Source organism: Embiotoca jacksoni, unplaced genomic scaffold (assembly GCF_022577435.1).
Source record: "Embiotoca jacksoni isolate LCO1_2020_lvr unplaced genomic scaffold, fEmbJac1.0.p SCAF_99, whole genome shotgun sequence".
Classification (NCBI taxonomy): domain Eukaryota; kingdom Metazoa; phylum Chordata; class Actinopteri; family Embiotocidae; genus Embiotoca; species Embiotoca jacksoni.
In genome coordinates, this window is record NW_027185457.1 from 1 (window position 1) to 132,500 (window position 132,500).

Genomic DNA, 132,500 nt, shown 5'->3' on the forward strand with positions numbered 1-132,500 from the left:
TTTTTATTCATATTATGGACGACATGCTTTAGTATGACTTTTTTTCACATATTTTGGACGACATACTATAGAATGACTTTTTATTCATATTATGGACGACATACTATAGAATGACTTTTTATTCATATTATGGACGACATGCTTTAGTATGACTTTTTTTTCACATATTTTGGACGACATACTATAGAATGACTTTTTATTCATATTTTGGACGACATGCTTTAGTATGACTTTTTTTCACATATTTTGGACGACATACTATAGAATGACTTTTTATTCATGTTATGGACGTCATGCTATAGTATGACTTTTTTTCACATATTTTGGGACGACATACTATAGAATGACTTTTTATTCATATTATGGACGACATGCTTTAGTATGACTTTTTTTTTACATATTTTGGACGACATGCTATAGTATGACTTTTTTTCACATATTTTGGTACGTCATACTATAGAATGACTTTTTATTCATATTATGGACGACATGCTTTAGTATGACTTTTTTTACATATTTTGGACGACATGCTATAGTATGACTTTATTTCACATATTTTGGACGACATACTATAGAATGACTTTTTATTCATATTATGGACGACATGCTTTAGTATGACTTTTTTTTTCACATATTTTGGACGACATACTATAGAATGACTTTTTATTCATATTATGGACGATATGCTATAGTATGACTTTTTTTCACATATTTTGGACGACATACTATAGAATGACTTTTTATTCATATTATGGACGACATACTATAGTATGACTTTTTTTCACATATTTTGGACGACATACTATAGAATGACTTTTTATTCATGTTATGGACGACATGCTATAGTATGACTTTTTTTCACATATTTTGGACGACATGCTATAGTATGACTTTTTTTCACATATTTGTGGACGACATACTATAGAATGACTTTTTATTCATATTATGGACGACATGCTTTAGTATGACTTTTTTTCACATATTTTTGGACGACATACTATAGAATGACTTTTTATTCATGTTATGGACGACATGCTATAGTATGACTTTTTTTCACATATTTTGGACGACATGCTATAGTATGACTTTTTTTCACATATTTTTGGACGACATACTATAGAATGACTTTTTATTCATGTTATGGACGACATGCTATAGTATGACTTTTTTTTCACATATTTTGGACGACATACTATAGAATGACTTTTTATTCATATTATGGACGACATGCTTTAGTATGACTTTTTTTACATATTTTGGACGACATGCTATAGTATGACTTTATTTCACATATTTTGGACGACATACTATAGAATGACTTTTTATTCATATTATGGACGACATGCTTTAGTATGACTTTTTTTTCACATATTTTGGACGACATACTATAGAATGACTTTTTATTCATATTATGGACGATATGCTATAGTATGACTTTTTTTTCACATATTTTGGACGACATACTATAGAATGACTTTTTATTCATATTATGGACGACATACTATAGTATGACTTTTTTTCACATATTTTGGACGACATACTATAGAATGACTTTTTATTCATATTATGGACGACATGCTTTAGTATGACTTTTTTTCACATATTTTGGACGACATACTATAGAATGACTTTTTATTCATATTATGGACGACATGCTTTAGTATGACTTTATTTCACATATTTTGGACGACATGCTATAGAATGACTTTTTATTCATGTTATGGACGACATGCTATAGTATGACTTTTTTTCACATATTTTGGACGACATACTATAGAATGACTTTTATTCATGTTATGGACGACATGCTATAGTATGACTTTTTTTCACATATTTTGGACGACATGCTATAGTATGACTTTTTTTCACATATTTTGGACGACATACTATAGAATGACTTTTTATTCATGTTATGGACGACATGCTATAGTATGACTTTTTTTCACATATTTTGGACGACATACTATAGAATGACTTTTTATTCATATTATGGACGACATGCTTTAGTATGACTTTTTTTACATATTTTGGACGACATGCTATAGTATGACTTTAATTTCACATATTTTTGGACGACATACTATAGAATGACTTTTTATTCATATTATGGACGACATGCTTTAGTATGACTTTTTTTACATATTTTGGACGACATGCTATAGTATGACTTTATTTCACATATTTTGGACGACATACTATAGAATGACTTTTTATTCATATTATGGACGACATACTATAGTATGACTTTTTTTTCACATATTTTGGACGACATACTATAGAATGACTTTTTATTCATATTATGGACGACATGCTTTAGTATGACCTTTTTTTCACATATTTTGGGACGACATACTATAGAATGACTTTTTATTCATATTATGGACGACATGCTATAGTATGACTTTTTTTCACATATTTTGGACGACATACTATAGAATGACTTTTTATTCATATTATGGACGACATGCTTTAGTATGACTTTTTTTCACATATTTTGGACGACATACTATAGAATGACTTTTTTTACATATTATGGACGACATGCTATAGTATGACTTTATTTCACATATTTTTGGACGACATACTATAGAATGACTTTTTATTCATATTATGGACGACATGCTTTAGTATGACTTTTTTTTCACATATTTTGGACGACATACTATAGAATGACTTTTTATTCATATTTTGGACGACATGCTTTAGTATGACTTTTTTTCACATATTTTGGACGACATACTATAGAATGACTTTTTATTCATGTTATGGACGACATGCTATAGTATGACTTTTTTTCACATATTTTTGGACGACATACTATAGTATGACTTTTTATTCATGTTATGGACTACATGCTATAGTATGACTTTTTTTCACATATTTTGGACGACATGCTATAGTATGACTTTTTTTCACATATTTTGGACGACATACTATAGAATGACTTTTTATTCATGTTATGGACGACATGCTATAGTATGACTTTTTTTCACATATTTTGGACGACATACTATAGTATGACTTTTTATTCATGTTATGGACGACATGCTATAGTAATGACTTTTTTTCACATATTTTGGACGACATACTATAGAATGACTTTTTATTCATGTTTATGGACGACATGCTATAGTATGACTTTTTTCACATATTTTGGACGACATACTATAGAATGACTTTTTATTCATGTTATGGACGACATGCTATAGTATGACTTTTTTTCACATATTTTGGACGACAATGCTATAGTATGACTTTTTTTCACATATTTTGGACGACATACTATAGAATGACTTTTTATTCATGTTATGGACGACATGCTATAGTATGACTTTTTTTCACATATTTTGGACGACATACTATAGAATGACTTTTTATTCATATTATGGACGACATGCTTTAGTATGACTTTTTTTACATATTTTGGACGACATGCTATAGTATGACTTTATTTCACATATTTTGGACGACATACTATAGAATGACTTTTTATTCATATTATGGACGACATGCTTTAGTATGACTTTTTTTTCACATATTTTGGACGACATACTATAGAATGACTTTTTATTCATATTATGGACGATATGCTATAGTATGACTTTTTTTCACATATTTTGGACGACATACTATAGAATGACTTTTTATTCATATTATGGACGACATACTATAGTATGACTTTTTTTCACATATTTTGGACGACATACTATAGAATGACTTTTTATTCATATTATGGACGACATGCTTTAGTATGACTTTTTTTACATATTTTGGACGACATGCTATAGTATGACTTTATTTCACATATTTTGGACGACATACTATAGAATGACTTTTTATTCATATTATGGACGACATGCTTTAAGTATGACTTTTTTTCACATATTTTGGACGACATACTATAGAATGACTTTTTATTCATATTATGGACGACATGCTATAGTATGACTTTTTTTCACATATTTTGGACGACATACTATAGAATGACTTTTTATTCATATTATGGACGACATGCTATAGTATGACTTTTTTTCACATATTTTGGACGACATACTATAGAATGACTTTTTATTCATATTATGGACGACATGCTATAGTATGACTTTTTTTCACATATTTTGGACGACATACTATAGAATGACTTTTTATTCATATTATGGACGACATGCTATAGTATGACTTTTTTTTCACATATTTTGGACGACATACTATAGAATGACTTTTTATTCATATTATGGACGACATGCTTTAGTATGACTTTTTTTACATATTTTGGACGACATGCTATAGTATGACTTTATTTCACATATTTTGGACGACATACTATAGAATGACTTTTTATTCATATTATGGACGACATGCTTTAGTATGACTTTTTTTCACATATTTTGGACGACATACTATAGAATGACTTTTTATTCATATTATGGACGACATACTATAGAATGACTTTTTATTCATATTATGGACGACATGCTTTAGTATGACTTTTTTTTCACATATTTTGGACGACATACTATAGAATGACTTTTTATTCATATTTTGGACGACATGCTTTAGTATGACTTTTTTTCACATATTTTGGACGACATACTATAGAATGACTTTTTATTCATGTTATGGACGTCATGCTATAGTATGACTTTTTTTCACATATTTTGGACGACATACTATAGAATGACTTTTTATTCATATTATGGACGACATGCTTTAGTATGACTTTTTTTACATATTTTGGGACGACATGCTATAGTATGACTTTTTTTCACATATTTTGGACGACATACTATAGAATGACTTTTTATTCATATTATGGACGACATGCTTTAGTATGACTTTTTTTACATATTTTGGACGACATGCTATAGTATGACTTTATTTCACATATTTTGGACGACATACTATAGAATGACTTTTTATTCATATTATGGACGACATGCTTTAGTATGACTTTTTTTTCACATATTTTGGACGACATACTATAGAATGACTTTTTATTCATATTATGGACGATATGCTATAGTATGACTTTTTTTCACATATTTTGGACGACATACTATAGAATGACTTTTTATTCATATTATGGACGACATACTATAGTATGACTTTTTTTCACATATTTTGGACGACATACTATAGAATGACTTTTTATTCATATTATGGACGACATGCTTTAGTATGACTTTTTTTACATATTTTGGACGACATGCTATAGTATGACTTTATTTCACATATTTTGGACGACATACTATAGAATGACTTTTTATTCATATTATGGACGACATGCTTTAGTATGACTTTTTTTCACATATTTTGGACGACATACTATAGAATGACTTTTTATTCATATTATGGACGACATGCTATAGTATGACTTTTTTTCACATATTTTGGACGACATACTATAGAATGACTTTTTATTCATATTATGGACGACATGCTATAGTATGACTTTTTTTTCACATATTTTGGACGACATACTATAGAATGACTTTTTATTCATATTATGGACGACATGCTATAGTATGACTTTTTTTCACATATTTTGGACGACATACTATAGAATGACTTTTTATTCATATTATGGACGACATGCTATAGTATGACTTTTTTTCACATATTTTGGACGACATACTATAGAATGACTTTTTATTCATATTATGGACGACATGCTTTAGTATGACTTTTTTTACATATTTTGGACGACATGCTATAGTATGACTTTATTTCACATATTTTGGACGACATACTATAGAATGACTTTTTATTCATATTATGGACGACATGCTTTAGTATGGCTTTTTTTTCACATATTTTGGACGACATACTATAGAATGACTTTTTATTCATATTATGGACGACATGCTTTAGTATGGCTTTTTTTTCACATATTTTGGACGACATACTATAGAATGACTTTTTATTCATATTATGGACGATATGCTATAGTATGACTTTTTTTCACATATTTTGGACGACATACTATAGAATGACTTTTTATTCATATTATGGACGACATGCTTTAGTATGACTTTTTTTCACATATTTTGGACGACATACTATAGAATGACTTTTTATTCATATTATGGACGACATGCTATAGTATGACTTTTTTTTCACATATTTTGGACGACATACTATAGAATGACTTTTTATTCATATTATGGACGACATGCTATAGTATGACTTTTTTTCACATATTTTGGACGACATACTATAGAATGACTTTTTATTCATATTATGGACGACATGCTATAGTATGACTTTTTTTCACATATTTTGGACGACATACTATAGAATGACTTTTTATTCATATTATGGACGACATGCTTTAGTATGACTTTTTTTACATATTTTGGACGACATGCTATAGTATGACTTTATTTCACATATTTTGGACGACATACTATAGAATGACTTTTTATTCATATTATGGACGACATGCTTTAGTATGGCTTTTTTTTCACATATTTTGGACGACATACTATAGAATGACTTTTTATTCATATTATGGACGATATGCTATAGTATGACTTTTTTTCACATATTTTGGACGACATACTATAGAATGACTTTTTATTCATATTATGGACGACATGCTTTAGTATGACTTTTTTTCACATATTTTGGACGACATACTATAGAATGACTTTTTATTCATATTATGGACGACATGCTATAGTATGACTTTTTTTCACATATTTTGGACGACATACTATAGAATGACTTTTTATTCATATTATGGACGACATGCTATAGTATGACTTTTTTTCACATATTTTGGACGACATACTATAGAATGACTTTTTATTCATATTATGGACGACATGCTATAGTATGACTTTTTTTCACATATTTTGGACGACATACTATAGAATGACTTTTTATTCATATTATGGACGACATGCTATAGTATGACTTTTTTTCACATATTTTGGACGACATACTATAGAATGACTTTTTATTCATATTATGGACGACATGCTTTAGTATGACTTTTTTTACATATTTTGGACGACATGCTATAGTATGACTTTATTTCACATATTTTGGACGACATACTATAGAATGACTTTTTATTCATATTATGGACGACATGCTTTAGTATGACTTTTTTTCACATATTTTGGACGACATACTATAGAATGACTTTTTATTCATATTATGGACGACATACTATAGAATGACTTTTTATTCATATTATGGACGACATGCTTTAGTATGACTTTTTTTTCACATATTTTGGACGACATACTATAGAATGACTTTTTATTCATATTTTGGACGACATGCTTTAGTATGACTTTTTTTCACATATTTTGGACGACATACTATAGAATGACTTTTTATTCATGTTATGGACGTCATGCTATAGTATGACTTTTTTTCACATATTTTGGACGACATACTATAGAATGACTTTTTATTCATATTATGGACGACATGCTTTAGTATGACTTTTTTTACATATTTTGGACGACATGCTATAGTATGACTTTTTTTCACATATTTTGGACGACATACTATAGAATGACTTTTTATTCATATTATGGACGACATGCTTTAGTATGACTTTTTTTACATATTTTGGACGACATGCTATAGTATGACTTTATTTCACATATTTTGGACGACATACTATAGAATGACTTTTTATTCATATTATGGACGACATGCTTTAGTATGACTTTTTTTTCACATATTTTGGACGACATACTATAGAATGACTTTTTATTCATATTATGGACGATATGCTATAGTATGACTTTTTTTCACATATTTTGGACGACATACTATAGAATGACTTTTTATTCATATTATGGACGACATACTATAGTATGACTTTTTTTCACATATTTTGGACGACATACTATAGAATGACTTTTTATTCATATTATGGACGACATGCTTTAGTATGACTTTTTTTACATATTTTGGACGACATGCTATAGTATGACTTTATTTCACATATTTTGGACGACATACTATAGAATGACTTTTTATTCATATTATGGACGACATGCTTTAGTATGACTTTTTTTCACATATTTTGGACGACATACTATAGAATGACTTTTTATTCATATTATGGACGACATGCTATAGTATGACTTTTTTTCACATATTTTGGACGACATACTATAGAATGACTTTTTATTCATATTATGGACGACATGCTATAGTATGACTTTTTTTTCACATATTTTGGACGACATACTATAGAATGACTTTTTATTCATATTATGGACGACATGCTATAGTATGACTTTTTTTCACATATTTTGGACGACATACTATAGAATGACTTTTTATTCATATTATGGACGACATGCTATAGTATGACTTTTTTTCACATATTTTGGACGACATACTATAGAATGACTTTTTATTCATATTATGGACGACATGCTTTAGTATGACTTTTTTTACATATTTTGGACGACATGCTATAGTATGACTTTATTTCACATATTTTGGACGACATACTATAGAATGACTTTTTATTCATATTATGGACGACATGCTTTAGTATGGCTTTTTTTTCACATATTTTGGACGACATACTATAGAATGACTTTTTATTCATATTATGGACGATATGCTATAGTATGACTTTTTTTCACATATTTTGGACGACATACTATAGAATGACTTTTTATTCATATTATGGACGACATGCTTTAGTATGACTTTTTTTACATATTTTGGACGACATGCTATAGTATGACTTTATTTCACATATTTTGGACGACATACTATAGAATGACTTTTTATTCATATTATGGACGACATGCTTTAGTATGACTTTTTTTCACATATTTTGGACGACATACTATAGAATGACTTTTTATTCATATTATGGACGACATGCTTTAGTATGACTTTTTTTCACATATTTTGGACGACATACTATAGAATGACTTTTTATTCATATTATGGACGACATGCTTTAGTATGACTTTTTTTCACATATTTTGGACGACATACTATAGTATGAGTTTTTATTCATATTTTGGACGTGCTATAGTATAACTTTTTTTCCCATGTTTTGGACGAGATACTATAGTGGATAGCAATTTAAAGGCAAATTACATTTTTTATTGACAAAAAGTGTTTTGTCCGTCATTTGACCATGAATAAAACAAAAATCCTGAATAGGTGGCGTTAAACATTGAGTGGATTCCTGTTAAAGTCCCTCCTGACTATGACCCTACTTTACATCAAGAGTTTATACCTTACAGTTACTGAGAAAACCAAAGGCAAAGTTCACTTTGTTCGCATTTTGACATTGAAATTTCCTAATTTAAAATATTCATTAAACATAATCCGTAATAGCTGGCGAAAAACTTTGACTGGATTCCCGTTCAGGAGAATCTCGACTATGACCCTGAGTAATATCAAAAGTTTAACTTTTTGTATATATTTTGAACGACATACTAAAGTAGGACTATTTTTCGACATGATCCTTCCTGCAGGTGAGTTTTTTTGTCCTTGTTGGTTCATCCAACCAAAAAAAAAAATTACGCAAAACCACATTTATTCCATCAACAACAAAAATAACAACAAAATCATCATGCTGTTTAAATTGAATGAAATAATTTAATAAGTGGACAGACCGTTCTGTTGCGCTGAACTGAAGCAGACATCCATACCTCATTATCTACACAGGTGAAGTGTAAAGCTGATGCTTGAGTTGGACATTAGTACGTGAACCAGAAAACAGCATGCAGTTTTACTCATTAATATGTCCCTACACATTCTGGTAAGAAAAGAGATTTATACAGATTGCATTGCATTTGCACACGTGAACAACAATTTTACATATTTGATCTTAGAGGCGCAGGATGTCAGAGGGGAGAGACAGACTGGTGATAAGGCATGAAGAGAAATAATCATCTTTGATTTTACTGCAGTGACCGTAACTAAAATCAACACCTTCCTCAAGACGATCTGTCGTCACAAAAAAACTAACAGAGCTCCTTTGTCAAGTTATTAAGTCACATATGTCGAAGTTTAAGCATCTTTGCAGTTTTTCACGGCAGATAACCGATTAAAAAAAAATAACATTAAAATAAAAGAAAGCAGTATTTTTTTTTAATCCGTTTTTAACAGTGAAGGGGGTCTGTGTCTGCGAGGGTTTTTTTACAACCTGCAGGAGGAATTTAAAAGTCTGTTTACAAGCGACTGATGTTTACCTGAAAGAAAACGTGGCGAACACGACATGGTCACGTGACAGTTTGCGACTTATTGACGAGCATTACGTTCAGAAAGATGAACGTCAGGCCGAGTCCTGTGACTCTGAGCCGACAGGTCTTGTTCACGTTCGTGTTCTCTGATTGATAAAGGTGGACTTTTCTGCGTCCCAGTTCAGGGTCCGGATCACTCCGAAGAAGCACAGCAAGGCGAGCTGACGTTAAGGCAAAAAAGTTTAAGTGGCCAGATCTATTTTTTTTTTAAAAAAGGAGCCGGTTACGTATAGAAAAGCTACAACAACGTACATCCGGACGAGGACGAGTCGGGGCGCTCACTTCTTGAATCTCCCCAGGTGTTCTCGGGCGATAATGATTCTTTGGATTTGAGCCGTGCCCTCGTAGATCTGCAACGGAGATAAAGACAAATTAGAGAAAAAAATAAAGTTTGAGCACCGAAAAGCTGTTAGCCAGTCACTCCAGGATGTTTTTTTGAGTTTTTTTGTGATTGTTGGGATCAAAAATGTTTGATTTTTTTTTTTCCACGTTCTCGTTTTTTTTTTTTTTTTTTCATTTAAAATTTTGGGAATTCTGGGAGTCTTTTTTAACAACTACATACAAACCACTTCCTTATGATAATGAGCAATGCTGTACATCACACAAATATTGTACTTGTATTAAACAGAGAATTACACGGCTCAAAGTTGGAAAAAAAAAAAATTCACAAAAGTGTCATAGCTTAACAAAAAAGACATTTTGTCACTATAATATAAAGTACAAATTCTACAACGGCTGTAAAAAAAAATAAAAAAATAATAAATAATGTTCATTCAACACGTAGGCATGTTGGCATGACAACAATGGGCCGTTTAACACATTTCCCATCACTGCCAGTTGTTCCAGTTCTTGCGGTTGGTTAGCATGCAGTTTGTTTTTCTACCAACGAGCAGAGCTTTGTTCATTGTTAAATGACTTATTGTTTGTTAATAAAGTGGGTTTTATTTGGGAAGGCGACTTTATGCCAGAGTTCCTATTGAGGACATTTTCTGGTGGAAAAAAAAAAAAAACCAAAAAAACCGCGTTAATTATTGCGATGGCGAGATGTGATTTTTCTGCACCCACCTGGTAGATCTTCGCGTCTCTCATCAGCTTCTCCACCGGGTATTCGCTGTTGAAACCGTTGCCCCCGAATACCTGAACGGCGTCAGCGGCCACCTGATTGGCGATGTCTCCGGCGAAGGCCTTGGCGATGGAGGCGTAGTAGGTGTTCCTGCGGCCCTGATCCACCTCCCAGGCCGACCGCTGGTACGCCATCCTGGCCAGCTCCACCTTCATCGCCATCTCAGCCAGGATGAAGGACACGGCCTGGTGCTGTGAAACGGAGCACGCGTGAGCTTTTTTTTTTTTTTTTTGTATCTACAAATGACGTATACCAGCTTCTAAAAGTCTGAAACCGTATGCGACGGATTAAAAAAAAAACAACAAGGCGCAAACAAACCTCGGCGATGACTCTGCCGAAGGTCTTCCTCTCCAGAGCGTAGCTGGTGGCTTCATCGAAGGCCCGCTGGGCCAGGCCCGTTGCTCCTGCTGCCACCTGCAGGCCATCGAGGGCATTAGTAAACGAGTTTGATTAAACACGAGCGTGACGTTGGAAAATGTGTTCGGTGTCACGTCCGACGTGATTAGTACGCGTAAAAGGGACGTTTGGTCTTTACAGAGTTTCACTGATAAACACTGGAAGAACATCGGTTATAATTTCGACTGATGTCGGAAACGTCATCTCGCGCTTCGTTTTTTTTTTTTTTAACCGCGAAAGTTAAGAAAAACGTACGCAAGAGCTGCTTTTTACACAATTGGGCCAAATAAAAGGACAAATCCGTATTTTCGGACATCCGTTTATGAGTAAAAGGAAACATATTTCAAATAAGTTTCTAAAGAGGCCGTGAGAGATCAGTGCACCAACCTAAACAAATTCCAAGTTCTTTTTGTCAATTTTCAGATATTACACTGTCCTCCAAAAGTACATTAACAGTAGATTGAAATTTCTCTACACTGTTATACTGTCTATATAAAGAAAAAAATGTATCATTTACGAGCTGTTTGCGCGTAAATAGGGTGAAATAAAAAGCTAAATCCAGCCTTTACTCTTGCCGTGTTTTGAACCCGACGTTACTTTGGGAGGGCGGCGTGCATGCGGCCGTTCAGCTCGGTCGCGCACTTACCGGTGGTCTGGTGTTGTCGAAGGCGCCCATGGCGATCTTGAATCCGGCTCCCTCTCCGATCAGGACGTTCTCCTTCGGTATCCTCACGTCCTCGAAGGTGATGCCTCTGGTGTCGGAGCACCTCTGGCCCATGTTCATCTCCTGGCAGCACAAAAACCACACGAGGAAATGTTACCTCCCGGCCACAGACGTAGACCGCGGGAGCGTCCTGGTTGTGAATCCATCGAACGATAACTCGTTCAGCTCTAATGTCTTCCCGCGTCATACGGGGGAGAAGCAGTCAGCAGGTTCCCGTCTAGAAATCATTGATTTGTGGCTTTAAAAACGTTTTAAATTGCACACATCCATCGTGCACATTAAAATCGTTTTGACCATAAAAAAAAAATTTGAAAAAAAATTAAAAATCTCGTTTTTATGTGAATTTGAGCAGAACTGAGGCGGCGCGGCTTCTCTGCTGTTGACGGACTTTGAGCACCGGCGCTAGACGTACCGCTCACGTTAAATCAGGACGATCTCTTCTCACGTCGCTTCTACATCGCATGCTTTCAAAATCCCTCCATCATCAATTTGAATTGTTCGCCAAACTCTCTCTGTCGCTCCCTCAGTAAATACAGTCACTCGCTTCCAACACGATTTCTCCTTTTTGAAGTTCTGGTAGATAGAAAGAAAAAAATTTTTTTTTTAAAAACTCGGCCTCATCTTACCTTTCTTCCTATTTGAATTCCCGGAGTGTCGGCGTCCACAATGAAGCCGGTGAAAGCTTTGCTCGCTGAACATTTGGGATCCGAGTTGGTGCGGGCGAGGAGGAAGTACCTGGGACCACGGGGAGACATATAACAACGTTGAATACACCGAGAGGTTGTTTTAGTCGGGAGTCTAATACAACAGCGCTGCCAGAAATCCTATTTCCGTGGAGGTTTAAATGTTTAGTTTGTTGTTTAAAAAAAAAAAAAAAAAAAAAAAGGATCCGTCTTTCGCGATCGAATTTCAACCTCCGGACTTGAACGTCCAGACGAGTCAAAACGGGTGAACTTTTTTTTAACATTCATGAAAGCGGAATAACGGCGTCGAGTACACACCAGTTAGCTTTCCCCCCGTTGGTGATCCACATCTTCTGTCCGTTCACGACGTACTCGTCGCCCACCTTCACAGCTCGCGTGGCGAGGCCGGCCACGTCGGAGCCCGCTCCGGGCTCGGTGACGCAGTACGCCTGCGGGAACAAATGCGCCGTTTCGGCAGCGTGTTCAGTCGTTTGCTCGGACAAGCGTGTATTAAAATGGGGCAGACGCTTTCCTTTGTCTCTCGGGGTAAAATGTCATTTTCTCATCCGAAAAGTTTGGCAAAGGAAAGCTTCAAATCCTCAGTTTAAGAAGCGGGGATCGACGAACGCTGAGAAACGGCCGACTCAAAACGGTTAACGCCGTTACCACCAATGCTGTTAAACCCGATGCGCACGCGAAAGACCGCAACGAAATCAGGCACTGAAGCGGCCGCAGAATAAAACAATTACACAGACAGGGATCATCAAGCATCGTTTATGCCTCTTTGAATAATGAAACTCCGAGATATAAGGGGAGGGGTGGAAACATAAACCTCTCGGAAATACACCTCAAATATGTAAATGTGACGTCGCTGGAGGGCAGCGGATTACCAAAAAAAAGTAAGTAAATAAAACACAATAGTCTTCCCAAATGAAATACTTACACACATAAGAGGCTCCTCGGTCATCCTTCCCAGGTATTTCCTCTTCTGCGTGTCACTTCCGGCGAGGATAACAGGCATTTGCTGTGCGACAGAAAAAGATAGAAGTTAATTCTGACTGAAGTACAAGCTCTGTTAATCGTCACTGTTATGACCGACCATCAGCACTTTCTATCCAGGAGAGACTGGCGGGAGAAGCTGCAGCAGCAGCAGCAGCAGCAGGTTTCTTTTTTTTTCCTCCCCTTATCTATATCAAGGGTCTAAAGAAAGACGGTGCTGTATACTTTACAGATTATAAAAGGCCCCCTAAAGGGAAATTGGTGATATTTTGCTACATAAACCAAACCGACCTGACTGCTGTCTGCCGTGAGGAGGTGGAGCTGCAGCGTCCTCCTCCTTTTTAAACACACACACAAAAAAAAAAAAAAGGAAATCTCGAGGTTCTTTAACACTTGGATCTGGTTCCAGGTCGGATATAGGCTTTGGAAGACACGTCTGGTGGTGAATACCTCCGAGTGCTGTTTCTATTTTGGATATGGGGGGGGGGCGGGGGGAACGACTGTGAGTCGGTGAAATACCTTGAAAAACAAAAAAACATACCCCCAGAGAGTTTGCTTCCATGGCCGTCTGCATCCCCGTGCAGCCGTAAGCCAACTCTTCTGTGATGAGGCAGCTGTCAAAGATCGACAAACCCATCCCACCTGGGAGGGACCGACACGTCAGGGTCTCACACAGAAATCGGACAGCAGGGCGGGGTCATTTCAAAATGGTAAACGAGCATGGAAGCGGCATACCATATTCCTGTGGGATGTGACCGTTCACCAGACCGAGCTCCCACGCTTTCTTGATGATGGGGAAAGGATACTGTAAAAAAAAAAAAAAAAAAAAAAAATAAGGAAAATATATTTAAGAAATATTCAAACCTTAGATGAAGAAGTCATTTTATTGACTCCCCCCCCCCCGAGGGAAAAGTCACACGTTACAGCAGCCCAGAGAAAAGCTTAGAGGCAAGGGTGTATGTAAATTATGCTAATATTTTGTGAAAAACAGAAGTCCAAGACTACAATGAAGTACTGGCAGCGATGTGACGGTATATAGATGCATTTAGGAAGAGATGAAGGCAGCTAAGCAACCGAATCCGCATTTTTGTTTTTTTTTTTTTTTTGTTGCAAAAACAAAAAGTTCAAATCCTCTGGTTTTGCTTTTAGGAGGAATTAGTCAAACAGAATACGTTTTAAAAATTACCATCTGCCAATTTTCACTTCAGGCTAGTGTGTTTTCAAACCTGTCAAGACCCTTTGTCTAACCTGGGGGGAGTTAGAAAGTACACACAGCCATTTATTTACTGTCAAATTTCACTGACATCCACAGGAGGTGGAGTCACCGTCTCCCCACCGAGCTCTGTGTTGCCATATGGTGAAGTCTGTTAGACGGAGACAGTCTGAGGCGAGCAGGCGCTTTTCCTATCTCCAAATGTAGAAAATAAATCGGGGACAATATGAACTGGACCTGGGAGGGGAAGAACAGAAAGCTGCTGTCGATCGTGAAGTCTTCACCAGCATCAGACTTCACTGTTTCGAGCCCAAATTGGCTTGACGAACAGGATACAACACAACAGAAAAATGGTAAGTGCAAAGGAATTATGTATTCTAAATTCCCGTGTCTGTGTTTGACGGGACAATCAAATGTTATGCTTTCTGTAATTAAGTTATGGAATTCTGTGCAGAAGATGAGACGAAATCAAACCCAGGAAACCGTTTAAAAGAGTAAAGTAAAGTAAAATGATGTCCGTGTGGGTATTTCTAAGTTCTGTCTGGGTCCAAGTCATTTAGACATGTCATCCATTTTCTAAATTTTCTGAAGCTCCTGGACTTTTCTGGAAAATAGACTGTAGATTCTCAGAAGGACTCCGGGGCGCCCGTTACATCACGTTACACTCGCTGGATATGAAGTGACACTAATGATTGTGTTAGCTGTTAAAAAAATCCTTCTGCCACAGACAGCACTTAAAAAAAAAAAAAATAATAATAATAAACATGATACGAACAAAAACGACCAACTGTAATTATAAAATTATTGTAAATCGGTACAGTTAGGTCTGAATGTATTGTGAAACTCATTTTTCCATTTGGCTCTAGTATTTGTTGTCATTACAGGACCAATTTCCACCTTCGTGAAGGAGAGGCATCGAGAGGGAGAGGCAATAAAAGGCATGGTAGTACATTTCTAAAATGAATCATTCATTTCTAAAATGAATCATCAATTATAATTTGGAAGTTTCTCTGCGTCATACTGAGGTTCCTCATGATAATATAAATCCAACGCAAACCCAAACTACCATGTGACAATAGAAACAAGAAACACAGGGACTGTATAACATCGTTACAGGTGAGAACAAATTCAATGGAATCAAAATATAAAATGGTTCCGCAAAAGAAAGTAAATAATTGACAGAATTTGGCTTCAAAAGAACTAATAAAGCAGTTTTTGGTTTTAGGCCAATTGTCGGGACTTTTAGAAAGCTGTTAAAATGACAAACAATCAATGAATCAGAGTTTATGTGAACAAGAGTCTGACCAGAGTTAAAATTCTGAAATTTGTGAAAGCCGTCACAGTGCTTTCCCTTTGGAAGTTTTTGGAAGACTTAGGTTCACCTATTTGTTGGAGGTTTTGGAGACTTCATCAGATAAATCCTTCTACTCAAAAAAACAATATTTGCAAAATGTCATGATACACATTTATTATGCTTTTATCAACGATTTTCTTTTCAATACATCCCACTACTTTTGTGAACCCAAGACTTTTGGTAAACCAACTCAAGAAAAACAACACATCCACGAGTATTTATCCGTGAGATTTGAATTTTTTTTAAAAAAAGGACTTCAATTTTTCCATCATTAAGGAAACATTTTCTCATTAAACAATGCTCCAGGTAAAATGGGTGTTTCACGACAGTTATGGCTGAGATTGTCCTGACATTTTTTTTTTATAGTAAACACTATAAAGTATTATTTTGTATGCGTGTGCCTTTAAAAGGGTCAATTTCAATAAACATAGCGGTTGGTCATTAAAAGTCGGTCTCCTGAGCTTCGACCAGCATCATTCTTCACGATTACCATCACAGCCAAAAATCAACCCACTTAAATCATACGTTTATTCATTAAAGTCAAGTCAAGCCGTATTTAACCCGACCCAATGATCTTTGTTATTACTCACTTCACCACTCCTGTCATAAGCGGCAGCAGCAGGCAAAATCTCCTCGCGGCCGAACCTCCTCGCCAGCTGCTGGAACTCCTTCTGCTGATCTGTCAGCTCTGCGGGACCGAAGCAGCAAGAAGATGTGACACGTACAGATTTACCGGTCACTGAAATCAATAACAACACCCCGATAAAAAATAAAAAAATTAAAAAAAACACATCTCCCCTTTTTACAGCATCTTCTACATCCTACTCACCAAAGGAGAAGCCGAGGGATGCCGTGGGGGCGCTGGAGGACGCCGCCGCTGCAGCCGCGCCGGAGCTCTGCAGACGGATGCCGGACTGCACGCTGGCTCTGAACAGCTGCGAGTAGACGGGGAGAATCAGAAACGTACAGGAAAGTCACCCTCACACCTTTCACAGTTAAAAGTTCATGAATCTAGATTGGATCCAGACCTGATTTACCCATCTAGATTAAAAAAAAACAAAAAAAACCTGTATTTAGACTTGTTAAATCTTGATTGCATTACCAAAGAGAAGTTATCGATTGTTCAAAACACCTTTGACCCACATGTGAAAACGCAAGGAGGGTCACGTCACTGCTTTTCTCCCCTACAACCACATCAGATCAGATTGGACTAATCAGATCCGGATTAGATTAACAAGGAGAGTGTCAAGACTGTTTCTGATTTGTGAAATCTTTATTCTATTTGTTGAAGTATTAAAAGCTTCTTTTTTTTTTTTTTTTCAATGCCCAGGTCTAGATCAAAAAAAATAAATTAAAAAAAAAAACCTTTATTTAGACTCGTCATATTTGGGTGACGTCGAACCAGAGAAGTTTAAGACAGTTAATGACTTGAGTTTGAGATTTTTTTTTTGAACCCTATTCCCATTTGTGAAAACAGCCTTTATCCTCAGAAAACAGAGAAAACAGAGAAAAGGTTGTATTTTTTTTTTTCCACTGGACCTTCACAGGGACCTTTGTTTTTGTTTTGTTTTTCACAGCTGTTCAGGCGAGCTAGCTGGGTTACATATTTTTCAGAGAAACAGGTGCTTGGCAAAAAAAAAAAAAAAACCAAGCTACTGTTTATAGAGAATAGGTACAGACTTGTTGTGAACTCTATCGTGTGATATCAGAGGAGAAGATTAGAGACGCACCGTGAAGAAACTTTTTCTAAATGCGTTACAGCCGTTGTAGCTTTTCGGTTAGCTGCCATTAGCTCTCTTTAGTTTGACGGGAAAACGATGAAAAATGTAGGTCGGGAGGACGACGAGTCTTTTAATCAGTCAAAACTTCAATTAAATATGTTGGTAAATGATGGCTAATGTCGAGATACTCACCTTATTGAGCAGCATTGTTACAAAACCGACTGCGTGTAAACAGAAGAGACGGGTGACGCCACCTCTGCCCTACAGCTAAACGCACGGCCTCGCAAGCCAATCACAGCACCGGGATTGGTCACGTGTCACTTCTTGGCATGAGGACACTGACTTTTGTCCCAGTTAGGACAACGAGCTTCACCTTCAGGACACAGCAGGTCCTTTTCACCGATGTTGACACTGTGAGCACAATGGAAACTGACGATAGTTGTTTTTTTTTTTTTATCACAGCCTAATGCAGCATAACACCATAATGTAATTATGTGTGTTTTTAGTATTGTTATTGAGTCAATGCAGTGGAATTATTTCAAGCAATTGGTAACTACGTGTATAATGCAATGATTACTTTGGGATGAAAGGAAAGCAGATTGATTGATTGATTGATTCGCTCAAAATGTGGACAGCTAAGAGCAGGGTGGACTTCTGAATGGGCCTGTCGTGATCACAGAATGTGATAACAACAACAAAAAAACATTCAAAATGATCACAGAGAAATTCGTGATAACCTCAAAATACTCGAAGTAATGTGTAAAGACACACGTGACCTCAAAGAGACACATAATTACGGCAAAGACACAAAATATATGCAAACAAACGACCCACAACGCAGTCTGACTAATCAGTTCGCAATTATCGTTAAAACAGAACTGTGGTGCAAAGTACACGAGGACACAAAACGTTCAAACTGAACTGCAGAGCTGCAAGTCTGCCAGATGATGGCGCTGACGGTCTGACTTCCACTTAAATCCAGTGGAGGAAAAGAGAAAATGACATCAGATATGAATCCATCATTAACATGTACAATCCTGGGAAGCAAATCTGAAGTTTGGGGGAAAATGGTGTGAGCAACCCGATTATTGAGTGACTACAGAGTAATAATGTAAAAACAGCCACATCAGGGACCTGCGACTGTGTGCATGAGCCCTTTTCCACAAAACAGTCAAACACGGGGTTGTGGGAGCCTCGCATTTATTAAAAGAGCTGAAATAAATACGAGGCGTCATGCTGGAGGAGAATCTTCCAAAATCTGACAACCAAAAAGTTGTCAAACAAAACAGGAAAAATACCCCCCAAAAAAGTGTCAGGCTAGAGGACCTTTTACAACCTTGCAACCAACAAGTTGTTATTGCTGCTAAATATTTGACCTTCAAAGCAACTATTTGTTTATATATAATCTTTATCAATGCAATTTGTCCCATAAAGGATTGTTAAGGTGATGAAAATTATGGTCAGCCAATTAAAAAAAGAAAGAAAAAGAAAAGAAGTTTGTTCTTTTTGTTTTGAGGATTGAGTGATGTGGTGAATATTATGCATTATTCTGTAGTATTTAGGCAGTCTGTCCATTTTCTGCTTCTTCAATTCTACAAGTCAGATTATTACAACTGTGACTTCAAGAAAATCTTTAAAAGATGTATATATCAAAATTTAAAAAAAGAATGTCAATGTTTGAAGTAGCACGTTACATTAATTACACTGCTTTTACAAAGTAAAAGAGCTTAATAAATTCTTCCACAGTTTTTAGCCCCTGACCTTTTTATTTTTTTTATTAAGAGCCATATATATCAAACCCAGCTTCTGTAACCACATTTCCATCATCTTCATCCCCTTCGCTTTCCTCTTTCACCCCCCCTGTCTCCCAATCAAGTTCTCACCTTGGTAACCTCCGCCCGCCCAGCCACCTGCCCCCCTTGACCCCATCCCATCTCACTTTCTCCAGTCTATTGCTCCAGACCTTCTTCCTTTTCTCACCCATCTTATTGACACTTCTCTGTCGACTGGCTGCTTCCCGAACTCTCTGAAGGAGGCGAGAGTGAACCCTCTCCTGAAGAAACCCACCCTCAACCCGGCTGAAGTAAACAACTACAGACCCGTCTCTCTTCTTCCCTTTCTTTCCAAAACTCTCGAACGAGCTATCTTCAATCAACTCTCCTCCTACAGTGGTGTGAAAAAGTGTTTGCCCCCTTCCTGATTTCTTATTTTTTTTTGCATGTCTGTCACACTTAAATGTTTCAGATCATCAAACTAATTTAAATATTAGTCAAAGATAACACAAGTAAACACAAAATGCAGTTTTTAAATGAAGGTTTTTATTATTAAGGGAGAAATAAAATCCAAACCCACATGGCCCTGTTTAAAAAGTGTTTGCCCCCTCCTGTTAAAACATAACTTAACTGTGGTTTATCACACCTGAGTTCAATTTCTCTAGCCACACCCAGGCCTGATTACTGCCACACCTGTTCTCAATCCAGAAATCACTTAAATAGGACCTTCCTGACAAAGTGAAGTCGACCAAAAGATCCTCAAAAGATAGACATCATGCCGAGATCCAAAGAAATTCAGGAACAAATGAGAAAGAAAGTAATTGAGATCTATCAGTCTGGAAAAGGTTATAAAGCCATTTCTAAAGCTTTGGGACTCCAGCGAACCACAGTGAGAGCCATTATCCACAAATGGAGAAAACATGGAACAGTGGTGAACCTTCCCAGGAGTGGCCGGCCGACCAAAATTACCCCAAGAGCGCAGCGACGACTCATCCGAGAGGTCACAAAAGACCCCACAACAACATCCAGAGAACTGCAGGCCTCACTTGCCTCAGTTAAGATCAGTATTCATGACTCCACCATAAGAAAGAGACTGGGCAAAAATGACCTGCATGGCAGAGTTTCAAGACGAAAACCACCGCTGAGCAAAAACAACATGAAGGCTCGTCTCATTTTTGCCAGAAAACATCTTGATGATCCCCAAGACTTTTGGGAAAATACTCTGTGGACTGACGAGACAAAAGTTGAACTTTCTGGAAGGTGTGTGTACCATTACATCTGGCGTAAAAGTAACACCGCATTTCAGAACAAGAACATCATACCAACAGTAAAATATGGTGGTGGTGGTGTGATGGTCTGGGGCTGTTTTGCTGCTTCAGGACCTGGAAGACTTGCTGTGATAAATGGAACTATGAATTCTACCGTCTACCAAAAACATCCTGAAGGAGAATGTCCGGCCGTCTGTTGGTGACCTCAAGCTGAAGCCAACTTGGGTTCTGCAGCAGGACAATGATCCAAAACACACCAGCAAGTCCACCTCTGAATGGATGAAGAAAAACAAAATGAAGACTTTGGAGTGGCCTAGTCAAAGTCCTGACCTTGTCCTCTCACTACTGGTGTCCCTCAAGGCTCCGTCCTGGGTCCCCTCCTCTTCTCTCTGTACACCAACTCTCTCGGCTCTGTCATTCACTCCCATGGCTTTTCCTACCACAGCTATGCTGATGACACCCAACTGATCCTCTTTTCCCCGATCTGAAACACAGGTAGCGGCACGGATGTCCTCACACCACCTGAAAATCAACCTCGACAAGACCGAACTGCTCTTCCTTCCAGGGAAAGACTCTCCCACCCTCGACCTGACTATTACCTTGGACAACTCTGTTATCCCCGACCCTGACTGCTAGGAACCTCGGTGTGACACTCGACAGTCAACTCTCTTACTGCCAACATCGCTGCAACGACGCGTTCCTGTAGATACATGCTGACCAACATCGGGAGAATACGTCCTCTTCTCACTCAGAAGGCGGCGCAGGTTCTGGTCCAGGTTCTGGTCATCTCACGTCTGGACTACTGTAACTCCCTCCTGGCAGGTCTACCTGCTTCCCAACGACATCAGGACAGCGGAAACTCTGTACATCTTCCGCCGCAAACTCAAAACACACCTCTTCCGACTTTACCTTGAATAGCTGAACTTTAGTAGCGCTTAAAATGGCGCTTACTGATAGAACTTTGTAGTTTGGCTTTCTTGAAGAAATATTGTAAGTCGCTTTGGATAAAAGCATTAGCTAAATGAAATGTAATATATTGTGTTTATACCAGCAAGTTTGAACTTCAGAAAACACTGATTTGTTTCCTTACTTGCCTTCAAGCAGTAATCACAGCATTACATATTAAAATAGAAAAGCATCAACAGTAGACCAATGTGGGACGTTTGGATTTTATTGACGTATCAAACACCTGTACATCTATTTGCCTTTCTTGGCCTTAATCTTCCTCAGGTAGAACTCGAGCTCCTTGCCCTCCAGGATGTAGCCGTCTGCCCTGCCGCACTGGCCCGGTCTGGAGGCGATGCAGGCTGCAGGAGGGAAGAAGGAAAAACATGGTCAGTCGAAGAGGTTCTCTAGAGTTAATGCTGCTATGAAGTCCAGTTACACAAATAATTAAACTGATTTAACCCTCAGTTAATGTGACATTTCTCAATGAGACCCTTTCTTATTTTGTAGTTAATTCAATTTGCACAACTCTCTGCAGGATCAAGAGAGCTGATCTCGTCTCTTGCAGAAAACAATATAAAAAAAAAAAAAATTGGCAATTTAGAAAAAAAAGCATTTCACAGAATATGGGGAATATTTGCACTTAAAACATGGATTTTAAACAGAATTGTATCAAGATATTTTACAAGAATTATTAAAACAATATTTATAAACTGTTTTTGGGTCTTTATTTACATGCAAAAGATTCCAAAATCTGCAAATACTTGTGCAAAAAAAAATAGCGGCTGGCCTCTCATCCCCTGAATACTGTGAGACTTCCAATCAGTGGTCGAGTCTTTTAATTGAAATGCACCACTGATGATGATGAAGAAGAAAAAAAAAATCACGTTCACTACAGCAGAAAAGCTCAAACTGGACTCACCGAGCAGTTTCCCCTGCTGGAACTGTTCCTCCAGGAGGGTGCTGATCTTGCACGTCTTTTTACGGTCGTCAAACTTCTTCTGGGTCTTCTTTGACCTCTTCTTGTTCAGGACCTCCTCCTCCTCAGGAGTCTGCAGCAGAAGAGGACACAAAACTCGTTTTAGATGGGATATTAAACACTCACGTGATCTTAATATATATATTAACCGCCTGCAGCGGATGTCTTTCTCAGAGTCACTGATATCAGCACTTTCATTCAGTAGCAGAACTGGACAAAGTTATCGTCATGGAAAGACACGCACCAGATCAGACTTTATAAAGACGGGGGGGGAGCCGCATGGCGACAAATTAGCTTCATAAACAAAAGGACATCAGCATTAAAACCCTGAACTAGAACATGTATTTCTAAACAAATCAATACATCTTGAAATGATGTGCCAAACTCCTCAAAGCCAGCCAAGTATGAACAAGGTGTACGTGTGGGGAGGCGTCACGTGGCAGCTCTGGTACTTCAAGAGGAAACACCGCCTATGAGAGGACGGGACTCAACGTTCCATCAGAAACTTATTTAAACCTTTGATGCCATGACGAGACATTAAAACCCGTCTCCCACGTACCAGCTTGGCTCCCTTCTTGCGTCCCAGAGGAGTGGCGTAGTGACCCTCGTACCACTGCCTGTAGGGAAGGCTGTCGACGAGGACGATGCAGTTCTTCACCAGGGTCTTGGTTCTGACCAGCTCGTTGTTGGAGGCGTTGTAGACCACATCGATGATCCTGGTCTTGCGCGTGCAGCCTGAGTACGAGTGAATAAGCGTCGTCAAGCACGCGCAAACTTCCCATTCAGACGTCAAATATCGACATTTTTATACAGCCGGTCGATATTTCATCAGGAGTCTCTGTTATCAGCACTTGCATTCAGTAGCAGAACTGGACAAAGTTATCATCACGGAAAGGAAAGGAAAGACGTGCGCAACATCCGAGAGGTGCGATTGGAGAAACTTACACTCGGAGCCCCACGAGAAGTTCCCAACGTCCAACCTCAGCGCGCGGTACTTCTTGTTCCCACCGCGGACCCTCACTGTGTGGATGCGGCGAGGTCCGATCTGAAGGAAACGGGAATGTTTTTCAGTGCCGGTGCAAATGCGTGATGCCAATTGAGGACGGTACCGCAACTGTGCATCGGTGCGTGTCAGTGTAACTATGACAAGTCCTAACATCGGTCGGCCCCAAAGCTTTGAACCACAACGGTCCAAAAAAAGACCCACCTAAGGTTTAGTTTTCATCACCCACGCTGCCATCACGTTAAAGTTCACTTTAAGCAGATTTATTCGATTCGTCTTATTCACCTTTGTGTTTGCCGGAGGGCGGCCCAGCTCATACTTCCTCTTCTTGTGGTAAGGCTTGCGTTTGCCGCCGGTCTTGCGGCGTTTGTGCCAGTTGTCCCTTGAGATACCTGCAAGAAGGAAAAAGGGGGGGGGGGGGGAACAAAACACACAAAAAAAAGATCAGGACCAATTGGGGTCGTTTCAGGAGGATGCCCCGCCGCAAAAAAAAACACAAAACGAGTCGCCATCGCTTGAGCAGTCAGTTCTCCAAGGTAAAAGGTTGTCCGCAATGATGATTAGGACTTTAAAAAGAGATTCATCACGTCACTCAAGCAAGAGCGAGCTCATTTCACCACCGGCACACACGTGTGTGTCTGCAGCTAATTTACATTTTAAATGAAGATCAATCTTACTAAAGTCATGTTCAACGACTATTTGTAAACACAAATAAATACCCAGAACTCAGCTGCAGACCTCAGCACGTTTTTTGTTTTTTTTTCCTTCAATAGTAGTTTTGGGGCCTAAAGCCACCGTGGGCTTCAGAAACCAGCATGCACCCACGGTGACCAAAACACAGTTAGAAAACCTTCTCTACAGAACCTCCGTATATCCGAGACGCTGCACGGACTACGGCAGATCCTGCTAAAATACCTCAAGCCGCCATTTGAGCAGTTTCTAACCGCACTTCAAGCATCCGCGGCTAACTACACGGCCGATGAGAGCAGCCATCTTTGAAGCGTTACGGACAAGCCCCACTGGATATTTCCTCATTTAAAACAAAATCGACTGGCTACACGCAACAAAGTTAAAGGCACATCTGTTTCAATAACATTTAGCTTCAATTTGGCAAACCATTATTCGAATATTCCTTCGTTAAAACGTCAGATGGAGAACGATTCTGCCTCCGACCCGCGCACAAAAACACGTACCCATTCTCAGGCGCCGGCTAGAAAGAGGACTCGCAAAGGCTCATGGGTAGGTTTGAGGAAAGGTGTTCTCGCGTGAATTAACGCCAAAGTGAACGAGATTTCCTTTTTCGCCGACGCGAACATTTACCGCCTTTCATCTTTAATTAAACATTAATAATATGATTTTAGTTTCGATTTACTAATTAAAATTAAAAGTTACACCTTTTTATAAATATAGAAAATTATTTTTCTTTATATTCTAGAGCTGAAAAAAAAAATCGAAATGTAACTTTTTGCTATATAAATAGATTTAAATGCATCTCTTTTTGGCTGTATTTAATTTATTTTCTAAAAAACTGAATACTACATTTCTGGATAATAACTTCTATTTATTTCTTTAGTTATAGTTTGGTTATAACATTAAATTATACTTCATATAGGCCTGGTTTTATATATAATTTACAACTATAATTTTATTTCTTAAACAAACATGTGTATATAATAAATAATATTGCATAAATATGATTCTGCTGTTTTAAATGCACTTCCGCTTGTATCTGTATTAAAATTAATTACAAGGGAAAGCTAAACATCTCACACTGTCCCACTAACGTAAACACAAACATTCATTTAAGTCATTCATAAAAACTCCATCAGTCATTTCCATGTTTCCATATAGTTATTTATTATATACAGCTATTGGTTATTTGGCAGTTGTGAAGACATGGTGATAAACTCAGCGGGTTTTTTTTCATTCAACAGTGATTTGCATGGTGTGCAGCGTTCAGTGAAGCAGCAGCAGCGAAGTCACTCTTCCCAGGGACTCATGTCGGTGTCGATGGCCACGCAGTTGTACGCAGCGTAACGCAGCTTTTCTTCACAAACCTTTGCACTGCAGGACAGAAAGAGGAGGAGGAGAGGAAGGGATATGAGGCAAATAAATGTGTCTCCACTGTCAATGATAAGCACTTTTATAAACAGTTATCCACTTTCAGAGTGTTACATCAGATAGATGCAAGGAACATTTTTAACTTTAAGATGTTTAACTGGCTGAAGCTCTAAAAAAAAGTCTTTATTAAAAGTACAAAGTGAAATGCGACGTCAATAAACGTGTCTGTACCTCGGATAGTTGGGTAGATAAAGAGTGCTGGAACATGTGGAGGACTGTGGAAGTGCATCAGTCGTTTCAGAGCTGAATCAGAAAAAAAAAACAAGTTGAAACACTGCGTTTGCTACGTTCATTATTTCCCCATCAACAGTAAACAGTAGTTTATAATAATAACTGTTTACAAGGATGCACTTGAACTCACCCTTGTTTGTCAGGAAAGACGTAGATGGGTGCAGGAAGACGACTTCTACCAGTTACAAACCTCAGAAACCTGCTGCGATCCTCTGAAAAGCCAATTCAATATTGTCTTCAGTCACGGAGATCACAAACCTTTAACCTCTTTAATAACTTCATTTAATCATAAGACAAACACTGAACTTCAAACCGTGTTGGAAAATATGGAAAACGGACGTTGAAACTGACCGTTGGTGAAGTTTGTCAGCGCCTCCCATAAGTACTGCACTCGAACGTCACTTTGTTCCAGGTCTTCGTAGCGTGCTGGAGGACAGATCAATACGTCATAATGAGGGATCATTTTCATTTATTACAACCTGTATCTCATTACTTTTACCTACAAAACAAACCATTCGGAACCTGCAACAACAACAACAACAACAACAACAACAACACAACGTTGAGGAACGTATTTGTCAGTATAGATATTAATCAGGATATAAAGACAACATGTACAAAAATGAGGCTGGATAAAATACACACAATATGTTTTGGTAAAACAAGAAAACCCCAATAATCAATAAAAACTAACTAAAATAAAACTAAACTAGAATTTTACTTTAATTTATATAATTTTTCAGGTATTTTAAATAAATTGTGCGTTTCATTCTTTTGACAGAAAATGTGAGCTTATTGTCGGAAGAGATTCAGATAAATTCCCAGCTGGAAACTCACTGAGTCGTTTCAGAGCTTCCACGGTGATCTCCGGGTCTCCGCACACTTTCTTCTCCACCTCCTGCCAGGTGAGCAGGTCCAGCACCGCCTGGGGAACCACCTTCAGCAGCCCCGCCTGCATGGCTGCAATCTGGAGCACACAGACAGACACACACACTTCAGTGATTCAGCTCCACAGTCACACACAGTCACACACAGTCACCGGAGGAGCTGATCCTGAAGATAAGCAGAGGAATCCTGACCGCACTAGAAGCTACATGGACGTGGAAGGTGAAGCCCCACCTGCTGTTTGCTCTCCTCCATCCGAGCCTTCTGCACCAGCCGGACGAACTGGCTGCGGTCCTCGTAGCCAACTGCCACGTTGCTGCCGCCCGGGATGAGCTCCGCCATCTGGCCGTCGGTCAGCAGGGTGGTGTAGACCAGCTCCTCCCCGAACCTGAACTCAAAGGTCTCCTGGTCCATGTTCTCCATGGCCTCCAGCAGGTTCACCTGAACACACATTCACACCAGGAGCCAGAGACCCGGGAGAGAAGAATCAGCAGTCGATCCAGACCGTTTATTCTGTCGTTACAGTTCAAAACTACTTCACAGATTACAACAAACAATATCAGAAAATGTACTTAAACTATAAACCACTAATAATGGTGGATCTTCTACATGAATGAAACTCGGTCTGCAGAGTCTTCTCTTCCTTCAGAAGGTTGAGGTTCACATTTCATGACCTGAATGTCCTCACCAGCACGGAGTCGACTGCAGGGAAGTCTTTATTCCAGCTGATGGATTCTCCAGTCAGCTGCTTCCACACCAGCCCGGGCAGAGCCAGGACCTGCAGGAGAGGACAGAGGACCAGTCTGAAAACCAAAGACCTGCACCAGCTAATCAACATCTGAATGTCATCTCGTGGTTTTACACTAAACTAATGATATTTGGAGAAATTTCCCAATTTTGGGAATTGGGAATACTTGAAAAATAGCAAAACTAATCAGAACTTCGCAGTGTTGACATTTTACAGTTTTCCTACCTTAAACTTGATCAATTCTAATACTCTGTCAATTACAGTTACAGAAATTATTACCATGCATGCAACTTCAGAAAGAAACAATGAAGCGAATTCAAACCACGAGGCAGATTTAAGTTAAGAGGGATATTAGAATTGCATTAAAAAAAAGAGAGAGTCAGGGAAGACTGCACTCACCAAGAAGTCTTTTCCTCTGAGAGCAGCTCCCATCAGCTGACCGATCCACTCGTACTTGTGGAACTCTTTACAGGACGGGTTGGGGACGTAGTAATCTCTGGCCTCTAAGGCGCCCTGACAGACGAAGATGAGACAGTTTGAGGGAAAGACAGCCAGTGAAAACACTGAAATCCAGGCAGTGACGGGGAGCGAGTACCTGGTTGGACGTGCGGTTGAAGAAGGGCAGCGGCACGGGACACTCGGCCGAGCTGGGGCAGAGCTCCTCCGACATGTCTGCCAGGCTGTCCCGAAATCCACCTCCTTGATCGATGATTCCCTCGGCGATGAATTTACACTCCCACCACTGGTCGTAGCGAGCGGGCCATCTGAGGACACGACACATTGGAGATGCAAGTTACAGTCATTTAGGCGAGAAATATCACATACGAGGCTGAGAAAATACACACCTATAATCTAAAGTCTTCTCAAATTTGTCGGATGGTTTCAGACCCTCGAACACCTGCAAGAGGAGAAACCAAAAAAAATCATGAGGCTCCGTCTCCCCCGTCAGACAGACGAAGACGTGTTCGTCTCTTCTCGCTGGAGCTCGTCGGTGATCTTCAGGCTCCTCTCTCGTCTCTACCTGATTGAACACAGCGTTCTTGCAGCTGAGGTCCAGAGACGGGTTGTCTCTGTGCTCCATGGCCAGACGTCTGTTGATGTAGAGTCGAGGCATGAAGTTGGGTTTACTGGTCTCTGAGTCCTTCAGGCACTGAGTGATGAGAGCCGAGCGGCGCTTGGACAGCAGTAAGAACTGCTTTATGCTCTAGAGGGCGCCAAAGGACACGCAAGGCAATAAATGTGCATGTTGCTATTTGTCCTGTTTTAATCAGACGCTTTAGGATGACTCACTTTGATGTGGTTGAAGGTGCCCAGGCTATAGTCCCAGGCCGGCACCAGATGAGGGAGCACACTGTCCAGGAGACAGATGAACCTGCAGAGACAGAAACAGTTGATGCTGAAAAGGCAACATGGACCATCAGAGCACTCTACTGTCGTCACTGCAAACATATGACAGTCAGGGACAAATATGAAGCTCCATGAAATGTTCTGTGATGGTGAGAACCCGTCAGTCATCTCTGACCTACCTCTGGATGACCAGCGCTCTGCGGTACAGGATGTCAGGTGGGGTGCCCTGCAGACGGGGGTAGCGCACCAGGTTAGAGGACTGGAAAACATCAGCGTTCAGACCCAGGTCCCTCTCACAGGACGACTTGATCTTCAGGCCTCGGATCCGGACGTCTATCCCCTCATCTGTAAAAAACAAAAAAACAAAGGAGGGATCAAACGTTGTTTCAGGTTCAGTAGAGAGGAAAAAAAAGATGGTTCATTTAATACAAAAACAGTAAAAAGCCGGACCTCTACACTCCTCGATCCGAATCTCGATGACCGGCAGGTGGGAGGTCATATCCTCCAGCACACACACTTCTCCAATCAGATTACTGGAAACAAATAAAAACAAACGAGTTATGAAATACGTGACACGAAGGATTTTCTGGTATGAGCCTGGTCTCTTCTGCTTTTAATACAGGAAAACACAAAAGAGCTAAAATGATAATCGGCAGATTCTTTCATAAACACAAGATACTGTCTCGTGTAAAAATAAAAGCTCCTCTCTGAATTTTATTCAGTTTAATCAATTAATTCAACGCCCTCCTCCATGTATCCCGGCATGTATCTGTGAAACTGTGCACGTTTCTTTGCGACATGTTCTGCATTTGACAAAACTCACTCGTCTATGGTGACGTCACTCAGCTTCTTCAGGTTGTCTCCTTCTCCTCCGAACATCGTGACTCTCTTGGGCATGTAGTTGTCGTCCGTTGAGTCCACCGTCAGTATCAGCTTACTATCAGACAAAACCACAACAAACTTAACATGTCCACAGTTTATTTATGAGATAACAGCTAAACAAACATTCGTAGGTGTCCCTAACTCACTGAAAATTCACAATAACCGGACAATAAAATGGACTGCAGCACCTTCGGTTTGCCCACATTAAGATTGACTGACATGCTCAGTACATTAAGTCACATTAAGAATTATTATAGACTCTGAAAAAAATAAAAAAAATAAAACAATAAAATACGAATAACCCAAGTTGATATGAAGAAATTACAAACAAAAACTTGAAATACTGTAACGTCACAGTTTGCATTAAAATCTCTTTTTCTTTTTTTAAACTTCACGTTGTTGCTCATCAGCTCCTTACTTGACCACAGTGCCTCTCTTCATGTGCAGCCGGATCCAGTGCTGACCCTGCATGCCATCGCTCTCCCAGTAAGTCTCAGTGTCGCCGTCCGTCAGGCAGCTCGCCCCCCCGCTGGGATCCTCCTGTCAGCGAATATCAAAGTAGTTTGATCGGCGAGATCCATTTACAAACAGGTACACACGTTTACGGTGTAATTACATGCATGTTTAAGGAACAAAAGATTCAATGTAATACTAGAGTTTATTATTTCTGTTATATCTGTAAGAAAGACACGATCATTTTACTCACTTTTATCACAAACTTACATCTTCAATCTTATTCTTTAAAATACTTTCACCCGTTTAACATCAGAGTTGAAACACACACATTTAATCTGAGAGTCACTTTAAGCTGCATTTTGTTGAAAGAGTTGAATGTCGCTCACCGAACACGAAGACACGTCGATGCTGGTCACACACTGCTTCACGCTCCCCAGGTTCTCGTCCTCTTTCCCTATGTGTTCGTAGAAGTAGTGCACCAGGTCCTCGTCACATTCATACGTCCAGGTGGGGGGAACATACCTTCAATATAAAACAATATAAAGTTTTAATAAAAAAATAAAAATAAAAAAAAGACTCCAGAAAAGTCTCGACTCTCCCGGTGTGACTTCACACAAATCGGACTCACCTCAGCTTCTGGACGGCAGCGGCGTCGCACTCTGCGATTTTGGGTTTGGAGCCGATGTACAGCGCGTTCTCCACGTCCACCACCTGCTCCCACCTGCTGCGCGGCTTGTGGTTGTAGCCGAAGAGCTGCTGCTGCCTGCTGACGGTCTCCGGTGACTCCACGGGCACCAGCCTGTCGCCTCCCTCCGTGTGCTTGCACACCAGGATCCAGCCCTCCTCCAGCTCCTGGCCCGGGCGGTGCTCCTCCAGCTGCTCCTGGGAACGGACACGGATCACCCGGTCAACACGCGTTCGGCCTCGCCGCGTTTAACATCATCAGCAAAGCAAAGTGACGTATGGATGTAGTTCTGTAGTCACTAATTCATCTAATGTCCACATGTTTGGATGAAACCACTGCAGACAGGAGAAGACGACGTGGATCAGTTCTGGGTTCAAACTCAGGACCTTCTTGCTGTGAGCTGAAATGTTCCACAAGTCCAGAAGCAGTTTCTACAATTTAAAAGTTCATTCAAAGTTTTCCAAGTTTGGAGCTAAAAAAAAAACAACCTAAAAACTCTCCAACATGTGAACCCTGGTTGTTGTCATTTAAAACATGATGTAATAAGAAGGATGTAAATGATGAACATCAGTACATATAACACCCTCTACTGGTACAAAGGGTAAAGGATGGAAACAAAGTGCAGTTATAAAGTGGATCAGACTGATGTCAGCTGTTTCAGCAGCATTAGAGAGGATCTGCAGGATGATGTGAATGAACTCAGGAGACCGACAGTCGCTCACCTTATTGATTTTGACCCAGAGGCCCTGGCTGTTACAGTATTCTTCCCCCGTTGTCCGGATACACGTCCCTTTCTTTGGTTCCAGGTTGTACTTGCATAATTTCTTGCTGTGAGCGATCTGATGTGGACTTTCAAAGACGGAGAGGAGGGTTTTCCCCACTGCGGAGCCTCCTGCAGAGGCCGAGGAGGAGGCGGCGGAGGACGTGGACGACGAGTCCTTGCAGATTTTGTAGCACACCTCTTTGGGGACGTAACACAGACACTCGGGCACCGGCTCGCTCCTCCTGAAGCTCTCGATGCACCGGTTCAGGAAGCGGATCCTGCCGAGCAGCAGGTGAGGGTTGTCGCCCAGAGACATGGCGATGGTGATGATGATGGTGATGATGATGATGATGATGATGAAGGTAGCAGTCAGCAGCTCAGTAGCAGCAGCGGGGGGACATCAGCTGACATCACACCGCCGTCACGCCTTTTGTGTTCTCCTGCCTGGCTGCGCAGCGACGCTCCTGTCAAACCAAAACAAAGCCGAACTTTCTTGAGCAACAGAGGCTTCAGTGAACAGCTGACCCAAATCCCGTTTGTTTTTCCCCCCGATTTCTAAGCGCTCTTACACCGAGCGTGTTCGCGGTCCGAAAGGGTTAGAAACCCTCTAATCGGCGACCAAAAGCTCCCGGACACGGAGGCAGAAAGAGTCGGCTCTTCTTCTTCTCGAGAGAGAGATGAAAAGTGTGAGCTAACGTTAGCATGCCAGCTAGGTGTTCGGTAAAATGAGTCGCACGCTTTTACGATCGCTGTTTATCAACAAAACGCTCGGCTGGCTACGTTGATATTCGTCATAAGAGAGACAAGGCGGGTATATATTTAGATTAACTGTTTGACGTACCAGCTGACAAAATGTTCAGGTTTGTGCAACTCGTTTGTTAGTGTTCCTGATTTCTGTTGATTTCTGGCAACGCGGAAGTGCAGCCGACAGTTTTGATCCCTCCGTATTTCCGTCGTTCTCACGTTCCAAAGTAAAAGCGTGTCGCTTTCATTCATTTATATTTTTTTTAAACTTTTAAGTTTGAACGTTTTTTTTTTTTTTTTTTTACTTCAAATATCATGTGTATTGGTGCTTTATTTTTACCAAGCCGGAAAAAAATAAAAAAAATAAAATCTATGTCATTTGAGAATTAAAAATAAACTCGGTTTGTTTTATGCTTTTTTTTTTTTTTTGTCTTCAGGCAAACCACGTGGATTCGTCAGCCTCCGGCCCAGCTACTGCAGTCCAGTATAAGCCCCATAGACTGAACATAATGCAGCAAGCCTTTTATTAAACAAAAAAAACTTGGCAAATGCCCCAAACATACAAGCGGCCTCCAAAATCCTCGGTTTATCTCACAATATTTTGGTCCACATAATTGAATTAATCATGAATTTGCCAGTAATCTGCACCAATGAAGCAGAATATCAACCGTAATGGGCCCTTCCTTTCGTTATTTATTCATATTTTTCAATTTACATTGAGCTCGTGTTTTAAAGAGTCATGTTTCATGAATGGCTTCACTCAAGAAATGATGAAAATCTTCATGATCAATACATCTGACGACAACAACAACAACAAAAAAGTCTGACAATTTTCTCTGATAATAGATTCTTCAGCATATATCAAGTTTTTAGGATTTATTAACTACCAAAGTAATTCACTGATAGTTCTCAGTGCACCCAAATAATAACAGCAAAAAGGTTGGTGGCTAATTCAGTGTATTTAAACTTCCATAACAAATGAGGGCTGTGTGTGTGTGTGTGTGTGTGTGTGTGTGTGTGTGTGTGTGTGTGTGTGTGTTGTTTCTTGTAACAATCTGCTTGCGTTTACCCAAGTGATGACTTTTAATTTGACATTTGCCAAAAAAGTTTTATTTCACCAATTTATTTAACGTTATATAGGCTAATAAAAGTTGTGAGAACACCACAAGAAGTACTCATACTTTTCACTAGTTATGCTTCACTGCAACTTTAATCAAAGCATTTTCTTGTTCTTTGTGCTCGGTGGCATCGGGGCCACCTTCATCAGCCTCATCTTCCTCGTTTGGGTGTGACGAGATGACGAGAGAAGGGAGGCTTCTGCTGCGCAAGATGCCTTCGAGCCCGTTGCCCAGAGAGCCACGAAGGGATAAACACTGTTTGTTTACAGGAGCGTCGGCGGGCTGGTGAATCTCCAGATCCTCAGCACTCATCCTGTAAAAGACGGGAGACATTTCACGCTCATTTCACATTTTTACAATAATGCAATCCAGTTCATATCAGCCTGAGCAGGAGCAAATTAAAATGCAGCCCGCAGCTCTGTTCTGTATAGTCAGCTATGTTATACTCTTTGAATCAATGAACCACTAGAGTGGAGTAAAAACAATATATACTCAAATCTGTTCTTGAGTAAATGTATTTAGTTTATTTTTTTCCCCCTTGTCAGTTTACCTCATGTCGAAGGTGGAGCCTTTGAAAGTTGGCCTGAGAGTCTCTGCAGCTGTGGACACAGTGTAAGGGACGGTGAAATGTGTCTGGGTCCAGTGTTTGTCTTTCACAATCGGAGCCAAGTTCTGGTACATGTCGTCCACCGCCAGCATCGACACCTGCAGGAGGCAGGAGCAGAATTCAGATCTCATTTCAGGTGTTTAGAATTGGTCGAATCAGAGCGAAGCCTCGAAGGTGAAACCTCAATGTTTCGATCGATCAGCTGGTTGGTTTCAAAGTCGTCATCATCCTCCCCAAAAGGATTGATGATCAGCTCTCCGACCTGCAGAGCACAAACAGTAAAATCACTCTGGAAACAAGGTTCTCAAATCCTACCAGTACGCACTTTTCAAAGTAAAAGCATTCATTCTGCAGTAAAATGTCCCCCTTTAAGATTTTTAATATATACTGATGCATCATTTAGCATCATTTTACTGATGTAGCTGCTGCAGGTGGAGCTGTTTTTAACTACTTTACATCCAGTTAGATAGTTTAGTCAAGTGGTCCTCATCCTAAGGTTCACGGCCCTCCAATGGGTCACCTGATACCTCTGAGGTGTCACAAGGAGCTCTGATACACAAATTTTGGTTAATTTCATTACATTTATTACAGATATTTTAATGAAACCATATAAGAAGGGGGAGATCACTCTTTGGAGGGCTGAGCTGCATGTAGACAGTTTTATTTTGTAATTTGTCACATGTCAAAATGGTTAGAAATCACAGATTTAATCTTTAACAATTGTATTTTATGATCTTAAATCACACAAAATCTTAACATTAAAATGTTAATCTTAAAATAACCTGTAGCTGAAACTGTCAAACAAATTCAAAAAAAAAAAAAAAAAAATCTAAAAATCCACTATTTCCCTCTTGAATGTGGTGAAGAAGAAGTATAATGCAGTTTCAAATGTAAATACTTATCGTTACCTTGAGCCAGCCGGCGTAGAAGAAGAACTGCAGCAGGGTGAAGACAGGGACGTATATGTCCAGTTTGTGGTCCTTGTATCCCTTCTCAGGATTCAGGAATTGTCGGCCAATCACACAGAAGGCAAAAAATGAGTACACTGCTATGGTAACCACCTGCGCAGACGAGCAAGACAGTCAGCAAAGCAGTTTCACTATGAAGTTAGAGGATTTATTTGATCTAAACGGGATAAAGTGTGAGTGTGTTTCAAATAAAAGACACCAGATAAAGTAAAAAAAACAAAAAACAAAAAAAAACATCTTCATATAGTATCTGATTAAATATCAACATTTCCTTCTGAACTGAAGAAAAGTACAAGTACTCGAGTAAACGTACTGCATCACATTTGGCCAGCTGATCGTACCTGCGTGTAGACCAGAGGGATGCTGATCCAGTCGTAGTGGAACAGCAGGCTGCACTTGGCTCTGTATTGATTAAGCTCCTGCAGACGCAGATAGAACAGTTCGTTCAGTTGTAAATGCAGTTTGTACGGATGTCAGGCTCTAAGCTGTAGAAAAGGTTTAAATCTACAAAACAACGAAACGTCTCACGTCCATCAGCAGCCGCAGAGCTACGTCGTCCCTCACGCGGCCCTCCTCTCTCGCCCTGGACGCCAGGTTTGAAAACCACGTCAGAGGCATCCAGTATTTGTTGAAATCAGAGTGCAGCGACTCAAACTTTTTCAGCTCGTGTGTGGTCATAAATCCTGCAGACATATTAGTCACACTGATATCTCGCGTTTTAGACGTCTGTTATCTGAACTGTTTTATGAAATGTTCAAATAGGAACATGTGAAAATAAATCAATCTCTGCAAAGAGAGCTGTAACCTTTAGCTGTTTAACAACACCGCTGTCTGTTTTTCTTGTTTGTTTAAATATTTAAAAAAAACTTTGCACTATTGTTTAGTTAGTTTTAATTTAATTATTCTATTTTATTTTATTCTATTTTATTGTATATACTGTGCATTTTTATATTTAATATTTTTTACTGTTATTTTATTTCTTTCCTGTATCTATAAATGCTGCTGTAGCGGAAAAAAAAAAAAATTCCCCTTGGGGATTAATAAAGTAACTACCTACCTACCAGCCTTAACTGATTGACAAAAAAGAAAAAGAATTTCCAACTATTCTGATTATCAGTAATCATTTAAATCATGTTTCAATTAGAAAAAAAAACTGTTTGCATCTGCTTTTCCTTTTATAACACTACACAAAACTGAATAACTTTTGGTTTTGGGCAAAACAAAACGTTTCCACAATCAATCTGGACTTTGAAAATGTAGATTTTCTTTCGTATATCTAGTGTCAAGTTTGAAAAAATTAAAGGGGTTACTGACATTGCTTTTACATGAATGGAACAGATGTAAGATCAGAGGGACTTTGACCACCAAACTCTTATCAGTTCATCATTGAACCTTTTTTTTTGTCCGTATTGTTGTTCTACTGTATTGCTTTTCTGTAAACAACAAGTATGTCCATCCTGAGAGTTACAGAGTGAGTTATTACTTCCCAAATACAAGAATCATATAGCACAAATCCCTCTGAGGCACATCTGCGTTTTGTTACATTGGACCGTATATGAGTGCCTTCACTTCCTCTCCAGGGTTTGGTCTTACCAGCCTCCACGATGTGCTCCAAAGTCGGGAATCGCTTGTGAACCCTGGTGCTGACGGAGCGCAGAATAAGGACCGAAGACAAGTTGGCGTATCTCATGAGGGTTCGTCGCAGCAGTCGCCCCCTCTCGTCCGCCCCGTGGACGTTCCCGGACACCGCCATCATCAGGTTGTCGGGCAGCGGGAAGCTGGTGTACTGACCCCACCAGCGGTTGAAGGCCAGGTTCACGTAGAAACCTGCAACAGAAAATGAAAAGGTTATAGAAATGTATCTTCAGATTTGAAATGTGGAAGACGGAGATTTTTTTAAAATTCAGTCTCACCGAGTACAAACAGAACAGGGATGAAGTTGGTGTTGGTGAACTGGTCGCAGTACAGAGCGACGTGCTCAAACAGATCCTGCTGCCTTGGTGTGAGGAGACACCTGTGAAGCAGATGAAAGTTTTCCACTGTTGAACCCAACAGCACGGAAACAAAGAGAGATGAAATCAAAGGATGTAATTTACCTGTAAAGCACACTGAAAAACAGGTAAACTCCACAGAACGCCAGGAACTCTTTATACAGCAGCCTGTAGATGCTTCCCTTCCACCTGAACAGGAGCCTGGAGAAGCCTCCAAACTTCACATCGGCCACCTCCAGACTGTACGAAACTGTCATGTTCAGGCTGAAAACACCTGCAAAATATCAAACAGAACCTTTCAAATGTCTCATCCGATAACGATGATAAAAAAAAAAAAAACACTGTGAAGATGTGCTGGACCTCAGAGGTCTTGGTCTTGCGTTGACTCGCTGCCGTCCTGGGAAGAAAAGTTCTTCCTCTGGGCCTCAATTTAAACCCGTCTGTGGTGCTGTCATAAATTAACATCTTGAATTTATTACCTGGGAACCTGCAGCAACACACAAACACACAAACACACCTACACATACAGAGCGCACGGAAACAACCTCTTCTCTACTGTTTTTACCTCATTGATTAGTTATCATCACATTAAAATCACCAAATCTTCGTTTTCATCTACAACATACAAACAGTGTTAAGGGGTACTGAGACAATTCTTTGAAGTTGACCGGAGTTCGATTACAGCTGATGTGACTCTGTTGACGTTGAAAACGTTTAATAATCATCTTTTCACGACTCATTTATTCTACAAGATGTTCGGAAAATAATTGTTCCAAATAACAAAACCCACTAAAATAGTAGAAACAAATTATGTCTCCTATTTCAGAGCCATTTATACTTAAAACTGGAGGTGTACATCCATGTGAGGGAAATCTCTCCTTCTGTTTCTAAGTGATGGCGCTAAATAATGTAAATAATGACAAGAAAAGTGGAGAATATTTTGATGTCACAATGAATGTGACCTTTGACCTTTTGGATACAAACCGTCATCATTTTATCCTTTTAGACTTCTATGTGAAATTGGTCATAACAGCAGACGTGCTTTGTGAGGTCCTTTGACCTTTGAACACCAAACAACCATGAGTTCAAGTGAATGTTTGTGCCAAATTAAATTTAAAAAATGTTATAAAATATAGTATCAAAATAACTGTTAAATAATTTTCTTCGAGTCTACAAATTTTTGATTACACTCAGGAATGCATTAGTTTAAAAATGGCCTTTTTTTATTGTGTGTGTGCTGCTAGAGGTTATAAAACAATAACAGATGATTTACCAGACAGGACCTCACGTCCAAGACAAACTTTTATTTTAAGTAGATCATTACTTTGGAAAATACGAATCCGGAATTTATTTATTTTTATTTACCACAACAGCTTGTACGCATGTTAAATGTTTTGTGTATTTGATGAGGGTATCTTCTTTGAAAGCTCTGGGTTTTTTTTATGCTGTAAGTGTTTTCACTGATTGAATAAAGTTTTATTTACATTTAGAAGGCAGAAAAAAAAAAAGTTTGATATTCAAATTAACACATTTTCTATTTAACTGTCTTTTACAGATGCTACACAAATCTTCAAAGTACTTTGGACCTGTTATCTGCGTGGATCTGATGCCCCGCCATAGAAAAATCTAATAAAACACACAGATTGCACGGAGGCTTTTTGCTGTTATTTACTGGTGACAGTTATAACAGCCGTCGAAACTTTAGACCTGTCAGATGGATCCATCCTTTCCGTCTCGCACCCTTTTTGTCATTGGCTGCTGTACTCAGCTCACTTGTTTGTTTTTCACATCGTTACAGCAGTCCACTGTAAATCAGACTCTGTTTTGTTTTTTTCCTTCCTCCTCCAGCCGTGTTTTATCCGCTGACTGTTTGTTCTCCCCTGACTGGATATTTATGAGGTCATGTATCCTCCATCAGAGCCCGGACTGGCAATCACTGTGGACTTCCCTGTTCTCTGTCTGAATCTGCAGCGGACTGATGAGCCTCACATTTATTACTGAATTTATTACCTGCAGATTTATGATTTTGTGCACAATTAAATCCCGCAAGAGCTATTTGTGTTGTGTAATTTCAATTCCTGTCACCAGATGGCACTGTTGTGATGTGCAGCGTGCCTCCGCGCCTCCGCCCTGAGGTCTCACTATCTGTATTTCTCATAAACAAAGACACCCAGTGGCTCCTTTATTGACTAAAAACAATCACTGTTGTGATTCACCATGTTATATCCTCAATTACAGTGTTTCCTCTTAATGAAAGTACAGATTAGTCGTTTTAGTTTTCAAAATTTTCTCAAAGTGAAGTTATAATTCTGTTGCTTCTGAGGCGCAGAACAATTTTCCATGATACCAATCCTCATGTCTGTGTTAGTATTATTCCCATGTTTAGGTTTCTATCCTGTATATCAGATCTACCACACAACAATGGTTGGTCGGTGATTTTGATCTCGAAGAAACACACTCCCAGATTAGCATCCGTGGATTCTCCAACAACAGTTTCAGCCAAAGTCATTTCCCGGCCTCATTGATGGGATCCGCCGGTCGGGGGCTAAGACCTCTGAGAACGGCTCAGGGAGAGCAGCTCCGTGCTGATCGTTTCAGTAACCCAATGCTGTAATTACAACTTCCCACGGTGAGTGAAATTAGAGCTCAAAAGAAAAGTGGGATTTCAGGTAGCTGGGGCCGGCCCGGGTCATTGTCGGGGCAGAAAGAGATGAGCTTGAATGAAAAGATCTGGAGCACGTCTTCAAAGATGGAGCGGACCAATGGCACAGATTGGTTTTTGTTTCTGTGTTTCTGGTGTTGTTAATCATCATTAAAAAGCAGAAAAATCTTTTTTTTTTAAAACGGTTTATTTTTCAATGTTAAAATGTTTGACATACAAAAACAGTGAAGGTAGTGCATCTTCCAGAATAAACATAATGATAGAAATCAGTGCTTTTTACATACGATACCAGTATTCCCGTTTTATTTCAGAGAGGTAATCGATGCTTCTGACGCGTTATTTGCTGGTGCTGAAGGAGTTTTAGTATTTAAGGTAAGACTCCCATTAAACACGTCACGAGGCCCAATTTCAAACTGCTTAGGCCCAGTAATATAAAACATTATAGCTACAGGCCTGTACAATATTAGATTGTTATGGCCATATTGTAAGAACTATTCTCAGTATAGTAAAATCTGGTTTCCTTTTTACATTTTTCCAAAACAAAAGGCTCAAAAGCTTCAACCGTTAGCACGGTCGGCTAACTAGCTCATAGTTGAGTGTTAAGTTTTCAGGCCAAAGAACACAATTAACGATTTAATTTATTTCGCAGGAGCCCGAGCAAAACTTGTTATCAGGATGTTTTTCTGCTGCTATTTACATCATGCAGTCTTTTTTTAAATTTTTTTTTAAACATTCTTGTTTTAAAACAACAGCAGAAAATATTAAAAAGTCTTCTGTTGATTGTTTTTAACCAATTTATGAAGCACTTCAGCTTAATTTGCTCGCTAACTCCAGTCTACCAGAAAGATGTCATTTAGGCAAAATCTGAAATCGCGTACTAGAAATAAGAAGCCTGATTATGTGAATATCAGTCAGGAATCAAGCGTGGGAAACAGTTATTATAGGACAAGTTCCTAAAACCAGAAGCTCTGCGCGGCCCGGTTTACATTTGATGGATGTTATTTTTCTGTGCAGAAATTGTAAAAAAAAAAAAAAAAAAAAAATATTACAAAATGCAACATTCAGTCTTTTGTCTTTCTGTCTTTTGACCAAAGAGCTTTTGGCATTTTGAAAGTAGTAAACTAGAAAATAGAAATAGAGCTTCGTTGGAAGATATGTGAAAACCCGCCTGGAAAATACACCTCAGTTTTTTTTTTTCTTCAATTCCAGGAAGTTCCCCACCCTTCTTCTCCGCACCGTCCGTCTCTCTCGCCGAAACCAATTAGCTCTCAAGGTCAGCAAGCGCGAGACCGAGACGTCTGCCTGTTTTCCACATTTCAGATAACCATCGAATGTCTGCATCCTGCACCTTCACGAAAATTCACCGTCGTCTTTTGTTGCAGGTCTTCTCTCCAGTTTACTGAACCGGCAGCTAAACAGATGTTTATCCCAAACCAGCGTTTGGACCAGACCGTCCTGAACATTTTCCAACCTACGTGCACATTTCAGGGTGTGACACACAGCGAGAGCAAAAAAAACCCCAAAACAAACCTGTCCTTTTATCCTTCGTTAACAATGAATGGCATATAAATATAGACTTCTCATCCGAGGTTTACATTCCACACTTCATTCTGGATTAACGGCGAGCGTTGCGACGGGATTAGTCACCGTCTGCCGACTCCATTTCTGGTTGTGCAGCTTAAGGTGAAGGAATTTCGTCAGGAAAGTATAACAAGTCGAACTGGAACGCGTAGGACAGTTGCGGCCGGGTGAGGTAAAGGAAAGGACGTGCAAACACCTTCTCTACTGAGAATAAGAAAGCAAAGGAATTACAAAAAAAAAATATGTCCTGTTCTTTGCGGCTTTGACAGCAACACCTACGCTCGAATGAGACTCCGCATTAAATAGAAAAAGTGTTAAATTTTTTTTTTTTTTTTTTTCCAGAGAAAAAGCTGGCCTCCCTTTCAAAGCGTCACTGCGTTCCTCAGGTCCCACAGGAAAAGCTCCGGATTAAACCACTTCCTCTTACATTGTGATCCTGCGGAGGCTGGACCACACCGTCCTTCCAATAGATAACTTGCTTTGAGCGCGTTTCAAATAATACGATATTTTGGGAAATACACTTTCTTGCGCACATTGTTCATTAACGGAGCTTTAAACGTGGAGTTTGAGCCGAGAGGAGATCGGTTTAGTTCAGCACAAAAGACGGGAAGAAGGGGGGGGGAAACAGCTCGCCGGGCTCTCTCCGAGGTTAAAAATAAGTCCGTCAGCTCGGTAAAAGGTCCCAATCAAACCGGCACACGGCAACGTTTCGTAAACTTAAACGCGCAACTTTTGGCCGTTGGCGTCTAAAAATCCAGCAGACCGGCGTTGAGTTTTCAGGAAACGGAGGGTTTTTGATCGATTTGAAGCTTTTTTCCGAACAACTGTTGCAAATTGGAAGTGCCGCCAGTATGAATAGTTTGAATGCAAAATATTCGCGGGTGAACGTTTTCACATCATTTTTTTTTCGGTCATATCGATGCGTAAAGCTTCCTCGAGGGTGAAGATTTATCTCGAACCATCTTGCCCGCTTTTTTTCCCGTCTCGCGATGGAACGGCGAGTTTCGATGCGATGTCTTGCGGAGTTTCGATGTACGACGTAAATGAGACAAAAGCCAAATATACAATTCAACACTAGAAACTAAAGTGACAAAAGTAGTGACGCTAAAAGCTAACTGGCTACTTCGAGTCCTTATGCTAAGCTAGGCTAACAGCATCCTGGCTCCTGGAAATTTTGCTTCCAAAGTATCTTTATAACACTAAATATTTATGTCTAAATAAGCAAACAGACACATGTTAAAGTAAAAAAAAAAAACAACAACCTTTGTTGTTATTTTTTGGGGATTTAAAAAAAAAAAATGATAATCAATGGCTGAATCAATCCAGACTTTGAAGTTCTGGTTTGAACAAATCAGTGAGGAGAACATAAACAAAAACCAAACGCACAAAAATGTGTGGCGATACCTGTTCACTCACTGCGATGGTTTTATGGGATTTTAAAAGCTGCAGATCATCTCGGTGAACGCTCGCTAAGAAAACAAAAGCATTTAATTCCCAAAATGTTGACCTATTCCTTTAAGATGATGTCACGAGAGGTCGACGTTCTCATACTCGGCGTGGTCCGAGTCCTCCAGTTCGATACCCGGCACCAGGCTGTAGTACTCGGTGGACTGAGTCAGGTAAGCTTTCTCCCTGTCAGCCGAGTCCTTCATCACCTCCGTCACACTGACCGCGTCCAGCTCCGTCTTACCGGCCCCGTCGGGCTCCTGGGAGCTCTGCTTGCCCTCCGTGGAGCCGGAGCAGCGCGAGGAGACCCGGGGAAGAGAGTCCACCGAGCCCAGCTTGATCTCCACCTCCTCGTAGATGTCCCTGGTGCTGCCCAGCAGGGTGGAGGCCGGGCGCAGCAGCAGCTGGTTCTTTATGATCCCCTCTTTGCCGCAGTCTCCGGCTTTGCCCTGCTCGGCGGCTGAAGGCCGCTGCTTGCTGCGGCGCTTCTGGCCGTTGCTGCCGGAGCCGGACGCCCTCTTCTTCTTCGAGCTGCTGAACACGGGCGCCTCTTTCTTCTTCCTCTTCCTCCCGCAGCACCAGCAGAGCAGCAAGGCGGAGAGGATGAGGAGGGGGAGCACGATGAAGAGTGCTGTGAGGCCGGCGGGGCGACACGCGTCGTTGGGCCTCAGCGACCACGCGGTCCTGCCGGCCAGGTGGCGGGGAGACGAGCAGGTCAAGTTCCCCACCAGGTCCTGGAGTCTGGCGGTCCCGTTCGCCCGCCTGCCGGCCTCCAGGCCTCCCAGTAGCACACAGGAGCAGTCCCACCGGTTGCCATCCAGCTCCAGCCGCTGGAGACCGGGCTTCTGCAGCACAGAACCAGGGAGGAGGCGTAGCTGGTTCCCCTGCAGATACAACTTCTGGAGGCTGTCAGAGTCCTGGAGGAAGCCCTCAGGAAGCTCCTGAAGCCGGTTCCCCCTCAGGTCCACCTCCAGCAGGCCGGGCTGGTTGGCCAGAAACTCCCGCGGCAACGTCGTTAGTTTATTCTGACCCAAGTAAACCTTCTGCAGCGCCGAGGCCTCTTTGCCGTCGACATGAACAGAGCTGATATTACAGTTGGAGAGGTCCAGCGTCTCGACGTTTGTCTCATTGGTAAACACAGACCAGCGCACACGGCCGAAAGCGGAGCCGGAGTAGTTCAGGCAGCAGACGTCAGCAGGAACCTCGGAGGGAAACTGGGACAAAACGGTGGCCGCAGGACAAACGCACCCGACAACAAGTCCCGTCTTCACCAGCAACGGGAACATCAGCACGAGACTCCACCGCAAAACCATGTCTGAAACAGAGAAGACGGAAAACGTGACTTCATCACTCCACGTTACCACCGTGGTGTCCTCGGCCTCCTCTTCCTCCACCCTACCTGCCTACTGGTCTCTCTCTCTCGGTGCCGCCGGGGGATCCGCTGTATGTAGGCTAACACAGATGTAAATGGGCTCGTAAACCTAGCAGCTTCTCTGAGGACTCCCGGTTGCTGTGAGGATCGAAGGAGTTGGCATGGCGACACGGCTCACTGGGGATCAGGAGTCCAGCGTTCGGCTGCGGGAGAGGAAACAGATGCTTCGATGACTCTCGGTGGAGGTGATGCTGTTAATTGGCAGATGGGAGTTACACAAACACGGATGGAAGGTAAAGCCGGAGACGAAGGTTAACAAGACAGACTGACACCTCAAATCTGGAACTGATGTTACAGGACCTGGCTTTTACTCACTTTTTTTTTTTTTTTTTTATATCAATATGAATCAAGAAACCAGTACTTTGGAACAAGAGCCAGCATTTGTAGGTTTATAATTGCAGCCAGATTCAGAAATAACTGAGGTTTCATTTTCCCTCCTCATAAAACTTTTGTTTTTCGCTTGTTTCATCACATTGGAAAGTAAATAAAATGGTACTTATTTGAGTTTAAGCTTGAATTTACTTCATGTAAATGTTAACCAAAGCCTAACTTCACCAAACAAAATGCAATGCAACATATGACTACCAAATATATTGACAGATCTTTAAATACGGTTATCAGAATTGAATGTAAACGTGCCACAGGTAGCCACACAGCTCATTACGGTTTGCAGGGCAGGTTCATTATATAAATGAGCAGGAACAAAACAAACATCTAAGCACATAAAGTAGAAAACACTGTCAATGAGGATGGTCCCCAAAATAATGTGTTTCACTTCGGGTGTAATTACACCTCTTCACGACTATTTTGAACTCAGGTTTCACTGCTGCCGTGCGTTTCTGCTTCACGAGAGCGTGACATGACAACATTTAGGAAACCCTGCTCGGAGACACACAAATAAACTAATTGCCGGTCACTTCCTAAAACTCCTGCGTGCTGCGACGCCACCCCGAACATTACAAAAAAAAAAAAAAGCACATGTGGTCGACAATAAACGAAGCCTGTCTTTTCCAAATGACTTACATGTGAAAGCGGGCGGGATGAGAGGGAGCGGGAGGGAGAGTGCGTTTGTTTTCGCCCTCCACAATGGGACTGAAAAGCTGCTCCGCAGCTCGGAGGCAGGAATGTGCTAACTCCCCAACAACGGGCCGGTTCTGTACCAAGCGGAGGGGTTTTAGGCAGGACCACCGTTGTCAGCTGGAGCCTTAATGTGACCGTGCAGGCCTCCGGTGACCACAAACAAACCTCGCTTCACCTCCTGAGGTGATGAACTGAGAACATTCAAATTCAAATCACAAAATCTCACCACAACTAATGATCAAAAAGGGAACTGATCCATCCAAAACAATATAAATGGGTAAAAGAAAATGTTACGGTAAAGTGTCAAAAATCCACTCGTTCCAAAAAAAAAAAACACGAAATGAATTGTTTCAACAGAACTGTGACCAAAATACTGTACAAACTTAGTGTGTCATGTTAAAGTTGGAAAACCAAGTTGTCAGTGGTCTCTGTAACTAAGAGTTACAGATAAACCTGGATAAACCTGGATAAACCTCATTTGACATTTCTGGACTGGAATCTGTTGTTAATTATCTGTCCACTAGCGAGTGATTTATTGGACCGACTGTAGCTCACCTACTTGATGTATTGGTTGATTTGGCAATCATGGTATCCAGCAGACACAGAGCGAGAATCGCTCGAGTTTTCTGGACTCCTGGTGAATGTACAGTCACCTTTGACCTCTCGTTTTGGTCTCCACAAACTGCAGCTAAATGCTCCACCGCGCCCAGCAGCTGGTTTGCCGTTTGGTGCCGTGCAGGCGGTCGGTTCTTGAAACGACACTAACGAGAGCGGTGAGCGTGAACCAAAACAGGAAATGTGCAGGCCAGAAACAAAAACAAAAAGCTGAAAGTCACTAAAATTATGGGGAACTGCAGAGTCGGAAGATAACTCTTTGTGAATTGAGCCCTTGTGGCTTTTCATATCCTCTAACTCTGTAATTATTTGCATGTTGCACAGCACTCTGAAAAGCTTTTGTTCTGAGTGATGGCTATCAGCAGGCTCAAAGGGCCGTCACTGAACACAGAAAAGGAAAAGTAGCGGGTTACCGTGGTTACACGAAGGTCATAATTTGCCTGATTTGAGTGTCTTCGCTCCAAACGTAGGAGCTAAGTTTGGACGGCTCTTGTGGTGTGTTGCTGAGTCGACGCATTCAGCGGTGCAGATAACTTTAATGCCTGACGGGTCAAACTCAAGGCCGATAAGAGGTGTGTAAAGGTTACAGGCGAGGAGATCTGCCCTGCTCGAGCTTCGTGTCAATCGAGCATTCAGCCTCAACAACGACAGACGAGTCGATCTTTGGATTTCTGACGCGCTTGGTTTGACCTTTGGAGAGTGGAGCCTCTTCATCCTAACGGAGGACTTTAAAGCTGGAGAAAGTGGATGATCTCACTCGCCAACAATGAGAGTTGCTACATCCTCTCTGGCAGCGGAGCTTCCTCTGAAATAACGAACTCCATTCTTTCATGCAGTTTCATCAGAAGGATAAAATCAGGGCCGCAGCTGAGGACACACGAGGCCTGCCGCTGGTACTTCATCTGGGAATCTGGGGGACTTGATGCCCAGAAGGTTTATTCCTTTAGACTTAATACCATTAAAAATATACACATTTTAAAGTACAGCTAAGTGTGGAAAGGGTTTACTGAGTCAATATAATGTAGAAAAATCCAGTTAATTAGATAATTTGATGTTAAGTACATTTTCCCGGTAGATGAAGTGAGGTTTCTGTGAGGATGCTTCACCCCACGACCTCTAAATCCTCCGGGGGTTTTTTTCGAGAACAATAACATTAACAGCCTCACTCCTCAACTCTCACTGCAAAATGTGCAAAATGCAAACCTTTATGATCAAAAACAAAGTGTAAACCAATGACACAAACACAGGAAAACTTCTTAAAACATGACTGCACATGTTAAAATAAAAAAAAAACCTAAAAAAACAACAACCAGTCCAGGTGTAAATAAAGCGTCATCGTGTGTTTGTCTTACCCGCGGTCTCCATGTCTGCTGCAGCCCTGTTGCTCTCTGAAGCTCTGAAACTCTGATGGAGGACTCAAACATGACGCACGGCGACGTCTCTCTCCTCTCCGCATCCCATCAAGTGTCCCGGCTTGCAGCTCTCCTCCTCCGGATCCGAGGGTGTGTCTCCGTCCGAGCGGAATGTGGAAATACAGCCTGCTGTTCGTGCGTGCATGTGTGCGCGCATGTGTGCGTGCGTGCGCGCGTCTCTGTGTGAGGGCGTAAATAAAGTTGATCCATACACACTGCTCAGTTTAAAGGACGTTTTTGTTGCGGTTTATCTGATTGAGGACGCCAGATTTGACCAGGTCGCTGCGCTCGGTGGAAAGTTTACCTGAGCTGCTTGCAGCTGTTTGATGTCACAGCGCCGCCTGGTGGCAGAAGTGACTTTTCGCAGACTCGGCCGTTAGACACGGGTCTAATGTCACTTTAAGAAGATTCAAATAGTTTGAAATTTGTGGGAAAAGTGCACATTAATTCGACAGGTCAAAAAAAATATGACGTGAAATTAATCAATCAAACTTGATCAATGTAGCACCTCTGATAGAAGTCCTACAAGTCAAAGAGTAAAGTAAAATAGTTCCCAAAAGTAAAACAAGGAGTCCGGTAAAATGTAAATAAAAGAAGTTAAAGTTAAGAACAGAATAGGAGGAAAACAAATTTAATAAAACCTACTTTAGAATGATTCACCGAATAAACACCAATTAAATCAATCTATCTATCTATCTATCTATCTATCTATCTATCTATCTATCTATCTATCTATCTATCTATCAGCTTTCTCCTCGACAGTTGTTATTTTAATGTTTCACCAATTGATGGCAGCATTACTGAGCTCATGACAATCAGTTTAATCATTAGTTGATTGTTTCAGGCACATTTCACTGGTTGATTTCAACCTCTGAAATCTGAACCTTTAATACTTTAATCCGTCATACGACAGTGAAATAAATAATGCAGGAATACCACCGCTCCACCTGGCTTACCAGGTAATCGAGAGAGAAAATGAAGGATTAGTTGCTAAATAAAAAAAACATATAGAAACTGATTTTTTTATTAAGATATAAAAGACAGATGCATTTTTATACACTGTTCAATGACATTAACAAGAAATCTCTGAACTGCTACAAAATCAGTGTAAACATTTTCTGGTTGGTCATTTAAAGACGTAAAGTCTCAGCGATGAGATAGAAGAGAGAGTGCAGAGAAGTTATTGTAAACGATGCACACCTTCCTCTCACTCAACATAACACTGATGGATACTGTACACGTAAAAGCAACAAGACACAACATTACAAAAACAAAAGATTATTCATGATCGTTGAGAGTAACTATATTTTAGTGCAGGTTTTTTTTTTTGTTGTTGTTGCTTTGTTTGTCAGTTTCATTCACACTGACCCCACTCTGGACCACCATTTGTATTTACAGTATATTTGTCTACAGTCGTTCAGACACGAGGGGGCAGCGCTGCTTTAGTTTACTGCTGCGGTTTCCTCTCCGGCAGCAAGCAGCTGGCTTCGCTCCATGGCACTTTAGTTAGAAGAAGATTAGGCAGCAGATAAACACACTCTGTGGTTTTAAAGGAAGATTTCACAACACACTTAGTTTAGTCTGTCTTGCTGAGGGTTCGATGAGAAGGTGGAGCATGTGCCATCTTTGAGTCCAATATCCAGCTCTCCTTCATACATCCATGAGTTGAGCAGATGTTTCTCGACAGAATTATTTTTTCATGAAAAGTCATTTTTCAGGATTCGTAATGTTCAGAACAATGTATTGATTTTTTTTTTTTGATTTTTTTTTTTACAGCTGCTTCTTTCATAATGGATTTTGCGTCTGAAAAACGACGTACGCTAAAGCAGTTCGGCCGCTTTTAAGCGCCAATCAACCGTGATGTCACCCAACGGTTTGTGAGCAGTTTTTGAAGCCTCAAGTCCGGCGTTATGGCCGTCGCCAACTTGTTTTTGTTGGGAGCCAGAAGTGACCATATGTGGACCAGCTGGGGACGAGTGTCAGGTGGATGTGAATGAGAACCAGACACTATGCCCCGCCCACCTATAGTGGAAACCTAACTGCACTCCAGGACATTTACTGACTTTATATATCATGAGAAGTTGATCCTTTTTTAATCAGAATCTTATGGAACAAGAGATTTTTTTTGTTTTTGAGCCAGGCCCTTGTGGCCCTCTGTGGTATTGCACTTTAAAGCACTTCTGCATTGGCTTCAATTTTCAGACTATATCCATTTTGATATACAGACTACAGACACTCTGTGATGTTATAACGTTATAAAATATTTGGTAGTGTAACACCCCCTCTTGGAAATGCGTGTATAACGCCCTCATTTTAGTTACGAGGTGGCTGCAACAGGCGCTCAGCTCCACAATGTTCTTTCTTTGGTTTGGGTTCAATATGCAAGAACTGCAAAACACTTACATTTGGCTGTAACAAAGTGCAAGCTGGTTTTTAGTTGTTTTTATGAAACAAAAACCTCCTGTTTTATAAAATTTTTGGCTTGTCTAACACACACACACACACACACACACACACACACACACACACACACACACACACACACACACTAGAAAATACAATCTAACATACACTTAGTGATTTTTAGAGTTTTCGGACGGCAGGTACATTTTGCTACCTTCATACAGGACCAGGTTTGAGAGTAGCGTCAGTTTTCTCAGGTAACTTTTAGCCAAACTGGAAGTAACTAAATCTTCCAAACTGTCATCAACTTCATCAAACTGTCATCAAAAACTGTTCCTTTGAGTGTTTCGCCCGCTAAATGTATTTAACGTGATGGTTCACAACCTTTTTGGCTTGTAACATCTTAAAATCAAGCCTCTTGCCAACACTTATCTCATTGCACATATTGAGTAAAAAATATCCAATATTTCACCCCCCCCCAAAAAAAAAGTCCAGAAAAAATGAGAATATTTTGTGAATGAAAACTGTGTTGTTCACTGCATTATGCAGTAGATTATTGTTTTAATATTTCCTGGCTGTTGTGGAGGCAGAAATATCCTCATTGGATGAGTTGAACGTTGGTGGCAGTGAGAAAAACGAAAGCGCATAGCTCATTCTATCCAGATCACTAATGCTGTGGTCATCTCTGAATAACAAAGTCATTGCTATTTACATATGTCATTCCTTATTTGGACATTAAGTGTATATTTGCCGGTTTTCTTGCAGTTTCTCAGCCTAAAATTCCCATTGACACACATTCATTTCACACCTGCCAAGAAGAAGAACAACGTTGGTAAAATCGTCTTTGGAGTATACGTACGGCCTGTCGTTGATGTCACTGATTGTCGGCCGTCACGCGTCGTTCACGCTGCGTTTTTGAGCTTTTTGGAAAAACAAAGTGATTCCGTTTCTGTTTGCCATCACGAGTCCAGGTAGATGGAGTAGATCTGGTTGAGGCAGCGGTCGACGCCTCCCGCCTGGAAGAGGAAGCTGTCGTCTGGGCAGGGAGGCATGGAGTAACCTCCCCCCGCCTGACCCTGCAGGTCCTGCAGCAAATCAAACCCTGAGGAAAAAAAAACCCCGGAATAATTCGGTTTTTAACAGCAGCCGCGTTCTTTTAATGCAAAGAAGAGTTTATTTTCATCCTTTGTCGCCAGTCAGCTAACTTATCTTGTGTGTTTCAAACAATTGCTAAAGGATTGCTATCCTCCGAATTCTTACAATGTCTATAACCAATAATTTACACTGAAAACCTGTTGAATGAAAATATGAAAACCGTCAGACTTTCAGCTCGTTGCTCCGGTTTTACTAAAATGTACCGTTTTGATTCAGGATGTGTAAATCAGCATCTTGGTTTACATTTCGCCCTTTTATATTAACAATGACTCGCATGACTACCTCGATGTCGCTACAGAGAATGTTTTGGTAACTTTCAGCTCATTGTTTTGTTTTTACCGCCCACGACTTTTCCGTTTTGGATCAGTGTTTTTAACCTCAGAGCAGACTTAGTGGGTGGAGGAGACCAAAACAGGGATATAAAAAAAAAAAAGAAAAGAAAAAAGTGTTTTTATGGTGTCTCACCTGTAGAGTGGCAGGTGGAGGGGTTGGTGAAGTAACTGGCAGATTCGAAGCCTCCATCGCTGCCTGGTTGAACCACCTTCCCTTCTCCATACAGACAGCCTTGAAGAACCACAGAGGAAATGTTGATGGAAATCCAGAGCATTAAAAGCAGGTCGCACTGACGACAGTTCAGTGAAGTCTGTCGGTACCTTGCTGCTGCGAGAACACCTGCTGCTGTTGGCTGTAGGCTTTCTGGTATCCCTGCAGCCTGATGTCGACCCTGTCTGAGGAGGCGCTCGCTGGGCTGCAGTCAGCCGACACGAACAAGGAGGCTGGTCTGTTCCTGGTAAATGACAAAATTACGTTTTCAGTCCCAAAAATAAACAACAATACAATTTATTTAAGTAAAAGTACTCCATTACACGTTAAAGCTCTAAATTCAAAATGTTACTGAACATTATGAATGTAATTATCAGGAAAATACAATTACAACATAAAAAAATAGGAGTAGTCTTACTTAAAACTATTGTTATATATTACAACATTAGATTATTAATATTCGTGCATTAATGCAAAAGCAGGATTTTACTGCTGTCAAGATGGAGCTAACGTTCAATTATTTTATTCGGACTGCAAGTATGTATTAACGCTTTGTGCAACCAGAGGCGAAATCCAGTAATTTAATTTCGTTAACAATGAAAATTTGGATAATGAATTAATAAGAAGGGTTTAATCAGACTGAGCGACAGCTTTGACTGGGTCTCACTAAACTTCCAACACAAATCTGGGATCAAATGAACCCAGGACCAAAAGTATTTTTTTTAAGTGCAGATAACCAACAGTTGTTGAAAGAGAACAAACATGTAAAACCAGCACAGTTCATATAAGGAAGCGTTTCCTCCTCGGGGGGGGGGGAGGAGTGGGAGGGGGTAACGTAGGCGGGTTTTGCGCGGAGCCGTATCCATCGCTTCTCTGCAAGAATGTGCTGACTGTGCACAAACAATCTGACTCAACGTGGAAACGAGTGAGTCAGTGGAGCCAAGTCGACAAGGAGAAAGAAAGGCAGCCGAATGTCTCTCCGAGGAGATATGCAGCTGAAACCCCCCCAGCATTGTATTTGAATCCTCCCTTCCCCCCTCCCCTCTCCTCCCCTTCCTCCCTTCAAAGAGCTCAATCTCAGCATTTCATGTGGCCTGAGAGATCTCCTGGATGATGTGCTGCAGCGTATTGGTCCCCGGGGAGCCGGACGGCCTTGGTTTCTGCTGGAGGGGTTTTTCAGCGGGCTTCATAAACAAGCCAGGCCTTGTCAGAGATACCGACGGGCCGCTGGCCCGTGCAGCCGTCTATATTTGCATGTGACCGGCTATAAAAAGAGGAAATGTTTGGAGATTTCTTTACATATCTATCATATATCATCCCCAGGTCTCTTTATTACCCATTTCCCATGTCAAATGCTATTACACTGAATTTAACAGTCTCTGCTTTCAGTGGAGAAACACAATAAAAGCCAAAATTAATCAGAAGGACTTTTTTGAAACTGATATAACTTACAGATGGCTGCAGCTTCCCGAGGTAATAAGGGCCAGGCTTTGTATAGGATTATGTAAACAAAGTGGGCTTTGATATAGTGTGACGGCTGAAGTGAACGCGCGGCGATGACTGCGAGCCCCAAGAATTCGACACGTCTCTGGATTCCCCTCGGTGGCCCCTGAACCGTCAGCGCTGACCTTAGCTCTAAACAACGCCGGCTGCTCCACGGCTTACATTCTTGTATCGCTGCAACAACATAGCTGAGATGTCTGAGCCGTGCCGTGCCGATCTGTCGCTTCGTGGACGGTGAGCCCAAACCGCTCAGATCCGTCGAGCTTAACGAAGTCTCCGCCGCCCGAGGGAGCTGCTGTCAGCACGACCTCAGGAAACCGTTTCTCTGATCACATTTTACCGGCCACTCGCTTCTTTTCTTTCCAACTAACTGCAGCCGGCTGCTTGTACATATATATATATATATATATACACACACACACAGTACATACATATATATATATACACATATATATATATATATATATATATATATATATATATAGTTTTTTAAGCCCAAGTAGGCACCACTGTTTTCGTTGGTTACACGCAGTACATATATATATATATATATATAATATAATAATATAACAGTGGTGCCTACTTGGGCTTAAAAAACTTGATCTGTTTTCAGCTTGAGCTTAAAAAAACCAAAAACAACCACTGAATTACTTCTGTGATAGATTTATTTGATCACACAGGGTTGTGTTTAATGTGTGAAGTACAGATGGAGATTTAATGCGATCTAAGTGCTACCAGTGATGTGCTTGGAGAAACTCGAGTAGGCTCATTTCATGTTGGATTTACAGTAAATACAGAAATGTGAGGACATGTCAAACATTTCACTTAAAACCAGCTTTTTGGGTCCGATGTCACTCGGAGATTCTGCAAAGTAAACTTCGTTACATCTCTTTCCTTCAAATTGTATAATAGTGTTTTTGTGCGAGAGCCATCCTGGTTAGCGCGCCTGTATCTGAGGGACACGCCGTTCCAAAAAAGCCGATCCAGCTCCTCACCGACCGCAAAATATACAAACACTGCACATCACAAATACCCGCTGATGGACGAGCCTCGGCGGGCCTCTGAATCCCTCAAGTATTAAAAGAAGTCGAAACGGCTCGTCCCAGCCAGAGTAAACACTCGGCCGCCTATGAGGTCAGAGCATGATGCCGGCTGCGCCGTGGAGCAAAGAGAATTTACTTTCACGTGTTTAACGTCTCGCTAAGTCATTTGGGGGAAAAACAAGTGCTTGTCTGGTATTGGCTTTGGCAGGTCGCGGTATACTGCGGGCACCACTGGGATTCAGTGACATCCTCCGCCGCTATAAAGAGACGTCAATGGACAGACTGTGGATAGCTTCATGGAAGCTCTGGCGGCACACTTTGCGGCCCGAGAGATGCGGCGATGAGGCGAGCACAGTTACATGTCTTGAAAATGCACACGGACAACCCGACAACTGATTCGCCAAAATTTGACTTTGTTTGGTGGATTTTAAATTGACTTAAACATGTGAAGAAATCAAGGTGAAACGTTCCCATACAGCTGTTAGAAGCAGGGTGTTTTTACTGGATATTAATTCTTTCATGGATGTTCACAGTAATCTAATTTGCTAAAAACACACCAACCTTAAGTGGCACATTATCAACTGTGTAATGCAGTTATATTAATAACACTAGAACAACTTTTTGGAGGTGTTGTGATTGAGATCAAATTCATCTAAACACATGGAAATACTGGCGAGGATGGAGGTAAAATATTTGCTTCGTTGGCGTTTTCTTATTTTAATCCAAAACATGAATTTCTCAGACCAAATCCAGGTTGTCTCTACTATTGAAAAAAAATTGCTTTTACACCAATGCAGATTTCCATTCATGTTTATATCTTAATAATGTTAATACATTAAATAGATCTGAAAAAACACAGCATTTGCCTCCTTTTTAACCCCTTAACTATCACCTCCTTTTTGGTTTCTTACGCTCTGGTTTAGATTGTTTGAATCGTGAGCCTTTGTGCTTTTAAACGACGTACAACTCGACAAATCTGTTTCAGAATTAGCCGAAGCTTTTCTAAATTCTGCGGCACAATGTTCACTGCTGAGCGTTATAGAAATGGGAGTTGCCTTCCTTTCGTTGGTGATGTATATATACACACACAACCAAGCGGCAACAACCACAACTTCAAAATTGATAATAAAGTACAATACCACTAATGGCCACAAGGGCTCCAAAAAAACAACACCGGTTGTACTCTTAGCTTGGTATCGAGGGACGGACGTGAGGGGGGGGACCTCAATACTCCACCGTCCGACCACTAATTCACAGACTGGGGTTGCATATGACATCAGCAGCATCAAGATCGCAGCGCTCATTTACGAGGTATTTTGGCTTCGCTCGTCACGCCGTCATGTCGTCCATCTTGCAATGTGAATACATATTCCATGAAATAAGACTTTTTGCCTTTTTCTTCCAAGGTCAATAATGAATCTTCCAGCAGAAGCTCAAACTGTAGGTTTAGATTTGTGCTCAGAGAAGAAAAAAAACAACTCCTCTTAACACCTCAGCCAAGACTTAAAGCCCATTTGAAAACAACTCATGGAAACACGTGAAGCAATGTGCATCATATGGGAAGATTTTCTATCATTTATAAAACCACCAAAATTTTATTTTGGCCCTTATCAATGTATTTTTTTTTTTTTTTTTTAATGAAACAGGCTGCCTTTGTTGTTACTGTTGTGCCAATAAAAGTTACTTTACGGGCAAACCTTCAATGACCCATGATTTGAAGCCGTACTGTCCAGAAACTGCAGCCCTGCAGGCTTTCAGCTGTATCTTTTTAGTCTCACGTCTACTTTTATACAGGGCTAGACAAAATTTGTCTCAGTTTACAGTACACATAAGTTCTGTGGCCTCCGACTACCCAATCAGTGCGACCGCAAAGCCATAACTCCATCTCTGGTGATAATGTCTCTGGTTTATTCAAGAATGCATACGCTCAACATCGCTCGCCCTGTTTCTGGGCATGTGCTCTCCAGACACGAGAGAAAGCAAAGTGACTGTGAAATCTTCAGACTCGCATCAAAACAGGGTCTTGATGGTGTTCTCGTATTTGAGGTTCGTTTGAGCCTGTCGGGTGACAAACCGCAGGGAGGAAGTGATTACAACCTCTTAAAAATGCTTTGAAACACGTCAGATTTGTCGAATAAATACGTTTAAGAGATATAAAGGCAAAAGTTTTGGGGTGAATCCTGGGAAGAGCTGATACCGAGAGGAGCAGAAAACTGTGGTCAGTTAGTTTTTACTATATTTATCTTTAGGAAAAAATAGCTCTGAATCAAAACTGCCAAAATGAAATTCAGCTCCATTGTATTGGGTTGGCAGCAGAAATCCCAGCAGCAGATAGTTGAGACCGTTGCCAGACACCACTAAGGGGTAAGTGGGAAAATATGTTTATTCTTTATTGTTTTTGTGATTTGGACGAACTGTCCAGCTAAGTTTGTCTCTGGGTACATACTTTAATGTCGTTAAAGTACTCGGCCTCTCAAGGATTAAAAGCAAACCTCATGTTAAAATACATGACGGTGAAGAATACTTTTTGACATTTATTGTTTCGCATTTTATGAAAAGAAAATACTCTTAATGGTGCAACAGTGCAAAACTCAGGGAGAAAAATTTGAGACGCAAAAGGCAAAAACTTCCCTGCAGTTGCTGCCCATAAGCAAGGCACTTAACAACCATTAGCAAGTTGTAAAAACTAGTCAGTTTCCAGCTGCGGTTGTTTCCGGTTGTTTTCCTAAATGCCTTTCCGGATGCAACACATTTACCTTCAACATCTCCTGCTCGATCACTCACCCCTCTCTCAGGCTCCTCGGGCTCGTCAGCGAAGATATCGGATTGTTGGCATCAAAGTTTCCCTCCAGGCCCGCAGGGTAGCCGGAGCAGCCGTCTGCCGATGGAGGCAGAAACTCTGGATTCCCCCTGTTGTGGGCAGTGCTGCTGTTCGAGTAGACACCTGAAAGACAGCCACAGCTGGCGTCGGTGGTTTTACTTCATTGAAGTATCCGCAAACACATGTCGGCCTGCAGGTAGCCCAGGGAAAAGGGAACACTGACACTTTTTGTGCAACAGCAGCTGGCTTAGATTGGCAAAAGGTACAACATACCATATCATATTTCTTCGTTGACTCTTTCTGCTCAATTTTTTTTTCCAAACACTGTAGTTTTTACCAAAATAAGACTAAATACAGAGCTAGAGATTTTTGCTAGCACAGTTAGCTTAGCTGTCTAAGTTTGCAATCGACATCCGCCAGCTATTTATCCAACAATTACTTCTTCAAGAAATCAATCTACTCAATTTTACTTCATGTAATTTTAACCCAAATAAAACTGTACGCACTTAATAAAAAAAAAAAAAAATCTCCAAACTTTGAGGTGACGTCTGCAAACTTCAAGTTCCAACTGTCCGAAACCTCGATTACATATTCAAAATGTACAGCTATTCGTATAATCTTAAAAGCCCGCAGCTTTGAAAGTAATTATTGAAAATGATTATGATATCATTTTCTGCCGAGCTAATCGTTTTAGCTGTAAAGCAAACGTAGAAGCTTTCAGTCGAGCCGCTAACAAGAAACAGAAGAAGCGTATTCTGTATGAAACGCGAGTATTTTAGACGCAGTGAGGAAACAAACAGACAGAGGAGAAGTAGGTAGTGCTGTGAGAATGGGTTGAGGAGTAATTTAATGCTGATAAATCTTCACTCTAAAACTGTAAGTCGAATCATATTTGGCGACGCAACCTTTGAAGTCTGCCGAGGCTGAGCGTCAAAACTAAAAAGACAGTTTTCATGCTGTTCATTTTGAAGCTGTAACACAAATACCTGCACGGCAGCAACAGGGCTTTCATCACTTTTAGTTTAAGCATAGCTGACGATGACTGGATATGTCACTGAAAATCCAGCCTGTATACTGTAATGTACATATGCTTAACATGCAGAAAGGAGGTTTCAGGTTACAACATAAAAAAATGTAAAAAAAAAATTCCCCTCGGGGATTCATAAAGTAACTACCTAACCTAACCCTAACCTAACATTTGGTGGTTTCTGATAAGGAGAAAGTCCTCTTGGGATATTTTCAAAATTAAACACTGACATGCTTGTTTCGCCTTGAAGAAACATAGCCCGTAGTGTGCTGTTTGAGGCTTTTCCCTGAATGTCTTCTGGGTATAACTGCAAGTAGTCTGAAGTAATAGACATGGACAGCTCTCCTGGACGCTCTCCGCTCTCCTTTGCCAACTGAGCCTCAGTGTACCTGACAGCTTCTTGATCCTGGTTCAGCCATTGAAAGGGAAAGAAAAAGAGCCTGGCTGGAAAACGGGTTTGGAGAAGCTGAAAGACGGGCGGGGTGAGGGCCAACTTGCCCACAGTCAGTGCCCGGTAATTGGACAAGGTAAACACTGGCATGATGAGCTATCATCGCAGGAATGAGAGAGGAGGGAGAGGAAAAGGAGCAAATGAGGCCATGGGAGGAAATCAAAGGGACAGCTTAGCAGGCCAGGTGTTGGGTCAATTACCCTTTTTCTTTGTTTTTGCTCATTTTCAGAGGTGTCGGAGGCTAAACGCAGACTTTTTTTTTTTTTTTTTTTTTTCAACCGCACGTACCTGTGAAGTCATCTAGAGCCGGTAGAGGCGAGCTGTTTCCTTGGTGGGAAGAGGCCGAGCTGTGGAGATGTTGCCTCGCCAGACAGTCACTCAAAATATCTGATTCCAGCATCGTGTGGACTTGAACCTGCCAATAAGACAAAGTACAGATGCTAATATAGACATAGATGATATACGGTGTTGTGTGTTCGTGTCGGTGAGCGTGTGTGGATCGCTGCCTGCATGTAGGGATGAGAGTGATTATGTTAAAAACTGCAGTTTAGTTGTCTTCCAACTGTGTTTTGCTGTTGAGCAATGCAACTCCCATGGAAATACATTTTAAAAGGACTGACTTCTCTTTTGATTGCATGTAGTAGATCAATTGGAAAGACAATAAATGTTCTGCAGGCGGTTTTCTACTGTTCATTTTTCAAAGACATGACGCTTCCACCAGATGCCTGGTTCTCATTTTGTCCGGCGATCCCGCTTCTCGAGGTATCAAATCCAGAGATCTTGTTTGGCAATCTTACTCCAAAATGTTCAGAGTTAAGGCAATTTTACTTTATTATGCAGCGTTAACAAAGCATCCCCCAGGACTTTTTTAAATCGATTTATCAACAGTTTCAGGACTCAGAAGAAGCTCGCGAAGGACACCCAAGAACCACAAAAGAGGTATGAATAACCAGCGACAAATGTTGACCCGAACCAGTGTTTATGAACACACGAACTTCAATAGCTGTGACACATCAGCTCAAAGAAATGTATAACCATAAGGAGTTTATGAAGTGCATGTTTAATATTTCAAAGTCTTATTTAGCCCCACAGGGTTTACTGCAGTGCAGGGCGTATCTGCCATGTCACAACTTACAAGCACACGTGGTTCTGTTTAAACCAAACAAGGCATGGGAGTACACACAAAGCCCCAGTGTCACTCACGGTCCATAGAAAACAAACAAGGCCCAGATAAAGCCGAACAATAGGCTCCCTATTCTGACTTCCACGGAGTGCGCGTAATATTTTGTTTTGTCGTATTTCATCCTACTGAATCATAAACACGCTCACTCTTTCCTCCTGATGCTGCTCTCCATCTCCAAGAAACAAGACGTATAACCACCGACCTCTGAGGAGCCCCGTCTCTCTGTGAAGAACTATTGCACTGCTAAAAACCTTTTTTGGAAGCGCAATATTTCAAACCTCAAGGTTAAAGGAAAAGTGTACAGACGCCTCATTTACCCGACAAACTGCCTGTTGACCTCCACCAGGTAAAAAAAAAAATAAAAATCAATCAAGATGCGACTTTGTGGCAGTGTTAATCAGCTCTCCTCATCGCTCGGTAACCGTGGTGATTATCCGGTCAGCAACACCAGACGAAACCATAGCAGCAGAATGCCGAAAGCACGTTGGGGAAACATCTTGAAGATACGATGCTACTTCACTGCTGCCAGACGAGCTCATGTTGAGCACGTTTAGCTCAAACATGGTCGAGGTTAGATCGCATTCCCTCCACTAACAAACTGCTCCAAAGCCCGTTTGGGACCGGACCACCTCCTCTTAAACGATTATCGAGTCCATACCTGGCCAAAGGAAGCAGAGTCCATTAATCCTGGTTGAAGTCCGTCTACGTACCTTTGTCCCTTGTCCTATAAAAGCAATTGAAATTGGCCCCAGACTGGAGCGCATTGCCAACTCTCCATTACAGTCGCAAATGATCGAAAATGACTTTTTTTTTTAAAATGCATTTACTGTTAATCTGTTTCTAAGCACATCTTTTAAACCCTCTTTATTACTACTGATCCACTACATCCAATCTAGTTTTAGAGACACGGCGATATTGTATTAAAGGTGCGTGTTGTTCCTCCTCAGAAGTTCCTCGTATTCTACCCTCCGCTAAATTTCCAACACGCGAGAGGGCAGTTGGTGTCGTTACCTTGACCTCCCTCTCCTGAAGGCCTTTGGCGGAGTGAGCCTTGACGTGCTTTCGTAGCGAGCTGGGGTCGGTGTAGCGCTTGGTGCAGCCCGGGATCTGGCAGGCGTACGGCTTCTGTGAACGAACCACGACAAGGACAGGTGACACAGGTTTGACGGACAGGTGAGAGGAATCGGGCTTCTTCATACCTTCTCTCACTCCGTGACAAAAAAAAAAGTTGACGGTTATTTAAACAGTAAAAGTCTGTTTGTGATGTTTTGGAGATAAACATTTTTTCCATGTAATTTCTCTTCTATCTGACTCATACTTTGGTAATTCAGTCATTTTTCCTTCAACCCTGATATTTACTGTTAGTTCTGAAGAGAAAACAGGATGAAAACACCAAAATAAACCCATAACTTTGTGGTTATGGTTTATAAAATGATACAAACTAAACACTCTCTTGTATCCACCAAAAAAACCAAATATATATATATATCTCGTGTAATCCTGATTTGGTGACAGGTTAGGATTTTGTAAACCGGACGACAAAACGTTCACCACGAGGTTGATTTTACAGCCACACTGCACACGACGTCGAACATAAAATATGTTCACAAACTAGGATACGAATTCCGCTGAGTCACCTCCACGTGGTACACGTAAACATGAAGGGGTTATAAATGGGGTTATTTATGGTGACAAGGGCACTAACAGAGAGGGGAAGGAACATGTGGTTGTGTCAACATTTTACATAATGTGCTCCTCAGCCGAGGATTGAGTGTGTTTACCTTTCATCTGCGAGCTTAAAGAGAGACAGAGAGAGGAAGAGTTCAGCCATAAATCCATGTGAGCGCACAAGGTAAACTGTAAACGAGCTAACTGCAATCTGCATGTAAATAAAAGAGCCTTTATTTCCGTGTTAGTATTTCACACCGATTAAAAACAAGTCACGGGCAAAAAAATATCTGAAGTATAATGAGGTAAAATGAGGTTGGAGTCAAAGGAGCCCTTCCAAAATGAATAAAAAATATTTTCATAAACATTAAGAAATATGCTTTCAAATGTTTTTCACTGTCCAAACCGCTGATTTCTTGCATGCAGATGTTTTTGCACCATTTGACGTAAAAGCAGGGGGTTAAAAACCTGCCTGTATTTCACAATTTGATCAAATCTGCGCGATTAGATGAGCAAATGAGCTGATTTCCACAACTCTTATTCCTCACAGATGTTTTCTGGCCTTTTCATTGCCGAATATTTAACAGGTGGAGTCAATTATAATTTCACAAAAAACACATGTACAGTATTTATATGAATCTTGTCGGTTTGCGAACCAGGATCTGAACACTGCGGGGCGAAAATAACGACCTGCATGCACGTAAAACCCAACGCGGCGGGTTTAAGTTCACGTTCTGCAGAACATTTCAAGATTGCATATCGATATTTATTAAATGAAAGCTGCCATTCAGAGACTTGGTAGGTATAAATGTAATAATAATAATAATAATAAATATAAACTAATAAAAAAATTAATATGAACAGCATAAATCATGTATCAGGTCAAAAACAAGCTGCTACCAGAGTAGTACTGAAAATGTATCCTATCCTAGAAATGAAAAAAAAAAAAAAAGTATTTGAGAGGAAAATGCATGCAAGAAAAAACATGCAAAACAAAGAACAATATTTGTATTTCTTGAAACGGGGTAAAAAGTTTTTTTTTTTTTTAAATAATCTATTGAACAAATGCACAAGAACATGTGTTACTATAATAAGGATCAAGAAACTGTTGCTTTTTATTGTCTGCTTGTTTAATTTTTCAATTCAATGTTTTGTATAATTGTTTTTAACATAAAAAAAAAAAAGCATTTCAAATTTCAGATGTGTAATCGCAACATTCCTAAATATGGCATTGTATGCGTGCACATTCACATTTCTGCGGGCCTCAGACCTTCAAGATGTTCCCGATGTTTTATGTTTTGTTGAAATGTTTGAACTAACAAAATCACAAATCAGCCGGCACTGCAGAGCTCAACCGCGCAACGCGTTGTGTTTATTGTTTTGTTTGGTAACTCGTCAACAACCCAAATGCCGATATTAAATGGTTGGTGCTTATATACCGTAGCGGCCTTTTAAACCTTCGCGGTCTGAAAAAGCGTTTCCCAATTTTCCTCCCATTCACACGTTCACACACACGTTCATACACACACACACACACACACATACACACACGCACACACACACGCACACACACCGACGGGACAGAAGGACCCGCGGATCCAACCGCCAACCTCGCAGTCAGCGCTCAGCCCGCTCAACCTCCTGAACCGCAGTCGCCCACTTAACGATATAGGAAATCATTACTGTCACCAAATGCAGCGAAGGTAAAGAATCTAGCAGAAACTGATGGAAGGTGGCTGTTAATACTTTTCCGACAGGCCGCAAACGAGCCAAAAGTTCATCGACAAGAACTCATTTTAGGGAAAGAGATCTCCCGACGTGTGATATTAGGAATACGATACAAGCTGTTTAATCAAACTTGAAAACTTTTCTTGGCCGGCCGTTGCTACACTCAGCAATTATTTACATTCAGACGGTTCTCCTCCGAGCCTCCGTGATGGCGCCAGATGTGTCTTGATTCTTGATTTGTGACGCAACTGCGAAGCCGCCATTAGCCAGCGTGAAACCACACGAGGGGGAAAATAACCTTCTACCCCTGTTGTAATAACAGCGGAGTGCAACGTGCAGCACCAGCTCATCCGTGTAATAGGAGATCTGATTTGCTGGATTATGGCTAAATCCTCGTCGCTTGTCAGCAGGAGTAAAAATAACTGTGGTTTTTGTAGAATAAATCCGTGGCAGGTATGCAAGTTTCACAATCCGCAAGAACTCAGACTGTATATCAGGCAGCTATGCAGAGGTGGTGGGGGGAGAGACTTTAAATGAAAGTGATTTTATGTGCATTAAGAGGGCCGTACACGCCTCTTATTACAGAGTGAGTATTATTTATGATAAAGAAATATTTTAAGCTATAAAGCAAAGTGTTGTGTATTTATATTTTCGGACTCTGTGGCCTTTTTTTTTATTATTATCATTCAGATATGCTGTATTTCATTTCTGGATATATATTAATATATCCTTCTGTACTTGTATGCAGCTGTTTCTTTTGTACTTCAGTATTTCCCCTGGGCAGACAGGCTGGCGGGGTGGGGGGTGGAGGGGATGGCCGGGGGGTGGGGGGGGGTGGGGTTACTGGACATAACCGCGGTTCTACGAGTACGTTCGTACTTTCTTTTGTGTCTTTGTCTCGGGTTGCGACGGTCGGGGAAATGCTGGACTTAGTTTACGTTTACATTTGTTTTCGTCCACGTTTCAAACCAAAGTCCTGACAGGAGCTCGAACCTCGGGTGTGTGTGTGTGTGTGTGTGTGTGTGTGTGTGTGTGTTCATCGGCATCTACAGTTATTAGGACGCAGAGACGACAATGTGCATCTTCAGAAAAGCCTGCGTGTGTCTAATAATATAAAATGATAAAAAAAAAGGAAAAAAAAGAAGCTGTTCACTCGTTTCCCTGAATTAAAAACAGAGGTTGGTACACATGTGACCCCGTGATGAGGTGCAACGTTCACTGACCGTGTCCAGGTGTGTGCGCTGGTGCTTGGCTCGGTCACTGGAGTTGCTGAAGGCCTTGAGGCAGCCGGAGTGCTGGCAGATGTAGGGCTTCTCTCCTGTGTGGCTCCTCAGGTGGATCTTCAGGTTCTCCAGACGGGAGAAGGCCTTGGAGCAGCCCTCAAACTAAAGAAGAGAGTGAAGACAAACTGTTCCTTAGTTTTATGTTTCCCCCAATAAAGTGACTTTAAGATGGTAAAATTCTTTTTATGGTTTCATTTGGAAATATTTCCACATGAAACAAGATGTTGGTTCAGGACTGCATAATTTATTGTGGTGTAAATGTAATTTTTAACAGATCAAACAAAGTAAAATGGTTTTAGACATTTCTGGAAAGTTTATCCATTTAAAAGCTTTAATCAATGGACCACCTGACCTACAACTGCCGCCAATTTGAGAGCATCAATTATGACTTGTTTGACAAGGTTTGGCTCCAAAAGTCACTAAATCACATTTTCTGCCTTATTACAACTTCATTGTTACGAGGCTTTGGCCTGGTGGTACAGCTGAGGAAACTTATTGTATTTCCAAATTCTCCCAAGTGTCTCATGTCCATAGAGCCAAAGATTGTTCATTTTGGCCTCACAGTTGAGGAGCTGTTACTGACTGAATTTGGGTTGTATGGGGTTAAAGGATGAGTCCACTTTTTGTTTTCAAAGTCGATTTGTGGTCATTTTATGGGTTATACTAGAAATCTAGTGGTTTGTACAAGGTATTTATATTCATTCAGAACAGTATTCATTATTGCACAATGGTCAGGGCCATGAATAGTTGCATTACAATTGAAGAAAGTGATGGTTAAATACAGAGTACCGTGTCATCTTCGTGACAGGACGTTAACCCGGGAGAGCGGCGTTTCAAGTCCATGCAAAAGTCAATGTGATTTCTTTTTTCTTTTTTTTTAAGAAATCCAAAACGTGAACCGTAACAAAGTTGTTGTTTTTTTTTTTTAACCAAACCAGAACCAAACGGTGACTGTGTCACATTTAACTCAAACCATAGTCTGTTTCATAAACGTTACCACATCGTTTTTGGTGCCTGAAACTTAAAGCACCTGGAGGAGCTCGTCAACTCAGCATTTATACGAGACGCAAACGGCTTTGATAAAATGTCAGGATTTGACGGACTGGGAATGAGAACGCGTCGTTACAACTGAGTGATGCTGAAGACGGAAATAGTGAGGACACACACACACACACACACACACACACACACACACACACACACACACCAGACTGTGGTAGGTTCTAGTTAAAAGTGTTTCTTTTGGCCTCAGGCCAGACAAGAAGCAAATATCCTCGTCAGCAGACTTAGCACACAGCGGGCCATAAAACCACCACTTTATACGCTTACGGGAACTCTGTCACCTTCTATCTCACAGACTGTTGTCATCATATCGGACATTCGCCTCAAAGCTTAAATGAAGAAATTTACAGGGGGGGGGGGGGAAGACAGTTTAGACAATCAGAGGAGATTTTTCCACAAATAAAACGGTCTGAATTCACTTTATAAATGTTAAATTCAACAGAATAAAGTTTTCAATCAAAGCTAAATCAACACATTTTAATGAATTTTGAACATGAATCTAAGTGTCTTCCATTCACAGAATGAATGCTAGAGACACAAAATGAAGCCAAATCATCGTGTTTGTTAAAGTATTAAAATGGAATTTAATAGAAAACTCTCCCCCCAGATAAATTAAATAATTAAAAAAATGATGTCAGCTATATTTCTTTTTGAAAACTATTAATAATGACTTTCTGGTCTAATTTTGAAAGCTTAAAGAGAGCTTGATTCTTTTAAAACTCTTTTTATTTTTTTTTTTACCTACTATTCATTCCAGGGTTTTATTAGGTCTCACTAATGAGTCTGTAAATGTCAGTTACCTCATTTAGTTTAATAAGTCTGTACATAAAAAACATACTACATCATGGTGATTAATTAATCCAAGGCTTGACACCACCTCTATACAGAAATACAGACCAGTGACTGAAACATTCAAACACTCATCAGAGCCACACACAAAGACAGATGAATGTAGACCAAGTCTACGACTTTCAGAAAAAAAGACGTAATTTACCACATGGCTTCTGAAGACAAAATACTGAAACGAAAAAGCTTTATTTAAGCCATGCAAGAGTTTATTTATATTTCCTCAGGCAAACTTTACATTGACAGTATACATTTTAAACACGAGATAAATGGTTTATCCTGCAACTTTAGATTTATTTTGTTATTTGCTTAGTTTGTCTTTATAATTACATCACCCGACTTCCTTTTTTGCTGATGGACCAAAGTCATTATTTGTGTAACCATTAGAGGCTTTACTCCCTTTAAACATTTGTCATTTTGTAGTACTTGTTGATGTCGCTCAAAATAAACCAGAGTGACCACGTCCAGCCAGCGTAGTGGTGATGTGTTTTTAATAGTTTTCCGACAAAGTGGAGCTGCACTGTATGGCACAATAAAAAGAAAATATATCAGGTGCTTCTTACTAGAATGACTTTGTTTTGGTATTTTTATGCTGTGTAGAGAATCACCAGACATATCCTTTAAATGTACCTACCTATGTCCTTCCAGCGTCATTCATTTTGCTCGACGACTCGACCACGGTGGATTTGAAAAACGCTTTGGGAACTCGTGTTTACAGCCTGAAGACACCTGTTGAATCTGGGACTCGACATTACGAGCTGGTAAATAAGGCCGAATTCATTAACAAACACTGACTACATTCATGCGAGATATTCATTTTCCATTGCAGCACCAGAAATGACTTAATTTACATGTTTTGGCTTGAGCGCTTTATGAAAATGAAATGACGTTATTCACGTAGCTGGAGTGTGACTAATGACTGATTTTTTTTTTGCGTTAATGTTGATTTAATCATATTAATCTGTTTGCGGGCGACTCTCCACGGTAATACATTTATAAGCTGGCAGCAGATTAGGTGACCAGAATGAACTAATTCACCCAAGTAGGAAGCGTGTCCCCGAGTGAAAACTTCTGAATGAATTATTAATCACACTCTCAGGTTGATGACAGCGGTGAATAATGGAGAGAGTTACTCACTCTCGGGGACGAAGACTCGGCACCAAACAGGAGGTCATCGCGAGACGGACGCGGTCGCGGCGGCGAATGTCTCCGAAAATGAGCCACGACAGAAGTGATGAAGGGCGATGCTGCAGCGGGGCTCGAAGGCCACCGTCTCGATGGTTAATGCAGAAACATCCCTGTTCTCAGGCCTCAGGAGGTCTGGTTTAGTCCTTATCTTGGACGTGGATCTTAATTTTTTTCAGTTTACAGTACAGTCTATCATCCTTTGTAGATGAAGTTGATTTATGTGCAACTGTGAGTGTAACCGCGAAGGAACTGAAGACGTTCACGGTGACGGTGAAAGCGGAGACTTTCGGGTTAATCGCTCTCAGCTGTGTAAACATGGAAGTTATTGAGTCAAAAAGCAGTTTTAATGGCACTGCATTGGCTTTATGAAATCATAACATGAACAGAGAGCCTCCAAGTGTTGTGTAGAAGAACGATCGGTTAACTGACTGAACCCCGCTTGTTTATTATTGAAAAAAATCAAACTATTTTCTGCACCATTTAATATCAATCACTGTATTTGCGGTCACAAATGTTTAGAAAGCAGCAAATTATGACATTTTATAAGCTGAAATCAAACTTGTTTGGGATTCTTGTGAGAAAAATGAGTAATTAAAATGGTTGTCGATCAATTTTCTATATGTCAACTAATCAACTCAGGTTTTGCAGTTCTACATTAAATCAGACAGACGTTTCTCGAGCCATCATGGAAAACACACATCACTGACTGACTTTTCTTAAAAAAAATAAAACAACTCGAGTGTGTTTTTCTGATATCCAGCTGCTCTTCTGTTCTATAACCGAAGCTGCTGAAGAAATGTTTGCTTCCCCGGGAATTCTGGGACTTGTGGCGTTCAACGACGCTTGCTGTTACCCCGGTCACACACTCGATCAGAGCCTTGAAAAGGCAGAAACGTGTTTTCTCTGTGGGGACATAGCTTCTACAGGATTGAAAGATGCAACTGCTAATTAATTAAGTAAACGTAAATATCGTACACATTTTAGACAAATTAATTTGTCAAAATAAAGACGGAGTGATCGGCAGGTCTCTGGATGCTCCGGAGGGCTACAGACACATCCTCCATTCATTCATTCAGACCAGCCTCGTTTCTTCCTCTGGCGTGCATGAGTAAGGGAAACCTGTCGTGACGAGAGGAAACTGTTTGATCATCTCTCTGTCTGACAGACTGTTGATCAGTCTGAGACAAGTCGAGACTGTAAGCTGGTTAATACCTTTCAAACCTACTTAAATCTAAATGGTTCACTTGAAGCGACGCAAAGTTGGAAACGATGAGATGTGTTTAGTCTGAGTGACTCCTGCATGTTTGGGATAAATTCCTCTCGGTTAAGGGAATGAAAAACTCCTTTTTTATGACTGGTGAATCTTCTAAGAATTTGAAAAAATAAATAAATAACACGGATAAACTTTCCACAATGATTCAAGTCATGAATTAGATTTTTTTTTTTGTGTGTGTGCATAATTCAACTGATAAAATCATAACTGACTTGCAGTTTGACTTGAGACTTTCTTGGACTTTAGCGCTTTTCACTTATGCGCTCTCGCCAAAATGTTCGAATTGAAATTATTTAAAGTAAATCCACTGACAACGCACAGAACCTGATTGCAGCCAATCGGGTTGCACAAGCGGGAAAGAATAGTTTCATCTGACAGTGAACACCAGAACTTTAACACATCCAGACTCTAAAACGCTCAAATGAACAAACTCTATTTTTTTAAGGTTTTGAAGTTTAAAATACATATTTCCCTGCTAGCAAGTTATATCAGCTGTAAATAGGACTTTACCAGGGAACTCTGCTGCCAATCTTAAAAAGGGCCTCACTCACGGGGAACAGGAAACTACAGCTTAGCTATGATAAAGTTAATTTGACTGTAATCTGTAAACAAACTGCAGGTTTGACAGCAAACGAACTGACTCACCATGCATTTGTTGGGTTTTTCTCCCGAATGGACCCTCATGTGGATGAGCAGCTTGTAGCGCGCGTTGAAGGGTTTGTGGCGTCGCACGCAGCCGGCCCAGAAACACGCAAATTCCTCCCCTTTGCGTTGATCGATGTGCACCTTCTCGATGTGCCTCACCAGCTCCTCCTGGCTGCCGTAGGCGGCGCTGCAGTCGATCCAGTGGCACGGCTGCTCCTGCTGGTCCAGCGCGGGATCCTGTCCCGCCGGTCCGTTAAACCTGGGGGAGTGAAGAGGGGACTGGGTGCCGTCCTGACCGTCGTAACCTTGAAGCGGCCGGCCCAGACGGAACAGCTCCCCCTGCTGGTTGCTCATTTGAAATGGTTCCCTTTTACAGGGCAAGAAATCATCTGCGGGCTCTTGTTTTATGGCGCGATAGTCGTCCTGCAGCTTTTGTTGGTGCTGAGACGATTTGTTGTTGGCATCAGAGAGAGGCATGCAAGAAGTGAAAAGTAAAGATGAGGTGGAAGAGGAAAGGGAGGAAGGTGGAGAGCTAAAAGACGGAGAGGAGGCACAGCTGGTGAGCATGTAGGACAGAGGGAGGGAGGGCTGGGGGTAGCAGCCCAACCTCTGGCTGCTGGTTTTGGGGTCTGTGTGAGCTGCGGTGGCAAAGTCCTCCACAGTCTTTTCTAGGTGGGATCCAGCTGTTTTACAGCTGAGCAGGGAGGTGAGGTCACGCCCCAGCGAGGACAGGGACAGTGAGGTCCTCGGAAGACAGCACAGGCCTCCCGAATGGATCGATGGCTGGCAGAAGCCACCGGAGGACAGCGGCGCCTGGAGATCCTCAGCATCCTCAAACACACTCCCAAAACCGGGAAGAGTCAGCTGCACGTCCGGAGGCCCGAGGTCGGGGGGCCACATGCCGGCCCCCGCTCACTGACTCCCACCAACAGATCCCCTCAGGAAAAACGCTGATGGTGATTGTCTTGAAGCGACTTTAGGAATCCATTGGACATGAACTCGTCCGCAGCATCTTTTAGCACTCAAAAGCATTCGAATCGGATTGATGAACAGCTGCTGGCATCTTCCGCATGTGTAATTTTCTGTCATTTGTTCTAAACTGCTCCGTGGTCAGTCATCACTCGAGTACTGTGGGAGACAGAGACCAGACTTAAATGATTAAATTTTAAAGGCAAAAATCACGACTACTAAACACTGCACATAACAGTTTGATGAACAAGTTGTTTTCTCGAAAAATAACGAAGTACTAAGATCTTTTACTTCAGTACATGAATCACTAGGATAGTGTAAAAATAAAGTCCTGCATTCAAATAAAAGCATATAAGTAGTATCAGCAAAAAATAAAAGCACTGGTGATGTAGAAAAACCTCCCTGAAAATTGTAGCTAGTTTTAACAACTTTTTATTCGGTATAAAAGTGTAGTCCAGTGGTTCAACCTGAGGCGCGGGTCTCTTTACAAAGGGTCACAAGGTAAATCTGAGGGGGAGTGAAATAATTATCTAAGTAGGAAAAAAGAAAAAGCAGAGTTCTGCTGTCTTTGTGGAAAAGCTTAGATTTCACAAACACCTGAAATGTGACAAGTGGTTCGAACTTTTTTTTTTTTTTTTTTTAATTCAATCTAATTTATAAAATTTCTAATATCTAAGAAGCCACCTGCCCAAGGATGGGAAATAGGCTCTAACATAATGGTATACAGGTATTTTATAAGCCTATGTGTAAAATCTTAACCTTACCTTAAAATTGTTCTGAAAAAAGGGCTTCACTGATTTTGGATTTCACACCTTTAACATTAAAACCAGATAAAAATTGATGCAGCAGAGCCGGAGATCTTCTTTCTTCTTGGCACCTACATTACCCATAATGCAATGCAATACCGGCAGTTCAAGTGTAGATTCGGGTGTGTTGTGTTCGATTAACGTAGCCTTAAGATATGAGACCCGAGAAGTCTGACGAGCTCAATTCTTTATAACTCCGTATTTTTAAACTTGAACTCTTCGACACAGCAGAAGCAAAGGAGAAAAGATTTCCCGCAGCTTCATATAAAACCCCTAAATACAGATGTGTAAAAAAAAAAAAAATTGATGGATTTGTTGTTTAAAGACGGCACTGAGCACATTCCACATGCCGGCTAAACCAAGTCAGGATGTATCGGGATGTTGCAAAGCCATGACTCAGCTGCTGTGACAACCTGCCACGCCGGTCAACAGCTTGAAACATAAAACCCCAAAATGTGTCACACTCTGAGTGTTATTCCCTCATTTCCAACCCTGCGGTCAATCGTTAACATCAAATGGACCAAGGTGACCAGCCGGGAAGGCTTTGGTTGGAGTGAAACCCAAACAAGCGTGCAGTCCGACCCCCCTTTTGTCAGCAGGCTTTCGGGTCGCGTATTCCCGAGCGCGACACTGCTGCGAGTGTATATTTGAGTTTCCTTTGAGCCGCTGTGACAAGTCAGAGCTGATTCATTGCTTGCAGGCATTAAGGCCACCCTCGCTGCAAACAGCCCGGCGCTGTGTGGCGGCCGATTGCCTGCAACCTGGTCCAGATGCTTGTTAACAGGGGAAGAGTAATGAAGCAAATCTCTCCACCGGCTACTGATGCAATACAGGGAGGCTTGGAAAAGGAAAAATAGTGGGGCCTCCACAGACGTGTCAACCCCCCCCCCTATTCTGTCACACACATACAGTAGCACTACTGTGCAAAAAGTCCCTGCCTGTTTATTGGACCTGACTTGATTTCCTCAGTTCTCAGCCATCTGCCAGATATTGATGATCTAATATACGGCGGGATCCCTGCCACGTGTAATTACTCATCAGACGGATTCAATGGAATTTCATGCTGATGGTTATTTTACGAGGCAGAAACTCACGCAGCTGAGAGGATGAGTAAATTCACCTCTGTACTTATATTAGCTGACGAAGGACTCACTAAGTGTAGGTTCATGCCTGTATTTCCTGGTATGGTCTGGTTTACAGTTTCATGATTCTTCCCGTAAAGCGCTGGAGTCCCCCCCCTCCCTCCACCAGAGTCATGTAGCAGGAACCAGTTATGGGAACTGTAGTTGAATCTTAATTAGAGAGGCTGCAATGTGTCTGTGTGTCAAAGAACCAAAGCGGATTAATCATACTCGTGTAGCAGAAGTGGTTTGGTACGCCTGAAGTATGATAATTGCAGCCTGGTACCTGTTGGCTTCGAGAGCTAAAACCAATATTAGAGTTTTGTGTAGCAAATAAAACATCAGATTCACAACAATCAAAGACAGATGATCGTGCACACGTTCACAATCGGACAGGTCTTTTTTTTTCCTTTTTTTTTTTAGAATCGAACTGGTGACTTGTGTGGACATCCACTTGAGCAGAAATCCAGCGGTAAATATAGTAAAACTGGGATTTTATTTTAGCAGTGTCTGTTCACAAACCACTTTGGTCCAAATCCAGAAAGAAGAGTCAGACAGCAAAACTAAGAAAAGTGTCCCACAAAGCCTCAACTGAGCCTGCGAGCTTCATAAAATAGCAGCCTCATCTCATGTGGTGTCTTTTAAAGACTCACTTGCTGAGGTTAGCTAAACACAGCTGTGGCATTTCTGGACAAGCAAATGTGTACTTGTCTCAACAATAAGTACTTTGGTTCTTGAATTACAAACTTTATTTGTGCTTTTTGGTTTCGCTGAAACGTGGGAAAAATATCCTGATTGAAATGAGAAAATTCTGTTCTCCCTAAATAGTCCTGGATGTTGTTATGGAGGCGTCAGAGCTGATTGATTGTCCTGGAGCTGAACTTGGATCGATGCAGGCAAACGTGTCATCACACAGTTTACCTAGATAATTGTATTTCATCAAAGAAAGACACATAAATATACAGCACGTCATTGTTCTGTATTGTGAAAAAAATGCTGTCGATACAACACGCAGTTTTAATTATCAGTTCATCAGGTGCACGTGAGCTAAATTTGTCTGCAACAATCAGCCTGTTTTGACTTATCGCCGCTCTACAGCGTTTTAGTGTCTTTCAGCTCATTGTTGTGAATGAACGTAAACTCTCCTCAGTCATGGTTTCAGACACAGCAGGCGGCTGTCTCGGCTGCGAAAACTCCGATAAATCCTCCGTGTGCAACCTACCGAGCTCTAAACCACAGACAGAGAGCATTAGAAACCAGCTGCTGAACACAGCAGCAAAAATTAGTCTGTTCCTACGTGCCCTATTTTTTTTTTCGGGGTGGGGGGATCAGTTGCAGCCCAAAAATGCTTGATTGTGCAGCAGCGTTTCCAAAACAATTCCAATGTGTCATGCAAAGTTTTATGTGCTTTTTTATTTTTTGCATCAAATTGCATACGCAGAAAAAAAAAACTGTAATTACAGCGGCGTTACAAGCAAAACTATCTTTTGGTTCTAGCTGTCAGTCAACTTCAAAATAAAGTTTGAATGCAAAATGATCACCATAAAACAGTAGAACGTGGTTATCTGTGCAACTTTAAATCCTTTTTACAGAAGGCATAACTGCAAACAATGCATCCATTCTTTGAAAAACATTCGCGAGATACAATTCAGTTTCTTGCAGGGATTTTGGTAATTGCTTTACAGCAGGGAGTTACTATCATATCAAAACCAACTAACATCGCTAGGCCATACGGAATTTGCATCATTCTGTTGTCTGCTGATGTCTGAGATCTGTTTTGCAACCTTGACATTGACTTTTATTGCATTTTTACATAACTTTTGTGAGATTTTACGAGTTTGAAAAATAACTTGTAAATCTTGGTTCCTGGATTTAAAAAAATAAATAAATAAATACATGAGGACAATGTTTTGGGTAGAAATCCCCTCAGGTTAGGACAATATGTTTGCAAGAGAACAAAATCTCATAAATGGGGCCGGCGCTGCATTAAAGAAAACCGCTCGTATTACGTAGCTAGTTTCACAACTGTCGCTTGTGTTTTTACAACAGACATGAGAGGCCGGTATCCCAGTAACGGAGAGAGTTGGCTGCGAGGGGAGAGTTTACACTTCTCTGAATGATTTGTGCCTCAGGTCCTCCACTTTCAAAATACTGTGTTACTCCTGCGAAACCTCTCTTGTGGCCAGCTAATAAATCATAATTTACTCGATGTTCAGGTCGTTGACCTTTGTTTGTCCAGAGGAAATGAAATGAGCATACTCCTGTTTTTCTAACCGCCGCCTGCTTTGCATTCTTACAGTTAGACACGTTCACACCTGAGAAAGTGACCACATATTAACACTAGTGGCAGCTCGCAAGGTTCCAATCGGCCTACTAACTGGTTTCACTTAATCCGGCTATATATATATATATATATTTTTAAACATTATGGGAAAACAAACTGCCAACCTAGCAAATAAAACACCACTTCTCCGCAGGATTTGGCATCTGCTGCCCTCCACATGATGTCGAAATCTATACAAAAGATACTTGAAACATAAATCCAAGCAAATGATGCTAATTTCCTGAAACAAATATTGATTTTCTCACCGACCACCAGCCATCATAAAAATCCAGGAATAAACGGTACACATTTATATATGTATAATTATGGCTGTTTACAAACATATTGGAACTATATGCCAACAATAGAAGGAAAATCGAACAATCTTTTTAACAATTACATCTCGATCTCGGTATCAGCTTTGACAATCCAGAACCAATCAAACTCTAGCTGTGATCTTACGTTCACAAACTCATGCCTCGATTCTCGACCTTTGACTGTTAGCTCGTCTTCCCACAGACAAACGCACGTATTTGGACATCTGCTCAATGAATGCAACATAAACATCCACGCTAGCTACTACGCCTCGATCTACACACATCCGTCTCAGGGATGTTGCACCGAACTGGTTTTACACAGGACGTGTAACAGCTGATCAGCTTTCTGGAGTCCTGCAGGCGTCTCAAAACTCTCCGATGAGACACCTCTGCTGTGAAGACAAAGACGGGAACAGCCAAGACTTTACATACAGAACCTTTACATCGATAACTGTTAGAAAATAATCCTCAGCCAGACATTTTTTTTTTGTTGGAAGAAACAGGAGCAAATACATACATACAAGGACATTCCTTTCACAGTAAGGTAAATAAATAAAGTTTAAAAGAACAATATGGGCCACAGTCCTGCCTGCTGAGGGATTAGTTTCCTGTTAAAGAGCTCAGTCTGGGTCTGCAAGTTGAAGAACGTGGAGAGGAGGTCTCAAGTAGTTCATATTTAATGGTAAATATGCACATTTAACGAAGGAGAATGATCCGTTTCTGTTCTGTCCACTAGAAAAACTTCACATCAGTACGAACTGTCAAACTGTTTCAGCCGAGAAACTTAAACAAGAGGACTGTGAGGCGGAAACCTTTATTTATACTGAGTGTAGCTGCTGACCCGACCACTGCAGAGCTGCACGGAGGCTCACTGTTATGATTAGAGGCGAACGATACCCTTTTTCTCCAAAACTAGCCGAGAGTCGAGCAATTACATGTCAATCGACTGCTGCTGAGAACAGACGTGTTGCTGGTAAATTTAGGGACGTTTTTCAGGTGGATGTTTAAAAAAAAAAAAACAACAACAAAAAACCAGTCTCGGGCTTAAGAGGTTAACCACGACCGCAGTTGTTCCCAAACCTAACCGACCTTGGCCACTGCATTGTCACATTATAAAAAAACGATTACAACAACTGTGTTTTGGAGGTTTCAGAGAGCTACAACCAGCTGACATGTCTGCCAACGTGCGTGTCACAAATGATGCATTCTGTCATTTCATTTGAAGGACTTCTTTCACTGTAACTGTGGCAGCACTCGCATTTTTTTTTTTCCCATTTCAGGAAATTGAATTTTAGCATGATGATGACCTGTGAGGCAGACTTTCACAAAAAAAAAAAAAAAAAAAAAAAGGTCCACAGCGAACAAGAAGGCTTCAGAAACTGTGCACTTCATGTCGAAATAGAGCTGAAACAGCAAATCAGAGCTAAACAAGAGGATGATGAAGGTGCAGAAACACCCGCGGACACTATGCCACCGAGGGCACTTTAACGCCGCTGATGAAGACCACATGGCTGAAAGCAGCCACCTCATTTCTGAACCTGTCGGCTTGGTGCGCCAGTCAGAGTCTTGCAGCCAAGTCGGTGTAAGGAAAGGTGCTGAATAAATTTTTTCCAGACAAGTAGTAGAAATCCCTGCAGCATCCAAGTGAGTGATCAGCTTAATGAATAGGGGCAATGTGAAGCAGCAACGGCACCATGACAAAACTCAATAGTGATGCCAATAAAGGGGGAGCCACATTTAGTCATGTCTAAATTTTTAAGGCTCAGCTCAAAGGAGAGGCTTGTCCAGGTGACAAAACCGCTGATGTGTGTGGATACACAGCTCGAAACTGAAGCGAGGAATGCAAAGCTCCGCCACGAGACCCCAACAGAGGAGGTGATTACTCTTCCATCCCTGCTTATATCGAAACGCCAGCTGGAGAAGACAAAATGAGGTCTCGCAACCAGGCATTCTTCAAATTTTGGGTACAAACGTTCACTTGGACTCAAGGATGAACTAATAAGAGTTCTCGTTGTGATTGGGGGGGGGGGGGGGGCAGGTAGGACCAGGTCAGAAAACACAAGAAGTGTAAAACTTAAAAGGTTTACTGAAAACAAAAATAGGGTGATTCAGCACGGGGGGAAAAAACAAAACAATGAAAGGCTAGCCAAGCCAAACAAACACTGAAGAAGATCCACAAATCTAATGGGCAGAACAAACGGGGCAAGACACAGGTGAGTGCTTAAAAAAGGCGGGAAAAAACAGGAAGTGAGACAATATAGACAGAAGAGGAACGTGGTTTTCAAAATAAAACAGGCAACACAAAACTGAGATCAATACCAAAGAGAAGTTCAAAACATCATAGTTTAATGGTCAAAGGTCAAAGATCAAGGTCACTGAGAACTCATGTCCAGACAATTATTGTGAAGTCGTACCTCAGAGACGCCTTCAGGGAACTTCTTCAAATTTAACACAAATGTTCACTTGGACTCAAGGAAAAACTGATTACAATTTGGTGGTCAAAGGTCACCAGTTCCTCAAGTCCGTCCAGTTCTTGTGAACGTGATGCCATAACTCAAGAACAGAAGCAAAGATTGTGATCATATTTCACATTTGGTCAGATACCGAACTGGTGACAATGATCTTGGGTGCCCACCTTAAAACCGGCGACTGTATAGATCTCCTGTGCTGCCGGGTTGAAGTTATGCATCCATGTTTTAAAATTTGCGAATTCTTTTCAGGAACATCTATAGTTGAAAGCATTGCCTACTGTCAATCAACTTTATTGGCCAAGTTTGTGAACACATAAAGGAATAATTCCTTTCAAGTCTTCACTATGCGAGTGTGGACCGATACGCACGTCGACTGTAACATGACTGGTTGGCGGAAACCATCAATTCTAGTTGTATTATAAATTCAGTTTTAGTTGAAGTGTAAGCTGTACTTGGTGTGATGTTTCACTAAATGTGGACTATATATGCCTTGTTGGTTTACTCATTTCACACAAAAGCCGGGCGACTAATGTCCATCATCTGTGCAAGTGACTAAAATTGAACTATGTAATAAGCTGCAGCTGGTCTACATTTAAACTGGTTTAAGACTAAATATTTTAAGTGTTTCAGCTCAGTGTACTGATGTGATTAATGTGGCCACACTGTGCTGAGGACTTGCTGGTAAATTCCCCACAGTTATTTTCATACATTTGATCATTCATATCATTGATGTGTTCAACTCCATAACACTGAGGGCCGCTTTGTTGTGCAACTGAAGCCAGAAAATTCTTTGGCACTTTTTTCGATTTTGAGGGGCAGTTTGGGTCGAAGTAAACTGAGTGGGAGCAGGTGAATAACACGCTCTCATGTTGCACAAAATAAGGATATGTTATTGGATCACAATCCAGGCATGTCATCTTATTAAGACGTTTGAAAAGCTGTTGACTTTAGTCACGGTGATCCTCCAAGATCCTCTACAGAAAGACATTTAATAGTCCAAATAGTGATTTTGGAAATGTGCTGTCCACCGTAAGTTAACAGTGTTTATTTTACCAGCGTGGACACATTAAACCTTCCTCTCTTTTGTTTCTCTCATATCTGCACATGAAAAAGACACATTTTTTACTTTCTATAAATTAGATACAAGCTGTTATCAGGTAACTGCACTGTGTGAAGACACACCTAAGCAAAAAGACCTTTATTGAGGGCCTATCGGCGTGTTGAAGTCCTCCTTAATTCAAAAATGTTTGTTTTTGTTTGTCTTCTGGTCAGAACGAAAGAAATTTTAAGTCATGCATGCTTGAGAATTTAAATTTTTTTCCCAATATTTTTAATGTTAGGAGAAAAAAGGCTTAAGATGAGGACTAATCAATATGTCTGATGAACATAGTGACCGTCTCAGGTAATGCTGGCTGGGGTTGCTCGAGCGTAAACGCTAAATATTAAACTCTGATAGAATCTAGCCCTGATTTCTGGCTCATAGTCATAAAAGAGTTTTATTTTTTTTACGCGACCTGTAACCCCGCAAACTAATGCGGGTAACGATGTGCTCCTTGGTTTTTTGAAATAGGATTTGGTTACGACTATAAGCTAGTTAGCCAGGCGTGCTAACATTTGCTGCGTAGAGCAGATTATTCAAACTTTCTGCTCGTGTGTCTTTTGGTTTTGGAAAGGCAGAGTGTGTCTTTCACCACAGCAGCTGCACAATGCGTTAACATGTGGAGAAATCCAAAACTTAACAAACCTTACCGGTTGTAAATGGCATTCACGTAAACATCTAAATCGTGATCATTTTTTTTTCTTTTTTAAAGCTCTGACATATTGGCCTGGCTGCGCCCACCTATTGCCCACAGCTTCGGTCTTTGTTGTGTATAGTCTGGCACTCAGGTTTATTCAAGCAACCAGTGTGGGTGGCTAAGTGCAATGGAGTGGTTAAAACAATGTTAGTGGTGGTAGAGTTTGGGCACACAGCATACTGTGGTCACCAATAGTTTCATGGTTTATGTCCATTAGGATGGAACAACTGGAAATGATCCTTAATGGACCATCGCCAGACCCACATATTCACAAAGGGAATTCAGGCCGGGTAATACTGGGCTACAAATACATCCGACTTGGTGCTAAAAAGTACTGACGTGTCCAATTCCATAGTTGTGACTTTGCATTAAACAACCTCAACATTCTAACACTTCCTTCAAAATACACTCCTGTACAGCAGCTGTTAATAGTGTTTTTAGAAATTTGCCTGATAGGAATTTAAGAAATGCAGCGTAACTTTTGTTTGTCTCTTCATTCGTGTTTATTGATGATAATATGGATCTCTTTTGGGACCAAAATAAATCCAGGGTGTTGTCCAAGTGCAACAGAAGAAGGAAGTAAGACAGCTGGAGTCTCCAGTGACGAGTCTCCGAGGACCAGCAGCACAAAATTTCCTGATGACATGACGGTAGCGTTAAGCTGCGATTGGATGACTACTGTCTGGAGGTACAGGTTTAGCAGACTATCAGTTTCTTTCTTGGGTAGGTGCTCACATATGTTATCTCATCTTCCTGGTTTGCATCAACACCACCGAATCACAATCCCTTTACGAGCGAGTTTTCTTCTCTTATTTCAAAAACTCAAGCCATGAAGCAATTTTGGATCCCTCCTTTTTCCTCCATCACTGCTCACCTACCCCTCTGTCCTCTCCTCCTGGCAGACCTAAACATTTACAAGCAGGTGTAGATCTGTGAGAAACTTTAAGCGCAGATGGCAGGAAATTCCAAAGAAATGACAGTGGCTCGGTCCAAACCACGAGACGGTGTGAACGGAGCTGGTGGACTAGATACAGCGAGGCCAGCGGCAGCAGCGGCAGCGCCTATGGACCAGACTTGGACTCCCGGCCAGCCAGCGTCTTGAAATAGGAGCAGCTTCACAAGGCGTCTGTTAAAGCTCTTCTGCGATGGACTGAGTGCGGCGTGGTGGGTACTGACTGACTCCAATGTGTCTTTCCAAACAAATTTTGGGTGGCATTTGGTCTGAGAAACCTTGTGAAAACAGATTATGTTTTACATCCAGTGGTTTATTACAGCCGATGTTTGGTGAACCATCAGTACTTCAGCCAGTGGATCATTCAGGACCTCATCAAGCAGCACTTTCCCGCTCTTCATGCATTATTCTTCTATATGATGTCATGGGAGCAGTAGTGAGCGAACAACCCGGAGCCCCAACATGAGAGGAGCCCTCACAAAGTCTAAAATTAACAGTTTATATATATATTTCTAAACAAATAAAAAGTAGATAATTTATAAATCTTAATTTATGCATTTTGTTTCGAGTTTTCTCGTCTGCTGTACAGAACCATGATTTTAAAAGTGAGGTTTCCAAACAGATAATTGCACTCATGAAAGTGAACTTTAAAAAGGAAAATCAGGCGACCACAAGACAACTCGAGGGACAATGAAACCTTTGCAGTCTTATTACAAATACAAGCAGGGGAAGGAATGAAGCCGAGAGCACGGCACGAAATAAAAAAGAAAAGCATATTAAGTTACTCCAAAATTGATCAATTCTGTAAAACGCAGTTGTTCCAGGTTACGATCTTGACTTGACAACGGTGTATTCGTGCCAAAACACTCCGAACAACAAATTTTCTATCCAAGCATCAGCGAAAACTCACATTTCAATCAAACATCCAGCGGGGCCTCTGCAGCCTTTGAAACACCCCCAGTTTCATTTTTTATTAATGAGAACTTTGAACTGTAAATTCATTTTCCTTTGGGAGCCGATGAAACGGGGAAAGCTGCTGGACGTCTGCTTTTCAGATTCTGCGAGACATCATTAATCTTGACAGATCTCTTTAATTTAACTGCTACATTTGCTATGCTTGTATGTTGGTCTTAGGTGGCTCCCAGTAATAATATTTAAACTTTATGGCAACAACTCCGTCTACATTAAGTCTGGTCCTCTCCTTAGTGTACGTGTCCCAACACAAACTAATGCAAAAACAGCACATGGTGTTGCTACTGGCCACGACTACGTGCTCTGTAAGAAGCGTCCTGTTAATTTGACATGGTAACGTTCTTATTTTTGCAGGACAGTTCCTCTTTGTTGTTGAGTTTATTTAGCAATCTCTTTGCTCAAGATTGTTGTTTATTGCTGCTGTATTGATTTAATCAAACTGCTCTCTTGCTGCTCGAGGTGCCGCAACCCCAACCTCCCACTGAAGACCTCCTGGGAAATCTACTAGTTAACTTCATTGTGTTACTCTTTATAAAAGTCGTGTGTCCTCATATTCAAGATTTAGGACAGAAGAACAATAGAGCTTTATAAAGTCGGATTGGCAGGTTATTGAACTCTATCAATCGGCAAAAGAGCATCCGCTCGTAACTAAATACATTTACTCAAGTACTGTCCCCATTTCGAGGTACCTGTGCTTTTTATTTCCATGTTATGCAACATTGTACTTCTACTCTGCATCTCAAAGGAAAATCTTTTTACTCCACTATGTTTGATATTAACTTTTCAGAGTACACTTTTTTTTATTATTTTTTTTTATTGTTCCAGAGAAAACCACGTCTCTCCAAATTTGGGTATTTTTAAGTTGAATTTTTCTGTTAAACTGAAGGAATTCAATGTTTCTTTATTGGTTGAAAAAAAATTCTCCCACTTCTTTTAGCAAATCAACTGTTTAAACAATCCAATTGGATTAGTTGGAGAATACGTTGTCACAGAGCTTGTAGATTTGTAGCGACATGTGGTTCTAAGGAGAGCGACACGTGAAGATCATTCGGTTCCTACAGTCTTTTACGTCGATAAACCAACCAGAAATTAAGTAGATAAAATGAGCTCAACCTTCAATAACTACAACCGTGAAAAGCAACATAAACATTAATGCAGGGGTCATATATTATATATAATCCTAAAACACTGACAACGGCAAAAAAAAATTTCATAGTTTGTACTTTTACTTTTGATTCTTTAAATAAAAACTGCTGCTAGTACTTGCATAATTTTACTTAAGTAGTTTTGAGGGCCTGACCTTTACTTGGAGTGGAGTATTTTCGCAGTGTGGTATTAGTTAGTTCTTTTACCTGAACAAAGGATCCGAAAACTTCTTCCACCACTGGGAGCATCTCATTCTTAAAGCTGCACTAACAGATGTTCTTTATATTAAAACTGAATCAAGTGACTTGTGTAATGTGGACGAAGTCACCCTATCGAGGATTTACAGCATTAAACTTCATTATCTTCGTTCACTCCCACGGCCTAGCGGGGTTTTTTTTCCCTTTGGTTGCAGCATGCTGTTTTAAGAGGACAATTTTTAACAACGCAGCGAACGCTACCTGCTGACAGTCACAGACATCAGAGTCACAGTTTACAACTTGCTGGTTAACATAGTGAAGCATTTAGGCATCTCCTCAGGGGTCAGTGGAGACCAAAAATAGAGCTAAAAGGAGACAAAGTATTAGACTTCAAACTGTTGGGTGGATTCCATATTTATGCTAAATATTGCAATTCTTGATGTTTCCCATAACAGCTACATTTCACATGCCAGCAGATGGAGCAACTGCATAGATTTCTGCACACAAAACACTCCCACATTTCCCTTCCATCTCTTTAGTGCACACTCTCGCAGCTGCAGAAAAACACCTCCATCATGTCTACCTTTGCTTTTCATTCAAACATTTTGGCTGCTAATACTTTTAAATGAACGCCTGCTACTTTAATCAAAGGATCTGGATGCTTCCACAAATATCCAACACTGAATCAATGAATCATTCAACCAAGACCCAGAAGAAATGCTCGCCTGCAGCTAAATCTGGATTCAAATCTAAACCAAAGCGGCTGAATATATACACTGACAGAAACACGCGCACATTTCTTTAATAAGTTTGCTTTCCATTGATGTATTGTGAGGATAACCTCAAGCAAGAATCTGGAGTTTATAATCATCATGTCGAGATAAAGTACCCTCCATGTATTAACTGGAACTGCCATAATCCCACTAATTCACTGGACTGTGCTAAGAAAAAAAGTTCTGAGAGTTGAAATAATTTCCCAAGTAAACATGATTTAAAAAGACATTGTTTCTGGTGTGTATTAACTGCAGGCCAATGTTGAAACAGTTACCTCTGATACTTGCAGTGGGTCATATTACCCAGCTGTGTCACCCTTGGGTGTTGCAAAAGAGCACGCACCTCTGGCCAGAAATAATATTTCCGAACCAAAATGAGCTCTGCTTGTAGGGCAATCACTGCTAATGTCCGCGAAAGGTATGTAGGGAGCGGGCGGCTGAGAAAAACAAGTGACGAACCATTTCACCAGCATGCTGTGAATACGGGAACAGCTGTCATAAAAACGACAGTTCAAACTAGCATGAGATCGGATGTGACAAAATTCAGACTCCGGGCTGTTGGCAAATATTTATGTATGAGAAAGCAAATTTATTTGCGTCACACTAATGCATGACATATGATCATAGTTTCTCTGTGACTTTGAACCCTTAATTAAATACATGAGGTCATCTCGCTCTACGTAATGTAAACACAAGTATTAAAGGGGCTTTTGAAACAAAGCTGTTACTTTAAATGACCTCTATTGGCCACCGGAGGGAATTGCATTAATGAGTTGTTTCCATCCAAAATGTTGCTCAAATTTTAATCAAATTCCAACGTCAACAAAAGAAGATTTGGTTAAGCAGTTTTTTCCATCAGCTGGTTTTATTAAAATTTCCAGAGGTGGCTGTAACAGAATATAAATGACAATGAAAAGATGGCCAGTGACTGACGATGATTTCCTCCCAACTGCAACTGCCTTCAAGAGTTGTCTTCTGCATATGGTGTTTTCCATTTTCTGTCATTTGTAGAGTTTTTTTGGGGGGATAGGAGTTTTCTGGTTCATGGTACAGCCTTTTGAGAAATGCCCGACGTTAGAAAACTGCCTTAACGGCCGCTTTGCAACTTGTTGGCAACCCCCTGCTGCATGAGGTCTTCACCTGGAACGGTTTCAACTAACAGAAATTAAAAGTTCATTGGAGAAAATCTAATGTTGGTAGACAGCAAATATCCCCATGTTCAACATCAGTTGTAATCAACATTATGGCAAGCTCTGCTCAACACTCCACCATTTCATTAAGACATAAAGGTCAGTAAGTCCAGAAGATTTAAGGAGGATCAAACACTGAGATTAATAAAGACTGCTCCAGGAAAGAAGACCAAGAGTTCCCCTTGCTGCAGAGAATTTCATTAAAGCCTTCGAAATCAACAAAGAAAAAAAAAAAGGTAAATGGTCTGTACTTGTATCGTGCTTTATCACCTTTCAGTCTCAAAGCGCTTTAACATGGTTTTCCATTCACACACTAATGAGACAGATCACCGTGCAAGGTGCTGCCATCAGGAGCACATTCACACACCGGTGGTACACCATCGGGAGCAACTTGTGGTTCAGTGACTTGCTCAAGGACACTTAGGCATGTGGACAGGAGGAGCTGGGGATCGAGCCACCAACCTTCCGATTAGTGTGCAACCCGCTCTACCGACTGAGCCACAGCACCTCCGATTAGAGCCAGCACCAACGCCTCCTCCAGTTCAGACAGCAGACACATCTCAACATCAACAGTTGGATGAGACTGTGTGCATGATGGTCGAAGTGCTGCAAAGAAACCACAGTTGAGGGAGACCGAGAACATGAAGAGAACTGCCGGGACCAAGAAACATAAATGACGAACGTCAGACCAGTGGAAATCTGAACTTTGATGTGACGAGCCCATATTTAAAATGGTTGGATGTGGCTTTGCGAGACTCAGAGATGGTGACGGATTGTATCTGCGTGTGTGGTTTTCACCACGAAGCCTTGAGGAGGAGCTGTAACATTATCAAGAATCGAAGGAAACAATCATGCTGGGTGTCGAAACGCACATGTTCTTACACTTGCTTTGAGTGTGTAAGGGCTTTCACCACAAACAAGTACGGCAGAATGCGGTGCACTACGCTATGAGTACCTGGATGGTGTCCTTGTACCGGTCCGTAAATGTGTCCACTGCTCCAGAGTATGGAGTGATTGGCATCATGGCTACTTAGCAGAATTGGAGGGACCGCCAATCGATATTCGAACTGTGGCGGCTGAGGAAGCTGCAGCTGCTGCGGAACAACTCGCTGTACAAATACAAGTTGTTAGAGGCAAGCATGTGTGTGCCTGAAACAGAGGGCATGAAAACACGTTCGTATTTAGGTAAAATAACCCAACAAAGCTGGCAGATATGTTGGCATGTGATGCATTCAAATGTCACGGTTATTTCCGTGTTTGATGATTGTTTGATACGAGACAACACTAACCCGTCAAAATTCAAAGTGTTTACACAAGTAAGTATACCACCACATCAGAGTACTAAAGAGAAGCACGCTAATTCAGTCAAAGCAATACGTCACAAATGCATTTTCATAACAAATTTCCATCTGTACGAACACGTCTGACAACACATCACTCGACCATCCATTGGAAAACTAGCAAATATTCACCTTTAAGATGCTACCACCAGTGAATTAAAAAAATAAAAAAATACTTAAGCAATATATTGTTACCAAACAAGAAACTAATTGAGCAACCAATCGTTTCACGTCCGATAGGGATCCAAGATTCATTTTAGCCCCCGGGGCCGCTTAAAAAGTTGATCTGGTCATGTTGCAACCCACCGACACCTTTTGAATCTGTGGTTCACATTTTGAAAAGTCAACGAGAGGAAAACAATCCACTAAAACTGAAATGCTTTTGTTATTTTCCTCCCCTGGTGTGAAACTGAGGCGAACATACAGCGGATCTGCCAGGCCAAACAAATATTTCAGGTCGAAACAAATCTTGGCTCACTGCTGTCTCCCGCTCGTAGCGCCATGCTCCATCTGAGTGCTAAAACAAACAATCCAAGCATCTGGTGAAATAATCCGTGAGTCACTGGTATTGATCAACAACCTGATCAACCTCCCACAGGCATATTAAGGTAATTTTGTGCTTTAGGAAACAGTGCAAATCTTATTTACGGCCCCTTTAACAGCTACATACATCAGATTAAATGAGATAAATAAGAAAATTAACTGTGATTCAGCTGCGCACGCCCCTGTGCTGTGCTCTGCTCTGCTCTGCTGGCCGAGGCCTGAGAGTATAAACCACGATTCCCCAGCACAAGCTCCATGTCAGTGATACCATGAGACTAATGATTAAAACAAGCCTCCTCATCTGTTTGACTGTAAGCCAGATTTCCACCCCCTGCATAGCACTTTTCATTCCAGCTACATTACATAAATCAGTGCACTGCAGAGGAATGGAAAGGAAGAGTCCCATAAGTAATAAGAGGGGAAAATATCACAAGGAACCATTTGGGTATGAGCTCACTACAGTGTATAGCAGCCTCACTTATTAATTGCCTTCCTCAAATCTTTGTTGCACAATCAAAACAAGTTATTGTGTAATCCATGATACAGAGGCAAATTAAACCTGATAATAGCATTTCTCAACAAGAGTCTGAAACGACGTTCCTCTATTCAAGAAGAGTTGTCCTTATCTATCAACTCAGGTTTGAGTTGCAGCACTTACAGTCACCAAATAATGGTTCACGTCTCAGCTTAAATCCATTTATGGTGATAAATGCTGCACATATTTACACAATTCTCACTGTCAGAAGAAAACAAGTCATAAAAATGAAGTAAAAAAACAACAAAAAAAAACAATTTCTAAATCTAACACAGCATAAATCCCGTGTTAAACGGCATTACAGCGCTGTTTCTGCAGGTTAAAACATGACAGCACATTAAAAGTGCAATGAAGTTGCATTAGAAGCGCTGTTCTTACCGTGTCGTGTCCGGTCATCGGCTTGTTTGTAGGTCTATGCCTCGCGCTGGCTGCACGCGGATTGTACTTCCCACTGTCACTGCTGTGCGCTTCGCACAGCGAGCTCACGGGCTAAATCTGCTGTGCTGCGCGCGCACACGCACGAACACCGTTTTGTTTTTTTTGTTTTTTTTGGGGGGGGGGGGGAGGGGGGTCCCGAGCTAATATAATATTCATTTCGAAGTGTTGGTGGTACTAATACTGCTTTTTAAATTTTTTTTTTTTTTTTTTAAAGTGTACCAGATGTTTTTACCGCATCTGCTCTTTATTATTTTATTTCAGAAGAGTTTCATTGAGGGTCGCTAAAGTGTTTAAAAACTGGACTTGATGTAAAGGAATAAGGTAAAAACAGGCAGTGAAGTTAAGAAAAGGGGGTTAAAACGATCACGCGAGATGGTAAAACAATAATGTTCTTTCATGGTATGTCTTAAAAAAGAAAAAGTACATTTATTTATATTTCTTACATTGAAAGATAAATAAGCCCTTTTAGCCTCTTTTTGGTGTGATTTTTTTTTTTTTTTTATCTTGCAATTAAGGACCTAGTTCACTGTTGCTTATTTATTTCTCATATTTGTCCAAATATTCTTTTGGTCTGGATATCCTCCAGTTTAGGTTAATTTATTGTTCAAAATGATTTATCATTTACATTACTTTATTACAAAAAAAAAAAAAAAAAAAAATCTAGCTTTTCAGTGTCCAAATAAATTATTCTGCCCCAATAACCTTCTCTTAATAGTTGTAAGGAAATCACTACAATACAGTAATTTACAACTAAATGCATTTAAGTCGATGATTTAAAACGTAGCCAAACAAACAAATCTCATGAAATTCAATTGGGTCAAAAATAAATGACATGGCCGCCAATGTTAGCTGACATCTGCTGTGTTAACTTTTTACCTTTAGCAAAGGTGTTGCTGATTGAATATTTGATGGTCGCATAACTTCAGAAAGCACTACACATTTTAGGAAGACAATAATAAGATGTTAAGATACTTACAGATTGGTGTGCAATTCTAAATTACGGTTGTGAGCCAGGAAGTGCCTTCGAGCATTGTAGTTACAGCGTTTGTCCACTGCGGGGCAGTACCGTAGCTGTTTATATTCTTACTCAACTTTTCATTGTGCTATTTTATTCCACTACACTTCAGAAATACATTTTGTAGGCTACTTTTTTTTTTTAGTTACTTTGCGGGTTATATTTTTACACACAAAATGGTCCACTTGGAAAATAAGGTTATGAAAATAACCATTTGAGAATAAATGTGGAAATGATCGAAAGATCTTCACCTGTTCCTTTTAAATTAAAACACGACTCATAACTTGAAATGAAATATGTTTCAATCCTAAACACAATCAATGTGCATCTAAAAAGCTCAATAATGGCTTTCGTCTCCTTAACTTCTTAACATTCTGCCTTTTCTTTTTGTTTTTGTTAACCTGTTTGAGTTGATCAATTTCACTACTATAGATCATTTTGATGGTTTAGGGTAACTATTATAGTTCAAGGAAGACCTATTCCCACTTTTATTAATGATCCTACTGCATTCAATCCCATTTCTATTATTTCTTCAGTTGAAAATTGAAATACTTCAATAATGACATCACTGTGTGACTCTGACATATTATTTAAACTACTGTGATTAATATATTAGTCTTATAAATTCCCATAAGACCAATACTCTTACATGTGTTTAGTGGCACCACATACTTGTGGACCTACAGTGCTTACATAAATGAAGGCCATATTATTATGATTATTATACATAAATTGGGTTATCAATTGATTATGAGCACCTGCTGTGCAGAAGTCTAAGCAAGACATCAAACCTAAAATAGCTCCAGATGTTATGTACAAGTCACTTCAGAAAAATGCATCTGCCAAACTGATATATAACAGAATGTTTTATGGCTGTTTCTCCCCATATGGTTTTGCCACTATTCCTATATAACATCTGTCAGTGACTTGATATTGAACTTCTCTTCACTTTATGATATTTTTATTTCCACTGGTTACCCTATAATTTTGTACTCAGAATGTTTGAGGTGCTCAGCACTGACCTTACACTCGCCATTTTCTGGTTTCTGGTCTTCTCAGTTTTGGTATCTCTGTCATCGTCCGCTTTGTATAAATCATACTGATGTAAAAAGTAATGGCGCTCATTGCTGTCTCATCACTGACACGCAGAAGGTGAAGTCCGCACCCTGTTTACTCCCACATTTGTACCAATCACATCAAAAACTTGGACACGCCGCGCGACAGCCCGTCAAACATCTGGCTCGTCCCTGCACCGTTAGGACTGACAGAAATACACAAAGGAGGCAAACAAGCAGAGAAACCTTTCATCTGCGCATATGATTACACAGTGGAACTGCAAATCAGTTATATTTCTGATTCCCGAGATGATGCACGGAGCTGTAAACAAGTCCTCTGGGATCGTGCTCCAAACAAAACCAGATGGGCAAAAACAATTCACAAAAGAACATATTCTCCATGAAGGATTGGGACATAGGGGCTTCATCTGCTAATGAGATACAGAAAACAGCTGGTATTAATCTCTGTTGCTCGCCGTCCTTTCTCTATAAGCCATTCAGTGGCAATATGTGAGTTTAAGCAACCGGTCACGCAAAGCATTCAGTCGAGGTAATATGCACCTCCTTCAATGATTCGCAGCTCATTTTCAGCTCAGTTAATAATGTGTTGATGTTACAATACAGAGAATTAAATGATTTCTCACTTTTACAGGAGCTTGCAAAAGTTTTGTTTTAATAGAGAAGGTGTTGTATTTTATAGAGGTCATAAAAAGGTTTTACTGACATTTGGGCTTCATCTCCTGCACCCACCAAGGAGTTGCACAATAAATCTAAGACACAAAATCAAACTTCTGTAACATGAACTTTGTTTGCGAGACAAAATGACATATTTTTGTTTCTATTTCTTCTTACTTTTGTTTTGTTTTACTTTTGTTGTAAATTGTGTATCTTCGGGCCTCTAAAAACATCTTTTTAGTCTTAGAAAGTATTTTAGTTAAGAAGTCAGAAATGTGCAAGCTGCGAGTTCCTGAGGAGATATGGCTTCACTTTTCAGACTTATAAGCCAAAAATGTTGGGAAGCTCCATCTTAAAATAAAAACCACAACTGTAATTAATAACATGAATAACAACTGCATTGCATTAAAGGTTTTCTGGTTCCAGCCCCTCCTTCAGTTACCTGTCTTTTTTTCCACACATGACATTAAAGTGTCTGAAATATGTGTGTTATACAGCACCTGTACACTAGATGTCCTCGGTGAGTTTCCAGTCTCTGTGGAGCACCTGACTTTCTTTGTTATGACCCACCTGCCTGCACACCTGTTGCTTTCTTACTCAATATTTTGTGTGTAAATATATTTCATGTAATGGTCCATTTTCTGAATGTGTTACCTTCGTGTGTGTGTGTGTGTGTGTGTGTGTGCGTGTGTGTGTGTGTATGTGGGGGGGGGTTATTTTTTCTTTAAAAAGTCCCTGTAGGTCAGAGAAATAACTGATCTTAAAAATACATGTAATAGCTTTTCCAGAAGCTCCTAAACTTTTGCCCTCTCATCCATGAAGATAACCTTGGGAGTCCGGTTGAGAAACCTCTGCAGGGGATCGGTTAATCTGTTGTTTCCCAATCCACATTTTTTTTAATGTCTTTTACATTTCAGTAGAATTGATGGATGCTGGAGAAAACAACACAGCTGCCGTTGTATTACACTTTGCAATCAAAGATGTTTCGACCTTTGCACACATCTGTCCTGCAGTTACAGTTATCCACATCAATGATTAGGACTGTTTCGGTGTACCAAGGCGGTCTTCTTTCAAATGATCTCTATCGAGGTCTTCTTAACACCAGTGTTTCTTGGTCACTCATCCGTTTATAAACCTGTTACCCAACTGAACAAGTGAAAATAGCTTAACCCCCGCCAACTTTTCCTGTCGTACATTAATCTTAGTCTCACCATTCATTTGTCCTTATTACGATACTGCCACCTTCTGGACGGCCGTGCCAATAAACCAGAGGTCTGTTGTTTGAAGCTCGCACTTTTCTGTCTTTTGAATGCAGCTTGAATTTAAATGTTTGGATCCCGACGGCTTATTAAATCAGTCAGGCACAATACATTATTTAACATGAGCAGTTTCCATCTTAATAATAATTCCATATCGATTTAATTTACAAATTTAGAAACAAACCATGTTGTTTTTTTTTTTTTTTTTTTGCTAAATATATTTATTCAATACTCTCGTAAGCGCAACTTAATTAAAACTATAACAGCTGGGAGTTGTATATACTTGTATATGCTTGCACTGTTAATTTTTTTTTTTTTTTAAATATAAACCTTTATAATCAATCTAAACCTTTGTTTGTCTGTTTTTCTGCCGGCTTATGTTATATTTATATTTATACGTCAACAGATCAAGTTCTAAAAATAGTCTCGTTCGCAGGTTTTATTTTGGTGGCAGAACGCCGGACGAATTTTCAAAGACAACAGGTGAGGCATGTTTTATGCACCAGGTCACACCGGGAGCGGCGGTGCGCCTCAATGCGACAGCTGGGTCACTAACCCCGCCCCGCCCCGTCGCACCGCTCCGTGACGCTAAACCAAAGCGCCTCTTTCGACCGCTGCGCCATCGCCTGTTAACGTTAGCTCGGAGGCTAGAAGAAAGCTAGCTCGTTTGCTCACCGGGGGCGAATCGTCTGTGCTCCAAAAACAATTTGAAAGATTTTACCGAAAAGCGAGCCATTTTACTCATAAAGGTCGCGGTGAGTATTTTGTTCCCAGACATTTTTCATTTTTCCTTCCTTTTTCTTTTCTTTTTGGATTTTTTTTTTTCTACGATGTTTTTTTTTTTTTTTTTTTTTTTTTTTTTTTTTTTTTTTTCTCGCTGGCTATCGAGGTAGCTAGCTTTAGCTAACCCCCCCCTCCCCCCCCCCGTTCAAAACGCTAGTTGTGGCTTTTTTTTTTTTTTTTTTTTTTTTAGAAACTCGACTTTTTTTTTTTCTTTTTTTTTTTGGTACAAGTTTGTGTAGCTTTTATTTTTTTTTGTAGCGTTTTGTTGTGAAGACTTTTCCTCGATGGGGACTGAATTGTTTTTTGTTTTTTTTTCGAGGCACGCTTTTCAGCTAACGTTAGCGCTAACAGGCTCCTCTCGGTTTGGTAGCAGCAGCTGATCCCTTTTATTGATTGCAGATATTATCGACTACAAGTCTTTTTTTTTTTTGTCTTTTTTTTTTTTTTTTGCAAGCACAGGAACTGGTCTGGTTGCGGTGTAATTTTTTTTTCATGCTTTTTAAATTGGTGGTTGGCTTAACGTTAGCCGTGCTAGCCGGCTTTGAGCCCCCCCTTCCCCCCCCTGAGCGCAGGCCTGTGTTTCGCACTAAAGCCTGGTGGTGGCGCTGTCGGGGGTCCAGGCGGGTGCTTTTGTGGATGGTTTAGGTAAAAAAAAAAAAAAAAATTTGAGGATCCTCAGACTTTGCTTCTCTGGCTCACACTGCTCACTCAGTTTGGTTTTTTTTATTTTTAATTTTTAATTTTTTTTTCGATGGAGTAGATTTTTCCTGTTTTTTTTTTTTTTTTTTTTCCCCCAAATGCTGAAGAGTGATTTTTCTGATTTTGAAAGCTTTGGACTGCCAGTGACCTCAGTTTTGTTACCTAACGTTACAAATACACATTTCCTTAATTAAACATTTTTTTATTTGAAAGAGTATTATGGCTGTTTATGTGTATCAAAAATAAATTCACGCCTTCACATTCACCGTAAGTCTTTTTTACTGGAGTCAGCAACAGGGAATAAAATGTTCACATTTAAGTGATAAATACCAGTAAATTCAAACACATCCCTGGGAGTTTACGCTTAAAGGATTTGTCCTACATGTCATATAAAGAATAATTCATTCCAGCTGGGACTGGGCGAAATATTAATATTTTATCATATCATGAAATTTAGACTATATCGTCTTTAGATTTTGGGAAAAAAAAAATTAAAAAAAATTGTGTGCCATAACTGTTGTCTTTTCCTGGTTTTAAAGGCTCAATCACAGTAAAGTAACGTTATTTAAATGTCATTCCAACTTAACTGAGTGTTCAAACCGTACCTCTATTAGCCTCCTTTTTCCACTTACTCATTATATCCACATCACTGATGATTAATTAACCACTTTATTGTGTAAAGATTTTGTGACGGCACCAATTGTCATCTCTAAAATACCGTTGCAATGTTGAGGTATCTGGTTAAAAATATAGTGATATTTAATTCTGTCCATGTCGCCCAGCCTTAGCTCCAGCATTGATCGCACATTTGATTTCTAATAGTGAAATACATTTTCCCCTCAAAACGTGTCTAAAAAGTAAACACACTTTCCCCCCCATTTTAATTTGCCATTCCTCTGCTGCTTAAATGGTGATAGTGACACTCCAGCTGTAAATAATAATAACACTACACTATTATATGCTACATAAAACTGATTTATGGGAATATTAAAAGGCAGTAATTCCTAAGCTGTGTAATATTATGTCACTCTCAACTGATACTCCTCCAAGTACCGTCCATAAACTAGAGGAACTCCTCCGTGATTTCTTTTCCTCTGAAATTGAATAATCTTGTTTATCGAGTAATACTTGTGGAGCCACGACAGTCTGTTATTTTCACACTTCAGTCTTCAACATTTGCTTTTAGTTGCTCTAATCATGGAAATATAACATCCATATGACTTGTTTTGACATTTTGGAGGTTTTACAGTTTATTTACGCACTAATCCTTGTTAAAAGGCTTTGTGGGCTGCAACCATGATTCATAGGGGATATGCGCACAATCAAAGCATATGTGAACCAGCTAGAGTTAAACCAGTGCGCTTTTTAATTAAATATTTTTGCTTTGAGCCTCAGGTTTAGATTCGTTTCTGTTAAACCTGGACCTGCCACTTCACACCGCTTAGGTTTTACAGCATGAGCTAGTTCACTTCCACATGCATTGGAGCCTAGTTTGAGTCCCAAAGTTAGATTTGTTGGAGCAGCACAGCTCTATATTTTTGTTTTTGGGGGCTGTGTTGCTGTGTTTTTGCCTGGTCCCTTGACTACCTGCACACACACTCCATCCAGGTAAGACTTGGTACAAGATAACCCTGCTCAGCTTGACTTGAGGTGTTGTTTTCTGTCACCTCAGTATAAATCGTGAGGGGCGAAGGTGAAGGTCGAGACACCAGCCCAAACTGAACCCAGCCCACAGTGTCAAACATCAGACAAGACGACAACCCTGCACACAGACGCTATGGAGTGAGTGATGACTGTTAAACCCCCCCACCCCCCCTCCTGCCCTCCTGACAGAAGGGGCGGAGGGGCACTGTTGATGCCACTGCTGTTTTCGTGTTTACTTCACATCTCCAGATTCACACAAGGCTCTGGGCTTCACATCCATTTTCCCTGTACGTGTTAGAAAAGTTACTCGCCCAGGATCGGTCAGCTGCACAGCATTAGAGGAGTCCACACTCGTAGCCTGCATGTTCCCTGTGAACACGCACAACTGAGATAAATCACTTGTTGTGTGGAACATTCGATATATCAAGAGGTTTTGATAAGCCTGCAGGATTTGGGTTTATTATTATAGCTCAGATGTTGACCTCTGTTGTTTTATAGCTAAATAATACAGCTTTAAGACCTGGAGACAAAATCACCCGCTGCTAGTTAAATGCACTACAAAAGCACCAACAGACATTCCCCAAATTTCCGACGAGAGATAAAACGGGAAAATGCCTATTTTTTTTATTTTATTTGTATTTTATCGCTCTCCTCTGAGCCTTGAACACGTCAAACTCAAGCCTGGGAAAATTAGAATTCCTGGAATGAAACATTTTAAATGGCACTTTTTTACCAGGTTATCTGTGTTTGCGTCACCGGTGTGATTTCACTGTGGTAATGGGGAGTTATGCATCACTGAATTTACCCGTTTGTCTTTCCCTCATCTTCTAAATAACCTTCTGATGTCTGTAGGTTTAGAGGAAAAATCTGTTAAACCACTTTAATCTGCATCTTCACATCAACACCTGGAAGAAACCAGATGACAAACAAAGTAATCGGATGCCGTTCGTGCGTGGAGCTCGTGTTTAGCCCTCTGAACGTCTTACAGCGGCGCTGCTTTTGCACGTGTTGTGTTACATTACTGCGTGCTATGAAAAGGACACCACAGACATCTCATTCACTGGAGCAAAGACTCTATTTAACTCGTCTCCTTGAATCTAAAGACGTATCTGGTACTGTTACTCTCCGTTCCAAGCACAAGCAAGGGTGTATTTTTAATTTTATTTTTAGATTAAAATACAATAATTGAATGAGAGTCATTTTTGTCAGCAGCACCAGAATCCCACACTTTGTGTGCCATCTGAGTTGATTGCAGGCCTCATTTGAGGGCTTGTTTTTATGTATTTTTTTTTTTTAGTTGTTTGCCATTGATATTGTTTCATTTTAGACAGGTTAGAAACATAACAGTATACAAATATTACCTAAAGAGAATCTGATGATGATTCCACAGCAATTCAGAGCATTAAATAAGGATAAGTTCGGATAGAAAAAAAGGGGGTAACTTTTATCTTCCTGCCGTTTTCTCTTTGTCATCAGCTCTAGATTATTTTTTTGTTTGAACTTACATTTCCCAGGAAACCCTGCTGCTGATCTCTGCTGTCGTCCCCCCCCCCAGCTGGGGGGCTCCGCAGTGTTTGAGGGAGCATTTCAGAGGGCCGGGTGTTCCTCATTCTGCCACTAAAATCTGTCGTGTGTGTGTGTGTGTGTGTGTGTGTCTCTCTCTGCCAGTCGCTCACCCACCACCTCCAGCCTGATGGCCAGCAACGTCACCAACAAGACCGACCCACGCTCCCTCAACTCCCGGGTCTTCATCGGCAACCTCAACACCCTGCTGGTCACCAAGGCGGACGTCGAGGCCATCTTCTCCAAATACGGCAAGATCGTCGGCTGCTCCGTGCACAAGGGCTACGCCTTCGTTCAGTACGCCAACGAGAGGAACGCCCGCTCTGCTGTCGGCGGGGAGGACGGGAGGATGATTGTCGGACAAGTGCTCGGTGAGGACTCGAGTGATTTAACTACGATCAGGAACCAGCACGGTTTTTTTTGTTGTTGTTGTTTTTTTTAACCTATTTAGCTTGTGACTACTTTAAAAGCGCGGCCCTGTTCTGGTGCACTTCAACCCTGACTTTAAACTTTTTGCACGACATCGCCCGAGAAAATGAACCGTAATGCATTTTAAGTTGGTGATAGAATATGAGATAATCTGTTATCATTTCAATTTAGACATTTCTAACTCACTTTTCTGAACACAAGAACACCGTTTCGATAAAACTGCCAAAGTGTCTTCCTGGTAATCTTTCCAACATGTTGGCTTCCGCTCTAATAGTTTGTAATAGTTTAACACACTTGACATGTTTTAACTTAAAGATAAATAACGTGTAGTGTTGTGAACTGTCCGGCAATTAAAGGGGAATAAATCAGAAGTTTTTGTCCTGACACTCTCTCAATAATCTGTGATTTTTGTTTTTCCTTCAGACATCAACCTGGCCGGAGAACCCAAACCACACCGGTCAAAAAGCACCAAACGCTCCGCTGGAGACATGTACAGGTGAGAGTCAGTGATGGCACCCTAACAATGTTTCAGCTTTAAGCAGCACTTGTCAAGATAAATAACAAAGTAAGCGTGATGGGAGGGTGGGGGAGGGAGGGGGTCTAGCAGGAATGACATCAGGAAAGAATAGTAAATGGAAAATGAGGCTCACCTGATTTGAAAGAATGAAATAACCCTGTCGCTGCATCATGTTTCCTTCCTTTGTGTTTCTTCCCTGAACAGCAGTTCCTCGTTTGAACTGGACTATGATTTCCAGAGAGATTATTACGACAGGTGAGTGAAATGTTTTAAAAGAGCACATCACACGCGGGTCAAACCGACGACGACACATTTTCTCCGCATCTTCAATATTTCCTCTTGAACATGTCACTTCAACATTTGACGCTTTAAACGATAGTGTTACAGTTGTGACCTCGACCAATTCAACCGTCCGCATTCGCCTCAGAATACAGAAGTTTGATGGTTTTTTTGCACTTGCGTCGTGTGTTTGATACCAGAATGTACTCCTACCCGTCCCGCGTCCCCGCTCCTCCTCCTCCTCCTCTGTCTCGGGCCGTGATCCCGTCCAAACGCCCGCGGGTCAGCCTGAGCGGAGGGAGCAGCCGGCGAACCAAGAGCAGCTTCTCGTCTTCGTCCAAGAGCAGCCAGAGGACCTCTTCATCCAGAACCGGTGAGTTTCTCATGTAACATCTTCTGAAGCCGCATGGATCTGTTTTGGGGAAATCAGGGCGATGCAGCAAAAACTAACAGTCAGCACTGCACAGATCATTTTTAAAGGCGGTTTATAGTTCTAGGAAAATGAATATTGGCACGAGCTTCTTTTTTTTCTTTCTTTCTTTTAAGTGGGGGCAATATCACCTAATGTCACATTAACCTTAAACAATTCATTTAGAGATAATGTTTTTAAGTTACATTTTGCACAAAATCGATCCTCAATTATTTTTTTCCTGTGGAATGAAAAGAATCCTGAATTTGGAGCCCAAATAAACAACTACTGTCAAAAGTATCAAACCGTGTTTCTCGGAGAGGAACGCTTTTATGACTTACTCATGAGTTCAGACTTTTAATAATCCTGTTACTACGGGGAAATCAAAAAATGAAATGGTTCAAACACTGCAGGCCTTTTGAGTTTTTCATCAAATTTGAATACCAAATGAAATAGTATCTTTATTTAAGAACAGTGAATCAAAACTTGTGCATAGATCAGTCAATGATACATGTAAAGATTAGAGTCTCACGAAGAAGCCTCGTTCATGTTCAGACAGGCGTGCGTTTGGCTGTCTATGGATGCGGAGGGTTTTGTTTTCAGTGCACACAAGCGCCTTTACCTTCCTCCTCTCTCATTCGATTCCACTGCAGTGAAAGTGGACGAGCTGCAGACCATCAAGCGGGAGCTGACCCAGATCAAAAGCAAAGTGGACGACCTGCTGGAGAGCCTGGAGCGCATGGAGAAGGACCACAGCAAGAAGTCAGGTACGAGGGGGGGGGGAGAAACAAGCGCGTCCGAGACAGTAAATGTACAGAGTGTTTAATTATGGTTGGTCGCACTCGCCTGCTTATGGTGAACGACGTCGACAACGAGAACCGCCACAGTTTCTCTCTCAGGCCTTCATTTAACAGAGAACGTAGTTCATCAATGCACCTTCGTGTTTGTCTGAAGCTAAGAGCATGAAAACTGAGCCGGGAGAAGTGACCTCACCTCCGCACCCGAGCAACAAGAAGGACGACGGGCTGAAGAGGGACAGGGAGTGCCAGGAGATTAACGACTCGGACGAGGAAGAGGAGGAGGACGAGGACGATGACGGAGACCTGCTGGAGGACGACGAGGTGAGAGCAATTTGGGGAATATATATATTGAAAAAAAAAGAAAAGAAAGAAAATTGGAATTCGGTGCCTCTGGGTACACCCCGTGAGCGCTTTTTAACCACACTTAAATCATCTCGACACCAACCGCGCAGGTGAAGAGTCAAGAGAGGGAGGACGAGGAAGACGAGGAGGAAGAAGGCGAGCACGTGGAAGGCGACGACGATGGCGACAGTGTCAACGGAGACGAGGACTCGTAGGCGACGGACCACGGCGACACGTGCGGCGTACTCGCAGCTTCCAGTAGGAAACTCGGACTCCTGTTTTAACACTCATGTTGTAGATAGAAAAGGAAACACAACACACACACACACACACACACACACACACACACACGCACGCACGCACGCACGCACGCACGCACGCACACACACACAAGCATGGTGCACACACTTTGTTGTCACATTGTCCCTTAAGCCGACTTTTTTTGTTTTTTTTGGTTGGTTTGTTTTTGCCAGTTGTCCGATGTCGCTGTAACATGAATATACTAGCTGTAGGTTTCTGTTTTGTGTTTTTACTGCGTCGTTACTTGTCTTCAAGAGAAGGCAGGAACATGGACTGTTCATGTTCTCAGAGGCAGCAGCTCGACGGACATGTCTTAAAATGCGAGGACGGAAATTCAGCTACAAAAAGACGTTTAGGTTCTCTGTGTTTTCCCTCATCAGTGAGTTTGTTTGACCTCGTGTGTCTGTACGTTAATGTCAGTTTTTTATACTATTCAGTTTAACTGTAAAGGAATAAATTGCAATAAAATATTAAAATCGGACGCACGCTTATGTTTTTTTGGGTTTTTTTTTTTGCACAAATTACAATGTTTTGTAATGAAACTGGTGTTCGTCTCTCTTCCAGTCAGATCAATCAGAGTTTACATAAATGTTAAAGGAAACACAGTTTATTACAGCAGGGAGTTTGAGTTCGAGATCACATTGATTACAAGCTTACAGGTTATAAACAAGAGCTCAGGCCACCTCATTCGGAGGGGAAACAAAATGTTCGTAAACATCCACCACAGACGCTCATCCTGCTGAGAGCGTCGTATCGTTCGCTGTAATATCGGTAAAACGATGTCGCGGTAACGCCAATACCTTTGACTCGTTAACGGTTAGTTTAACGGACACGTGGCAACAACAACAACAACAGCAACAACAGCAAGCAGGACTGAAAGCGGCTAATCGGTGAATTTTCTACGATTTGATTAAACTACCAATTGTTGCAGCGCTTTCTGGCACCGTTTTTAAAACTTGAAACCGGTCGGCCAGTCAAATGTGCATCATTTCACTCTGGATTTCCGTCACCTGCTTTGTAGACGTGGGAAATAAACAGTGGACACGTTTCGGTTGCAAAATCTTGCAGCACAATTTAGGGCAAAAAAAAAAAAAAAAAAATCGCAGTAGGTACTGAGGATGAACCAACCAAAACAGAGCGATATGGGAGCTTTAGTAACTCTAGGAGCATCATTTTATTCAAAATTTTAATCATTTGTTTATTTATCAGTAACACCCTCCTCACCGACAGGAGGAGCGGTAAACTCTACATTTACAATTTCACCCGTAAAGTGACAGCAAAATGGCAAAATGGCTGTAAAGGTTTAGAATTTACTTTTACAATATTTCAAAGTGTTTGCGTGTCTTAGGAAAGGTGGCGGGTTGTGTGTTATCAGATGGACTTGCTTTAGTGACTTTACTACAAAGTGCAGTTCATTGTGATTGATAGTGAAACAAGATTAAATCGTAGCTTCATAAATATTTTCCTCCTCGTCCGTGCAACGGTTTACAGTCACAGTACATTCACACGGAAACGCCCCGAGTTGTGTCGGGCGTCTCCTCGGTTCAGATCGGCTCCGACTCTTCACACTCAAGTCTGTAAATTTGACGAGCGCGATCAGATGAGAAAACGGGACTTCGTTTAAAGTGCCCCCCCCCCCCCCTTCCCCCCTCGCAGAAAATGTAAGAATATATTTCTTCGCTAAAACCACAAGAGTTCACAAAATGAGCTTCATTGGTTCCTTCAGCTCAAAGTGTTTATCGGGCACAAAGAAAAGATCATTTTAAACGCTCCAATTAGTTCAGTAAAAAAAAACAACACTTCATAAATAGTTTGACACTCAGTTTTTTGTTTTTTTTTCAATCCGGACACAAATCAACTTTCTTCATGGTGTCTTTGTTTCGTCACATCTTCCCCTGTGGGCTCCTTCAGGCTGCCTTCAGGACAGACAGCGTGATCAGGCTCAGCAGGAGCAGCACAGCTGGAAGGGAGAAGAGACACACGGAGCGCTTATCAGAAAACATCTGGCAGTGAGATACAGTTTATTCTAGTTGTCGTGGTGAAAGAAGCAGCCAGTCGGGACAATAAGGCCTACCACCGTTGGTTGGTTATTATGGAGCGCATTTCTGTATGAAAACTTCCTTCCCGGTACTATATTCGCTCAATTAGCACAACCTGGACTCGGATAAGTGGCGGAAGCCTGACGGATGAATTCACCAATTTAAAAAAATGATTAATTTAGGGTTGTTGTTTTTTTTTCAAAAAAGATTTGGCCCAGAAAAAAAAACTAAATCATTTAACGATCCTACTTTAGTATAACATCTCCTGATAAATATTACAGCAGTCGACCTGTTTGTGTGCCTGTAGGAATTTTAAATATCGTATAACATCATCTAGATGTGATTTCGCCTTCCTGGATGCCTCGACATCTCCAGCGTGAACAGGAAACGCCAGCGTGTTGTTTACCGTGAGACTGGAGAGCGCTGCCGGCAGCGGTGTCGACCATGTTGGAGATGTTCAGGGGGCGGCTGGTCAGGGCGACCGCGAACGGCCCGAGGTTAGCTGAAAAATAAAGTACGTGAAGGTAAGCGGCTGAAGGGCGGAGTGACACGCCGCTTTTGAGTGCATTTCATTTATCTTAATATACGATGTCGGTAAACAGTAATTGTCCCGGTATCCAACATGTGTTTATTTACGTGGTAACGCACGCAGTCGAGGTCGCAGCGCACCCCGTCGGCGCACTTACCTCCGTCTAGAGGTCCGGACCCGAGGATGATTCTGACGGTGTCCTGGGACATCCTGATGTTGCTGACGTTCACGTTGGTCACGTTGAACTCGCACCGGATGATGTCGCCAGTTACAGTTCCTCGTATTTCCCGCACCCTCTGAAAACGTAACGGGACGCAAAGTTATGATAGTGGCAACGTGAAATGAGAAGGAAAACACAGCAAAGTTTAGCTCAGGAAATGAAAGGTTTTGGTTTCAAATCCTCATTCTGGCTCCGCCTCATTTGAATTGGATAAAAAAAAACATTTTTTTTTTGAGGACTTTTGAGGATAAATTTGTAGAGTTTTGGCAGCGTGTTTAAGCATATTATCTACAGAACATGTAAACTCTACATTACAGGCAATTTTCCGCAGAGGTTAACAGTTTTTAAAAAAACGATTTCTGACAACCGAGCCGCCTTTCGTTTCAGCCCGTGTGCTTGTTTGCATTATAAACGCTTTTAATGCGTTTATGTTACTTTTCCTGTTCCAAATAAAATGTCCGCAAGGATGAAGAAGGCAACGAGCGTGATGATGAATATTTAAGTGATGTCGAGGCCTCACCGTCTCGGAGGGAGTGAGGCCGTTGCTGGTGTTGTTTCTGTCGACTGTGCGGAAGAAGAAGCGCCCGTTGTCCGAGCTGTTTTGAATGCAGACGAAAAGCTGCGTGATGCCCTGAGAACAGAAACGGCGATTGATGGTTAACCACCAGGAAGACAAACAGAAACTTGAGCACCAAAAAAATTCCCATGACCTAATTGTAGTAGGACGGAGGCCGAAATTACTGGTATCTCGAAACCTGAAATTACATTTTTTTATTTTTGTCATTTGTTTTAACTAAAGACTTTAATTATCTTTAATTCTCAATAACTTTGATTAAATCATTTTTTTGTAATATGATATTTTACAGAAAGCTGAAAGTAAGCATTTTATTTTATTTTTTTTTTTTTTTTTATATCAAAACTAACTGCACAAAAGTGCTCCTTAAATATATTTAAATTTAAAATAACTTTTAAAATAACCATTTTCCTTTTCAGTGACGCTTTATCTTTCGGGTCCATTTGCTAAAATTGAAGGGTTCCTGAAACGAGTTTATATATTTAGATATTTTTGATTAATCGGATGGAAAACATACTCGGGTTGTGATGTTAAAGTATTATAGAAAAAAAAAAAAAAAGCAACAATTCCCACACGAGCAGCCACTGACTGGTGGACAGTTACACAAAGTGCCATCGGACTGATCAAACTGTTAACTATTGCTGGAACACCACGATGGCGGTTGCAAAGAAAACACCTTATCTGAGCTACTCGTCTGTATCGGGAAGGTCTCCTCTCGCCCCCGTACTACCGTCTGCCTTTTTCTGACCTCCTTAGATAATCGCGGGCTTTTAAGAATCCGCAGGTCAAGATTATCTCCTCCTCTTCTCTTGATTAGATGTCCAATTTCTAATCTGACTACAAGTAATACGCTTTACTGAATGCATCTCAGGCGAAGAACATCACCGATTCCTTCAGCAACGGCTTCCTTACTGTGAACTTGAATTTCACAAAGTGTCTCTTCGGGGTTGGAAACGAGTCAATAAAGTGATGACACAGTCCGGGCAACAGTAGAGATTCTTGCTTTTCTGGTTTTGTCTTTCTGCTCATTAGGACTTTTTTTTTTTGCCTCGACTTCCTTGTTTGTCTTTGGATTCATGTTAAGCTCTCTTTTTCCTAGGAGTTGCTAGTTTGCATTCATGTGACGAGAGCACGTTTGATATGTTCCGCTATAGTCAGTAGGAACCTGATCACGACTCGACCACTGCGTATTGTAAACTAATCTTGCCGTTATCGAGGTGTCGGAGAAAAGTAACTTCATTTACACAGACTGTATGAAAATGTATGAATGTCAATATATGTTCACGCTTTGTGGTCAAATTTTGTATTTAAATATGTCTAAACAGTTTGTAACACCCAACATTGAACGTAACTGAATGTTATCCGTAGAGGGAAAAATAAATGTCCTAAAATGTTCAAAACTAAACTTTATTTTTCACAAATTTGAAGGACGACACTGTTGTACCGTTTACAGTCTTTGTTTGCATAATACAAATTCTGTGTCGAAAGGAACATCCAGTCAGCCCTTATAAACTAAATGAACAACATATTAAGTCCATAAATGTCACACGCAAACATCTGTTGATTGGCATAACCATAAGTCCCTGTCGACTTAGATCAATAAAAGGAAAGTAAATAAAGCAGAAAGTTCATGTGCCTTCGCTGGGAACATGGGCATCATTATAATGTGTGGTTTAATAATTGTTGCTGTGTGGATGTAATTACCATAAACTCTGGCACAATATTTGCAAGATGACTGTCATTAACCTGTAAAATCGGGGATCGTAAAACTCGGGTTTGTACGTACTAGCAGTGGTATTTACATTTTGCTGGCTGTCTACAGAAGCATCCCGGTGGGAACGTCAGACTTTGCACGACAGCGGTTCCCTGAACGCAGCATTACATTTGGTGGCAGTGAAACTGAACTGGATCGGTTGGGGGTAAAGATGAAGATTCAGTCGAGAAGAAAGACCGTGTCCAAACCTTGTTTATGTAAGCGCGTCTTTCATAATGACCAACAAAAAGTGCCAAATATTTGGTGGATATTCTGGCTTTAATAAACATTTCCCGCATTATCGTTTGATGCAAAAAAGATAATTGGCTTTTTCGCCTCTAGTTAATTTTGCCAGTTTTTGGCAAATGCTAGCTCTAAGTAACCATTACGATTACTATACATGATTAGGACTATTGCAGTATTGATCTGAACTGAACTCGACCGAAACAATCCACCAGTCTTGCGTGTTGTACCTGGTCTGCGTCGGGGGTGAGCCCCAGTGCGATGTACCCGGAGGAGTTTCCGCTGAGTTGGAGGGCCAGCTCGGTGCCGCTGGGAGCCATCGTGGTGCCGGCGAGCGCAGATCCAAACAGACAGGTGCTGTTCTCCGCCGGGTTGCAGTCAGTCGGTGTCTCTAAGCAGAATTTAGAGACTCCGCAACCGGTCCGATTGATGAGCACCTGGAAGACACACAAAACGAAACTCAAAAGTCACGGGGACAGTAAACGTCTTCTTTCGCTCGTCACTGTGTTTTTTTTTTCCTGCACTTCTTTGGCCTCCGCTGCGGTGAGACGTTGTTTGTACGAGTCGGCTGATGGAAGATTATTATGGGATGTTATGCCTTTTTGGGACCCACACTGGGGGATGGAAATTTAAGAACCATCGACATCTGTTGTTTCAATTCTGACCGTCAAACGTCACTGACGTGCAACACTGGCGCACCCGTTTAAAACCAGGAACGCATTTGAATGCGACGTGAGGAAATGTAAAAAGAGATGTCCTGGATTGCCTCTTCTTGGAAAACGAGCTAAAACATGAACATCACCAGAAACCTTTCAACATTTCTCAGTAAAAGCGTCCAAACGGTCGAATCCTCGAAAACCCTGGTATCGTTTGATTATTTCTACTGCATTTGGAAATCTCGAGATATCGTTGAAAAAAAAGATGCTGAATCGTGCTAAAACTCATCTGGGTTCGTAAATATGTGAAGATGGTTGTTGATCAGCTGTAGTTTATCGCTTTAAAGTGCAAAGGTCACGGTGGTGTTGGGCCGCTGTGTATTGTGAGGATAAAGTTAATGGAAAACCAACCGTTCCATTAACGGCAAACGACAAATGAGCTGTTCCTTGGACGCCCGGTGCCACGAATACCACGACGGTGGCCACAAGCAGGATCAGTACTCGTTCCATTCCTACCAGGATACAAAAGAAATTAACATTTATGCAAAAAAAAAAAAAAAAAAAAAAAAATCCTAAAAATTCCCTTAAACATTAATACTTTTATTCATGTCTCCACATTTGCCAATATTTTTCAGAAATTAACCACACCTCTGAGGTTAAAAAGTGTGTGAATCATTCATCTGAGTATAATTATAACAAAATATTGTGTGATAATTCTACTAAAACAACCCATTTGGTTGATTAAAAAGATGATAGAGACCGGAATGTACATTCTCATACAATAAAAAGTCCCAGAATTATGTCAGTGCCAACAAAATATACATAATCATATACATACTAAAGGTTAATTTAAGATACATGGAATAAATACAAATTGAACAGACCGTCTTGGCAACTTTCAAGGACTTTGAGTAAATTAAAACACCTTAAAATTTAAATAACATAACATTTTTGATCATATGTACACAGGAATAATTCAGGGGTTTGTCAAACTATTTCATGGAAAATTATCTGTATTAAATAATCATATTTTGTACAGTAAAATAGAAAATGGGATTCCCTTTCAAATCATCTGCTTACACTAAATCGAATTCTTAAAATGAACTTAATTGGTCTTTATAAAATAATAAAAACCTGATTACAAAAGGTACATATCCAGGAAAATCCTAATATAAAGTGTGATTAAAGTTTTGAGAGACTCACTTGATGCTGTGAAGGTTAAAGTTGAACGAATTTTCTCTGTTCAGCTGTTTCTGCTCTTCTGAGTACGAGTTTGATTCCTGCAGGAACTTTCAACGAATGTAAAGTAGCAGCAATGTCAGCGTTGCTCAGCAAGTAATGCAGAAAGGGGATAGAGGAAGGACCTTTTAACAGTATCCTGAGAGGGGGCGGGGCTTTCTCACACCACACCTGTCTGAGCACCTGACCGCAAGGGGTGTTGCCATAGAAACTTTTTCCCTGAAATGAACACCGTCACGGCTCAACGGAAAAAAGTTCTCTCAACTGGAGTTTCTTTTTAGAGGTTACTTTAGCTCAGTTTAAATGACTGAACATTTCACACTTTGTGTTCTTAATAGAGAAATAAATTGAATGTGATGTTTCGGCTGAAATAAACCAATTCGTACAAACTGACGAAAAGTTTTCATACGCATGTAAAGTTTATCTTTGCGTGTAAAGCAATAATCATGCCTCTTATTTTTCAGATGCACGAGGCAGCACTTTCAAACAGCAGATTCAAAGTGCTTTTCTTGCCGTGAGCCAAATGTGCCATCGACTATTACAATATGAATAAATTCAGAATAATACAGAGTGCAAAGGATGAACTTGAAATACATTTATGGCAGTTATATTACTTAATAATTTGCATGTAGTCTAGAGAGCAAAATTATTATCAGTATGTTTATTGCAGTATTTTACAGTTAAATTCAACTGTTTGTTTGGCTTTTTGAAACAGAGTTTTATTCTGTGGTACACATGCTGATGAGTTCATTGTCACACTGACATGTGATCCGTCTTTGCAAAACAAAATAAACAAGGCGGTGTAACCAGTTAATGACTCGGCGTCGAAGAGAGAAACCAGATTGCTCGCTGGTTTTATGCCAAAAGTTGTGGTGAAACAAACATTCCTATCATCTGTCGTTTCTGTTTTTCGGGAATTTCTTGTTCATTACCCGAAGTCGACGGGATGGATTTTGATCGAAATCATCCTGCTCGTACGTTTTAGTACACTAACAGAACGCCATAAAAAGGTGCAATATCATAGATTACTTTGACATACAAATCTACCGAGCGTGAAACGGGAAGTATTTTGCTCAAATCTGACTTCATCACCTCAACATTGACAAAGATTTCGTTAAGTTTCTGTTCGATTTGGCCGAGAACCTGGTACTATATTTACCCCCCGGGCTGGGGTGTTTTCTCTGAGCACAAGAACTGATCAAATTTCTTTTGTTCTTACCGATGTTCTTTAAAACAGGCTGTGCGCCTCCTGAAACCCGTGAGAAATTCAACAAAATGATGATTTAAGTCCCGAACAGACTTGTTGTTTGTGGTCTCAGATTTAAATGAAGTTTAAAAGGGAATTTCCAGCTGCAGTTTGACATCAAACCACTGACTTTAATTAAAAAAATATTATCTATGATTTTATATTTTCAAATTTTACCTTCTATGAAAGCGTCTTTTTCATTATGATTAACAGTTCACTGTTTATTCGGGAGACAAACTATTTTAGCTCATCTAGGAATCAGTTTTAAATATCTCCTTTTCAAATGACCCAACTTCCCTCCACTGTGAAGCTGAAAGGCAGCAGTACCATAAATCCCTGGAAAACTGTTTCTATTTCATAAATATTATATCAGTCTGACTGTATTACAAAGTACTGGTAGACAAATTAGCGACAGGTTCTTCTTCAGAGGAGTTACTAAGGGACATTTAGTTTAAAAAAAAAAGTTGAACTAACATTGATTGAGCAGGCTTGTCGTTTCCGCATTTAATAATGCTCTGAGTTATTGTTTGTTCTGCGTGTTTGATCACACAGTTTAAATAAGCTGTACCCTGTTCAGAGAAACAGAACAAACACAAGGAAACAGAGCACAAAGAAGCTTTTCCCTGAACAAAGTGGATGAAATTACGGTGCAGTGACGCTATTGGCTAGATGAGTTGGCCAAAATGTAAATGGCAGTGAATGGTGTCATTATGAAAGAGCTTATTAATAATTACATGTGATCATACTGAGCTTATACGGATGTTCAATGTTACAGTACAGCTTTGAAATGCACGTGTCATTTGTACAAAACTCAGGCTGAGATATAAAAATAATAGATGTCAAGCAATAAGTCATTTCACCACTTTTCTCCAGATTGAAATGTCTCAACAGCTACTGGATGGATTGCGATGAAATACTTTGGAGATAGTTATCGTCCACAGAGGAGATGAAGCCAAGGTGGAATATATCTGAGCTGTAAATTGTCTACCAGGAAAGTAGAAAGTTCCTGAGAGCTCCGGGAAGTGGGTTTGATGTCACCTGACATGGCAGGATTTATTTTGGTGAGAGGACAGAAATATTATTGTTCCAAAAATAAGGTGAAGCCAGAATTGGTTAGCCTAGTTTCTCAATGAATGAAGAGGTTTTTGGATATATTTTTGTATAAAACATAGGAAAGTGTATGTTTACACTCATATATGACCACAACATTCTGTAGAAATATGTTTTGACCTCAAATAGTCACAGGAACTGTTACTCATTAAATCACACTCCCAGATGTAATAGTTAGCTGTTGTCTGTCTGTTTTCCATTTGTCACAAAAATTGTTCCTCATTCTGAGACGATGACTGCCATCACCCATGATGCAGGTAAAACAAGTAAAACATTCATCTGAAGAAAGTTCGGACGTCAGAGAAAATAAAAAAATCTAGAGTCATCACTTCCTTCTCCTCATTGCATTTCTCAAGAGCTCAGATATTCAAACATTCAGACATGTATTTTGATTTCGGGGATCGTCTTATGTAAACACATTTGACTTTGTTACATAGGTGATAACAACCTCCCAGCCCACTCGCCTTCTATCGATAAAATTTGGTACTTTATGTGGTCGTAACTGCTTTTATGGAAGGCACGTCACCATTTTACAACATCGTACATTAACACTATGTACACATAAATGAAAGGCTCTGTTATAAAAACCCTGAATCACCCTGAGAGGGAGCAGAATATTTATACGCCTGTTTTTTTAAGTGTATGTTTTCTTAGTTAACTTTTTTATTTATAGACTCTTGAGATAAGAATGCAAAGGAGTACGATAAGATATGAGCGTAACACCTTTGGAAAATAGACCCGCAACAGGAACCCGGAGCTATTTCACCATGTTATTGAATCTATTGTTCAAGAACTTCCCCGTCAACACTAGACTGATATAAACTGTGCAGTGTTGTTGTTTTTAAAACGTTTTTTGTTGGTTTTAAGTTGTTTTTTCAGTGTTCAACATGATTTCTGTGACATTAAAGCTCATAAAGATGGTAAACCCACATTAAGATGAAATAGTTGACCAATTAACACCCACACAGTGCAGAGCCATCTTTACTCTACAAAAACTATCATTATTTGATTGAATTTTTATTTTTACTTTAGCTTTTTATTCATGATTTGCAAATTGGACAACATATATTAGAACTTCAGACAATTTGTGAGTAGTTAGTATTTAGGGAAGTAATTACTTAACTTATTCTTTTTTCGAAGGTTCTTTACAAAGAAGTATGACCGCGCATGAATTTAAAAATATTTTTTTACAAATGAAAGTAATTTTTTTTATTAGTAAACTGCAATTAAATAATCAAAAGTAAAAGAAACATTATGCAGGAAATAATAAGAATATGCTGGATAATTATTTGTGTGAATTAAGTAGTATTTTACTAACGCAGTTGGTTTAATTGGGGGAAAATGGACCCGCTTTATTTAGAGCTGGGCAGTATGTTCATTTATCAGGAAGTTTATTTTAAGTTGTAGTGGTTTAAAAAGTCAGTTTTCTATTTGAAATTTGGTGAAGTAGAAGTATGTAGTGCTGCATGATGGAATAGTTCAAATGGAACTGCAATTTTATCCCATTTCAGTGAGTAAACAAGTACAGTGGTGTGAAAAAGTGTTTGTCCCCTTCCTGATTTCTTATTTTTTTTGCATGTCTGTCACACTTAAATGTTTCAGATCATCAAACAAATTTAAATATTAGTCAAAGATAACAAGTAAACACAAAATGCAGTTTTTAAATGAAGGTTTTTATTGTTAAGGGAGAAAAAAAATCCAAACCCACATGGCCCTGTATGAAAAAGTGTTTACCCTCTAAACCTAATAACTGGTTGGGCCACCCTTAACAGCAACAACTGCAATCAAGCATTTGCGATAACTTGCAATGAGTCTTTTACAGCTGTGGAGGGATGTTGGCCGACTCATCTTTGCAGCGTTGTTGTAATTCAGCCACATTGGAGGGTTTTCCAGCACCAACCTCCTTTTTAAGTTCATGCCGCAGCATCTCAATAGGATTCAGGTCAGGACTTTGACTAGGCCACTCCAAAGTCTTCATTTTGTTTTTCTTCATCCATTCAGAGGTGGACTTGCTGGTGTGTTTTGGATCATTGTCCTGCTGCAGAACCCAAGTTGGCTTCAGCTTGAGGTCACGAACAGACGGCCGGACATTCTCCTTCAGGATGTTTTTGGTAGACGGTAGAATTCATGGTTCCATTTATCACAGCAAGTCTTCCAGGTCCTGGAGCAGCAAAACAGCCCCAGACCATCACACCACCACCACCATATTTTACTGTTGGTATGATGTTCTTTTTCTGAAATGCGGTGTTACTTTTACGCCAGATGTAATGGAACACACACCTTCCAGAAAGTTCAACTTTTGTCTCGTCAGTCCACAGAGTATTTTCCCAAAAGTCTTGGGGATCATCATGATGTTTTCTGGAAAAAATGAGACGAGCCTTCATGTTGTTTTTGCTCAGCGGTGGTTTTCGTCTTGGAACTCTGCCATGCAGCCATTTTTGCCGAGTCTCTTTCTTATGGTGGAGTCATGAATACTGACCTTAACTGAGGCAAGTGAGGCCTGCAGTTCTCTGGATGTTGTTGTGGGGTCTTTTGTGACGTCTCGGATGAGTCGTCGTTGCGCTCTTGGGGTAATTTTGGTCGACCGGCCACTCCTGGGAAGGTTCACCACTGTTCCATGTTTTCTCCATTTGTGGATAATGGCTCTCACTGTGGTTCTCTGGAGTCCCAAAGCTTTAGAAATGGCTTTAGAACCTTTTTCAGACTGATAGATCTCAACTACTTTCTTTCTCATTTGTTCCTGAATTTCTTTGGATCTCGGCATGATGTCCAGCTTTTGAGGATCTTTTGGTCGACTTCACTTTGTCAGGAAGGTCCTATTTAAGTGATTTCTGGATTGAGAACAGGTGTGGCAGTAATCAGGCCTGGGTGTGGCTGGAGAAAGTGAACTCAGGTGTGATAAACCACAGTTAAGTTATGTTTTAACAGGAGGGGGCAAACACTTTTTCACACAGGACCATGTGGGTTTGGATTTTTTTTTTTACTCCCTTAATAATAAAAACCTTCATTTAAAAACTGCATTTTGTGTTTACTTGTGTTGTCTTTGACTAATATTTACATTTATTTGATGATCTGAAACATTTAAGTGTGACAAACATGAAAAAAAATAAGAAATCAGGAAGGGGGCAAACACTTTTTCACACCACTGTAAATGTACTTGTAACACTCCACTAGAGGCATTTACTGAGAATAAACAATAAAATATAGAAATCGGACATGTCAAAGCACAAGGCTTTAAATAAGGACTATATTTATGATATAAAGATTAAACCTATAACAAAAACAGTATTATGTGAGTATGACATATGCTTATATAATGATACACATGATCACAGACCTGTTTTATACCCCCGGTTCGGCCCTCTGTCTCCCACAAAACATCCACTGAAATCTGAAATCTGTATTTTAAAAGCCCCCAAAACCAGCTCGCTCTTTTTTTTTTATTAGTCTTATGTTTTTGTATATTTTTCTATGCGTGAACACAAAAAAACTATTGCGGGATGTGAGATTATGCACCTCAAAGACAAAACAAAGAGACCAAATTCACTTGACTGTAACTCATAATAATTTATAGAAAAGAGTGTTTACCCGTATAAATATGCAAACAGCGAACATATAAAACTACGGACACACCCGTAGTGCATACAGATGTTAGAGTGCTATCTTTAAGAAGTGGTAGTGTTCAACCTGAGAGCGGGGACAGACGTGGAGGAGACGACGCCCGGTTAAAGTGCGCTGAGTGGAAAAAAAAACAAACCTGTCACAGTTTAAGATGAAGAAAAATGATTCTTCTATCCACTTGGTATATTGGTATGTTTGTCCCAAAAAAAAAAAAGCACGATACGGAGTTAAAAGAGTCCCACTAGTTTTACCCTGAAACACCAACAATGAGGAAAGTGACTGACACCAACAGGTTTCAGAAACAAACTGTGTGTTGAGGTTTCGAATACATATTTCCAAGTGAAGCATTGACAAAACTAATCCGAATGTTAGGAGCCAATCCCGACGTGTATTTTGCATTAAATCTGACGTTGGTTTACAGCTGCTTGGTAGTGCAAAAAAAATTAAAAAAATAAAAAGTCGTAGAGGTCGTTCAGGTTAAAACTAGATGTTGAGTCCGTCTTCCAGCAGAGTGTTGGAGCTCGGTCGAGATCCTCGCCGGCTGTGTTGGTGCTCTCTGTCACTTCCTCTCCTCTCTCTGTCACTTCCTCTCCTCTCTCTGTCACTTCCTCTCCTCTCTCTGTCACTTCCTCTCCTCTCTCTGTCTCTGTCACTTCCTCTCCTCTCTCTGTCACTTCCTCTCCTCTCTCTGTCTCTGTCACTTCCTCTCCTCTCTCTGTCACTTCCTCTCCTTTCTCCATCCTCCTCCTCCTCCTCCTCTTCACCTCCTGCCCTCTCAAACTTCCTCCTGGCGCTCTCCACCCTGCCCCCTCGCGTCTCCTCGTGTCCCTTCCTGTGGTGACTCCTCTTCGACTCCTCCCTCCTGGTGGTTTCGTGACCTCGATGCGACTCTCTCCTCACGTGATCTTCTCTCTTCGTGCCCCTCTCTTCTGTACTTTTCTCCATCTCGGCTCTCCAGTCCTTCACCCCTCTCTCCTCCTCTCCTCTCCTCCTCCAGCTCTCCGTCCTGTCGCTCTCTCGGCAGCTTCCTCGCTTCTCGTCGGCTCCTCTCGTCTCACCTTTGCTTCCTCCGTCTCGGTGTTTGTCGCTCCTGCCGCTGTGACTCCTCGTACTCCCGCTTTCCACCTGTTTATTTGGAGTTTTCCATTCAGTCTTCGTCCCTCCTTCGTCCTCCCCGCTGCTCCTCTTCCTCCTCTCGCTGTGTGTTTTTACACTCCTGTTGTCTTCCTGCTCTTTTCCGGTTTTATTTTTCTCCTTTTCTGTCCCTTCTGCTGTCACCTTGTCTCTCCTACTCTCCTCTTTCTCTTTTCCAGCTGTTATTTTGTTCTCCGTTTCTTTGTCTTTTTTGCTTCCCTTCTGTGGTTGTTCTTTTAAAACTTCCTCTTTAGCAGCATTCTCCCTTTTCTGCTCCTTTTCCTCACCAGGAATCGTCTCTAATTTGGACTCAAACTCACGTTCTCCTTCCTCCTTTTCCTCTTTCGTTTCCCTACTTTCCTCCATCTCCTCCTCTTTCTCCTTCTTTTCCTCTGCCTCTCCCTTTTCCTTCACCCTCTTCTCCTCTCCTTTCTTCTTCAGTTTCACATTTTCTTTCTCCATCTCTTTAATCTTCTTCTCCTCCTCCTCCTCCACCTTCTTGTCCAGTTTCTCCTCCATGAGGTCCAGCTCCTTCTCCAGCTCGGCCAGCTTCTTCGGGTCGGACTCCAAGTCGTCTTCGACCTCCACCTCCACCTCCTCGATCTCCTCGTACTCCTCCACCTCGATGCCGTCCATGGTCTTCTGCAGCTGCGTCTTCACCTTGTTCAGCTCCAGGAGGCCGTCCTGGAGGTCTTTACATACGTCCCTGATCTTGGCGGCGAATTTGGTCTTGGCGCCCTTGCGCAGCTCGTGGGAGTCTTTGGCGAGGAAGAAAACGTCCAGAGCCAGAAAGAGCGCCGACATGACGCCGGTGGTGACGCTGATGGCCTGAGCGGCTTTGGCGGCGCCGCCTGCGGCTCCCAGAATCTGCACGGTGCTGACGAGCTTGTCGGTGTTGATCATCAGAGCTTTCCCAGCGCGGCCTCCCTCCTTCATCACATGTTTAATGTTGTGGTTCATGGCCTTTTTGGCAGCACTTTCAGAGTATTTCTCAAAGTCCCACTCCTGCAGGGTGTCCATACCTTCCTACAACACGCAGAGAGACAAGACAGACGGTCAGCAAGGAGGAAATCTTTATCACTAATATCCCTCCTTTCACGGGGTTTCTTACAATGAATGACGTTTAATTTCAAAGACAAAACCGTGGACCAAATAACAAGAATTATTCTGATCTTATGCTGTCATGTTTGTTACATTATGTACCAATATTAATTTACAAGTTGTCTAGAAAGTAGGTCATTACTGAGGTGAAAAAAAAAAAAATATCATACAGAATCACTTAACATGGAGGTGAAAATCTGACAGGTATATTTCTGTAAAAACAGAAGTTTAGGCTGGAATATATTTCAAATTGCAGATGAAGTTTTCAAAATCTCATTTCATTTCTTACATTTCAGGTGTCTACACTAATAAATTAGGTATTTAACAGGCGGATTTGTTGACTGACAGACAATTTATCAAGTAAAATTATGAAGCAGGAAATGTGTTAAAACTGTAGAGTTTCTCAAATGTGAACTGAATATCTGAGTTTCAGACTGTTGGTGGAAGATGTGCCCTTTGCGAGGCCGTTTTTCATCAGTTAGACATTTTATAAACCAAATGTTTATCTAAGCGGTACAAACAGACGACCTGCTGATTTAAGAAGCATGGAAGAGCTCAAGTGAAGCTCCAATAAAATCCCATTTAAGTGAATAAAGATGAGTAAACATACTTGGTCCACTCTATTTACAAAGAATAAATAAAAACAATAAAAGATGGAAACCCGCTGTCTCAGAGCGCAAGGCTTTGAACAAATATTATATTTATATATATATTTATATTGTAAAAAAACAGACGACCTGCTGATTTAAGAAGAATGGAAGAGCTCAAGTGAAGCTCCAATAAAATCCCATTTAAGTGAGTAAACATGAGTAAACATACTTGGTCCACTCCATTTACAAAGAATAAATAAAAACAATAAAAGATGGAAACCCGCTGTCTCAGAGCGCAAGGCTTTGAACAAATATTATATTTATATTATAAAAAGCAAAACTAGAAAAAAAAAAGAGTGGGACTTCATGAGATGACACACGATCCATGACCTGTTTTATAGTCGATCTTCTGTCCTCTGTCTCCCCCCAGTGGTGATCAGCTGTTACAGCTCACAAAACATTCACCGAAATCTGAAATCGGCCTTTTAAAAGCCCCCAAAACCCGCTCGTTGTTTTTGTTAAGTCCTACGTTTTTGTTTAGTTTTGTACGCGTGAAGGCAAAAAAAACTATGGTGGAGGGGAAATTAGCGGCGATTTCCATCCCACCATGCACTTCAAAGACGGAAAAGAAGACAAAATTCACTTCACTGTCACTTGATAATTTATTTGTCCAATAAGAAACCAGCACCGTAAGAAAAGAGTGTTTACCCGTATAAAAATACAAACTGCGTACGTATAAAACCTCGGACACACCGGCGGTAAAGACAGGTGATAAGTGTAGCGTTTTAAAGAAGTGCTCATGTTCAACCTGAGAGCAGCGACAGACGTGGAGACGACGACGTCTGGTTAAAGTGCAAAAGTTCGTAACAGTTCGGTAGATTTCCAAAGCGGGTTTTTGTCGTAGCTCAAATATAACGACAAGCAGTCAAACTGGCCCTTTTTTTTTAGTACAAAATACAAACAAACATCTTGTAAACGACACGACACGCAGCATGTTCATAAAAAAAAAAGAAAAGGTACGATACAGAGTTAAAACAGTCCCATTAGTTTTACCCTGAAACACCAATAATAAAGAAAGTAACTGAAACCGTGTAGAATAACAGGTTTCAGAAACAAACTGCGCTTGAAGCTTTTTTTTAAAAAACAAAAAACTTTAAAGTGATGCATTAACAACACTGATCCAAAGTTTTGCGTCAACGACGATGTGCAAACTGCATTTTATAGTAAATTGGACGTTTGTTCGCAGCTGCTTTGTGGCACAAAACAAAACAAAAGTCACAGTTTTTACAGAAGCAGCAAAAGCTTCGGCGTTCAGCGGTAAAAGAAAAGATCTGAACGCGTCTGTCTGAACAATATCCACATGAAGAGGCTTTAAAAGGCCGTTTCACCCACATTTGAACTAAACATGCTGATCTTGTAGTTTTCTACTGACGCGGATGTGATTTGAATCTGTGTTGCTCACAGCAACTGTGTTTCTGTCAGTTGGGATAAATAATAGGTGAGGCATTTCTGCAGTGAAAACTTGACCTACACATGAAAAACTGCTTTTTGAGACATGATTTTTCAAAGCTGCGAGGAATGAAAATGATTCATTCAGCCGCTTCGTGTCCAGACGTAGAGGCGTCTTTAAACCTGCAGATAAAACAATCTGCACGGTTGTTGTTGTTTTTTTTTTCTTCTGTGGTTTGGTTGAAGACAGTTTTACACAACTATAGCTGAAATCAATCTCTATTTACTACGTAGTGCACCAGTTTTACTGGCCTCCCTTTTTATTTTTGTATCGACCACAGAGTGCTCTCGAAAAACCAAAAAGTAGACAGTACGGTTTGTTCATTGGTGTCCGTTAACAATCCCATAATACACTGCTGCGTCACTGATGATGCAGGATGTTGGCGGTTTATTATGGAGGGAGTCGTAACTGAGTGAATGAGGCTTTAACAGCTTTTATATTAACAAGCTAATATTTACCCATCAGCATTAACATAATGTAAAGTGCAGCTGAGGCTGATGGGAGGTCATTGTTTGCTGTTGTTGATTATTGTTTACTGTCATGTGCAATAACTTAACTTGACAATTTAATACTCTTTCTCGTCGTAATTATACTTTTTTTTTGTTTAATTCCAGGATTTATGGCTTTTTTTGGCGGGTATTTATTTTCCATATTTTAACGTTTTAGGTATTCATGAGATGTATTTGGATTTATTTTGTACTGGACAGTAGCAGCATTTTTGCAGTCAAGACAAGTTTCCCTGCGGTTCCATTAAAGTCTTATCTTAGACCTGATGGTGGCGCTAGAGTCAGAGGATCACAGAGGTCATTAGAAATATCATCTATCAATAATTAATGTCCACCGAACAGCTGTTGAGACATTTCAGTCTGAAGCAAAGCGGCGGATCGATGAGCAGGAAGTCATCCCTCGCGCCGAAAACACCAAAATACACAATAAACCGATCTGAAATGACGGGTTGTAGTTTCGCCGTCTAAACGTTAATAAACACGTCGGTGAGTGGATTTTGTTCCGCAGTAAAGTTGATGTCATTTCAACATTGGCGGCGCATCGTCACCGATTTCAGTCCCCGTCATGAGAACTCACTGAATGTGGCTCATTTTTCAATCCTCAACACAGAAATGATGAACCCAGCAGCTCCCTGCTGGGTTCGGTGAACTTGCTACAGAAACGTTTCTGTATTTTAGAAACTGAAGCGATCGCGAGGACAAGATCCCGTCAAAGCTCATCACGTGTGCTGTTGCATTATCAGCTTATCGGGTATTTGAAGGGGCCGAATTAGCTGTTAGCAGCTCCGGTTCGTGACGCAATCGTGGAGGTACGCGCAGCTTCCACTGGATCACCGGGATGCCGCAGACAAAACTAAAACTGTGATGAAACTCGGGGAACTTCTGCAGTGGATTTGGGTAACTTGAGACCTCAATGGTTTTCGGTCTGAACGTTAAAACTAGATGTTGAGTCCGTCTTCCAGCAGAGCGTTGGAGCGCGGCCGAGATCCTCGCCGGCTGTGTTGGTGCTCTCCGTCTCTCCTCCGACTCTCTCCGCCCTCCTCCTCCTCTTCACCTCCTGCCCTCTCAAACTTCCTCCTGGCGCTCTCCACCCTGCCCCCTCGCGTCTCCTCGTGTCCCCTCCTGTGGTGACTCCTCTTCGACTCCTCCCTCCTGGTGGTTTCGTGACCTCGATGCGACTCTCTCCTCACGTGATCTTCTCTCTTCGTGCCCCTCTCTTCTGTACTTTTCTCCATCTCAGCTCTCCAGTCCTTCACCCCTCTCTCCTCCTCTCCTCTCCTCCTCCAGCTCTCCGTCCTGTCGCTCTCTCGGCGGCTTCCTCGCTTCTCGTCGGCTCCTCTCGTCTCACCTTTGCTTCCTCCGTCTCGGTGTTTGTCGCTCCTGCCGCTGTGACTCCTCGTACTCCCGCTTTCCACCTGTTTATTTGGAGTTTTCCATTCAGGCTTCGTCCCTCCTTCGTCCTCCCTGCTGCTCCTCTTCCTCCTCTCGCTGTGTGTTTTTACACTCCTGTTGTCTCCTGATCTGCTCTTAACGTCTTCCTGCTCTTTTCCGGTTTTATTTTTCTCCTTTTCTGTCCCTTCTGCTGTCACCTTGTCTCTCCTACTCTCCTCTTTCTCTTTTCCAGCTGTTATTTTGTTCTCCGTTTCTTTGTCTTTTTTGCTTCCCTTCTGTGGTTGTTCTTTTAAAACTTCCTTTTTAGCAGCGTTCTCCCTTTTCTGCTCCTTTTCCTCACCAGGAATCGTCTCTACTCTGGACCCAAACTCACTTTCTCCTTCCTCCTTTTCCTCTTTCGTTTCCCTACTTTCCTCCATCTCCTCCTCTTTCTCCTTCTTTTCCTCTGACTCCCCTTTTTTCTTCACGCTCTTCTCCTTTGAATTTTCTTTCTCCATCTCTTTAATCTTCTTCTCCTCCTTCTCCTCCACCTTCTTGTCCAGTTTCTCCTCCATGAGGTCCAGCTCCTTCTCCAGCTCGGCCAGCTTCTTCGGGTCGGACTCCAAGTCGTCTTCGACCTCCACCTCCACCTCCTCGATCTCCTCGTACTCCTCCACCTCGATGCCGTCCATGGTCTTCTGCAGCTGCGTCTTCACCTTGTTCAGCTCCAGGAGGCCGTCCTGGAGGTCTTTACATACGTCCCTGATCTTGGCGGCGAATTTGGTCTTGGCGCCCTTGCGCAGCTCGTGGGAGTCTCTGGCGAGGAAGAAAACGTCCAGAGCCAGAAAGAGCGCCGACATGACGCCGGTGGTGACGCTGATGGCCTGAGCGGCTTTGGCGGCGCCGCCTGCGGCTCCCAAAATCTGCACGGTGCTGATGAGCTTGTCGGTGTTGATCATCAGGGCTTTCCCAGCGCGGCCTCCCTCCTTCATCACATGTTTAATGTTGTGGTTCATGGCCTTTTTGGCAGCACTTTGGGTGTATTTCTCAAAATCCCACTCCTGCAGGGTGTCCATACCTTCCTACAACACGCAGAGAGACAAGACAGACGGTCAGCAATTGGGTCGGCCGATTCAAATCCATCTTAACTTGAGTAATTCAATATGAATTCATTAAATCCCAAGATTGACCTTTTAGCCACATAACATTCGGACGGCCCACTCGTTTTAACGTGGAGTTTTAACGGCATCGACTTCCTCGTCCACAGTGCTAAAGTTTACGTTTCTACTCATGCGAGAGGTCTGTGGAAAACTACGATTCTTGCGATTCGATTAACTATTTCAAGATACAATCGCCTCAGCAGGTTCAGCGAACAGCTTTGTCAGACCACCACCGCACAAAATGACGATTACAGTATTGACGTAACTCACCTATAAAGTGTCATAGTCCCACAATGATCCGACAACAAACAGCCTGGTCAAGTCCGCAAAGGTTGAGGAAATACAATCCAAAACACATTATTACATCCATAATACACACGATCCACTGTTGCGTGATTTGAAACTTCCCGGCAGGCGTTCTTCATTTTCTGCATAGTTGGCAGTAAAGTCAGAAAGCCTCTTTCCACTGCTGGTTTGATCGACATCTCACTGAGCCAATAGGAGCTTCCATATCTTGTCCCCAGGCTACCATAGCCAGCCAGAGTCGGTATCGAGCGAAGGTGTCCGATCCAGCCAGTCGGAAGTCACGTGAGCGATGATTGACGCTTCGTAAAGCCAATAAGATTCTGAACACGAGTATATGCAACTTCAGTGGGCGGGGTTTATACCAGAAACAAAGAGTATTTTATGGTTGTTGTTGTTGTTGAATAAAAAGTGCATAGAGGTAACTGCTTTAAGGTCTGTTCTTAATGTAAACATTCATATTTTTAATAATGCACTGTTAGAGGGTTCCTGGTACAATTTACACAAACAAGTTCTCCAAGTCTGTTTCACATCCAAGCAAAATTGGTATTGTAACTGAAATATCCCGAACCAAACCGAAATGATATCAAATCAAATCAAATCGACACAGAAATTCATCAAGTAAAATTATAAAGCAGGAAATGTATCAAAACTGTTGAGTTTCTCACACGTGAACTGAATATCTTTGAGTTTTAGTGAACGACGTCACCTTATGATGGCCATTTTTCATCAGTTAGACATTTCACAGACGAAATGTTTAACTATATAACAGTAAAAACAGATGATCTGTTCATTTGAAAAGAAACCCTGACATACACAGCATGAACCCTTTTTTCCATTTAGCCTCTTTCTGTGCTGTTATTCGTCCACCTCGACCTCTGACCTGTCAGACGCCACCAGATAGAGATTTTTGGCAGAGCAGTAAACCGTCAGAAGCTTAACGGTTCAAGTTAAAAAGTTAAAAACATTTCCTCACCTGCACGAACTCCATACACTCTCGGATGTCTTTGATCTCCTCCTGGTAGCCCTGGATCATCTTCTCCACCTTCTTACGGTCCATGTTGGAGTGCACCGCGTCGGTGATGTTGGCGGTCGCCGACGTGATGCTGCCCGCCGTCGCCACGCCGATCCCCACCGCCGTCACGATAATGGAGGCGCCGAACGTGAAAGGCGCCAGGATGAGCCCGGTGATCGTGGCCACGCTGCCCGCCACGCTGGCCACGCCGCCGCCCACGGCGGCCTTCACCGTCTTCTTGTGGAACTGATCGGCGGCGTCGGCCAGAGCCACGAGCTCCAGGATGCGGTGCTGCAGGGACGCCCCCTGCTGGTTGAAGAGACGCACAAAAAGACGGGCCGCCATGTAGACGCGATCGGCCGCCTGCTCCATCGCCCTGGAGACACACGGGAACGATGACCACATGACATGAGGCACCGTGGAGACGTTTGGTTTGTCAAGTTTAATCATTAAGTCCTTCAAATATTTAAATTGACAGGAAAATTAGAAGTGCAAAAATTACTTTACTAAATCTCCCAGAATCCCAAATATGACATCAACTGAAAAACTATTTCAAACAAACAAACAAACAAATAAACAAACTGTATTTACATTTGCTCATCCCCCTCCGTGAAATTAGAAGTCTCCGTCCACTCCGTCCAACCTGGCAACCAGCAGCACAAATAACACAATTAGTAATTAGTACTATTTGTGCGTGTGTGTGTGCGTGCGTGTGCGTGTGCGTGTGTGTGTAAATGCAGGCTGTGATTTCCACACTTTCTGCTGGTGAAGCAGTTAAAATAAATGAACAAACAGTTCAAACTTTACTTTTTTTAAATGAATGGTTCAAACTAACCTTTGACCGTGTTCCACCAATCCATCAGCTCATCACTTTCCTGAAAACAACGACCTGTGTTACTTCACAGACAACTTATTGTTTAAATAATACTTTTCCAAGTTTTATTAAGATAAACAAAATTCATAGTGTGATGATGGAAATATTCCAAACTTGTTGGTGTATTGATGTTTCATCTTTATCTTATCGGATTAACAGTATGACACACGTTACATGTTTAACTTTCACGTCATCATCGACACTGATGACTGTAAAAGAGTTCGTTAAAACACTTATTTTGTTGCAATTGTTTGTTGTTAATTAAATATTTTTCCGTTTTTTTTAAATTTTATATCATCGAGAATATCATTATCGCAGAAATAGCGTGTTATTATTTAGGGGCCCATGTCTCCACTGATGGTACACACACACACGCACACGCACACACACGCACGCACACACACGCGCACACACACACACACACACACACACACACACAGTAAAAACATGAGAACACTGAAACACACCGGCTCAGCTACAGCGGGGTTGCCTTCAGTCGGATAAGCTGCCATCTCCACAGGCTCAACCTCCACCGTGTTCTCCTGCAAAACAAACAATAAGTCAACTTTAACACCGAGATCAGTCAGTTCGGCTCGTCTATTCATTATTATTTTTTAAAATCCATCCCGTTAGAAACATTGGCAACTTCTTAAAGAATAACAACATTTGAATATTTCTACCTGCGCTTCGTTCAGCTCCTGCAGCTCCACTGCCTCCTCAATGAGGGGCATCTTATCTGAACTCTGAGGAGGAAAAAACTGAGTATTATTGTGTAATGATCTAATAACTTTCGCGCTAAAAAAAAAAATCAACTCAGATTTAAAGTAAATGAAACTGATTTGTCAGCGTTTGTCTTGAAAGGGTGAAAACGCGAGTAACGACAAAGGAAAAAAAAGGCATCTGACAGCAGTACATACCTGTGAAGCCGCATTGACGTTGAGAGTTTTCTTGACTCGGAATGACACAACCTGCAAAAAATAAAGAGAGAAAGATTTTATTAGTTTGACAAGAAGGAAATCCTCAAACAGAGAAAATGTTTGTGACTTTAACTACATAAAAACTGAACCCTCTTTGTTGGGAGTTGACGCTAGAAGTATAAATTTATGTTATTGAATATGTTAAAACTCTGATTTGCTGCTTCTCTTCATCGTGTCTGTGGATGCTTGTAAAGTGAACGACGTCTCACTCGTCTTTTCTTCTTTATGGTCCTCCTGCGTCTCAGGCCTGCGCCTCCCGGCACCACCGCTGCCGCTGACTCCGCCTCTTCACTTTCCTGCATCACAGCACAGAAACATCAGTTTGTTTAACGGCCGCACGGAAACCAGCGGACGACTCAGGAGTTAACAGGGATCGGCCAACGTGCTCGTAACACATTTATCAATTTACAAGTTATTTTTTCAAGACAAGTCTGCTCCCACGTTACAACCTGCAAATCAAAATACTTACAACTAAGAAGTAACATAAGTAAAATAAAGAAGAAATATTTGAGATTCTGCTCTATTTCTAGGTCAACAATCAAATTTGTGTGCGTTTCCCGACATCACAAGAAGGCATGCTGGGATAAATAAGTGGAGTCCGTGCAGCTCGAGGGCTGCTGCCATTAAAGCAAAAGGGGGGGCAAACAAATGCTTAAATATTCTGACATTCATTCATTTTTCAAGTGTCACTTTTCTCAAACTGTGAAGTTGATGTCATCGTTTGTAACGAGGAATTCTGAGTTCGTATCTTCACTCGTGCTTTCAGACTTTTAGAGTTAATTTATTGACCGTTTTTAATACGCAGATTAGAAAGTATTGTATTTCTGTCCCCGATGAGCTCCACTGTTTTGCTCCATGTTGTGACTTCTTCGTCCGTCGTTGCAGCTACCACCGACTGTACGACGGTGACGATAAATACATTTAATGGCTCTCAGTGATGATGAAATCTTTCGTACCTGTTGCTCCACAGTTTTGGGCGTCCGCCGGAAAATCCCCCCAAACCCGCCTTTCTTCTCCTGTTAGAAAAATACAGCGTGAAGTATTTATTTGATTTATTTATTACTTATTAAGGTACGCAAAGGTGAGAAGATGTTACAATTAAAGTGTAAGAGACTCTGACTGACTCACCTTTGTGGTGCTTGTAGCTTCAGACAGACTATCGTTACTGGCCGACAGTTCAGAGAGATCCTCCTTTAAAAAAACATGCAGTTAAATACGTTTATTTCTTGTATTTAAAATAATTGATGAACGGTAACTCTCACATAACAGAGACATAAGGGACAGAAATCTGATGATTACGACCGTAATCTTCAAAGTTTCCGTGCATAACAAGCGAAACAAAGAAAATACAAATATTCAGATGTTTTCTGGCATCATAAAATGACATAAACTCATTGATGGATCCGCAGAGAAGCTCTCACCTTCCCTGTTTCTAACAGGCTGTCACAGCTGGCTGACAGCTGCTTTGAGTCACGGAGAGGATCCTGGAAAATAAAAATAAAAAAGAGTTTCAGAATCTCTATTCTGGATTTTCTGGATTTTCAACATCATACATGAATATTAACAAATACAAAATCCTGAGGTGCTTGGTCACCTGGAAAGCGATCGAGCGTGGAGCTGGTTTGGGAGACTTTTTGAAGATCCCTGCGAGTCCTCCTGTTTTCTCCTGAAACACGTGAAGCATTCACGCAACAAACAGATAGATAGATAGATGGATAGTTACTTTATTAATCCCCAAGGGGAAATGTTTTCGCTACAGCAGCATTTATAGATACAGGAAAGCAATAAAATAACAGTAAAAAATATTAAATATAAAAATGCACAGTTTATACAATAAATAGAATAAAATACAATAGAATAATTAAATGAAATTAAAACTAACTAAACAATAGTGCAAAGTTTTTTATTTTTTAATTTTTTTTTTATAACAGTCAATAATCAATGACAGAAATCAGAGAGGAAAAAAAACAAACAGATAGAGATAATGATTTCTGGACAACGCTTTACCTTCGTTGTGCTTGCTTCCAACAGATTTTCACAACTGGCAGATAATTTCTTGTCCTCGCCTTCCTGAACAAACACAGCAGAGAATAAAAGATTAAAAACACAAACACAGCTGAAATCAAACAGCGTCATATATTTGAAGTTTACGTGAGGGTGACCTCATCTGCTGGCTTTTGATTTTTCTTAAACATCCCGCTGAAGATACTTTTCTCCTGAAATCAGACAATCTCGTTTAGCGACAGACAAGATTAAATCTGCTCAAACGTCTTCTGATTCATTTTGAAAATCGGACTTTAAAGGAGAAATTTGCAAGAGACTCGCCTGTAAGTGCATGAAAACAAACACGTTTTAGTACCTTGGTGCTGGTGTTTTCAGACAAACTGTCGTTGCTTGCCGACAGCTCCTTCTGAGCCTCTTTGTCCTGAAAGAAAAGGACAGTATGTGTGTGAGTGTGTAACAACGACAGCCACCGCAGACAGTGAAGCGATCAGTGCAACGAGTCACAAACTCACATCTGCAGCTTCCTCGTCTCCGGATGCTTTGGGTGTTTTCTTGAGAAGTCCACTGAACAGCCCCCCTTTCTCCTGATCAATCCAGCAAATGACAAAGAGACGTTATTTATTTATTATGTATGCATTGCTTATAACTGTAACTAATATTTATGCTGTGTTGTTTTTGCTTGGTGAGTGTGCATCAGTCAGATTTGGGTGTTTTCTGTATCGTAGCAACGGGCTGGAGACAATAGATGAAAATCAATCCTGAGGGACGAACTCATGTATGAATAATTTGCAGTTCATTTTTCTGTTGATCAATGAGCACTCTGAGGTTTAAATGCATTTAATGTAAATGTAATTATTGGAAATATTTCATCTTTTAATTGGCTGCTGTCACGTGTTGTTGTCACAGTTTATTACATTCTTATCAGTCTCATTGTTAACCAAACATGGGATCTTATTAAAGACTGATCTGTCCATGAATCAAATTAACTTATCAAAATAGTAAGATTTAAATATAACGCAATACATTTGCCTGACAAACTTCTCTTGACTGGTTCAAGTGAGGAGAGCACAGTAGGCTCAAACAGGTGGCTGTGTGTGGCTGAGCCAGATAAATTTCACGTTATGTGAGTGCCGATCATCTTTCACAGCATTTAGTCGATTTATTTTCCACCTCTCAGGCAGCCGCTGGGTTCGTTTCGGTGTACCATGCAGATTGTTTGACTTTGCAACATAATTTTTTTGTCTGAGTAACATCATTATCATGTGTTACAGGAATGCAGTTCCAAGCAGGAAGTCCTTAGAAATATCTCTTTAGTGGTGCCCTTAAAGACACTCCGTAGGTTTGTAATCTTGTTTAGACAAGATTAAATCTGCTCAAACGTCTTCTGATTCATTTTGAAAATCAGACTTTAAAAAGGAGAAATTTGCGAGAGACTCGCCTGTAAGTGCATGAAAACAAACACGTTTTAGTACCTTGGTGCTGGTGTTTTCAGACAAACTGTCGTTGCTTGCCAACAGCTCCTTCTGAGCCTCTTTGTCCTGAAAGAAAAGGACAGTATGTGTGTGAGTGTGTAACAACGACAGCCACCGCAGACAGTGAAGCGATCAGTGCAACGAGTCACAAACTCACATCTGCAGCTTCCTCGTCTCCGGATGCTTTGGGTGTTTTCTTGAGAAGTCCACTGAACAGCCCCCCTTTCTCCTGATCAATCCAGCAAATGACAAACGGAGACAATTTAAAAAGGATGGTAGTTAACTAATCACAATTATGTTGTTAAAAACTTCAATATGGGACCTTACATTTGCTTGATAACATTTTCTTTTTAGGTTCAAGTGAGGAGAACAAAGTAGCCTCAAAACACCAAACAGGTGTTTGTGGTTTGGCCATATAATTTATTTAAAGCATACAGTCACTTTTCCACTTCTCAGACAGCCAGATGGTTCATTTCAGCGTAGCAGGAAAAAAAACAATCAAGTTGTACTGTATGGAAACATGCTTTTGTCTGAGTAACATAATTATCATGTGTTAGAGGACTTCAGTTTCAAGCAGGAAGTCCTTGGAAATGTCTCGTTAATGGTGCCTTTAAGGACACTCCGGAGGTTTGTTCGTCAGCTGCCAAAAAGCAGTGACAAGTTAATATCACCAGGGACTGAAATCTGTCCGTCTGTCTGTCGATACTTCTAAAAAAAAAAGTATGCTGTCATTTACAGACAGGGTGCAAATCTGACGGGACGATGCTGCTGTTATTCAGAGTGAGTGGAGAGCAGGAGCAGAGTTTATTTGACTGATTTATCAGTTATTATTGTTGTTGTGGAGAAGGATGTCATTGCGCTGACACTGACCTCGTCAAACAGGTTGTCGATGCTGGCCGATCTTTTAAATAATCCTGCCAGGCCTCCTTTTTTCTCCTGAAACACACACATCTGTTATTTTTCTCTGTTCAGACACGAAACACTGTTGCAGGAAAACATCAGCATCAACTATTCAGTAAGTCTCCAGATACCCAAGTACAGTATTGAGCTACTTCACTTCGTATTTCTATTTCCTTTAATATGATGCATCATTCACACAATGTAACCTGCTTATCAAGTAATTTGACCCCTCGAGTACTACAAGACTTGTTTTATTTTAAAACAGAATATCTGCCAGTCCTGTAAGTTTGCTTTTTTAAATTAAAGTTTCTATTTTATAATTTATGCAGCAATTTGTTTAATTTAATTCTTGTTTCAAGCAGCAGATAGTTAAAAACAATACATACAACATTTAATATAAGAAAACATTTTCTGCATAATTAGTAATATTTTATTAACTTTTAGTTACATAAATTACATTTTACTGTTATTTACTCTCTACTTTTCCTTTTTTTTTAAGATGATTTTGAATGCAGGACCAACTGTAATAGAGGTTTTTTTTTAAGTGTGATATTACAATTTATACATCAAGGGGAGCATTTATTTTTATTTTAATCTGTTCGGGTTTAATCTCTTTGCTTTTTTTGCCAACATATTTCCCGTTTTTTTAGGATGAAGGTACCTTCGGGGCGGTCGTGTCGAACAGATTCTCGCAGCTGCCAGTTAACAGATTTTCAGTGTTGTCCTCCGACTCCTGCATTCAAACCAGGAAACAGTCAAACGCAACGTTAATCCATCACAGGGCGTTTATTTAAAGTCTGATTCAGTCACAGTACCTTCTCTGCTGGTTTCTGCGGCTTCTTAAACATGTTGCTGAAAATGTTTTTCTCCTGAAAATAATAAGAGTCTGTCAGTAAAAACGCTCCCGCCGAACACAAAGCTGCGTTTTTTGTGTGTTTTTTTTTGTTCCACTGCACTCACCTTGGTGTCGTTATTCTCCGACGGGTCGCCGTTGCTGCCCGACGGCTCTTTCTGAGCCTCTCGATCCTGAAACAGAAAGCGACACGGTCGAATGAAGAGGCTGAAATTATGTGGAGGATCAGAAACATTCTGCCGCTCCAGGAGAACGTTATTTTACCGGAGACTCGGCCCTTTCTCCTTTTGGAGTCTTTTTGAGAAGTCCGCTGAACAACCCTCCAACTTTCTCCTGGTGAAACGGAAAGAAAAAGGCTTTAAGGTGAGCTGGGATCAGCGTTTCCAACATTTATGAATCAAGTCGCTGGTCAACACTGACCGGTTTGTTCTCAGATAAATTCTCACTGCTGGCTGAGAGCTCGTTATCAACAGACGCGTCCTGTAAATAAAAAGGATTGACGGCCATGAACGGAAGCTTTCACAATTTTCATCTTCTGAGGAAGAAGATAATTTCAGAAACATTCTCCCATTAAACAAATATTTTACGATTGAGAGCAAATTTACAAACAGTTTCTACAAAACTTTGTTACTTTAATGGTAGAAAATCTTTTGAAACTTAAAATTTTACAAATATATTTACAGACATGCAAGTAGAAGAGTTGTATTCTTTGAGGTGATAAACACACCGTTACCTCCCCTGGTTGAGCAGCTTCTGCAGGTTTCGGAGGCTTCTTGAATATTCCACCGAATATTCCCCCTTTTTCCTGAAAAAGACACATTTAGAGAGTAAAGTGAACTGGTTCCTTTTGACAGACAGGTGTGTGTGTGTGTGTGTGTGTGTGTGTGTGTGTGTGTGTGTGTGTGTGCGTGTGCGCGTGTGGCCATGATATACGGACCAAATCATTCAGGAGGAGTTTATAAATGAAACATAAAAACAAGTCACCTTGGTGTTGTTCTCGCTGCCTGACACTTCGTCTTGAGACTTTTTCTCCTGAGAAACAATCAACATTATCATTATCATTTTCATCATCATCATTTTTTTATTAATACCTGAGAAAACTGCTGAGGGAGGCGCTCATTTATAATGATTATAATGAGTAAAAAGGAGATCAACTGACAAAGAAAAGGCAAAACCACAATTAGTTAATGGAAGCTGTTAAAATCTACAATGTATCGAAGATGGTTAGACGGATTAATAGAATTATGTAAAAAACTAAAAACAAACTAAAAAAAACATTACAAATAGATTGGTAAGATAAGATCATCTAGAACCGGCCTTTTATATTTCACTACTTCTACTGCGGGAGAACTCGGCGTGTTTCCTCCTCTAAGTCATTTCTTTGGTAACTACTCTTGCATAGATTTTTATTTTTTTGCATTTCTGACAGCAGCTGTGATATTTTGGCAACCCGCAGAATTACTGGAACAATTGAATGAAGCCAGAAGTCAGAGGAGACGCTGCCGCTTACGTCCTCCGCAGGAGGATCGTCTGCAAGTCTGGACGACTTCTTGAACATTCCACTGAACACGCCGCCTCCTTTCTCCTGAAACACACATCGCATGATTACCGTTTCCCTCCGTCGGAACGAAACACAGCTTCGGGAGCTTTCTGCAAAGTCTGCAACATTTAAGTTATTTTTCTATTTCTAAAGAGGCTAAAAACACGACAGCAAAGTGTAGAACAATTTGTTTATTTTGACATGGATGAAGGAGTTGGATGAAACGAGTTTAAATTTGTTTTCCTTTCATCCTGGAACGATGTGCAGAAAAACGCATAGTGAACTCAGGTCAATATTAAAAAACCTGCACGATAAAAAAAAAAAGGCAAAGAAATGCATCAGAATGACGATTGAAAATAAAAAAAACAACTAACATCTAACATCATTACCTTTAAATAAAACGATGTCAAAGAGAGTTTTTATTGAAAGTCAAACTGACCTTTGTGCTGGCAGCTTCAGACAGACTGTCACTGCTGCCCGAAACATCTTTATGCGCCGACAGATTCTCCTGAGAAAGAAAAATACACCGTTTATTGACTTAACTTAAAAAAAAATGGACTCAGCCTTTATTTCTACCGATGCTTTAAGATCAAAAACATTTTGTGATGTTTTTTTTGTTTTTTTTATAGTCATACTGTCGATATTTAGAATTTAATGGCAGCAACACGTTTCAAAAAAAGCTGGGACACAGGCATGTTTACCACTGGGGTGCATCACCTTTAAACAACACTCTGTAAACGTTTGGTAACTGTGGAGACCAGTTGCTGGAGTTTTGAAAGTGAAATGTTGTCCCGTTTTTGACTCCTATAGGATTTCAGCTCAAAATCATCATATAATTTCCCCCCAAAAAAACAATCGAATTACTCAATTTCAAACATTTCACATGTTGCCTTTGCTCTATTTACAATCAAATATGGTTTTATACAATTTGCAAATCATCGCATTCTGTTTTTTTGGTCTGTTTATGTCCAGAGTTTCTACATGGAAACGACACTTGTGTTTGAGGAATTGTACCTCTCCAGTTGTTTTGGGAGTCTTTCTGAGGAGTCCACTGAACAAACCGCCTTTCTCCTACAGAGAGAAGAAAAGCAAACTTATCGTCTACAATTTCAAGATTACCAGGAAACCTTATCTTTGCGGATCCTACAGCTACTTCAGAAATGTTTTACGTGATTGTGACTCATCCGGTTTCGGCGGCAGCGTTAGGGAGGATCTCTCCGCTCGGTCGTGAAGGACTTACCTTGTTCTCCGACAGGCTGTCCGAGCTGGCAGACAGCTCACCGTGCAGCGGCTCTGCACCCTAAACACAACAAACATGTTACCTGACCTGTGTGGGCGCGGATAAAAAAAAAATTTAAAAAAAGAAGAAAAAAAAACCTGCCACACAAGGTCGAGACGAAATCAGAGAAACATGCGTCACAATATTCTGGTTAGTTTTTTTGATTTTAGAAGATTAAATGTTACATTAGAAACCTGCTAAACGACAGCTGAGGATCGTTTTATTTTTCTTTGAATGAAGAATACAAACGTATTAATCGGGGCTTCATTTATAAATTAAGCAAATAGTGAAAGTCAAACACCGTAACACGAAATCTTGAATCTGAATAGAAATAATGGGTACGTGTGATGTATTGATATGATGTGTTACCTCCTCCAGTCGGGGGCCTTCAGACAGCTTTGGAGATTTCTTAAACATGGCACCGAAAACACCTCCTTTCTCCTGAGACACAAAGAAAAAAAGGAATTAGTCACGTGTTTGTTTGTTTAACTCACTTGTTGTTTCACACAGGATCATTTGGCTTTTGGGAACGAGTAACACGACACGAACTCCCTCCAAGTTAACATCACGTACTCTTACTTTTGTGTTACTGTTCTCAGACAGACTCTCATTGCCGGCCGACGTCTCGGTCTGCAGCGACTCTTTATCCTGAAACACAAATGATGCAAACTGTCACAACGACAAGTCCTTATGTTTGATCGATCAACAAAACAAGAAAACAAAACTAAACTAAAATCAAGAGGCACCAACAGGGAAATAGTTGTTGATGCTATTTTGCTGCACAACAAGTAAAAGTAAGTAAAGACTTTAATTATAAGATTCTTTTTGAAAAAGCAAAAAGTGCTGATTCAAATTTTCCTCCTGTATTATAACAACTTTGAACACTTATCAGCGTTTACTTATTTCTAGACAGGAACCAGCTGATTTCAAGATTTCTTTTCAAGTAAAATTTTATGAGCCGCAGTGACAAAATACTTTCACTACAATTCCGTTATTAAAT

General features: G+C 40.7%; 9 protein-coding genes and 3 non-coding genes across 24 annotated transcripts in view; 1 reads left to right on the forward strand and 11 right to left on the reverse strand.

The window, feature by feature from the left end:
- Window positions 1–9,521: 9,521 nt before the first annotated feature.
- On the reverse strand, window positions 9,522–18,740 carry acadm (acyl-CoA dehydrogenase medium chain). 2 transcript variants are annotated; one of them, XM_069142230.1, is made up of 12 exons: window positions 18,653–18,740; window positions 17,569–17,674; window positions 17,330–17,427; window positions 14,908–14,977; window positions 14,714–14,814; window positions 14,117–14,197; window positions 13,492–13,622; window positions 13,117–13,225; window positions 12,413–12,553; window positions 11,689–11,784; window positions 11,313–11,561; window positions 9,522–10,597 (listed from the first exon to the last, which is right to left on the reverse strand). In XM_069142230.1, the coding sequence occupies exons 1-12, from the start codon at window positions 18,665–18,667 to the stop codon at window positions 10,526–10,528; spliced, it is 1,269 nt and encodes a 422-aa protein (XP_068998331.1). In that variant the 5' UTR covers window positions 18,668–18,740; the 3' UTR covers window positions 9,522–10,525. The 2 variants fall into 2 exon arrangements, with proteins under 2 accessions (XP_068998331.1, XP_068998330.1); XM_069142229.1 differs by having other exon boundaries at window positions 17,330–17,478.
- A 3,913-nt stretch (window positions 18,741–22,653) lies between these two features.
- LOC138193931 (small ribosomal subunit protein eS8) lies at window positions 22,654–25,686 on the reverse strand. Its single transcript, XM_069142246.1, has 6 exons — window positions 25,621–25,686; window positions 24,713–24,819; window positions 24,370–24,469; window positions 23,984–24,159; window positions 23,368–23,497; window positions 22,654–22,807 (listed from the first exon to the last, which is right to left on the reverse strand). The coding sequence occupies exons 1-6, from the start codon at window positions 25,622–25,624 to the stop codon at window positions 22,698–22,700; spliced, it is 627 nt and encodes a 208-aa protein (XP_068998347.1). The 5' UTR covers window positions 25,625–25,686; the 3' UTR covers window positions 22,654–22,697.
- Window positions 23,591–23,659, reverse strand: LOC138193975 (small nucleolar RNA SNORD38). The gene has a single exon (XR_011177895.1). It is a non-coding gene; the product is annotated as a small nucleolar RNA SNORD38 (small nucleolar RNA).
- Window positions 24,248–24,318, reverse strand: LOC138193974 (small nucleolar RNA SNORD38). The gene has a single exon (XR_011177894.1). It is a non-coding gene; the product is annotated as a small nucleolar RNA SNORD38 (small nucleolar RNA).
- On the reverse strand, window positions 24,550–24,659 carry LOC138193976 (small nucleolar RNA SNORD46). Its single transcript, XR_011177896.1, has one exon. It is a non-coding gene; the product is annotated as a small nucleolar RNA SNORD46 (small nucleolar RNA).
- Window positions 25,687–26,259: 573 nt separating the features above from the next.
- Window positions 26,260–33,476, reverse strand: hectd3 (HECT domain containing 3). Of its 2 annotated transcripts, none has more exons than XM_069142247.1 (20): window positions 33,387–33,476; window positions 32,505–33,009; window positions 31,726–31,979; window positions 31,484–31,619; window positions 31,060–31,181; window positions 30,583–30,696; window positions 30,210–30,292; window positions 29,939–30,104; window positions 29,703–29,784; window positions 29,434–29,616; window positions 29,258–29,310; window positions 29,008–29,176; window positions 28,812–28,925; window positions 28,353–28,442; window positions 27,899–28,105; window positions 27,617–27,746; window positions 27,131–27,205; window positions 26,910–26,991; window positions 26,720–26,791; window positions 26,260–26,491 (listed from the first exon to the last, which is right to left on the reverse strand). In XM_069142247.1, the coding sequence occupies exons 2-20, from the start codon at window positions 32,859–32,861 to the stop codon at window positions 26,407–26,409; spliced, it is 2,574 nt and encodes an 857-aa protein (XP_068998348.1). In that variant the 5' UTR covers window positions 32,862–33,009; window positions 33,387–33,476; the 3' UTR covers window positions 26,260–26,406. The 2 variants fall into 2 exon arrangements, with proteins under 2 accessions (XP_068998348.1, XP_068998349.1); XM_069142248.1 differs by lacking the exon at window positions 33,387–33,476 and adding an exon at window positions 33,115–33,371.
- A 1,000-nt stretch (window positions 33,477–34,476) lies between these two features.
- LOC138193908 (bestrophin-4-like) lies at window positions 34,477–38,230 on the reverse strand. The gene is made up of 9 exons (XM_069142207.1): window positions 38,079–38,230; window positions 37,896–37,996; window positions 37,576–37,809; window positions 36,511–36,665; window positions 36,324–36,401; window positions 35,923–36,075; window positions 35,196–35,276; window positions 34,958–35,112; window positions 34,477–34,720 (listed from the first exon to the last, which is right to left on the reverse strand). The coding sequence occupies exons 1-9, from the start codon at window positions 38,228–38,230 to the stop codon at window positions 34,477–34,479; spliced, it is 1,353 nt and encodes a 450-aa protein (XP_068998308.1).
- A 2,595-nt stretch (window positions 38,231–40,825) lies between these two features.
- Window positions 40,826–48,256, reverse strand: LOC138193941 (trophoblast glycoprotein). Of its 2 annotated transcripts, XM_069142257.1 has the most exons (3): window positions 48,142–48,256; window positions 45,062–45,237; window positions 40,826–44,977 (listed from the first exon to the last, which is right to left on the reverse strand). In XM_069142257.1, the coding sequence occupies exon 3, from the start codon at window positions 44,973–44,975 to the stop codon at window positions 43,743–43,745; it is 1,233 nt and encodes a 410-aa protein (XP_068998358.1). In that variant the 5' UTR covers window positions 44,976–44,977; window positions 45,062–45,237; window positions 48,142–48,256; the 3' UTR covers window positions 40,826–43,742. The 2 variants fall into 2 exon arrangements, with proteins under 2 accessions (XP_068998358.1, XP_068998357.1); XM_069142256.1 differs by lacking the exon at window positions 48,142–48,256 and having other exon boundaries at window positions 45,062–45,396.
- Window positions 48,257–49,245: 989 nt separating this feature from the next.
- On the reverse strand, window positions 49,246–87,927 carry LOC138193939 (zinc finger protein GLIS1). The gene is made up of 9 exons (XM_069142253.1): window positions 87,853–87,927; window positions 70,024–71,151; window positions 64,950–65,111; window positions 61,342–61,455; window positions 59,436–59,562; window positions 57,633–57,792; window positions 52,413–52,546; window positions 52,225–52,323; window positions 49,246–51,706 (listed from the first exon to the last, which is right to left on the reverse strand). Exons 2-9 carry the CDS (start codon window positions 70,921–70,923, stop codon window positions 51,564–51,566), a joined length of 1,839 nt encoding a protein of 612 aa, XP_068998354.1. The 5' UTR covers window positions 70,924–71,151; window positions 87,853–87,927; the 3' UTR covers window positions 49,246–51,563.
- A 4,618-nt stretch (window positions 87,928–92,545) lies between these two features.
- On the forward strand, window positions 92,546–100,162 carry LOC138193909 (heterogeneous nuclear ribonucleoprotein C). 5 transcript variants are annotated; one of them, XM_069142210.1, is made up of 9 exons: window positions 92,546–92,671; window positions 95,071–95,180; window positions 96,711–96,976; window positions 97,458–97,530; window positions 97,756–97,806; window positions 98,031–98,203; window positions 98,893–99,006; window positions 99,194–99,360; window positions 99,492–100,162. In XM_069142210.1, exons 2-9 carry the CDS (start codon window positions 95,176–95,178, stop codon window positions 99,594–99,596), a joined length of 954 nt encoding a protein of 317 aa, XP_068998311.1. In that variant the 5' UTR covers window positions 92,546–92,671; window positions 95,071–95,175; the 3' UTR covers window positions 99,597–100,162. The 5 variants fall into 5 exon arrangements, with proteins under 5 accessions (XP_068998311.1, XP_068998309.1, XP_068998313.1 ...); XM_069142208.1 differs by having other exon boundaries at window positions 98,031–98,202; window positions 98,889–99,006; XM_069142212.1 differs by having other exon boundaries at window positions 97,759–97,806.
- Window positions 100,163–100,272: 110 nt separating this feature from the next.
- LOC138193911 (putative ferric-chelate reductase 1) lies at window positions 100,273–107,017 on the reverse strand. Its single transcript, XM_069142213.1, has 7 exons — window positions 106,899–107,017; window positions 106,107–106,207; window positions 105,270–105,476; window positions 102,990–103,100; window positions 102,407–102,545; window positions 102,127–102,222; window positions 100,273–101,641 (listed from the first exon to the last, which is right to left on the reverse strand). The coding sequence occupies exons 2-7, from the start codon at window positions 106,203–106,205 to the stop codon at window positions 101,589–101,591; spliced, it is 705 nt and encodes a 234-aa protein (XP_068998314.1). The 5' UTR covers window positions 106,206–106,207; window positions 106,899–107,017; the 3' UTR covers window positions 100,273–101,588.
- A 5,815-nt stretch (window positions 107,018–112,832) lies between these two features.
- LOC138193915 (calponin homology domain-containing protein DDB_G0272472-like) overlaps window positions 112,833–132,500 on the reverse strand; it is a 27,548-nt gene continuing 7,880 nt past the window's right edge. For 4 of the 6 annotated variants that reach the window (XM_069142221.1, XM_069142222.1, XM_069142219.1 and 1 more), the window contains 32 exons: window positions 132,080–132,148; window positions 131,870–131,941; window positions 131,462–131,521; window positions 131,236–131,292; window positions 130,661–130,729; window positions 130,192–130,266; window positions 129,666–129,713; window positions 129,409–129,486; window positions 129,102–129,161; window positions 128,946–129,014; window positions 128,789–128,854; window positions 128,644–128,697; window positions 128,490–128,561; window positions 127,799–127,864; window positions 127,086–127,157; window positions 126,929–126,994; window positions 125,969–126,040; window positions 125,812–125,877; window positions 125,615–125,668; window positions 125,460–125,522; window positions 125,047–125,118; window positions 124,874–124,936; window positions 124,581–124,643; window positions 124,409–124,468; window positions 123,662–123,748; window positions 123,393–123,443; window positions 123,156–123,218; window positions 122,943–123,017; window positions 122,437–122,476; window positions 122,193–122,244; window positions 121,563–121,977; window positions 112,833–115,071 (listed from right to left, as the gene is read on the reverse strand). In XM_069142221.1, coding sequence (XP_068998322.1) covers window positions 113,395–115,071; window positions 121,563–121,977; window positions 122,193–122,244; window positions 122,437–122,476; window positions 122,943–123,017; window positions 123,156–123,218; window positions 123,393–123,443; window positions 123,662–123,748; window positions 124,409–124,468; window positions 124,581–124,643; window positions 124,874–124,936; window positions 125,047–125,118; window positions 125,460–125,522; window positions 125,615–125,668; window positions 125,812–125,877; window positions 125,969–126,040; window positions 126,929–126,994; window positions 127,086–127,157; window positions 127,799–127,864; window positions 128,490–128,561; window positions 128,644–128,697; window positions 128,789–128,854; window positions 128,946–129,014; window positions 129,102–129,161; window positions 129,409–129,486; window positions 129,666–129,713; window positions 130,192–130,266; window positions 130,661–130,729; window positions 131,236–131,292; window positions 131,462–131,521; window positions 131,870–131,941; window positions 132,080–132,148 — 4,026 coding nt within the window. In that variant the 3' untranslated portion in view covers window positions 112,833–113,394. Of the gene's footprint in view, window positions 115,072–116,384; window positions 120,206–121,562; window positions 121,978–122,192; window positions 122,245–122,436; window positions 122,477–122,942; window positions 123,018–123,155; window positions 123,219–123,392; window positions 123,444–123,661; window positions 123,749–124,408; window positions 124,469–124,580; window positions 124,644–124,873; window positions 124,937–125,046; window positions 125,119–125,459; window positions 125,523–125,614; window positions 125,669–125,811; window positions 125,878–125,968; window positions 126,041–126,928; window positions 126,995–127,085; window positions 127,158–127,798; window positions 127,865–128,489; window positions 128,562–128,643; window positions 128,698–128,788; window positions 128,855–128,945; window positions 129,015–129,101; window positions 129,162–129,408; window positions 129,487–129,665; window positions 129,714–130,191; window positions 130,267–130,660; window positions 130,730–131,235; window positions 131,293–131,461; window positions 131,522–131,869; window positions 131,942–132,079; window positions 132,149–132,500 lie in introns of those variants that run through there. The other 2 variants (XM_069142220.1, XM_069142224.1) reach the window with 2 other exon arrangements.

Coding starts and splice junctions, on each gene's coding strand:
- hectd3 (XM_069142247.1), bottom strand. CDS start 32,861: ATGTCTCTGGGCGACAACCCTCACCTGCTGCTCGGCAGGATCCGCTTC. Junction 31,980..32,504: donor TCTGGGTCAAAATCAATAAG/GTGAGCGACTGT, acceptor GTCCGTTCCCAG/GAGCAGCTGGAGGAGCACCG. Junction 29,177..29,257: donor GAGAAGACTTTAGATTATAG/GTGTGTATTTTC, acceptor TCGTGTCCTCAG/ATGGCCCGCTCGCTACGACC.
- LOC138193911 (XM_069142213.1), bottom strand. CDS start 106,205: ATGGAACGAGTACTGATCCTGCTTGTGGCCACCGTCGTGGTATTCGTG. Junction 105,477..106,106: donor CGTTTGCCGTTAATGGAACG/GTTGGTTTTCCA, acceptor TGTGTCTTCCAG/GTGCTCATCAATCGGACCGG. Junction 101,642..102,126: donor CAGCGCTCTCCAGTCTCACG/GTAAACAACACG, acceptor TCTCCCTTCCAG/CTGTGCTGCTCCTGCTGAGC.
- LOC138193909 (XM_069142208.1), top strand. Junction 97,531..97,755: donor TCCGCTGGAGACATGTACAG/GTGAGAGTCAGT, acceptor TTCCCTGAACAG/CAGTTCCTCGTTTGAACTGG. Junction 97,807..98,030: donor CAGAGAGATTATTACGACAG/GTGAGTGAAATG, acceptor GTTTGATACCAG/AATGTACTCCTACCCGTCCC.
- LOC138193931 (XM_069142246.1), bottom strand. Junction 24,160..24,369: donor CTTCTCGTGGGGCTCCGAGT/GTAAGTTTCTCC, acceptor ACTCGTACTCAG/GCTGCACGCGCAAGACCAGG. Junction 22,808..23,367: donor CCAGCAGGGGAAACTGCTCG/GTGAGTCCAGTT, acceptor TCCCTCCTGCAG/CCTGCATCGCCTCCAGACCG.
- LOC138193941 (XM_069142257.1), bottom strand. CDS start 44,975: ATGGTTTTGCGGTGGAGTCTCGTGCTGATGTTCCCGTTGCTGGTGAAG.
- LOC138193908 (XM_069142207.1), bottom strand. CDS start 38,230: ATGACAGTTTCGTACAGTCTGGAGGTGGCCGATGTGAAGTTTGGAGGC. Junction 36,666..37,575: donor GGAGCACATCGTGGAGGCTG/GTAAGACCAAAC, acceptor ATATGTCTGCAG/GATTTATGACCACACACGAG. Junction 34,721..34,957: donor GGCTCCACCTTCGACATGAG/GTAAACTGACAA, acceptor CGTCTTTTACAG/GATGAGTGCTGAGGATCTGG.
- acadm (XM_069142229.1), bottom strand. Junction 11,785..12,412: donor TCGACAACACCAGACCACCG/GTAAGTGCGCGA, acceptor GATGGCCTGCAG/GTGGCAGCAGGAGCAACGGG. Junction 11,562..11,688: donor TCGGCAGAGTCATCGCCGAG/GTTTGTTTGCGC, acceptor TCCGTTTCACAG/CACCAGGCCGTGTCCTTCAT.
- LOC138193939 (XM_069142253.1), bottom strand. CDS start 70,923: ATGTGGCCCCCCGACCTCGGGCCTCCGGACGTGCAGCTGACTCTTCCC. Junction 59,563..61,341: donor TTCAGGAGAGGGAGGTCAAG/GTAACGACACCA, acceptor TCTTATTGGCAG/GTTCAAGTCCACACGATGCT. Junction 51,707..52,224: donor CTCCACCTGCCACTCTACAG/GTGAGACACCAT, acceptor TTTTTTCCTCAG/GGTTTGATTTGCTGCAGGAC.